The following is a 144,179-nucleotide window of genomic DNA, read 5'->3' on the forward strand; positions in this document are numbered from 1 at the left end:
TGGTTCCATGAGGAAAGCTTCTATGTGTGGTTGAATGAGACACAGTGATGTCAAGCTTGCTCATTGTAGTAGGGATGAGAGCTGTCACATTAGTACTGTTTGGTCACTTGGATGATTACTGCAATGATACAACCACAATTTTGCACCCTAGTTATACTGGTGCTACCATCCCTTCACATATATACTTTTTTTGGGTTTCGCATGACTAAGGTGCTAGTTTGCATTTTTTATGAAGCCACGTGTGTACATGATCCTTTCATGATGGTTGCTTACATAACCCAAGGCTGGAACAATGGCCATAATTGTTTATATGACATTGTGTGAAAGTACTGAGTTTCACTTTGTTTTGTTGATTACTTTCCTTGTGCAATGATAGGGATGTAGATCTGATTGAGCAGATTATGTTTGCATGCCTAGAACACTTGCCCTTACAATGTGGTCTCTTAGATCCCCTTAGATACTGGCTATGAGTTATTTTGGTCCACAATTTACTGGATGAGACTACTCCCTGCATGCTGAGAAACTATATGGTTTATGGTTGAGCAACCATAGAACAATCTATTGAGCCATTCCAACATGTCTTTTGTAAAGATCCAAAAGGAGTGTCTACATCCATGGATGTCTGTGAATGTTTGAGTCCCCTTGGCTAATACTTCAAACCTTAGAAGAGCACATGACCTCACTGATTGACATGTATGTGTCCCTTTAGCCCAAGCAAAGTGGATGCAACATGTCCAGCACCAAAGGATCAAATGTCACATGCCCTGTAGACATCTATTTGCTAAGTTGTAGTGTTGGTGCCATAGCATGCAACTATAGATTTATTATGTGTTACATATGTCTATTCTGTAAGAGTTTGACTAGAGAGAATGAATTTGAGACTAGCTCTAGTTTTGGATATACATGATTGTTTCCTTTTGGAAACATATGCTTTCCACTATAATGATGGTGACTAGATGAGTTAGAAACATGTCTTCTTTGCTCTTTCGTAATGTTTCACTTGGACCTTAAGTATGTCATGCTTTACACAGTCTACTAGTTTCGGATTGATGGTTTGAGACTTGTCTCAACTTCTTCCCCAAAAGGGATTTGTAGAGCATAAGCCTTTGTAGATCACAACAGTTGGCATGTAGGGGGGATTAGCTCAACTAAAAACACATGAGGATTAGCTCAGTGAGAAATCGTGAAGAAATAGAGTTGTTCTGACTGATATGTGAATGACTAAATAGTATATGCTTTTACAAAAGTAGCTCAAAAACACGAAGGAATTTCTACACCATTTTAAAGACAGAACAAAGGCTGCCATGGAATAGATATTATCTATGTAAAATGCAATTGAAGACATGACTAATGATGGGATTGAGCTGGCCGAATGCAGTAATGCCAAGTAAGCCCAAAGAGCATCACCTTGGAGGCATAAAGTCCGCATTTTGCGGCAAACAAGGTTTTGTGCTGATCCTATGGTGCAATGGGCTTCCTTGCCAGCAACTCTGTCCATAACATACTCCTTAAAGGGCAGCGGGTAATGGTCTTTATGAGTCATGGCATTTATCTTCTTGAGATCTATGCATACTCTAATCTTGCCATTCTTCTTAAGCACTATGAAGATGGGGGATACCCAATCTGTATGCTCAATCTCGTAGATGAACCCTACATCAATCAATTTTTATCTCTTCCTGTACAATCATCACATACTTTAAATTCATTATGGTCTCTTCCGCATCGGACTAATGTCATGGGGATGGTGTGTTGTACGACCTCAGGTAGCACGCCCTTCATGTCAGTGTACTTCTAGGCAAAGAAGTCCTAAAACTCCTGCAAGAGGGTAATAAGAGCTTCTTCTTGCTTGGGGGAGAGGTCATCATATATGTAAACCAGTTTGGGGTCTTCGCCATTGTCTAAGGCTAGGTCCACTTCCTTGACCTTAGCCAGACCATCATACCCTTGATGCTTCCCTTTTTCTACAATTTGTTTAGCTTGCTCGAGAAGTATCTTGTGGTCTTGGATTGTATAAGCATTGAAGTGGTTAGGGACCTGATGTAAATGAGTCTCCTCTTCCTCTTTGTTTGCCAAGCCCTTCGAAGTGGGCTACTTCTCCTTGGGATAAGTCTTGGGGGTTTTTGCTTTTGGGGCCTTACCCTACTGCAGTGGATCAGCTTTTGATGGGGGCTTAGCCATATCTAGAGGGGTCTCCTATGCTTCAAGGGATCCTAGGGGAGCCTCAATTCTATCTAGCCGAGCTCCCTAATTAGTTGAGAACTCACTCACGGTGTGCAATAACAACATTCACATACCTCAACCAATGAAGATCCATTTTCATCTTTCATACCCTTAATAACATGCATAACAAAGATGTCTTCAACATACTAAAAGGAAATCCACATGTAATAATAGTCACAAATAAAAGACATAAAAGCATGCAACAAGAAAGTGCACATACTAGACGGCCCCAAAACAATAGTGGGTTTACATGGACAACTACAACTTAAGGTAGGGATGATAATTGAAATATGCTCTCTCTCTCTCTCTCCCTCCTTCCCCCTCTCCCTCTCCCTCTCCCGCTCCCTCCCTCCCTCCCTCCCTCTCTCTCTCTCTCTCTCTCTCTCTCTCTCTCTCTCTCTCTCTCTCTCTCTCTCTCACACACACACACACACACACACACACACACCCCTTAGAAAATGTTAAGAAATGTCAAGAATGTCCAAAAACAATCAGGAGGAACTCTAGAGTGGCCTTCCACGAAATGCATCAGGTTAGCTATAACCCCACACACCCATTATTAGTATCTCCATGCACCCATCAGGTTAGTATCCCCATGCGCTTGTCAGGATAGCATCATGGCATCTACTGGGTTGCTAGGATACCATCATAGTGCATGCTAGAGTAATATCGCTATGCCCGCCAAGTTAATAACACAATCTGTGCTGGGATAGAATTCTATATAAATAGGACCCCCTAGGAAAAATCAGTTGCGTTAACACTTTCAATAAAGCTATTGCAAATTTTTCTCAAAAGTTTCCAGCTATCAGATCTACCTCCGAAGCCATCTTATCTACCCTCCTAGACCCCAGATTCTCTTCTTCTGTATCTACTCCCAGCTTGTCTAGTCCCTCCACCACTCCAGCCACCACACCACAATCCATCCATCTTCTCCCCTCTCTCCCCCATCTATTACTCTTCCTCTCTCTCTACCCCTTTCCGGTCATATAACATAGTAAGAGCTCATAGAGGAGACTCGTGGTCAACCTTGCCTAGAAGAGAGTGGTCAAGCCTCCACATTCCGCCCAACCAAATGTCGAAAGGTCATTCCTGTTGCCCCTCTGTATATTGAGCACTCCATGACCACTTCCAACACTTCACCCCTAGGCCATGACTAGTTCACTACCCTCAACGGCCTATCCATCCATTCCATTCCTTTTGCTACATACCTAACCTCGATTTTAGGGTCTCCTACCATACATGCACCTGCTATTGGCCTTCCCATGACCCTAAAGTGCAGCCCTACCTTGAAGCCATTGGCCTAATGCCCCTTGTCAAGAGGCACCCATGCTATTTAGATTTCAATCTTGTTACCAAGTTTATTGATAGCTATAGTCATTCCACAACTCTAACATTCTTCAGAGATGAACGAGGAATGACGCATCATTTTTAGCTCAGTACTGGTGCCATCAGAGTGGCCTTTGGATTTCCTATGATGACAGAGCCCTTTGCAAGGTCTAGCAACTAGACTAGAAGCTCGCCAAATGGGTGGATTATGACATTCGGTGCCACAAGGACGGTATCCCGTTCGACGACATTAAGGACCATGCCTACATCAAGCTGGCACGAGTGCTCAAAATGCTCACCAAGGTCAAGATGTGAAACCATCACAACGTGATAGTTACCAACCTATTTTTATGACTCGTGGAGCTCGTACAACTCAAACTTGATTGACTAATTTTACAAGGAGATGGACGTGCAATGCCACAAGCCAGCTGAAGATTGGCAACCCCATGTTCTTCATGCCGATCATCAAGCACATAATGAATCCTAAGCACTAGCCTACAAGACACTATGGGGCAGCACAATGTCAGTGGAATTCCACCAACTCCGGTCCTATAGGCATTAGTCGCATAAGAAGAAGCATGGCTGCGCATAATGGAAGAGGAGGCAAGGTTGACCACGAGTCTCCTCTATGAGCCATTGGCCTAATGCCCCTTGTCAAGAGGCACCCATGCTATTTAGATTTCAATCTTGTTACCAAGTTTATTGATAGCTATAGTCATTCCACAACTCTAACATTCTTCAGAGATGAACGAGGAATGAGGCATCATTTTTAGCTCAGTATCGCCAAATGGGTGGATTATGACATTCGGTGCCACAAGGACGGTATCCCGTTCGACGACATTAAGGACCATGCCTACATCAAGCTGGCACGAGTGCTCAAAATGCTCACCAAGGTCAAGATGTGAAACCATCACAACGTGATAGTTACCAACTTGTTTTTATGACTCGTGGAGCTCGTACAACTCAAACTTGATTGACTAATTTTACAAGGAGATGGACGTGCAATGCCACAAGCCAGCTGAAGATTGGCAACCCCATGTTCTTCATGCCGATCATCAAGCACATAATGAATCCTAAGCACTAGCCTACAAGACACTATGGGGCAGCACAATGTCAGTGGAATTCCACCAACTCCGGTCCTATAGGCATTAGTCGCATAAGAAGAAGCATGGCTACGCATAATGGAAGAGGAGGCAAGGGCATCCTCATCACGATGGGAGATAATTAGCATAAATGGGCTCAACAAAGGACCACATGCATTGGTTAACAAGGCATTACACCTACGTTACAATGCCTCTCACAGAACCTCAGTAGGCCACCCTCTCGATTATGACCACACAGACGCAGGGCCAACATCAGGATTAGCAAGAGCATCAACAAGGAGATGACCAAACCAAGGACCATCTTTAGCAAGAGCATCAACAAGGAGATGACCAGACCGAGGACCATCTTTATGATGATATTCTTAATTTCGCGGACTCGACTGGCCCAAAGACTCAATCTCAGCCTCCCATCCCTGATTTTTCAAGGCATATTGCCTCTTTACTTTCATCTCTCAAAGCCATGAAAATGACAATTTGCCATTCATTATTTATTATTAAATAAAAGTGTAGCCCTAGTTATACCCTCCGCCACTAACTGGATTGATGTATAGGTAGCCCTCATCCACAATGCAAACCCTACCTATGGGTCACCATCAAAATATCAGTAGATGCGGGAGTATGCACCCGTGCATGCAAAGCTAATGGAGGATCCATTCATGAACTTCCTGGTCCAAGGGTCCACATTGCACATAACATCTACAAAAGGTAGCATGAGGTAAATGCATAAGCTCAAACCACGTAGGCCCAGCATAGAGAATAGATCTGTCGTGTGGTTGACAAAAGAGCTCCAACTTACACAAGGAAGAATTATCAGCTTGCAAGACATGGGTGAAATCATGGAAGAAATGGCACACAAATCGAGAGAGTTGATCGTAGCCTTACAAGAGCAAAAGGAGGCACTCAAGCAAGAATTATCAGTGAAGGCAGCAAGGGCCAATATGCTATTCATATATATATGGGCGAAGCCCCTCGAGTAATATCAATAAGAGGCAGGGAAGATTCAAAAGGCCATGCACCACCAAATCAAAGACATGCACACCTCCAATTTGGAGCAGTTGGAGAAATATAACCAACTATACCATCAGCTTGAGGCAGCGCAGAGTCAGCCTGCTAAGGAGGTCAAAATGGAAAGCCAAAGGGAGGTAGAGTATGACTAGGTTTTGGAAGCATCTATCGACATCAGCACTCATGCACTAGAGCTATGCACAGTGGAAGACACCTTCCACTTTCACTTCAACATCCTTAGGATTTCTTCCATCCCAATACCACTTAGATCTCACTAATCCCCTTCAGCCGCTTACATCTTTGGTGTCATTTTTTGCCACTCCATTCATGCACAGCCCATCCTTGCAATGGCCTTTTTCAACGATGACCTTAAGTCTGAAGAGGATCATGATATCCACCATCTCCCTCTACACTTGATAATTCTTAATCTTTGTAGTTGGTGTAGATGCCAGTTGCTAACTTTGAAATTTTAGAATTATCTAAGCCTAGCGACTTTCCTACTTGGGCGTGCATCCCACATTCCATGGCTGAAGGCCTTGGGTGGCTACGCGAACATGGTGGAGAGGAAGCCCAAAAACATACCAACATCTTTTGGCTCACAGAGTGGTAGAATACCCTCCCATTAGTATTATTGAACTGTACAATAAGACCTTAGAAGCTATGCAACACATGCTCGATGAAGATTTCAGCCATTTTGAAACTGGGCACGTCGCTTATCCCTACTCATTGTCTAAAGAGGAAACTAATATTGCTATAGCTCTCTTTAATTCCACAACCCACCTAACACAGCCCAATTCCCCCACCCACAAAATAATCCCAACCGCCCCGCTGCTTCCCCCTTAACAAGAACCTTAACTTCCCTAACCCTAGCACTTCCACCCCTTCTACAAAACCCTCTTCCACACAGCCTACTTCTTCTCATCCCTACACCATCACACACCTGGGGTCTGCAGATGCATCCACTACGTCAATACACGAATGCCCGAATGACTTTACACCAAATTAGGTCCAGCACATGCTGCGCCCCACATTTGTGCCTACAAAACATTTTCCCCAGCAATAGCCTTCCACAAAGCTAGACCACTTCCCAACCAATGGCAAGGATCATCTCAAAGACATACCAATAGAAGATCCGAAGTGGTACCGAGTCCTGCATAAGTGCTGACCCTTTGAAGACCTAATAAATCTTAGCTTGTGGAAGAGCAAGTTATAGATCTTCGACCTCAAGGTAGTGGGCATTATGGAAGTCCGAGCACTTTTATAGGATTTATTGAACGGATGTTCCACAAGTGGGAGACAACAATAGACTAGAAGAAAGAGCAGTATCCCAACACGATGCCAAGTACTAATGTAGTTGTAGGAATTCAGCCCTCTTAGAGTGTGCCATTTTTGAAGTAGCAAGAATTTTGGTGAGTACTATTGTAATGCATACTACTCCCGTCGTATTCACTCGACATATATGTGGTGCCGCAAAGATGGAAATAGTATGTTTTTTGAAAAATGTAGGAGAATGCCCTAATATCATCTACAATTTTCCCCGCTTTAGCTTTCCCCCCTATCGGCATAGCTTATGGGCTTATCGCACAAATGAACGATTACCACGGCAAATATGAAGAAGTCCCCGTTTCGGCAGTGGTCGCCTCGATCCACTACTTCTACCTCCTAATCGTTTTGTTATGGGACATTTTGGAATAGCACCCAACCCTTGAAGAGAGGAATCTAAATATTCACCACCATGAGATCATGTTCAACATGGATGAAGGGTCTAGCTTCAAATAGGCCATATGCATGTACCTCCGAGTTCAAAATCTCCATGCTCATCATATCCAAACGTTTGAGGACATGCATGACACCCACTTTTGGGAGCCCTGATTCCCTTTTTGTCGAATCTCAAATAGGCTTTTCGATCGCCTTTTTCTTGTACAATCAATGCTAAGAACATGCCTTCTTTGCCCAACTTGGTCCAAGGATGGTGGATCAACTGCAGGAAGGGAGGCATGTGAAACCCCAAGGGAAAGAGTGGAAGAAAGCTTGGAATAGGAATGGAATCCTGCCTTGGCACATGGCCAAGTGCTTATAACATGAGCACTAGGGAGAGTGGTAAGGAGTAGGGTTGGCACTCCCTTCAAAAGGTGCTATGTATAAAAGCTAGAAAGTTGACTTTTGGTCTTCAGTTTGTAAATGTGCAAGTTTGAGGAATATAAGACTTCCTTCGTTTCAAGTGGTGTTGTCTATGTTTCTCATGTTCTTGCCTTTATGAATGCCCCTCAACCCCTCCCTCCTTCTTGCTCCATACATTTCCTTCCCTTCTCTCCCTCTTCTCCCCTTCCCCTCTCTTTCTCTCTATCCTCCTCTTGAGGATTCACATTGTTGCAACTCTGGAAGCCATGAATATAAGACTTCCTTCGTTTCAAGTGGTGTTGTCTATGTTTCTCATGTTCTTGCCTTTGTGAATGCCCCTCAACCCCTCCCTCCTTCTTGCTCCATACATTTCCTTCCCTTCTCTCCCTCTTCTCCCCTTCCCCTCTCTTTCTCTCTATTCCCCTCTTGAGGATTCACATTGTTGCAACTCTGGAAGCCATTGAAGTGACACCTTGGATGGCATGAGCTTGCATTGCTGCCACAAGGAGTAGTAAGAGGTGTGGAGTTCCCTTGACATCCCTCAAAGATCCCCTTTCTTGTGGAGTCACCACTAGAAAATACACATATGTCAATTCTTTGGTCTCCAACCTATACAAAATAATCGGCGATCCCGTGCAAGGTACCTGGAGTATGCACAATAGAAAAATAAAATTCTTGTAAGAGTAACATCCAACAAGTGAGCTTACTTGGCTTATTGATGTGGCATAGGAGCATGGAGTGGTCCATGTGGGAAGTGAATCGGTTGCCGAGAGTAGGTAGTGCCACAACTTGTTCATGGAGTAGATCATGCCTAGGGCCTATTTTTCTATCGTACAATAGTTCTTCTCAGTTGGGGACAAGTGTCAACAACTAGCATAGTAAACTGGGGGTACAAGCCCTTCTTTTGTTGCTACATAAGCAGGGTGCTAATGGTGACATCAAAGGCATCAACAAAAGCATGGAACAAGAGATTCCAGTCTAGTGGCCAGGCCAATGAAGCCTTCGCTAGCATAAGCTTGAGAAAATGGAAAACATGGTCATAGTTGGTAGTCCATTTCAATGGTTTGGTGTCAAAGATGGTGTTCAATGGTGCAACTAGGTCCATGATATCGGAGCATCCGGCTATGCCATTGGACCTAACCCAAAAAATGAGCCAACTATTTGCTAGCCGTGAGGCATAGAGCCTTGCATACTTGCTCTACCTTTGCAAGGTCAAGATCCATTCCATCTTTTGAAATGATGTGCTTGAGCAGCATACCATTGCTAATCGCAAAGGTACACTTGGCCCGGTGGAGCGAAAGTCACGATTCTCAGCAATTAGTCAGGCACATTTACAAGTGAGTTAGGTGCTCCGCTTGGCTATCAAAAACACTGAAGTCATCAAGGAAGGTCCACATAAGGTCGTTAGGTATTCATTGAAGATTTCTTGGACAAGGCAATGGAAAGTCACAGATGCATTCCTGAGGTAGAACCTCATAACACTAGGCATGAAGACATCCCATTCAATAATGAACATTGTTTTTTCTTGGTCTTCCTCCGCCGTGCAAACCTAGTTGTAGTTGTTGAATCCCTCAAGGAAAGAATACATTTTGTGTCCAACAATGGCATCTAGCATGGTGTCCATAAATGGTAACAAGAACAGATTCGAGACAGTTGCGGTATTGAGCAGATGATAATTGACATAGACCCGCAAATTAATTTATTTTCTTTGGGATGATAACAATGGTGGAAGATCCAAGTATATTGGTTGACTGGGTAAATGAAATGCACATGTGTCAACTTGTCAATATCCTCCTTGACCTTTTTGGCATTGTTGAGGTTCATCCAGTATCGTTGCCCCTGAATTGGCTTCACATCCTCGTTAAGCACTACGTGGTGCTAATAAAATTGTGGGTCAATCCCCTTCATGTCAATGTAACATCAACAAAAGATCTCAAAAGATTAATTAGGTTGGATTGAAATGCTTGGGTAAGTCAGGAGATGACATACAATCTTGGGATTGGACTCTGTACTGAGATTCAGGTTGGTAAGGTCGTCTCCCTTGACACATTTGAAATGTTGCAGTTGATGTTGAAAAGCCTCCTTCACCTGAACAAGTGTAATAATTTTGGGGTGATCATCCATGTTGACATCATAGCGCACATTAGAATCAACTTAGTCATTTGCATCGTTGCTTGGAGGTGGTGTTTCCTAGTGGAACTTGTACTTGTCCAAAATGGACACCATCGCTTGGAGGTGTGTTTCCTAGTGGAACTTGTACTTGTCCAAAATGAACACCACATCCACATCAAAAAAGGTGATGAGGGTTGGGTGGTTTCTTAGATACTCCTTGTCCTTGTCATCATCCATGCCATCTATCATGTTGATGGCTTTTGCCACGTGGCTAGATGTGCGTGTTAATGGTCACTTTGCTAGGCAACAGACAACTAGACCTTCTTCTTTCCCTTCCAAATGGTGATTCGATCTGAGTGTGAGTCCTGCTTTACGCACGCTTGTCTATGTGCATAGGGTAGGCTCCACTGATATCCTCCATTCGCTATCACAAATGTGAGGTCTATAGTGGTGATGCATACATTGCTGAGAATGCCCATCGGTTGTACATGCTATTGGTCTGCCATTCTAACCGCAAAAAGGGTTGGCTCCCAAGTGGAGATCCGAGCTGTTTACACATGGAGTTGGACATTATATTGATCCAGGAGCAATTATTGAGCATAATGCCAGGGATTGCTTGGTCTCGGAGGGTCCCTATGATTATTGCTATGATCTCATCATATACTGGTCCTTCACATTCATCTAAGTGTAGGTGGGGATGGGTGGCACAAACTTCTAGCACCCATAGGGCCTCCATACAACCACTCCTTGCCTTTGTCTGAAGCTTCGAATCGCCACCACTGATATGCTCCTGGACGTGCTTTTGCCATTTGCCTTATCCATGGTGCTGATCCATACTCCCAAATGGCTCCATGTACTTCTCTAGATGTGCTGCCCACATGACAGCCATGATGCTGTCCATGTGCCAGCTCCTTTCTCTCTTTTCCTGTGAGGTAGTGCCCATGTGGCAATAGCCCCCTCTCCATTTCTTTCCTTCGGGCATGCTGCCCACATGGCATCCAAATAGATGCCAATGTGGCAACTGTTGCCCTAGGTCTCCCTCCCCCATGCTCTCCTCATATAGGGGCTTATAGATGGTGAGGTGACCTTTCCAACAACCCCTCTCACCAACACATCTCGGCCCAATGCCAACACGTCGATGACAATGTCCCAATAACTCCTTGGTCGTAGTCCTTTGGATCACAAATTGTGGAACTTCCCTATCCAGGGTATCATCCTTTGGGATTGGTGTAGTCAGCTCTCGTGGAGCGAGAAGTTGTTTGCATAGTTGCTAGTGGAAGGAAGGCACAAGATTCAACATCTTCTTAAACTAACATGTTGATGTTAAGGTCCTTCAACGCATCCCAAATATCTACACCAAAATCAAAAGTCGACCCCTCAGTCGCATCGGGATTTACCAATACGAGCTGCAAATCACTCAACCCACCCAGGGGAGTACCTACTGACCATCAAGTAGTGACTTTTCATAATTCGTTGTGAGAGTTAGAAGTGGTCCGATGGGAGGCTAGAGCTCTTTGACCCACTGCGACACCATCGCACGAACTTCTTCCTCTCCAAATAATTGCCAATTAGCCAAGCATGTATCAGGACCACCAACAATGCTTGGCATAACACCCTGCCTAACATGGTAGTGCACCAATTGAATGCCATGTCCATGGAGGCTTGATGTTGAAGCCCAGAGCTGAGTGGCTATGGTTGAAGGCATACGGAGCATGAAAGTTTGATTGATGTAAGTCAAGGAGGACAAGAGGAACCCTACTCGATAAAGTCGATGAAGACCTATGTCAAGGGCCTTGGTCGATGGAAAACAGATCTCCACTGTTTGATTAAAGTGCTCTCTAAATCCAAATGAAGGTAAAAGGCCAATTGAAAAAGTTAAAAAGGATAGAGTACATGCATTTGAACTTGACATGTATGGGACTAAATTACCACTTGACAAATCACACATCTGACAAATATTAGTGCCACATCATTGGTCACTGCTTGTGCCTACATTTGCGCGTGCAGTTAGTTGCTCAGCTCACCATGTGGCATCGATGATAGACTGTCCAGACTCCAAAACAAGCAGTACCAATGACTAGCTCGGTCCCATTGCATAGTGGTACGTCACTTAGACTAAGCCAAATGCTAGCATGTGGTGCCGCACGGTACTCAGACCATCAGTCTTAGCAGCAGGTAGATGACGTGGTGCACGACCTACCACGTGTTGGCACGCGGTGCGATATGGCACAGGCTATCCATAGTCAAAATTATCCATCCTTGAACTTATCCGCTACCACCTCCAAACTACCCCCTCGATCAACCCTTGATAGTCGAAAAAGTGCACTAGTCGCCTTGGTCGAGAAGCCGTCGGTAAATGCGACATTCGGCCCTTGTGCATTGGTTTCACTTTCTTGGTAGAGAAGCTGTTGGTAAATGCGGCTTTTGCCACTTTCCCATGGCTTCCCTCCCTGGGAAAGTGCTCCTGGAGTGGTTTTCCTCCAACCTTATGGGCATGGCAGCCTACAAGTGTCCATTTTCAAAGAGAGGCAAGGGTTATAAGGTAAAGGGGCCGGTAAAGAGGCAGGTACCTTTACAATGTTAGCAGCACTCCCAATAGGGAGGCAAGTGCCACCCAATACTCCTCATAGAAAAAGGCGATGTCACTCTCTCCTTTAACCATGTTTTGGACGAACAGTGCCGTACTACGGGCCTTGTGAGCCACCGGTGGCTCTCATAGTTTTCTATGCTCTACAAATTTTATTGGAAGTCTAAAGATAAAACTGGCTGCTAATCAGCAGGCAAGGATGGCGATAGCTTCAAATTTGAATTTCGAATTCATGGATTCTAGAGTTAAAAGGCAAGCCCCTAGACCCCCCCTAGGCACATAGGCTAGAAGGCTCAAGGTGTTACCAATGGGTAGTCTTCGTTTTGCCCTTGCAAAGTCATTTTATGAGAGAAACCTGTGCTGTTTGACTACTAGGGCTATGGCGACTTGTATTTTCTTTCCCGTCAATAGCTGCAGCTCTTGCTTGTTTACGTCCTCATCATCCTCATCAACCCTCAACTTCTCATCTTGCATCTCCATGGCCTCCCCCAATTCCCACTCTCATCCCTCATCTCCTTCCCCTCCTCCCCACCGCCCCCCCTTGCTTCAGCTCGCTCCCTACTTCCCCCCCTCCTGGGCTGCTCATTTGCACCCCATCCCTGCTCACTTCTGCTCCCTTGGACAAGTAAGCTTTCCTGCTCTCTTCCTACCACCATCTTCAATGGGTTTTAGCTCATATAGGACTCCGTTTTGGGATAAGTTCAACTGCATCAACCTTGCTGCAGTTCTTTGCGAGGTTGAAAGAGGCGATAGATCCAATGCTATGAAATCAAGTCGTCCAACGACAAATAAATCCCCTTTTATCAACTCAGGCCAGTTCTGATAGTGCTAATGCTGTCTCCTTTTGACCGGAAGACCTGCCGGTTTACGTCAGTACAGGCTGCTGCAGGAGCCATTCATAGGAAGTCCAGTAGGAAGATCTCAAAATCCATTTTGTAACGGTATTAGTAGCACATTTGATTTGGCAAACGAATGTTTAGGAGAAACCCAAAGATGTGTTTATCAATCGGAATTCACCATGCGGTGTTATCTGCTACATTCAACAGGAAATGTGCTCCTGATTGAGAATCGGATTTCACAATTAAAAAAATATATGAGAAGCTGAATATGATTCAGGAGGAGTCAATAAAAACAAGGAAAACATTAGAGGGGAAAAGAATGAATGGAATGATTCTTGCAATCCTTGACATTATCCATCGATATATAAGGGAAGGACACGAAATATTCAAAAACCTGTCACTTAAAAGTGCAGAGTTATTGGGAAGGAGCAGATAAAACCTAGAAGCAACTCACGACTGCACTCAACTCACGACTGCCTGAGGGACTTGTAGTGCTCTCGTGTGTCTCTCAAGGCTGTTTTGACATTTTCATGCATAGGCCATCTCACGACCACTACAAGAATTAATTTGATCAGAGATACTGAAGAGAGATTGAGTACTCTTGTCTGCTTTAGAAGATAAGAGGGAGGACAGGAAGTAGACAGGAAAGGAGGCATGTATGAGGACAGGAATAGCACATATTAGATATGGGGAAAATAGCATATTGGTAGGACCTGTTGGATGCCTTTCCTAAGCTCTTTTGCATAGAACTGTTCAGCTTGAAGTAAGGTAAATGAAATATTGTCTTCATAGGCAGTTGCTTGGATGCAGAGAATGTGGATTAGCCTTCTCCTTGAATGCTAATGTCATCCTAGTTGAGCCTCCCCTTCCTATCGGCAAAAACTCTGTTTAAAGACTTGTGTGGGCATGGTTGCTTACATTGTGGATATGTGTGCATGTGTGAGAGCGTAGCATTATACAATGGCCTACATCCTTGCGGCATGCTCATGATTGGGGGTCTCTTTTGAGACTTGTCTGATTGTGCTTCATGGATGACTTATTTGTCTCATACATTCCAAACTTTAAAGATCTCGTGTACAAAGATTTAAATTCTTTTAGTGGAGGAATTTATCCTCGTAGTTTTGTAAACTTAATTGTATAGTTTTTTTCTCCAGAGAAAGAACTTCTATTAAAGCTTGAAAAACCAACTATACAAATAAGCAATCTGAAAGGTGCTGATTATGGGAAAATAAAGGGAAACAAAAACTTGGTTGTTAGAAACAAAAGCATCCTATTACTAAAGAACCTAGCTCATTGCCTAGGGAATCTCTATAACAGAGGCTAACAACCAAGGTGGTGGTCTATATATCCAGCCCAATTACCTCTCGCGGAAATGATGTAATAAATGCGTACAGGCCAAGCCTTGCAGAAATGCTCATGCCTTTCAGCTGGCACTCTAGAACCTGGAGTCCCATGTTGTCCTGCCAGATGGTGATGGGGTGGCTGCTGGGGAACCTGATGACCTCCCATCACCAGACTGCAGTGGGCAATCCATATGTTCCAAGCAGCGATGTTGAACAGTCACCCTTGTAAATTTCTGGCGAAGGCAGAGGGCGCGTGCAGGAAGGAGGCGACATATCATGTGCCTCAATGCTGAAAACATGCTAGCCCTGGATCCTGTAAGCTAGAGAGGCTGGATTGATGGAGAAAGCATGACACCCCTCTGTAAGCCGTGCTGCTATCCCCCAAGTGAAATCTCATTGTATCCCTTGCATACTGGCCACAAACAGAAGGAGAGGGTTAAAGGAAAGGAAGGGGAGCTCGAAGTAGAGGCTAAGGCTGCCAACCAGCTCTCTGAAAGAAGGCCTAGAAACAGGCTGAAAGGACCTGCTCGAGAACCCAAACGCCAACTGCAAAACAAGCAGCCCGCCACCAAAAAGAAGCCCCTAGTTCGAGGCGCAATGCTGCCTCGAAAAAGGGGGAAAACAGGCTTTTTGAGCTTAGCTGCAAGCAGCCAAGCTTGGAGCTGCTGCTCCAACTAAGGAGCAGCAGGACAATGCATGCAAATGTGCGAGAAAGCCCTGGAAGAGAGGCAAGAGGAGGCGTGAAGAGAGAGAATGGAGGGAAAGGAAGAGGAAAAGGAGGCGGGTGAAGTTCAAGCAGAGGGGCACAGGCGGGGTGTGAAGGAAACCAGGTGGGGGGGGCGAGCAAGCAGAAAAAGAGGGGGGGGGGGTTTCGGCGGCTCAGCAAGCAGGGAGCAGCCCAAGCTCCACTTAATTGTGTACCTAGCTGGAAACTGTTTTAGTTTCTTAGATATTAGAATAATTTAGGTTTAGAAGTTGATATCTATGATAAACAACAACTTGAGTATGCTGTGTTGAACATCACATGAAATGCCTCACATCAACGTAAACATCTCTAGTATGCCTAAATATGGAGTGTTTACTTCTCAATTCTATAGGTTCTCTCGTCTTTGCACAAGTGATGGGGCTTTTATATCTCAATCTAGTAATTTAATCATGTTACTTATCCGAAAGGGCTAAATACAAGAAAATCAATGAAGAAACTCTGCTGTAGTCATTATGTCTTTGGAATTTCAGCTTGGGGTATGTTTAGGATCCTTGAACAAAGAATTAAAATCGAAAGTGGGGAGCTTCAAAGCCAATTTTCTTCTTAGCTCTTAGGTTTGTACTTTCTTTGGAGGCTATCTAGTCACAGGTGTTATTTTACTTCGATATATCTCCCCCCCTTTCCTCTTCTTAATTAACTATTCTTAAAAAAAAAAAAGAGGCCATCTGATTGGGAATTTGCCTATAATAGTGCTAAGCATACGGCTACTCGCTACAGTCCGTTCATTCTTATGTATGGATATCAACTCAGGTCTCCTGTGATGGCTGAATTGAAGGTATTCAGCTGGATGCAGCTTAGGATTTCTTGCTAGATATGCAAGAATGTTAGTGACTGAATGGGAATAATCTATTAGGAACTGCTCAGGATAGAGCCTGAGACAGCATTCGCCCATGAGTTTTCTGAGGGGATGATGGTATATTTGCAGGATTCAGAGTCATTACTGACAGGGTTGGTAGAAAAGTCCTCCCCTAGGTATGTTCGACCTGTTGGAAAAGTCACCTCCCCATCTATAAGCCCCCAAATGAGGAGTGTGTGGGGGAGGGAGACCTAGGGCAGGATGTGCCCAAGAGAGAAGAAAGAGAGGGGGCTGCCACATGGGCAGCACCTCACAGGATTGAGATGGAGTCAGCATGGCAAGCCATATGGCGAGGGTAGTGGGCAGGTGAAGGGCCTGCAACAGACCCTGATGATGGCGCGGTACAGGCGGGTCAGGACAACAGGATGTACGGGGCAGTACGGCGCAGGACACGTGGCTGGGAAGAGCCTGGCAGAGGGCAGAACCAGCAGGCCTGGTGGAGCAGCAAATTGGGGCTGTCAGTGGGCAGTAGGCATGCCTTATATAGGCTGGGCCCCTGCCTTGATTGGAGGGCCAAAGCCCCTAGAAGTGTGGGGCAAAAGGCCCCGGTTTTGGAGCCCTTAAAGGGCTGGTTGGGCTGAGCCAACCAGGTCGGTTGGGCCAGCCAACCTGGTCTGTCCAGTCGGCCAGATTGGGACAGACTGGTCGGTATTTTTGCCATGCCTTGGGGCCTATAAATGCAGAGGCTCTTGCCTCATTTCAGCATCCAGCAAGTCAGCAGAATGAGGAGCAGCAGGAGCAGCAGAAGCCTGATCTTTGGGCCTACATCCAGGAGGCAAAGCAGGGCCAGAGTTGCTGCAGACTGAGCTCACTTGGGGCTGAGCCTAGGCTGTCTACTAGGGCAGCAAGGTGCTGAGATCTTTGGACGGAAAGTCTACTTACGCTAGAGGTGGAGCACGCGGGCTCGAGTCTAGAGATAGCCAGCTGATAGGAGAAGGACCTTGTGGTAAGATCAGAGGACCACACCATTGGTGGGACTCTAGATCTCTCTTGTATTGTGTCCATAGTTTTGGACGGAAATATATATTTTGGTGGTTTCTCTATCTGGCCAGTTCATTATTTTTGTTGCCTTTCGCAACCAAGCGGCACTTATTTTTCAAGTCCTCAACGAAGCATCCATCAGGGTTAAATCTAACCTGCAGACCTTGCTCAACCATCTGGCCAACTGAAACCAGGTTCTTAGTGATTTTTGGAACATGAAGTACATCTGCCAAGTACTTTGTTTTGCCATCCTGCATAGCCAATGGCACTTTACCAACCTGCGTAATTGGGTGCGAATCCTCCAGTCGTGGAAGTCGATTCCCTAGAGCTTCTGAATCAGGGTCGTCCTTCAGCAAGGTCCCTGCCTTCAGGCTCCCACACCTATGAGCCTCCTACTTGGGCTCTGATACCATGTTAGAAAATACCCAACAGAGGGTACACGTAGCGGAAGACTTATAGTAATACCCAGGAGCTCACACAGTGTGCGGTGTGGGTGTGGAATCACAGACTTCTTTACTTATGTGCATTCAATAGGTGTGCAGACTCATTAATAGACAATGAACCAATCAGATAGAGAAACCACCAAATAATATATTTCCGTCCACAACTATGGACACAATAAAAGAGACAGATCCAGAGTCCCACCAATGGTGTGGTCCTCTGATCTTACCACAAAAGTCCTTCTCCTATCTGTTGGCTATCTCTAGACTAGAGTCCGCGTGCTCCACCTCGAGCGTGAGTAGACTTTCCGTCTAGAATGATCTTCTCCACCTTGCTGTCTGGAAACCAGTCTAGGTGTCAGCTTCCTGCAAGCTAAGTCTGCAGCACAAGGTACTACTTTCTCCTCCTGACTGTAGGCCCAAAGATAGCCCTGCTGCTGCTCCTTCTGCTGGTGGAATTGCTGCTCCAGATGATGATGAAATGAGGCCTGAATGGCCTCCTTATATAGGCCCCAAGGCCTGCACCAAAAAACCGACCAGTCTGTAAAAACCGACTCAGTCTGTAAAAACCGACTCAGTCTGTAAAAAACCGTCCTTAAAGGGCTCACAAGTCAGGCCTTTTATGGCCCAAACTTCCAGGGCTTTTGGCCCTCCATTCAAGGCAAATATGCAGCCTATAAAAGGCCTGCCACCTGCCCACTGACAGTCACATTCCTTGCTGCAGATCTGAGCCTGCACTCCCTGCCATGTCTGTGCCTGTGCAAACAGTGTGCCTCCATGTCCTAGACCCTCCGCAATCTGTCCCAGACTGTCTTGCTTCTGCTCCGTACTTTCCTGGCCCTGTGTCCTGCCCTTAACAGTCCTAGATGTGCTGCCCACATGCCAGCCATGATGCTGTCTATGTGGCAGCCCCTTTCTCTCATTTCCTGTTGGGTACTGCCCTAGGTCTCCCTCCCCCATGCTCTCCTCATATGGGGGCTTACAGATGGGGAGGTGACCTTTCCAACAAGATCCTGGGCATTACTATAAGTCTTCCGCTGCGTGTACCCTCTGTTGGGTATTTTCTAACACGACCCTTCTAAAAAGATTAGTGAGGTTGCATATAAACTATATTTGCTGGCACATGTAAAGTTCACCCAGTCTTTCATGTCAACAGACTGATAGATGTGTTGGGGGCTGGAGACAATCTCGTTTCACCCCAAGAACTTGTGGAAGTTGAGGATTTGACCTATGTTCCACATGAGCCTGAAAGAGTTATCGATTTCAAGCAAAGGAAACTTAATAAGTTAATCCGAGAGTTCAAAGTTAAGTGCGAGGATAGGTCTGCGGAAGACTCAACTTGGGAAAAAACTCTCTCAACTTCCTATTAAGAGTAGACGCTTGAAGAGGGGAAGAATGTTATAAACTTGGATGCTAATCGATGGATTAGTGGACTTAATCTCGCAGGGTTAGGGGGCTAAGATTAAGAGAAGGAGGCTAACTTGGGTCCAGAGGACTTGGGAAGGGCTAGCTAGGACTCTTAATAAAGCAGGATGCTCTTTTATGTAAGAGTGGCCAAGGCTCTTGTGGATATATCCAGTGTGCACACACTACTGAATGGTTTGGTTTGGATCGAAAGCCAAGGCTCCTGCCATCTACATGGCGTATCATGAGATGCTGTGCAGAAGGTTCCTTGTGAATGGATTCCGGTGGTATGAGACACTAGGGCTGTACGCATGGGCATGTGCGAGTCTAATCTCTAGCTTGTGTGCTCAAGGGTCAACTGGGAGGTGAATATTTGTCTTGTGTTATTGCTCATTGCTGTATAGTATGGCTCTAGTTCGGACATGTACTAGCCTAACTCATTGACTAAGATCAAAACGTTGCATGATGGCCATTGAATGTTGAAAGCTCTCTGAATTGAAACTGGCAACCATGAGTGTGTAACAATGAAACCTCAACGGCAGATGTGTATAAAATATGTAGCTTCTAGATGATGACATAATACAAATGAAGGCAACACTCCAGAGGAATTGTGGGTCAACATTGCGAGCAGTCACAGCTGTTGAAAGCTGTGATGAAGGACAGTGGAGGAATTCAACATTGCAAGCAATTACAGCTGCAGAAGGCCATGATTGTAGTGAAGGGGGAAGGGACAGATTTGGAGATGGGGATAGAATAGCAGAAGGAAGGGAGGAGAAGAGAGGGGAAGGTGAAAGAGAGAGGAAGAGAGAGAAGGATGAGGGGATAGAGAGATAGAGAGAGGGAGGAGAGAGAGTGTGAGCGTAGGCAGCAGGAAGGAGGAGGGAGAGTAGATAGGATTAGATGTCACATAAAAAAGGTACATAGTAGTGGGTGGATGGAGACTTATATAGTCCCTCCACATTTTCCACCTAAAGGGCCTCTAACTTGGCCTCTTTTTCCCCTTCATTACAGCCATCCCTTCCCATAGAATTTTGCCCTCAAAATTTCATATGCGGGCTGTTAAATAGGTGCAGCAAACAACAAATAATAACTTTAGGAATGTTAGGACAGTGTCTTAGACGAATCTAACCTAGTGTTTAACCTTAGTTAGTACTAACCTAACCTAGAGCCAAACTAACTAAACCTAATTGACTAAACCTAATTTAACCCAATCTACTAACCTAACTCACTCCACTAACTAAACCTAACCAAACTAGCTAACGTGACCCAACTAACCTTGGCTACTGAACCTTAGGAAGGAGGAAAGGCTAAGGTTTTTTTTGCAGGGGTAAAGGCGACGGCGACAGGAGGGATGGACGCGGGCAGTGACGACGGGGGATGGCAGGTCGTCCGACGGGAAAGGAGGGACCCAAGAGCAGCGACGCCATGCAAGAGGCTTGGGTCGGGCGAGAAACGGTGTCACGCGCGCCACGCAAGAGCCTTCTGGCAGACTTGTAGGCGAGCAAGGTGTACCGATGGTAGTCGCCCTTCATCTTAAGGCAAAAGACCTTGGACTCGTTGGCAATGGCGGTTGGGGACGAGATGCTCCAAAATGTTATCACAGATCTTGAGTGTGATAATCACGGTGGTGGTGCACTTGTTGGCGATGGAGGCCCTACGCTTAGGCGTTGGAGCAACGCTCAGGGTTTTTGCCCGTCGTTCGGAAGTTGGCGTAGCTTGTTTGTAGCTTGCAAGTTCGGGATAGGCGTTGGCGTAGCAACTACTAGAATTCAGAGTGAAGGGTGTAAAAGATGGAAGCAAAGGTGCTAGAGAGCGGAGCTCTAATACCAATGTAGTGAAGGGGGAAGGGGCAGATTTGGAGATGGGGATAGAATAGGAGAAGGAAGGGAGGATAAGAGAGGGGAAGGGGAAAGAGAGAGGAAGAGAGAGAAGGATGAGGGGATAGAGAGAGAGAGGGAGGAGAGAGAGAGAGGGAGGAGAGAGAGTGTGAGCGTAGGCAGCAGGAAGGAGGGAGAGTAGATAGGATTAGATGTCACATCAAAAAGGTACATAGTAGTGGGTGGATGGAGACTTATGTAGTCCCTCCACATTTTCCACCTAAAGGGCCTCTAACTTGGCCTCTTTTTCCCCTTCATTACAATGATGGACAGTGCATGCAGCATTGAAGACGATTAAAAATTAGCAGCAGGTCATGATGCAAGAAGCCTGACATAAGCCAGATGCCTCCATTACATGCAGCCATAGGCACGTAAGCTGATACAGCCTCAGGAGCAGTTCTCTGCCAGAAAAAGTGTAGGATCGATGAATAGAAAGAGAGAGAGAGCAAGGTACAAAGAGTTGATAGAGTCTGCCGTAACGTCAACTAGGATAATGAAAAACAAAGGAGTACAAGGTACAAGTACCTAGACCTAGGACTAAGTGTCCTAGGTGTCACATAGGACTAAGTGTCCTATGTGGCCTAAAAGGCACTAACACTACAAGTACCTATATTTATGCCTACAAGGCACATACCATGGCCTATAGGGCATCACTAGAACCACCAGGGTTTTTTCCGTGTAGAAGCAAACTATGAACCATGAGCCACTGAGATCACAACTGGCGAGCATTGCATTAATGATTACAATTCAATCTATCCCCTACCGCTCCGGGCGGGCTAGGGTCGAATTTGAATAGTCCCCGCGAAGCTTTCGGTGAAGGGTAGTCTTGTGTGTAAGCAAAGCAAGAACCGGCATAACTGGCGTACTGGAAGCCGTTCCTCCTTCCGTAAGCCGGAAAGCAGGAAATGAATCCGCGTTGTCACTAAACCCCGAAATAATTAGTAAATGGTTTCTCATCCCTATTTTCACGTATTTTCTGGTCATGGTGGCACATGTTCATCCAAAAGGATATAGCCACCTATGAATGTACAAGGGATGTCAGATCATGTAACAAAGGGAACCAAGTGTAAAGCCTGTCGGAAGACTTCGAACTTGGGACGAGGAAGTGCCTTTGTAAACATATCTGCTATGTTGTCCTCTGTGGGAAGATAGGACAACTCTCTGTCTCTTGCTGACAACCGCTTCCGAACATAATGATAGTGAACTTCAATATGCTTGGTACGCGCATGAAACACTGGGTTCCGCGCAATGGCCAAAGCACTCTGGCTGTCAGTGTAGACAATAGTGGAGGATGTGTTGGTGAACTGAAAGGAAAACATGGAGTGAACACAAACTGAGAATTCTTGCTTATAGAATGAAGAAAGGTGAGGTCCTTAAGTAGGCACCTCTTACATGATCACTGACGTCACTGATGACCTCTGAGCTTCACAATCATCTCCTCAATCTGCTCCTAGATTCTCTCAATCATCCTATGTGGCTTCTACCACCACCTAATAGTGCTTATGGGCACCTAATTGTGCCTCTAGCACACACACATAGAAACCAAGGTGTGTTTGGGGCATACACCTTGAGATATCCCATCATACCCCCCCTCAAGGGAATGCCTCAGGCTATGTCAAGGATACATCTAGTCTCATAGTTTCTCATGCCATCTCATGGTGGTCAAGGATAAATCTATGGCTAGGTTCTCATGCTAGCAAGGGGTTCCCAAGGGTGTGAAGTAAACAAAAGGGTTACAAAAGACCTTCCAATGGTTATCTCCCCTGCATGTACATGCTCACAATGTCTGCAGGAGGTACCATGGAGCAAAACACATACACATGGCCTACATCATATGGTGACCAGAGGTGTTTACAAAACACAATAGTTTATTTCATTCATTTTGGAGGACTATCCAGGCTGAGTACCTTGACTCAACATAAAAAAGGGAGATCTAGAGCATATATGGAGATGATTCAAAAAGCATAATCTTCATAGGACGCCTCATCTTGTGGAGGCACATCAACTGAAAGTAGATTGGCAGTTTCTGACTTTGTAGTTGCTTCCTTTTTGGCTCTACAAAACTTTTCATGGTGATTGTTTTTGCCACAGTGTTTGCATGGATTGATCTTGAAGCAGTCTTTTGAGAGGTGATTAGTCTTCCCACAATGTTTGCAAGGTGAAAACTTGCCCTTCTGAATTTTTATGGCATAGGCTGTGTCATTGCCTCTCCGGAGTTCCATGTGCCTTTCTTCTTCTTGAAGAGCAGAAATAAGACCTTCAAGATTAGGATTAGGAAGATTTTTCAAAGTGGTAACAACATGATCATAATCTTCAGGCATACTCTTGAGCAACACTGCCATTGCATCATCTGTAGTGATTGGAGAGTTGATAGAAGCAAGTTGAGCCATGAGACTCCTCATGTAATTGACATGGGTAGCCAAAGGAGTGCCACTAACCATCTTCAATTCAAAGAAAGCAATCTTAAGTGACAATTTTGAGATGTGAGAGCTAGCACAAAAAATAATGTCAAGCTTCTGCCAAGCTTCTGAAGGAGACTCCAAATCAGAGATGTGATGAATATAGTCATCTCCTAAGGCAAGAGCAATGATGCCATAGGCTTTCTCCTCTCTAGTAGGATCTCTTGCCGGGCGTGTCGGAGTTGAGGATTCTCCAGCATTGGAGGCTGTTGAAGAAGAAGCTGAAGCCGGTGTCATGACAAGAGAAATGATTATTTAGTTAATTAATAGTCATTAGAACTTTATTATTGTTAGGCGCCAATTTGATGGTGCGGTTATATGTTTGTATTTATGATAGATCAAGCGGTGTAAATAGTACCGCCAAAACTATGTAACATTGGCCAATGATTATTAATAAAGATGTGCACACACGTGTCTAGGTCCTAGGGGCAATAGGAAAGGGAAAGGGAGCATTAGAGTGCATTGAATGGTAGGTGCATGGGTCATAGGCTAAGGGTAGGTGTAAATGGGAAGATGGAACTTGAGTGATCTCAAGGGACATTAATGAAAGGGTATCACCCTTTCATTGTGAATCTCACGTAGCATTCTTTCTACCACATTGCATTCATCTGTCATCTCTCTCCCACCTTGCATGTAGGTCGAAAAAGAAACAAGTACTCTCACGAGGGCGCTCTTCCCCATTGGAGGGCCAATCGGCATTCAAATTCTGCATGCATTGCACACATTTGCATTTTCGAAAAGCGTGGATCTTCACATTTGGTATCAGAGCGGCGACGATCCACGAGCGGGACGAGAAGAGGGCGACAGTTGTGAACGATGGAAGTCGCAAGAGAGGTTGGCGGAAAAGGATCACGATCGATCGATCTCGAGGTTCTGAGACAAGGGAGTTTTTCTGAAAAATTTTGGCCTTCAACGGCGAACGGCGAACGGGGTGTTCTCTTTTGCCCCCCCCCCCCCCCCCCCCCCCCCCCAATGTGAATGTACCCTTAAACCGTGAGAAAAAGGGATTCCCGTTCTACCCAACCGGAAGTCGGATCGGAATAAGATTTTAAGGGAGTGATCCACCCATCAAGTAACCCCTATAACGGTATCTAGAGCTCCAATCCGCTCAAAACAAGTAGCCCAAACGGAGCGTACCAGTTTACAGCAGAAATACAAGAAGAAAAGCTTCAAAGAGAAGGGAAAGGAGGTCATTTTAAGTGTTTTCTCAACACAAACGAAGCGGGAGTCGGATAAGTACCACCACCTCTACAACACTTGAAGTTTGCTGTAAAATAAACCTTCTTTTTTGAAATTACAGCAAGACATTTTCTCTCTTGTATTAATAAAAGGAAAGAATGGAAGGGGAAGGGACATATAACAATGAACTTATTCCTTTTCCTCCATTACCCCAAGGAGAGAGAGAAAGAACACCTTCACCCCCTCTTGAAGAGGATGGATTAGGTGAGAGTTATACACATCTTGAGTATGATAACCCACAAATAGATTTACAGCAGTCTCTCCTTCAAGAACCTACTGATAGGGAGTTCTCCTTTCGTAATGAAAGAAGAAATGAGACCAGCCAAGAACAAGGTGATGAGTTCACGCCTTTAACTCAAAACCCAATACACATGGATTCTAATCCAAGTGCAAGAGGAAGAGAGGAGACTCCTGTTGATAAGCTGGTTTTCCAGCTTAGCAATATGATTGAGCAGTCCATTATGACAAGATTAGGGACTAAGAGGACTTTAAACTTCGGGGATGAAGAGTTGAGTAACCCTTCTAAGAGGTCCAAATTCCAACCGCGAGAGAGAATTGAGTTTCCCAAATATGATGGGGCAAGGGAGGCTGACAAAATCCTCAATTGGATTCGTCATTTTGAGCTATACTTTGCCCATCAAGACAAGACCGAGCAAGAGAAGCTTGCTCTTGCCACATTGCATCTGCAGAAGGATGCTCTAATGTGGTGGTCCTTGTCACAAACAGGAAAAGAGCCTATTCATGAATGGGCTAAATTTGTGGAGCAACTAAAAACCACTTTCATGCCACCGAGGCATGAAGAGAACCTAACCTTTCGTTGGGAGAGGTTTAGGCAGTTCGATAATGAGAGTAATGTAGATTTTACAGCCAGATTTTGGAAACTCTCTCTAGAGTTACCCGAAAAGAGTGAGGAAGATAGGAGAAAGAAGTATTTAGCAGCTTTAAGCCCAAAAGTAAGGTACGAGGTTGAAATGTTTAACCCGACCACGCTTAAGGACCTCACTAAGCTGGCTGAAATAGCCGAGAGAAAATTGAATCCTCGTAAACCCTTCAATAAGGAGTATGGGTCATCATCTAAGACCAATAATATACCCACTTTTAGGAAACCAAACCGGTTTAAGAATAATAAAGGGAAGGGTAAAGCTCTTGTAAGGAATGTGAATAGCCAATCACGTCCTGGATGGGTGCCATTTCCTTCTATGACTGACGAAGAGAAGAGGAAGTTGATTAAGGAAGGAAAATGTTTCGGTTGTAAGAAACATAAACCAGGGCACGTATGGCATAAGTGTCCCGTTCTCTTGGCTAAGATTGCCAAGACGAATTCAGTAAAAGGGAAAGCCAAGGCATCCAAGCAGGAGGGTGAGGCTTCTAGCTTGTCACCCTCGAAATCTACTGTGACTATTGAGCCAATAGTGAATGCTGTCCATTCAGCCAATACCTTTGGGCCTCATGATCTTTTTAAGGTGTATGGATTCGTGAATGGACAGAGAATAGTGGTTCTCCTAGATGATGGATGTAATTATGACTTAGTAAGTGATAGATTGGCAAAATTACTCCATCTTAAACCAGAACCTATAAAAAACATGTCGCTTTCAGGAGCTTTTAGGGGACACAATGAAGAAGACACATCCATAGTACGAAATATTCCTTTTCGTATACAAAAATATAGAGATCGAAGGGATTTTCTAGTAGCCCCTTTACAAGACGTTGACATGATACTAGGTAAACCATGGCGGTATGATTTTAACCCTGCTATTCATCCTCATACTCATCATTGTTGCTTTGTACATAAGGATGAAAACATAAGGATCGTAGGGGATCGGGACGTGTATACAATTCCATTGATTACTCCTACCCAAGCCAAAAGATTGGTAAAAAGAGGGGTAGATTGTAATCTTGTGTATATACGGGATTCACGAGATCTTCATATCCCAAAAGAAGATCGGAAGAGAAATGAGTTCCTTAGAGCTTATGAGGATCGATTTTCAAGAGATGACTCATTCGAATTGCCCATGGAGAGAGAAGATGATCATGCCATAGACTTAGAGCCAGGAGCTTCCCCTCCATGTAGAGCCCCATATAGGACGAACAGGATAGAAATGGAGGAGGTAGAAAAACAAATTGAAGATCTGTTGCAAAAAGGCCTGATTCGACCAAGCAGTTCTCCATTTGGAGCACCTGTATTATTGGTTAAGAAGAAGGATGAATCATATCGTATGTGTATAGATTACCGTGCTTTGAATAAACTTACGATTAAGAACCGGTATCCGATTCCAAGAGTGGATGATTTATTGGATATGCTTAAAGGTGCTAAAGTTTTTAGCAAATTGGATTTGAAATCTGGTTATCATCAACTTCGTATGAAAGCTGGGCATGAACATAAGACAGCTTTTCGCACTCTCACTGGACATTATGAGTTTTTGGTCATGCCTTTTGGCCTAACTAATGCTCCAGCCACTTTTAGTAGGCTGATGAGAAGGGTTTTGCGACCCTACTCGGGAAAATTTGTCATAGTCTTTTTTGATGACATTTTAGTGTTCAGCGAGAATGAGGAAGAGCATAAGGATCACCTTGCTAAGGTGATGGAGCTCCTAAGGAAGGATCGATTGTTCCTAAATATCAAGAAGAGTGAGTTCTTCAAGACAGAAATAGAGTATTTGGGACACATTGTGTCTGCTGAGGGAATTCGGGTTGACCCTAAAAAGGTCAAGGCCATAATTGAATGGCCAATACCCAAAAACTTACATGAGCTGAGATCCTTCCTAGGGATGTGTAGTTATTATCGCAGATTCATTAAGAATTTTGCACGTCTTGCTTCCCCACTAACAGATTTGTTGAAGAAGCATTCCTTGTATGAGTGGGGAGAGGTTCACCAAGTAGCTTTTGAGGAGCTTAAGAGAACATTAGTGACTGCACCAGTGTTAACACTTCCGGACATGGACAAAGAGTTCTTTGTTGTATGTACGGATGCTAGTGGTACCTCGATTGGGGCAGTGTTGATGCAAGGAGGGCATCCCATTGCTTATGAGAGTAGAAAACTTCAAGGGGCTGAATTGAAATATATCACGTATGAGAAGGAGTTATTGGCAGTCATTCATGCTCTAAAGTTATGGAAGCATTATTTATATGGTTCTGCTTTCAAGATTAAGACTGACCATCAAAGTATCAAGCACTTGTTCTCTCAACCCATTGTCTCTTCAAGACAAATCAAATGGGCTGAATATATTCAATCCTTTGGGCAACCAAATATCGAATATCAGCCGGGAAAGGAGAATTTAGTAGCTGATGCTTTGAGTAGACGGCCCCAAGTTAATCACGTTTCTGTGATTAAGGAGAAATCATTAGGAGCAATGGTTGAAGCTTATCCTTTAGATGAGGACTTCGCTGACATTTATGGGAAGATTCAACGTAATGAGGTTGGGGATTTAGAGGCTTATTCCATCGTGGATGGATACTTATTTTTGGGACGTGCCATATGTGTACCCAAAACATTTCGGTATCTAGTCATGAGTGAGTTACATGCGAGTCCATATTCTGGACATAGAGGGGTATTAGAGGAACCATTGACAATATTGAGAGATACTTCCATTGGCCTAAACTTCGCAAAGAAGTTTCGACCTTTGTTCAACAATGTGACGTATGTCAGCGCATTAAATCTGACACAAGTAAGACTGCGGGTCTTTTGCAGCCTTTGCCTATTCCTTCGGAAAGGTGGGAACACATTACAATGGATTTTGTGTCTGGTTTCCCCAAGGTTGGTCAGTTTGAGCAGATTTTCACTGTTATAGATAGGCTGAGTAAACAAGCTCATTTTATTCCCTGTAAAAAAGAGTTGTCTGCTCCTGAAACAGCAAGGTTATTCATTAGGGAAATCTTCAGGTTACATTGTATCCGATAATGATGGCCGTTTCATTAGCAACTTTTGGACAGCTCTATTAGAGAATCTCGGAACCAAACTGAAATTTACTACAGCCTTCCATCCTCAAGGAGATGGACAAAGTGAGAATGCCAATCAAACCATAATTACTTTACTTCGAGCTTATGTCCATGACCAACCTAGAAGGTGGCCAGAGTTCTTACCCATGTTAGAGTTTGCTTATAATAACACTGTACATACTTCCACCAAGAAAGCCCCATTTGAAATCATCTATGGGCAATGTTTACTCACTCCAATAACACACTTGGGGGAGCGAATTTTTGCTGCTGACCAGTTTGCTGAGGATATGTCACAGGTTATTGAGCAGGTAAAAGAACATATTAAGAAGGCCCAGGTTTAACAATCCAAGGCAGCCAATAAAAAAAGAAAAGAAGTTTATTACAAGGAGGATGATTGGGTTTTATTGAAGATTGATAAAAGAAGAATCAAGTCAGTGAGAGGAAGTACCAAACATGTCAAGCTAGCACCGAAGTTTTATGGTCCATTTCAGATTTCAGCAGCTTTATATCCAGAAGAAGGATCCAGAGCGTATGAGCTGAAGTTACCAGCCCACTGGCGTATGAAGAACATCTTTCATGTGAGCAATTTGAAGAGATACCGTGGCGATACTTCTGCGTTTTTGGATACTTAGCAGCAAGAAGAACCTGAACTTGAAGATGGGACTGAAGTTCTTACTCCGGAACAGATCGTATACCATAAAGAGAAGAGTACTCGTGGAAAGAAGAGATATATGTATTTACTGAAGTTTAAAAACCAGCCAGCTAGTGATGCACAATGGATGGAAGAAGAGTTCTTTACAGATTTTCCACAGATACTCGCAGATTACAAAGAGGCGATGCAATGGCAGAAGTAACAAGAGAAAGTGCACATAAGAGGAAGAGACAAGCAATAATCCAGAAGAGGACTTCTGCTCATTCAAGCAGGAGGGAGTGTCATGACAAGAGAAATGATTATTTAGTTAATTAATAGTCATTAGAACTTTATTATTGTTAGGCGCCAATTTGATGGTGCGGTTATATGTTTGTATTTATGATAGATCAAGCGGTGTAAATAGTACCGCCAAAACTATGTAACATTGGCCAATGATTATTAATAAAGATGTGCACACACGTGTCTAGGTCCTAGGGACAATAGGAAAGGGAAAGGGAGCATTAGAGTGCATTGAATGGTAGGTGCATGGGTCATAGGCTAAGGGTAGGCGTAAATGGGAAGATGGAACTTGAGTGATCTCAAGGGACATTAATGAAAGGGTATCACCCTTTCATTGTGAATCTCACGTAGCATTCTTTCTACCACATTGCATTCATCCGTCATCTCTCTCCCACCTTGCATGTAGGTCGAAAAAGAAACAAGTACTCTCACGAGGGCGCTCTTCCCCATTGGAGGGCCAATCGGCATTCAAATTCTGCATGCATTGCACACATTTGCATTTTCGAAAAGCGTGGATCTTCACAGCCGGTTTGACAAGCCCCTAGAGGTTTTCCCTCATCAATGCAAACTTAACCTTCATCTGCCATGTGTGAAAGCCAATACCATTGAACTTATCCATATTCAAGATGGTAGCCATGAGAGGGTCTAACCCAGAATGGGCAGTGTCTACTCTCTTACAAGGCTAGAAAGAGTTAAAGAGCTTCAAAATACAAGCATTTATAGTAGCAAAGGCTTGCAACCAAAATCCATACTACAAATCAATGATGCTTTCACTTGCATGCTTCATAGAGGTGACTAAATGAAAGTATCCCAAGCAAATTCAGGTATAGCAATCCAAAAGAAAGTTGTAGCCACAGTTGTACTGATGCTTTTCAATACTTTAAAACCTCAGAAATTCTAAAGTAGCATCTAATGTAGCATCAAACTCATAACCTTGTCAAAACTGTTCAAAACAGAGGCCTAAACTTGGAGGGCTTGTATCTCACTCTTCAAAGCAAAGAAAACAGGGCTTTCTGAAGCAAAAGAAAGCTCATATACCAGAGAAGATCAGCACAGAGGTTGGGCGAAATGGCGCGCTGTTTTGCCCGGGGGAGTTGCTGCAGGCTGAACCTGTGTTTTGACGTTTTCTCCTTTGTTACTGAACCAAATGGGCTGCAAAGTGACTCAAAATGTTCGTCTTGAAGTTGCCCATCTACTCCTAAGAGGGCTCGAGCAATGGTGCAGCAGGTAGGGAGTATTCTGCAACAGAAAAATGACAAAAAAATGCGCTATTTGGGGAATGGCGACCAGCAAAGACGTCTTCTCTTTAATTACTTGCAGGTGGAAGTTTGCCCAAACGAGGGGTATCTCCAGCAGGAAGGGCTTGGAGAATGGCGGAGAACCGAGGGAGAACAAGCTTTAGCAAGATTTGGGAGAAAAGGGAAGAAATGGTGAAGATGAAGAAGAAGAAGATGGAGAAGAAGAAGATGATGTGGCACAAATGGGCTCAAGGAGGATCAAAGGGCTCTGATACCATGTTGGTGAACTGAAAGGAAAACATGGAGTGAACACAAACTGAGAATTCTTGCTTATAGAATGAAGAAAGGTGAGGTCCTTAAGTAGGCATCTCTTACATGATCACTGACATCACTGATGACCTCTGAGCTCCACAATCATCTCCTCAATCTGCTCCTAGATTCTCTCAATCATCCTATGTGGCTTCTACCACCACCTAACAGTGCTTATGGGCACCTAACTGTGCCTCTAGCACACACACATAGAAACCAAGGTGTGTTTGGGGCATACACCTTGAGATATCCCATCAGGATGTCTGGCGAATACTAAGATCTGTAAGTAACTGTCGAAGCCAAACACACTCTATTGTAGCGGTGAAAGCTGCCTTGTACTCATCCTCACAGCTAGATGTGGCAACTGTTGGTTACTTCTCGCTGAGCCAAGAGATACATGAATTGCCAAGCAAAAAACAATTGCCAATACGTGACACTCTGGTGTCGGAACATCCTGCCCAGTCACTATCCGTGTAAGCATGCATGGTAAGTGAACCCTGATCACCATAGAAGAGGGCTAAATCCTGAGTGCCTCTGAGATATCTGAAGACTCTCTTCACTGCCTGCCAATGCTGTGAACTGGGCATGTGCATGAATCAGCTGAGCTGAGATACTGCATATTGTAAGTTGGGTCTGGTGTGACATAAATAAATAAGGCATCCAACAGCCTGCTTATAAAGAGTGATATCACATGGTGGGCTCCCATCATGAGCTGAGAATTTGAAGCCAGGGTCCACTGGAGTAGAGATTGGCTTGCAATCCTCAAACTGAAAACGATCAAGGAGCTGTCCAATATACTTGGACTGAGACATCATGATACCCCCCTCAACATTAGCAAACTGAATGCCCAAATAATAGTGGAGCTATCCCATGTCGACATTTCAAAAACCTGCTGCAAATCAGCCTTGAAAGCTGCAATTTGCTGAGTATCTGGGCCCGTGATGAGCATATCACCCACATATAAAATCAGCACTAAAAAATCAGATCCACTCCCGCAGACATAAAGAGTGGGTTATGTGGGACTATTCTGAAAACCAAGGGATAGTAAGTGTGCATGAATTTTGGCATACCATGCCTTGGATGCCTGCTTCAAACCATAAAGGGCTTTTCTAAGCCGGCATACCTTATTTTCAGAAATAACAACCTCAAAGCCAGGAGGTTGTGTGACATATTCTTCTTCTTGCAGATCCCCATGAAGAAAAGCAATCTTGATGTCAAGTTGGTGCACTTGCCAATGATAATGGGCTGCAATGGCAATGACACATCTAATGGTAGTAATCCTGGATGTGGGAGCAAATGTCTCCTCAAAGTCAATGCCTTGTTGTTGGGCATACCCTTTTGCAACAAGACGAGCTTTGTATCGATCTATGCTGCCATCAGATTTCCTTTTTAATTTGTGGACCCATTGGGTACCAATGGCATGCTTGCCGGGAGGGAGATCTACTAATTCCCATGTGTCATTTTTAGCAATGGAATGTAACTCAGCCCTCATTGCATCCATCCACTCTTTGCTGTCAAAAGCATCTTTATGGCACAGAGGCTCTTCATTGCAAGCTGTAGCAAGGAGTGCAAACTCAAGAAAGTGACCATGCTGTCTATTCCCTGATCTTGTCCGGGCAGCAAAAGGCTGATCTTGTTTGCTGTCCCTCAATGTATCAAGAAGCCATCTGGGAACTTGCCTTTGCTGTCTATTGACAGCTCTTTCTTCAATGACTGCATCATGAATAGTGGGATCATTTTGTGCCGGAAGAGAAACCTGCAAATCAGCACGAGGTAGTGGCTGATTATTGCTTGGTGGAGGGCCTACAGGAGGCTCATGTTGCTGGTCAAAGTCCTCTTGTGAGGATGGCAGAAGTAACCAAGATTCAAAGGCATCAAACATGTCAACATCTAGCTTAGCTTTGCAGTCCACAAGAGGAGAAGCTGAATGTTCAGCAAAGATTACATCTCTACTGACAATAATCTTCCTAGTATTTGGTTGGTATAATCGATACCCTCTGCTCTCCTGGCTGTAACCAATAAATATGCATTTGATTGCCTCGTCATCAAGCTTATGTCTCAGCTGAGATGTTACTTGAACATATGCAAGAGACCCAAAAACTCTCATGTGTGAAAGTGAAGGCTTCCTACCTTTCCATGCTTCATAAGGTGTAACAGTCTGCAATGCCCGTGTAGGTGATCTATTCGGCACATATTCGGCACACATCACTGCATCAAGCCAAAATTTATTGGGCAAAGACTTGGCCTTAAGCATGCATCTGGCCATCTCTATTGTGGACCTGTTTTTCCTTTTAGAAACAAGATTTTGCAGAGGAGTGTAAGGAGTAGTACATGAGTGAATAATGCCCCGTGAAGACAGAAATGCATCAAACTCCTTTGACATATACTCTCCCCCCCTATCTGTGTAGAGGGTGATAAGCTTGCATCCTGATTCATTCTCAACCATATTCAGCCATCTCTGAAAGCACAAGAAAACTTCAGATTTGGCTTTTAAAGGATACATCCAGCAATATCTTGTGAAATCATCAATGAGAGTCATGAAATACTTTTACCCCCCAATGGCATTTGTCCTCATTGGGCCACAGACATCACAGTGCACTAGCTGCAATTTCCTTTGTGAGAGTTTTGGACAATTCTTTTGAAAAGGAAATCGATGCATCTTACCCAAAAGACAACCCTCACACACATGTTTGGAAACTGTGTGAGTTTGAGGTACATCATTTGTCCTCTGCTGTGAATGTAGCTTTGCAAGAGCTCTATAATTGAGATGGCCCATTCTCTCATGCCAAAGATGAGTTACAGCAAGTTGTGAATTTGAAATAGCCAATGCTTCAATAGAAAGTGCAGCTGAGTGATGATCAAGGTGATAAAGCCCTTTTTGCAAAGTGCCAGTGAGAACTATGGCATTGTCATCACGAAGATCATAAACTAGGCATCTGTAGCTATCAAAAATAACTTTGAAACCTGAAGTGGCAATTGTTGAAATTGAAATCAAGTTGACTTCAATTCCAGGCACAAAAAGAACATTTGTCAGAGTGACAGGATGGCTTGAAATGGATGTGAGCTGCACATCTCCAATTCCTTTTACAGCATATGAAGCATTATTAGCACATGTGACAGTCCCCCCTCGAGGTGCATCGGCTAAAGAATGAAACAACTGTCTGCAAGATGTGACATGCTTAGAAGCACCGCTATCAAAGTACCAGGACTGAGCATCATTAGCAGTAAAGAATGCATCAGCTTTGGAGGGATCAAATGAGCAATGGACAGCCCTTGCCCAATCATCCTGAAGAGCATGTGCATGTGAAGCATCTTCTGGCTCATGGGATTCAATAGCATGAGAGGCATTAACTGTCAATCGTGCTTTCTTTTTCTCCGAAGCAATGCGCTTCCTGCATTTTGAAATGTCATGTCCAGGCTTGTGACAATAGTTGCATCTTTTCTTCTTTGACTTATCTGCTGTATTTTTAGATGCATGGGAGGAATTGTAGCTGCTATGCACAGATTTTGGCTTGCCCATAGGCTTGGAAGCCTTGCCTCTTCCTGTCTGTTGTGAAGCAAATGCATGATTAGGAATAATGGCTTGTCTATTAGCTCTACTTTGCTCTTCCTGCAAAAGCAAAGTAACTAGCTGATCAAAAGAATAGTGGTTTGGATTACCCATGGCCACTAATCGAAGGGTTGTAGCAAACCCTTGATATGTATCTGGCAGTCCATTCAATGTGGTACTGACAAGCTTTGGCACCACCTCATCAATGTTGGCAAGTTGTTCCATGAGGTCCTTGACCTTTGTCAGGTATGCATCCATAGAGTCACCTTCATTCATGCTGACTTCCTGTAATTGCCTTCTCAAATATGCAACACGTGCCTCATTGCGAATCTGATAGAAAGAAGCCAATTTATCCCAAGCGTCCTTTGCTGTCTTGCAAAACCGGATGTGTGGAATATTGATTCTCTTGCATGATAAAGCCTGCATGATAAAGCAATACATGAATGTGCATTTGCATGTCTTGCATCCCATCTCGTCTGTTCCTGAGTTGGAAGAGTAGTAGCAGGAGTGCTAGAAGATGAGGCATCAGGAGGAGTACCCCTTGCAGAGGAACCAGCAGTAGAGGCAACCACTGTAGCATTGGCTGGCCTCAGATCAACCCCAGAAACAATATTCCACAAATGCTTTGCAACTAGAATATGTTTCATAAGATAAGACCACATCGGATAGTTGGTGCCATCCAACTTATCATCTTCACGAAGAACGCCAAATAGATCTTGATTGTTCCCAGCCATAGCAAATGTGATACCGTGATAGAGACCTGAAAACCCAAAAGCCTCAAGGCTATCATTGCAAAAGCTGGTTGTCCAAAAAATGACAGTAAATATCTGCAAATTTCCAACCCAGATCATCTGACCCAAATGTGATTTTGGCAAGCAATGTTCACTGCAAAAACAGCAAATTTGGCAAAAGCCCCAAATTTAATGAGGGCAAATAGGCCAAAAAGAGGGCAAATACAGAAAAGCCCCAAATTTTGCTGAGATCTTTGCAAAAGTGACCCAATGTATGATAATCTGACTCAATGTCCTTCAGAAAAGACTCAATGTTTGAAAATCTGACTCAATGTACTGCAATCTGACCCAAATGTACTATCCAAGAGTATGGACCTCAAAATGTAGGCTTTCCAAACAAATCTTGGAACAAGTACTATGCAGGTATAATGTACGGCGTAGGTATGGAATAGTACTATGCAGGTATAATGTACGGCGTAGGTATGGAATAGTACGAATGTCAGTATGGGATCCAATAGTACTAATCTTGGAACAAGTACTATGCAGGTATAATGTACGGCGTAGGTATGGAATAGTACGAATGTCAGTATGGGATCCAATGTACGGAGTACGAAAATGTACGACAGATGTGCCATTCGGCGCAATGTAACTTCCCATCCAGACGGTAGCAAAAATTCCATCATACTAATTAAAAGATCAGCACTTTTTGCTGGCCTTTCATAGTGATTTGTAGCGTGGTAGGTGCACACTTGATTGTACGGAGACACAAGTACGGAATACAGCTTATGGCTGTACGGAGAGTGTACGACACCAGTAACAAGACCTTTCGTACTTTTGTACGGGAAATGTACGATTGTACATCGACACATGTACGGATCTGTACAGCTACTCAGGTACGGAGTTGTATGGCGCAAATACGGAGCATGTACGCTCCCACATGCAGGTACAGAATGCAGTACGGAATAGGTACTAGATCTTTTGTACGCTTGTACGGGAGAGATGTACGGCGCAGTACGATCGTCCTGTGTGCAGGCTGAGTACGGTCGTACGGACTATATGGAAAGGAGTGCAGGGAGAAATGAAGGTCAGGGGTAGGAAGACGAGTCAAATCTAGCTCTAATACCACTGTAGGATCGATGAATAGAAAGAGAGAGAGAGCAAGGTACAAAGAGTCGATAGAGTCTACCGTCACGTGAACTAGGATAATGAAAAACAAAGGGGTACAAAGTACAAGTACCTAGACCTAGGACTAAGTGTCCTAGGTGTCACATAGGACTAAGTGTCCTATGTGGCCTAAAAAGCACTAACACTACAAGTGCCTATATTTATGTCTACAAGGCACATACCATGGCCTATAGGGCATCACTAGAAACACCAGGAGATGGCCTACAAAAAGGGCCTTCGTTGGCACCCTTGCATTGAGGATGGAACCAGAGAAAGCGTCTAGGGAGCAGCCATAGGGCATCGTCCTCAAAGATCTCTATGCATGCAGTATCAAGCCTGACACACTCTCGTAGTCCAGTAGGGATAAGAGAGACGGTTTCTTTGAAGGGGTGGTGAGATTACAATTCCTTCGTGTTTGATACTTTCTTTTAGAAAGCTAGCGTGTGTGCGACATATGCCTGAGATGTATAGGGCAAGCTAGCGGTACGTGTTACATCCTCTCCAGGTCTATTAGAGGACTCAACGGCTTCACCAAAAGCTTCACTATAAGGCTTTAAGCGATCGTCCCATGCAGTTGTGATGGTCTCCTACATCTCGATAAATCTAGCATCCTTTTTCTACATTGTCTGGTTACCCATAGGCTTGAAATTGTTTCATATACTCTCGTTCACATATTGTTGCCTTTTGATCCTTTTAAATGTGAGAGTAGGATTTCTATAGTTTGCATGACTTATATTCATATGATATTTCACAAGCCACCTTTTTAGAATATGACGGCTACATGTTTCAACTATTCTTCTGTTCTCGTCAGAGAGTGTCCTAATATCAATGCTTGCACACCAAACTGTCCCAATTTCGCTTTCTTTCGATTTTACTTCTTTTTTGGGCCAACCTTTTGTGGCTATTTTAGAAAAGACAAAATTCCAAGGCTTTCTGAGTTGAGTTATCGTGCACTTGAATTTATTTTGTGGCAGTTTCCCACACCAATACATCAATGGCATCTTCCAGATCTGCCAGCTGGGACTGAAGTCTGGATAAAGGCAAGTAATTCCTGCAGCAGTGGATTTGTACTGCAATAGCTCTAAGGTACCAGTGGACTTTGGAAAGGGAAGACTTACACCCTCTTGTTCAGGACAATGCAGAGGGATGACCTGACGGGAATGCAGCTTAGTGGGAACAAAGTTCGGAAATTGGAGTTTTTGCTGGCTGAAGCCAAGGCAGAGGGTGCAGACTGTGTAATCACATTGGGGGGAATTCAGAGCAATCATTGTCGTGCAACTGCTGTGGCAGCTCGATATCTGAATCTTGACTGCTATTTGGTTCTGCGTACTGGCAGGGTCTGTTTCAATTGCCATCTCATTGCTGCTTTTTGGGATTGTTTTATATCGATTCATTTCTTTTTAATGTTTCCATGTGCCTGGTAGTTGAATCTGAATACATTCCGTCTAGTATTCTTTACTGTGTGATTGCAGACCCAAGTAGATGAAGATCCCGGGCTTACTGGAAATTTACTTGTGGAGAGGATGGTGGGTGCTCACATTGAGCTAGTGTCAAAAGAAGAATACCGTCAGTTTGGGTCAGAGGTGAGTCTAGAGTTAGGCTACTGTGCTGTAGCTTCAGCTTGTTATTTCTGCCTTAGACTAACTTGTTTTTTACAAGCGCTTGTCTCTTGTGCATGAAAGCTGCCTGTATTGTGTATAGAAAGTTGCCAGCCACTACTTCTGCTTGTTATTTCTGCCTTAGACTAAACATGTTTTTTACAAGCGTTTTGTCTCTTGTGCATGAAAGCTGCCTGTATTGTGTATAGAAAGTTGCCAGCCACTACATATGTAGAGGCTCTATCTTAATCCATAAAGTGCCTGTGGAGTCTGCACATCGTGTGTGAAAGGGCAGCAGAAATATGAGCAGAAAACTGAGAGTAGAGCAGTGAATTGGAACATCAAGAAAACTCAATGGAAATCAACACAGAAGTCAGATAAAAAACTCTGCTGATAATGCTGAGAAGAACCTCCACATGGATGATACAACTGCAGGGCTGGAAACCGAGCAACCAACTGTCCAGGATCTACTAGACACTGCACACAAGACTCCCCAATGACTGGTGGAAAACTGCTCCACTGATTACCTACGAGAGGGGCCCAAATGACCATAGCTATTTATAGGGCAGGGGTTGCTAATGTGGCAGACCAGGTCTGCTGACCTGGCCGACCCAATCGACCTCGTCAGGTCGGTTGACCCGACCCTGTTTAGGGTCCCAAACCAGGCCTCTAACTGGCCTGAAATTGTACCTAACTGTGGCTCAAACCCGGCCTAATTCAGTCTCACGCAGACCTAACAAACTTAAATGCAGGGAAGCAGACCTTGCACTGGTGGCAGTATCAGTTGGATTATTGTTCCAGTACCTTCTGTTGTAGTCATGTACCTGTACCAGCAGTTGAATTGTTGTACCAGATGACCCAGTGTATCATTAGCAGACCAGAGGAGTGTACCTAGCACCTGTAGCCTGGGAGCAACAGCTCCAGGTTTCCAGTGATCGTGCTGAGGCGGTTCGTGCCACAAGGGGGGCCTCTTCGACAGTACTTGTGGCGGTCTTCAGCGGTGGAGCATCACACGATGGAATTCTCCAGTTGTTCCAACGGCACCCAGCTACCTAGCGTCTCTGTTCCATCCAGGAGCTGAGAGGGGGCGTTAGAGGTCAACATCTCCTAATGTCACCTAGAGAGAGGGCCTGTGTTGTGGGTGTGCTCGCCCAGTGAGTGAGGCTAGGGTAGTGTGTAGAAAGAAAGAAAGAAAGAAAGAAAGAAATTTTATTAGAGTCTTCGGAAGACCGATGGGTTTATGAGACTGAAAGAAAACCTGATACAAATCACAGTAAGGGTGGAGCTACTGAAACGAGCATCATCACCCGTGTTGAATCCTAAGTCTGATCATACATAATCAAATACATCTGGATGTAACAATGAAAAGAAAAGGACTGGTGGAGCGGAGCGGAATCCTCCGTATGTCATGTCCCCCTGGCTAGTGCATAGCTGGTGATGGGACGCTGGTGCCCGTCAAGGGGTGCCGTGCGTCTTGGTCTCCTGGGTAGGCAAGGAATCTCGAAAGGAGCCCGGAGCCGTCTCAAGAGGCAGTGGTAGCGACCTTGGATCTCGTAGTACACTGGGCACCTGAAAATAAAATGCTCCTCCGACTCAACCTCCTGACAGTCGCACAATATGCATAAGCGATGCTCCCTAGGAATCCCCTTTGCTCTGCCGCTCTCTATGCGGAGGCGGTGTGATGATACCCGAAACTGTCCGATGGAGATCCGTAGTGAGTGAGGCATATGAAGCTCAGTGTACCCCGGTGGTTGTGAGTGAGGGCCTGTGTTGTGGGTGTGCCCGCCCCTCGTGAGAGTAGGTTAGTGTGGCTGTCCAGTGCCATGGAGGTTCCTAAGTGGGGTACGGAGGGGTGTGGGCAGGTATGCCCTGTAGGGCTGTCCTTTAGGCGCCTCTTAGAGCCCCATTTATGGGCTGTGGAGCAGAGGGTGGACCCACTTGCAGGTTGGCTACCTTGCTGGCTTCAGCCTTCCATGGGATGGGGGGCTTGAGCCCTATATATAGGGCTGTGTGCAGCCCTGTAGGTGGGTCGGTCCACCTGGCCAAGTCGGCCTTTTTGGAGCAAGGGCTCAGCCCTGATATGGCCTTGTGGAGCCCTACTTGTAGGGCTGTAGGGGTCGGCCCACATCAGCAGGCTGGTCAACCTTGCCCTGTGCTAGCCGACTAGGAGGCTGGGGGGCTATATATAGGCCCCCCCACGTGTTTTGAGCAGTTCATTCCTGTGTCTGGTGGAGGAGCAGAGCCAGCCCATTGTAGCACCTGAGGAGCAGGGTTGTGGAGCAATCCTTCCACTCCTTGTGCCTCCTTTTCGTTGTGGTTTTTGAGCTGTCTGGTTGAGCTCTCGAGCAGCTTGTGCTTGTAGAGGTTTTCCCCCAGTTGTAGCGGGGTTTTCTCTAGAGATCACTTGCAGTTATCTTGTGTCTTTCTTTCCTTTCTCTCCTCCTTAGTGTGGTGTGTGTGTGAGGCATGCTCTCTCTCTCTCTCTCTCTCTCTCTCTTTCTTTCATTTCCGTTGCACTTCTCACAATCACGCGGGTGTTCGCAATCCATTTTTGTCCCAGCCTTGCTTTATAGTCAAACTCATGTAAAGATCAAGTTCATTTTTTGTTCACAAGTTATTTTCTATGCAAAGCCCCCAACTTCCATAGATGGGCCTAGAATGCCACATGTCCATTAAATAAGGCTCTACTTAGATGCCCCTTTTCCCCTTCTTGGGATTCTTTGAAACTGGATGATCCTAGGCACAATTTTTAAATAGGAATACCTAGGCCTTTGGCCTTTAGACACATCTAGTCATGCAAATCACCCTCACCGGTGACTTTAACATTAAACCCGTTTAACCATAATACATGAAGTGCAATACACATATTTACATTGTCGGTCCTCTAAGGGGGAAAATTACGACTAATCCTTTTGAGGTCATGTTACATGAGCTTGAGCATAACATTCCTTCCCTCTTCCTTCATGCATCAACGTCCTTGATGATGAAATCTGGAAATTCTCCCGCATTTGGTATACGCATTCCCAAGTTGCCTTAGGTAAACCATGCCATGCAACCAGCACCATGGTTTTGGAAAGGTCACCTCCCCATCTGTAAGCCCCCAAATGAGGAGAGCATGGGGAGGGAGACCTAGGGCAAGACATGCCTAGAGAAGAGAGAGAGAGGGGGCTGCCACATGGGCAGCACCTCACAGACACTTGTGAAGGAGCCATGGTGTCTGCAACAGCATGGATCTGCCCTGGAAGAGGCAGATCTGGAGCAGCACTAGAAGGTGAGATGATCCAGCAAGAATGCACAGGAGTGGAGCTGATTAGGGCGGACCACGGGCTGGCAGGAAAGCAGAGGTGCATGGTATCCAATGGGCCAGGTACTACAGCAAAGGGAGGGGCTGCAAAAGGGCAGCACCCTGCCCTTACATAGGGCCCAATAGGCTGGTTGGATGGCCAACTGAGTCGGCCAGCACACAGACCCAAAAGGGCAGCCCACAGCCCCATATATGAGGAGCTGTGGGGTCGGTTGGGACAGGACTGAGTCGGCCAAATTAAAGCAGACCAGTCAGCTATTTTGGGGCCCCTAGGCCTATAAAAGTAGCCCTTTGGTAGGGCATTTCATCATCCAGCAGGCCAGCAAGTTTGGGAGCAGCAGTATGCACACCCTCAGGCCTACATACAGGAGGCAGAGGAGTCCCAAGAGTTGCTGCAGACTGAGCTCACTTAGGGCTGGTGCCTTGGCTGTCTTCTAGGGCAGCAAGGAGCTGAGGTCTTTGGACAGAGAGTCTACGTACGCTTGAGGTGGAGCACGTGGGCTCAGTGATCTAGAGATCAGCAGGCCAGCAAGTTTGGGAGCAGCAGTACGCACACCTTCAGGCCTACATCCAGGAGGAAGAGGAGTCCAAGAGTTGCCACAGACTGAGCTCACACAGGGCTGGTGCTTTGGCTGTCTTCTAGGGCAGCAAGGAGCTGAGGTCTTTGGATGGAGAGTCTACATACGCTCGAGGTGGAGCACGTGGGCTTAGTGATCTAGAGATATCCGGCAGATAGTAGAAGTACCTTGTGGTAAGATCAGAGTACCACATCCTGGTGGGACTGTGGATCTCTCTTTTGTATTGTGTCCATAGTTTTGGACGGAGATATATTCTCGTGGTGGTTTCTATATCTGGCTGGATCATTGTCTATTCACTAGTCTGCACATCTATTTGAAGCACATAAAGTGAAGAAGTTTGTGATTCCACTTCCCACACACATTGTGTAAGATCTTGGGCTATTCTATCAGTCTTCTGTTGTGCATACCCTCGGTTGGTTGATTTCTAACAAATGGGTATCTTCCGATTGTGTACTTGCATGGTTCCTCGGTCTAGGATTCTAGGTGGTTTGCGCCTTGCATTATCCTCTATCTTCTAAAACAAAATAACACCTTCGATTAGTGAGTTACTTGGGTGCAAAGAGTGTTTTAAATGAGAAACATGAAACTTTGGGTGCATTTTTTGTTTCCCCAAGAAAGAGACTTCTATTAAGTAAGAGAAAAAAACCCGCGAGAGCAAGCTCAAAGCGGAATACATCATGAAATCAATCATGAGGTTAAATAAACCCCCTCAAAGTGAGGTGGAAAACAACCAAGGCCGAGGCTGAAAGTCTCACCTCAACCCTGTAGGAGTCTGAGAGAAGAAAGGAGAATCCTTCCATTCCCTGAAGAAAGAAGCCCACCTAGCTGAGGATGCACGGGAGTCTCCCTACATACTCGTCCATATGGCCATCAAGGTATGTATGGTGTCTGTCCAGATACTAGCCAATGTGTGCGAGGAATCTCCCAAGAAGTATCCACAGAGGCATGTACAGCTGCAAAAGGAAGGTGTGGTATTACATCCAAAGAACATGACTCAATCTGATGACGTCGAATCGAAATGGCCCGAGAGGAGTCAAGTCTCTCATAGAATACCTGAGGCCCTGTAAGAGAAAGCCAAGCCACTGAGCCCCATGTCATAAAGAATGGGGAGTGGGCAAAGTGACTGAAAATCCTGGCTATCCCTATCCAAATCATCCTCGCCTGTCTGCAATCCATAAGCAATGCTGAATAGTCTCCAAAGCAGAGAGGCAACGAGGGCAAGTAGGGTCGGCTCCGAACCTGCTGGATCTCCAAAGGTTCACTTCAATCCCACCATGGATAGAAAGCCAAAAGAAAAGAGTGATCTTTCTATTCATGTGGGATTTCCAGAGTCTCTTCCAGAAGCACCTCTGCAAATCTGCAGTGATATCAAATGTCTCCCAATGAGGAACTTTGGAAGGTCTCCAACCTCTACTATTGAGCTGGAATCTCCTGGCATTACTGACCGTGTAACGAAAGAAGGGGATGATCTTCTCTTGATGCCCTGCGTCAATTCACTCCCACTCTCCAGGGTCCCACTGCAAATACCTAATGGGAACTCCCTCGTAAGAGCAAAAGCCTCTAAGATCGGGCGGAGAGAAGCCGGGGGTTTGGGTCGAGGAACCACTCTGAATCTGATCCCTGCACCAAAAGACCTACAACCCTGATAGGCTGAAAAGCAGACTCAAGCAAGATGTCCTGTGTGGACCTGAGCAATCTGCCACCATCATGCATACTAAAAACCAAAGCATCCTCATGTGCATCTCGAAAGGCCAAAACCTGAAGAGGAACACCGCCTCTCGTAAAAGTACCTGCCTAAGTGGAGCAAGTGAGTGGCATATTATTTGTGTCTACCCAATTCGTTGGAAGGGCTGCCTCAATTTGCAAGATCCTCCCTGCACTCCCTCTGATATGTCTTGTCAATTGAGATTTGGTCTCCTCTGGAAGCCTTCGGAAAGCTTTCCATGACCCCAATGATGAGGCGGGTCCCTTCTTCCACCTGGACCACTGCATGTAGAGTGAGGGACCAAGTGGTCTGCCATGATCATCCAATATACTGCCATTCCACATGTTCGGTTGCCTATCAATCTCTTCACGAGAGGAAGGGGGAATCCTTCGAAGAGTGCTCTTGAAACTGGCCCATGCTTTCAGTATGGCAACCATGAGAGGGGACGAAGGTGATTTGAGGTGTGCTGTGGTGAAAATCCACCTAATACTGCCCATCCAGTCTCCTCGTGAAGAAGGTGTGCATGTTTGTATGTTGCTAATAAAAAAGGCCTTCCACGGCTCCTGCCTTGGCATAAGTCCCCGCACCACCATCTTGCAGAGTAAAGCTCTGCACTGTAAGTCTGGATCAATAATATTCAGACCCCCTTCCTGTGTAGGGAGGATGAGGGTCTCCCAAACCACCCTGGCTAACACATCTGTTGTGCCATCAAGCCCACTCCAAAGAAAATTTTTGATCGGTCTCTTGAGCTGAGTGATGCAGTCCCTAGAACGGCACCAGCAAGAACAAACAAACCAGGCCGTGGCCAAGAGGACCTGGTTGACCACCACAACTCTAGAGGCAAGATCCAGCTTGGCTGAGCTCCAAAAAAGGAGCTTCCTCTTGATGCTCTCCAACATGGGAGCAAACTACTGCGTGGAAGAAATATCCAAGCTGACCTGGCAGCCCAAATACCTGACTGGCACACCCCTCTGAACCCAAGTGAATCCTATGTCAAGCCCCCAAATTGGAGTGTCCTCATCATTGATCCAAAAGCCATTGGATTTATGCCAATTTATCTGCGCCCCTGCCTGTGAGTGAAAGGGAGAGAGCAGGAGAGTGAGAGCTGAAATCGATAGTTGCAATAGATGAGAGTTATCCAACTGAAGAGAGTGATAGGTTTTGTCTAAGTGACAAAACCTTATCCTTCACTAACCATAGTTAGTGAACTAACTGTGGTTAGGGGGAAAAACCTCTAAGTGAGGGAAAAGTGTCCCTAACCTACTTATTACATTACATTGGTCAAATGGAGCATCAATTTTACTCTCCCTGAGAGTTTGTAACATCCAATTTGGGATTGTTTTTGCTGCATGTATATCTGCAATTTCTTGCTGAACAACCTCTTCCACTGCTTGTGGAGGTGGTAAGATATCCTGTGGCTGAATCGGAGCATGTGGAGGTATCTGAAAATTTTGATTTGCATCAGATATATCAGTAGGGGAACCCAAGGCAATGGGTAGTAATCCCTTAAAGACATCATCATCAGAAGTAGGCAAATCAAATTCAGCTTGAGTGTGAGCTGAATTTTCTGAAAATATAACATCTCTACAGACAATAATCTTGCGTGTGACAGGATTGTAGAGACGGTAGCCCTTGCTCTTTGCACTGCACCCAACATCCAAAAACACGGAAATGATCCACAGAAGGCTTTCTCCCTTGCCAAACTTCATAGGGAGTCTTGGTCTTCAAAGCTTTTGTGGGTGCCTGATTCAAAACATAATTGGCACACATGAGACCTTCAAGCCAAAATTTGTGAGGCAATTTTTTGCTTTTTAGCATGCATCTATCCATCTCCATAAGAGTACGATTTTTCCTCTCAGCTTTGCCATTTTGCTGAGGAGTTAGCCTCACTATAAGCTGATGTAGGAGTTAGCCTCACTATAAGCTGATGTACAATGCCCTTGTCTTTCAAAAAAGCATCAAAATCTGCAGACAAATATATTTTTATATTTGTTATGTGTGCACATGTGTTCAGTGGGGATGCCCACCGTGACTAGAATTAGTCCACAGTGTGTTATTTGCATGCAAAGCGCTAACAATTAATGGGTGCCATGGTGGTGCGCTTTAATTTGTTGCAAGTACTAGGAAGAGTTATTTTCCTAAGCGCTACGGGAGCCTAACAAGCATCTAGGAGGTGGTTCGCGTGACCAAGTGCTTCGAAGACTCTAGAATTACCCTTAGTGGCATGCTATAGGATTTAGTCTAGATTTTAGACAAGTGGCATGTTGCCAATTTGAAATGAGCTTGAAGCTCTTGTAATATGGATTCAAGTGGGATTTTTGTAGAAAAGTAGCTCTACGCTAATTTTTTGTAACAGCTTTCTCTCTTCATGAATAAAAACCTTTGGGGGGGTCCAGCCCGACGTTTTGTTTGAGTGAAATGCGACTTGCTTTTTAAGGCTTTTAGGCTCTGTAGGAGATTTCGACTTGATTTTCTGGAGCTTTTTGGGTGTTGTGACTGGTTTTGGTAACTTTCCAAGCGTGGGTGTTCGCTTCTAAGCTGCTCTTGGAGTTGTGCGAGGGCAGAATCAGCTGATCTCCGTAGGATCTAGGGTTTTCCAGCCCAGGTGACCTTTCTTCTGTGGATTCCGGGTAGAAGAAGGCTTGCCTTTGCCTGCTTTTGCCGTTCCCAGGTTGGTTGCTGGCTAGTTATTGCGTTTGGGTTTCTTTCCTCGTGAAGAAGGGTTGATTTATGTTGTTGGGCAGTGGCCAGGGAGGCTATAGACTGTGGCAACCGCTGGGAAGTGTTTGGTTGTTTGATTGCACCAGAGTTCAGCTGTTGAGGGCTTTGTCTTGCAGTTGTTCAGCCGTGTTGGCTGGTTGGGCTCTTGGATGTGCGATTGCAAGAGTGGTTTAGAAAGTGGATGCTATTGGGGTCTCTGTTGCATGCTTTGGTTTGGTTGGCTGAGGATACAGGATTGCCTAGGGATTGGATGCCGTTCACCGTTTGAAGTTGAGCAGGGAATTACAGGATGGGCTGGACGGGAAGTCTGAGGGTGTTGGTTTGCCTGTGGAGCAGCTTCCTAGAGACCTTTGTAATCATCCTCTTGGTTTCAAACGAATGTTAAGTAAATACCGCAAGGGGCGCCAGCGTTTGGGGCCAATCGGTGTCTTTGTTTCTGAGTAGGAGCGCTCTAGCTCCCCTGTGATTTATGGTGTGTTGCAAATTTGTTTGTCTATTTACTGTATATGCTGTATTTACGTGGATCCTACCACCCTTTATGTTGTTGAGGCTGGTTTCAGTGGTTCCATTGCCGGGATCCACCTAACTTCTTCAAGAGGGGAGCCTGTGGTTGGCTTGGTGCAAGTCTAGTGAAGAAGACAACATACTATTCAGTAAATATGTCACACAAGAAGAGATCCGTGAGCCTTACTGAGGAGGAGGAGCAGATGTCTCAGTCTCTTGGAGGGGACCAGGGTGCATGAGAGGAGACCTAGCATATTGCAGCATCAGGATGATCGGACGGATGCAGAGGATATGGAGCTATTCAAGGCACAGATGCAGAGCTTTGTGAGTGCTTTCACGCAGTTCACACAGGATCCTCGCTTCCAGAAGATGATGAACTCAGATGTGCAGCCGAACAAAAGGAAGCTTGATGATGGAGATAGGGATGTTGGAGCTAACAAGCGACCCCATGTCACTTTTCAGGATCAACCCTCTTAGATCCCTTATGGTCAGTAGTAGTCCAACACGATTCCGGGACCGTCTCAAGGTAATAATTTTCAGTCCATGGTTTTCGGACAGCAAGGAGTTTTGGCAAAGCCGGTTCAGCCAGGCTATTTTGGTGGTGGGTCAGTGTTTCAGGCTATGGTCAGCCCACAGGCCCAATTTTCGGGTATGCCTGCTAGTCAAACAGTTGGGTTTCAGCCTAGTTTACAACCCATGGGACAGAACATGATGTATGCAAATGTTGGAGCAGCCCAAGGGATGCAAACAGGTATGCCTAGTGCAGCAACATGTAACCTTGCTTTGGGAAATATGCAAAATTTGGGTGCTGGTCTGAATAGTACAGCTTTTCCTATTGCTGGTAGTGTGGGGGATAGAGTGAGTGCTGCTGTCCCGTTTGCCCAGGCACCTGTTTATGACAATTTGGCACCTCAGGGGAAGTTGAAGGACTTTAAGGAGGCAGGTGCAGCCATGAAATTTGAGACATTTAGTGGGGTGCAATACAAACTCAAGGCCTTGACCTTTTTGCAGCAGTTCGATGCAGCTTAATAAAGAATACACATCCTAAGAATGATGGTAATGCAATCACATTCTAAGGATTTGGTCACACTTACACAACCATCTTCTTCCAATCCATTGAACTCCACTAGTAGTAGTAATGAACCCTAGATACTCAAGTTTAACCATGCATAGCAGGTTTCCTTTCTATTTACAAATAGACTAGCTTTCCTTAAAAGTATTGAACATTTTTCTAAAGTGTTTGGTCAGGAATCCTTTTGTTGTCAATAAGAACATCGTCAATAAAATATACTACGAACTTCTTGATATCCAGCGGTAGTAAATCTTTCATAAGCATGACGAATGTAGCCGGAGCATTGGTAAGCCCAAATGGCATTACCAAAAACTCTTAATGTCGAATCTTGCTTTTGAAAGTGGTTTTATGCACATCCTCGACTCTAATCTAGATTCGGTGGTAGCCACTCTTAACATCTATCTTGCTGAAAATTGTGGCCCCATGTAATGCATCTAGCAAATCATCAATCCGAGCCATCAAATACCTGTTCGTAGTAATGATATTGTTAAATCCTTTGTAATCTATCTAGAGATGAAAAGTATTATTATTTTTCTTTTTTAATATCATTGGCGTAACGAAATGTGAGAAACTAGGCCTACTCTGGCCCAGCTTGAGATATTCTTCCAGTTGCCTTCGCATCTCGGCTTCTTCAGCAAAGATTAACCTATAGGGAGGCCTATTTATAGGTTCTGCCCTTGGTATAAGTTAATCTTGTGTTGGACATTCCCCTCTAGGGATAACTCATAAGGCAACTCATCCCTAAAACAATTAGAGAATTTTTATGCAATCTAATTAGCCAAGTTGGCCATTTTTCCATCTTGGGTAGCGTTAGTGCTAATACCTCAACTTGTTGGCGAGTCTGCCGTGTCTCTCGTTCTAGTTCTCCGATCCGCCATGCTTTGCTGGTCAATGCTGTCTAGCTGGAAAAACTCAGTGATCATGCTCTGAGTGGATTTTGGATGTACACCCTGATCTCACCTAGGTGTCCTGAGCAGATGCTCTCTGTGTCGGATGGCCTCATGGATGAAAGTTGCCAGGCATCTCCGATCTGGGGGTCTGAACCTGTTCTTGAAAGTAGCGACCTTGGATCTCATAGTATAGAAGGCATCAGAAGGCGAAGTGCTCCTTTGACTCAATCTCTTGCTGATCACACAGTGTAGATGCGGCCCTCTTTGGGTATGGCTTTAGCCCGTCCACTCTCAATGCAAAGTTGGTGTTATGAAACACGGAACTGCCCAATTGATTGTTAGAAATCACCACACCAAAGGGTATATGCAGCGGAAGGTAGATAGTGTAGCCCAGGAACTTACAAATTGGTGTTATAGATGGAATTCAAAACTTCTTTCCTTACGTGGTCAACATACATGTGCAAGCCAGTCAATAGACAATGCTCATAAGAGAGACATAACCAACAATGTATATATTTCCGTCCAATGGACACAATACAAAATAATTCCAGAGTCCCACCAGAGCGTGGTCCTCTGTCCTAACCAAAATATGCTGTCCTCTTACATCCGTGGTACTCCTAGATCACTCAGCTCCTAGAGAGCTTGAGTTGGCTTTGTCACGGTGCCTGCAAACGCCCTCCAAGCTATCTTTCCTGGACAGCCATGTGTGAGGCAGTGAATGCACCTTTGATCCTTGAACCTTGCTTCCCTGGAAGACAGCCAAGGGTGCAGTCTCCCTCTGAGCTTTGTCTTCAGCAAACAGCTCCCTCTGGTCTTTCTGGAAGATGGCCCAAACACCTGCTGTCTTGCTGCTCCAAATCGCTGCTGAAGGGCTGCTCTGATGGATGACATATGAGCCCCAAGCGCTCCCTTTTTATAGGGCATGAAGCTCTTTCCATCTGAACTGACCAGAACTGGCCGATCCCCCAGTCTGTGGGGGCCGACACTGGTCTGTGCCAAACAGCCAAGATTGGCTGGCTATGACCAGCCCAATCTGGCCTGGCCACATGGCATGCTGCCAGTGGCCCAGGCCCATAACAGCCCCAAATTGGGGTCTATTCTCTGCCCCAAACAGGCGCATCTCCTCTCTTGGTGCCCTGCCATCTGACTGGACCTGTCACCTGTTCTTGCCCTTGGACACCTGCTGCAGCTTTGTCTACTCTGCTCCAGCCCTGCGTACGGGAGCACCTGCCATCCGTACTTCTGCTGCAAGGTACTGGGCTGCTGACATCACCTTCCAGGCTGTAACATCTTTGCAGATTTGCTCCGTACTGTCCCAGGCTGCCACTTGGCTAGTCCGTAGTAGTTCCAAGAGAGACTCCGACCTATCAGGTATGCTTTGAGGTGTGCTGCCCACATGGCAGCCTATGTGCTGCCCATATGGCAGCCACATCATCCTAAAGTCCACCTCCCCCCCCAATGCTCTCCTCATATTGGGTCTTACAATACCCCCTCTCACCCACACATCTTAGCCCAATCCCAACTGGTCGATGTAGCTGCTCCATTAGCTCCCATGTTGAAGCCTCTGGAACAGTGCGATGTCGATGTTGATTCTCGTCTTTCAACTAGTGGTTCCTACTCCTCTAGGTCTGGTCCTGCGTAAGCAAACCATCCCTCCTATTGAAAGTGGAAATGTGAGCAAGATTATGCAAGCGTGTATCTTTCAAGTCCTTGAATGTACATCCAATGTGCAGATGATGCTATTGCAAACTTGTCTATGAAGGAAGTAATAGAAGAAATTGTAACAAAGTTCCTTGAGGATATATCTCAATTAAGCGCAAACGCCAAAGAGAAGATATTTACAACGATTTGAATTTAAAAAAGACATTATTATAGATCATCTAGGTAGCTATCCAAGTATACTCTAGCGTCAATATCTATTACCTACATCCATCCACCAATGAGACAGTGTTAGAACAAGCATATCTCACAATGTGGGACTACAAGTGTTGTTGATCTTGACCGCATGTTATTGCAATCAAGACTATACCAAGAAAGCATACCAAAAATTATATAGAAACAACTATTTTTGGAAGGAGGAAAAAGGACAAGATTGTAGAGATATACGATGATATAATCATCACTCTTCAATTGTGCATGTGACTCATGAGTAACTATTCTAGTTAGCTCAATATATTAACATAAAACTGCATTCTACCCTGTCTAAAACATTATAGGATAGAAAGCAGGAAACAAGACCTGCCTTGTGTGATGATTCATAGTTTCCTTCTAGTATTGTCTTCGAATAAGAGACTATTAGCCATCACTGTGTGAAAGATTGGGACAACACATCATGATGACCTTAAAATGTTTCACACAGGTCCATCCTTGGTAGCACTAGTTGGCACCATCACCTTCAGTCACGTTCCCCAAGCGATCTCGAGCAATCGTGATGCAAACATTCTCCAATTTTCCCTCTCATAATAAATGAACAGCCTAGAATCCTCTAGTTCCCATGCTCTTAGGGCATGTTTCAACTTGTCCTACCTCTAGCAAGGTCCGCAACCAAGCAACCATCTCAAGAAATGAACTCCCAAGTGGATTAAGGATGACCTTGATTCAGAGGCTATTGGGGATCGACTTCCACGACTGGAGGACGGTGCCCTTGCTAGAAGAAGGGTGATTCAGGTTCAATCAAGTGCATACAGAGTTCTGGTCTACAGAAGGTTTGAGTTTGTTCGATTTTGATGTGTGGTTTAGTAGCAGAGATGTTGATGTCAGAAGCCTCTTCACCTCCTGATTAGTCGCACACTCCACGAGGCTGCCCTCCAAATCTTTCCCCACACCACACGGTCCACTAGACCACCACCTCTTGGTTCTGTACCTTGCAACAATTGGTACGATGCGGAGTGCAAGGCTTATCGCCAACAGCTTCGACTTGAAACCAGATGTCACCTCCCGAACACACCAGACACGGTACGCAAGTATCGATGTCTCGTACGTCGGAAGAAGCAGGCTTTTCTTCGTCAAAATGAGGAGGAGCTGCTGCACATCTTGTACAGCAACAACTCTAAGGATTTTTGGCGGAGATTCCTTGAGCGTAGGCCCCCATCACCCCTCACGGACACGAGAGTCTGGCACACGTATGCACACCATCTATATGATGTCCCACACCAGCCCACTCCAGACCTCATACACACACCTCGTCCCACCACTTGCACGTTGTTTACCAGAGGGGGAGTCAAGGGCGCGACATTGAAACTGCACAATGGCCAAGCTAAGGATCACGAGGGGCTATGCACTGAGTTTATCGCATATGGGATGGACACGTTAGCCCCGATCCTAGCAAAGCTATTCAATGATGCTGTTTGCCTTAACTTCCCCCGCACTTGGACACTCAACACCATCACCCCCATCCACAAGGTAGGGGATCCCATGGACCCGAGTAACTACAGGACTATCATGATTGGACATGTGATGTCCAAGATCTATGCAGCTGTATTGGATGCATTAGTCACCCTGTTCGCAAAGATGAGAGGGCTCAGAGCAGAGGGTCAGGCTGGTCTCAGGCGAGACCATGGGACTATGGATGACATATTCACACTCACGAGTGTCATTGAGGAGGCCAGATCACGGAAGGAGAGGGTATACTGTTGCTTTGTGGATTCCGCAAAGCTGTTGGAATCGGAGTCCTAGTGTGTGTGGTCCTAGAATCCTAGGAGTGTCCTACAGTTGTGTGAGTGTGAAGAGTCTTGAGGCCACTTGTGCCACCTCATGTGGTAGGTGTGATTCCTCCCCTAGATTATAGGATCTAGATTCTCTTGTGTGTGACCTCATCTATGAGGTGTATGTGTGGGAAGATAAGGCTTGCCCAGCCTATAAAAGAGGCTATGTACTTGCTGTGAACATATCAATCTAGTAACATCAGTTCGTGCCTCAGCTCTTGTCTCCAATCATGTGTCTCTCACCCTCTCCGCATTTTCAACAGTTGGTATCAGAGCAAGTCTTCCCTGACTGAGCTCTTGCTGACCCGAACCTGCCCACGCTGCAGCTCCTGCCCATGCAACTGCTGCTCTACGCTGCACCTCTCTGCCCACGCTGCTGCTCCTGCAACAGTCGCCATTCAGCCCGCAGCAAACAGCAAACAAACCCGCCATCTTGCAGATCTTCTGCCCACTCCTCTGTTCGCTCTTCTACCCGCCTTTGCTGCCCTACCTCATAATACTGCCCGCTATCTTCCCTGATGCTGCGCCATTCTGCACGTCCTCCCTCGCAGTCTGCGTCAATCTCCTTCCTAAGTGTCACTACTAATGCTTCGGTGGCATGGACATCAGCGCTGCACGAACCACCTCATGAGTAGTCGTCAACAACAGACGGGTGGGTGGCAAAGCACTTGCTAGGCACATAACTTTAACTACCTGTGACGTTGCAGCTGTGCAGCCCATTTTTCCAGCAGTTCGTGACTATTTTCAAGTAGTTTGCAACAGCTCGTGGCTGCTTCCAGCAGTTCGTGGCATTTTTTGGGGAATTCTAGCCCGTTTTCAACTTTGAACTGCTCCATCAGCAAATTTTCAAGGTTGCCTACCCTCATTTATGCTAGACGACCCTCTGCATAGCAACTTCAGGATCATTTGGTGCTAAAATCTGCAAAACTTGTCACTTTTGTCCTAAAAGTCGACTTTTGCACTTTTAGCGCAGATTTTCAGTATTTTTTGGGGATTTTGGCATATTTGGCCTCTTCTGCACTATGGTTTTCATATTTTGAGAAAAAATATCAGAAACCCCAATTTTCTGAAAACCCTAATTTTGCAGCAACCCTAACCCAAAAATTTAGGGCTTTTCTGTCCTGTGTCTTCCTTTGGCATAATTGAAGCTTCTACCATGTAAAATTTGGGCCTTTTTTGAAATTTGAGGGATTTAGACACTGGCTGTAATAACAGCTAAGACCTTCCCACCAATGGATAGGAAAAAAACTCCTCGTTCATCGAGAAATTCTCAGGGAGCAATTTCCCAACTTGGCAGACGAAACTCCGGCTTCTTCTTATGCGAGAAGGGATATGGAATATCACCAATGGCAAGGAGCCAAAACCCCAAAGTGATGATGCTAGAATCAGTTTGTGGGAGAACCAAAATGATAAAGCAATGGCTATCATTGGCCTAGCTTTAGCTGACAATTTTATCCACCATGTGGATTTTGATAAGATTGCAAATGACGTTTGGGAAAAATTAGAGAATTTGTTTGGAAATAAGATCAATAATTCCAAAGTATTTCTCAAACAAAAACTCTTCAAGCTCAAGATGAAGGAAACTGAAACCCTCAATGAACACTTGAGCAATCTTGGGTCAATTCTCCAACAATTATCTGCCATCCGAGCCATTGTTGAAGATGATGATCAAGTTGCTGTACTTCTCTCAAGTATTGAAGACATTTCCAAGTACAATGAGATCCTTGCTATCCTCAGAGTCAGCCGCAATATGAGCTTTAAGGATATGGTAGCTCATCTCATTGATGAGGACCGTAGGCTTACAGAGAAAGCAGAATCTTCCTTTGAATCTGACAAAGCATTCTTTCTAAAAAATAAGCCCAAGAAGAAAGGAAAACCTCTTAAATGTAATTACTGTCAGAAGGTTGGCCATCCAGAGGATCGTTGCTTCAAGAAGATGGCAAAGGTACAAGCCAAAGAACATGCCAATCTGGTTGCGGAGCAGAGCGAGGACGAAGACGATGAAGCTACACCTTCTGGACCTGAGGAACAAGCCTGCACTGTTGCTATTTCTGGTCTATCCCTCCATGAGGTGATAGATGAAGAGTGGGCTTTCTAGAGTCATGTGTGTTAGGTACTCTGCCTTGGGTAGTCCCCCTAGAATGATGTAATAATTTGTCATTTTGTGTGCCTTGTCCTATAAAAGGCTCCACTTATTTCCATGTACCCAGTTAGGAGACAGGTGTGAGTGTTTGGGGGGAGAGAGAGAGAGAGAGAGAGAGAGAGAGAGTGAGCTTGAGAGCTGAAAGTTTGATAGCTTGGTTGCAATAGAAGAGTGTGAGAGTGTACAACTGAAAGAGTTAGAGGTAAGGTTTTGTCCTAGTTACAAAATATTAGTAGTCACTAACCATAGTTAGTGAACTAACTGCGGTTAGGGAAAGAAACTTCTTAAAGAGGGAAAAGTGCCCCTAATTAGCTTATTAAATTACATTGGTCACTGCTGAATTATATCTATAATTCTAACACCCCCCTGCAGTGCCAATGTCATGTACAAGGCTGATCAATCACCAAACGGATATAAGTTCAGGGCACTGCGAAATGCCTCAAACTTTTCATGTGGTAGTGCTTTGGTGAAAATATCTGCAACGTTGTCATGTGTGGACACAAAGATCATACTGATCTCTCCTGCATGCAACTTCTCTCTGACGAGTGATAGTGAACCTCAATGTGCTTCGTGCGATCATGAAACACTGGATTCTTTGCCACTGCAACGACACTCTGACTATTAGTGAGAATTGGAGAAGGACCCTCCAAAGACAGATGAAGATCAGCAAATAGACATCGCAGCCAGACACATTCAACTGTTGTTGTGAAAGCTGCCCTGTACTCAGCTTCACATGATGAGGTAGCCACTGTAGATTGTTTCTTGCTCAGCCAGGAAATGCAAGATTTACCCAAAAAGAAACAATTGCCACTAGTGGACTGCCTAGTGTCATAATCACCAGCCCAATCTGAATCACTGTAGGCATGCATCTGCAAGTCACCCCCCCTGGGAAATAACAAGCCAAAAGACTTCGTGCCCTGCAAATAACGGAAGATGCGCTTAACTGCCTGCCAATGCATAGTTTTTGGGCTGTGCATGTACCTGCTCACCTGAGATACTGCAAATTGAATATCAGGTCTAGTGTTGCAGAGATATACGAGGCATCCAACAGCCTGACTGTAAGATGTGGCATCAACTGATTCTCCTGCATCATGCATTGTGAGTTTCAGCCCTGGCTCCTTGGGAGTGGCTATGGGCTTACAATCATGCATGTTAAATCTGTCCAAGAGTTTCTGCACATACTTAGACTGAGACATAACAGTGCCACGTCTCTCTTGAGAGAACTGGATCCCCAAATAAAGTGAAGCAGCCCCAAATCTGACGTGTCAAAGGTGGTCTGCAAATCAGCTTTGAAATCTGCATTTTTATCTTCATTGGACCCTGTGAGCAGTAAGTCATCGACATAAAGAAGGATGACTAAAATTTCCCCCCCATCCATCTTGATGTAGAGGGTGCTCTCAGTAGGACTATTGTGCAGCCCCTTGCTGGTCAAAAAGGCATGAATCTTGGCATACCATGCACGAGGAGCCTGTTTCAGCCCATACAAAGCTTTGTTTAGCTTGCATACCTGAAGTGCATTTGCTATAATTTCAAAGCTTGGAGGTTGTTTGACATACACCTCTTCCAGCAAGTCTCCATTTAAGAAGGCTGTTTTGATGTCCAACTGATGAACATTCCACTCAAAATGTGCAGCCATTGCAATAACAGATCGGATGGTGGTCATCCGGGATGTAGGAGCAAAAGTCTCCTCATAATCTATGCCCTTTTTCTGAGCATAGCCTTTAGTAACCAGCCTTGCCTTGTATCTGTCAATGGAGCCATCAGGCTTCCGTTTCACCTTGAAAACCCATCGTGTGCCAATGGCATGTTTACTTGGTGGCAAGTCTACAACATCCCAAGTCTGATTTTTTTCAATGGACTGCAACTCATCATGCATGGCATTCATCCAATGCACATTGTCCTTTGCTTCTTCGAATGTTGCAGGCTCCTCCTCATCAAGAAGAGTACGTGCATATGCTGATTTCACTGAATTAGCACCTTCCATGTGCCTTGCTGCACTGCGAGTCCTGCCAGGTAATGGAGCATCGATCTTACTCTCCCTGAGAGTCTGTAACAGCCAGTTTGGAACTGTTTTTGCTGCATGTATGTCTGCAATTTCTTGCTGCACCACCTGTTCCACTGCCTGTGGAGGTGGCAAGACATCCTGTGGCTGAACTGAAGCATCGGGAGGTGGCTGTGAATTCTGATTTGCATCAGAAATATCAGCAGGGGAACCCAAGGCAATGGGTAGTAACCCCTCAAAAACATCCTCTGAAGAAGAAGGCATATGAAATTCAGCCTGAGTGTGAGCTGAATTTTTTGCAAATATCACATCTCTACTGACAATGATCTTGCGTGTAGTAGGATTGTAGAGACGGTACCCCTTGCTTTCTGCACTGTACCCAACAAATATGCACTTAATTGCCTTACAACTTGTGCCTAAATTCAACTGGCACATGAGCATATGCAAGGCATCCAAAGACTCGGAAATGATCCACTGAAGACTTTCTCCCATTCCAGACCTCATAGGGAGTTTTTGTTTTCAAAGCCTTAGTGGGAGCCCGATTTAAAATGTAGTTGGCACACATCAGCAGACCTTCAAGCCAGAATTTGTGAGGCATGTGTTTGCTTTTCAGCATACGTCTGTCCATCTCCATAAGAGTTCTATTTTTCCTCTCAGCTTTGCCATTTTGCTGAGGGGTCAGCCTCACTGTGAGCTGATGCACAATGCCCTTGCCTTTCATAAAAGCATCAAAATTTGCAGACAAGTATTCCCCATCTCTATCTGTGCGCAATGTCTGTATCTTGAGTCCGGTTTCATTTTCAACCATGGCTGAAAAGTGTTTAAACACCATGAACACTTCTGATTTGCGCTTCAGCCCAAAGACCCAAGTGAAATTGGAGTAATCATCAATAAAGGTAACAAAGTAGAGATGACCACCTAATGATGGAGTCCTCATGGGACCACAGACATCATTGTGTATAAGCTGTAATTTGCGGACAGCTTTAACTGAACCATCCTTTTTGAAGGGGAATCTATGCATCTTGCCTAAAATGCACCGTTCACAGGCATGTGGAGGAAGTATCTCAAGAGGTGGCAATGCATCAACCGTAGAGTGCTTTTGAAGTGTCATCAAGCTGTTATAATGCATGTGGCCATATCGGGCATGCCATAATTCTGCATTCTGCATGGCAGCAGTAGGGGTAGAAACTGCAAGAGCATGGGCTGCTCTTTTCTTAAAAAGATCAAGCTGAAAAAGCCCACGCAGCAGAGTACCAGATAATCTTAAGGCATAATCATTTTCCCCATCTCGGACAGCACATTTGTCATCCTCAAAGATGACCTGAAATCCAGCTCTGTTAAGAGTGGACACTGAAAGAAGATTCTTGGTGATACCAGGCACATATAAGACATCTGAAAGTCTGAAAACTGAGCCATCAATGGCAGTAAGCTCAACTTCTCTTGTGCCACGTACTGAATATGACGAGTTATTGGCACAAGTGACTTTCTTACCAACGGGAGGTGGATGCAAGGAAGTCAAAAGACACTTCCTAGAAGTGATATGCTTGGATGCACCGCTGTCAAAATACCAAGTGTTCAGTGTGTTTCATTGACACTGAAAGCAGATGCATCCGTAGAAGAGTCATAACTGCAAGTCAAAAATGCATATGTATCATCATTACAAGTGGCTGTACTATCCCGAGCATCTGGAGCAGCCAGCCTAGAATCTGAAATGCAAGATAAAAAGGCATAATCCTGTCCAACAAAGTTGGCTGCAGCATCCCCACTGTCAGATGCATGAGGAGCTGAATCCGAAACAGCCATACCGGAGCTGTTTTTCTTCTCTTTTGCAAGCCTTTTCCTGCATTCTGCAATGTGATGACCTGGCTTTTTGCAGTAATGACCAAAACCCTTCTTCTTGGGCTTACTTGCATCATTTTTAGCCTTTTGTAAAGGCTGTCCTGACCCACTGGAAGGCTGATTTACTGATGTCTTTGCCTGTCCCTTTGTTTTTGACTTAAACTTTGAGAGCATAGCTTGTCACCTGCACGTGAAGCCAAGTTTTTCCTGGTCTGCTCTTCCTGAAGCTGAAGTCCTATCAACTCATGAAAAGTGAGAGGATTTGCATCCCCCCTCAATGATAAGTTCAGCGAGGTATGAAAGCTGAGATAAGACTCAGGAAGAGAATTCAGAGTGGTAGTAATCATCTCTGAATCAGAATTAATCTCATCTATGTTTCAATAATTGCTCTTTGAGATCCTGTAGCTTTGTGAGGTGGACTGACATGGAGTCACCCTCTTCCATATGTGTATTACTTAACTCTCTTTTCAAGAAAGATACCCTTGCATCATTCCGGGCTGCATACATGCTTTCTAAGATATCCCACGCTGCCTTCGAGGTCTTACACGACCGGATATGCGGAATGATAAATCTTTTCACTGAAAGAGAGATGCATGACAAAGCTAAGGCATCCCGTGAATCCCATCTCTTCTGCTCTGGAGTAGTGGCTATAGCTGCACCAACAACTTGTTCTGCAGCTGCACCTTGTGCACGACCTCTTCCACCTCCTTGCTGAGGAGGGGTATTAGGTGCCATACCTGCTGGTCGGATCTCACCCCCATTCACATAATCCCATAAATTGCGAGAAATCAGAATATTGCGTACCATAAAACTGCAGAGGGAGTAGTTGGTACCATCCAACTTGTCTTCCTGTGAAAGACCACCGAACTGGAAGTCATTCTGATTTTGCTGGGCCATATCTGAGAAAGAGATTTAAGCAAATACAAAACTGAATTCCCTTACTGGGAATGAAATGCACAGCTCCCAAAAAACACAGCCAAGCACTGGCTGTAAATGCAACTCAGATTTCTGCACTTGCACTGTCAGAAATCTGTCCAAGCATAAAAAACTCTCCAGAATCTGCCAAAAGTGCTGCAAAACACTTCAAAAAAGGCAGTATGAACTGAAAACTCCAAAATTGCTCTCCCAACACAAAAGCCCCAAAATAGGCCTGAAATTGCAATCGGAAAGGGGCAAATTGATCAAAAGCCCCAAATGTTGTAAGAATTGCGCTCTGTCTGCAAAAGCCCCGAATTTCAATGCGAAATTGCAGTGTAATTACAAAATCCCCAAATTTCTTCAAGAAATTGTACTGTAGAATTGAAAGCCCCAAATTTCGAGCTTGAAATTGCAACCAGAAAGGGGCAAAAGTACAGAAAGCCCAAATTTTGCAATTTCAGCAGAAAGACCCAAATTTCAGACCAAATCTGCAATGTTTGCTCCAAGTGCAGCCCCAAGTTTCTTCAACAGCTGCAAATTGATTGCAATGTCTGCAACAAACAAGATGCCCCAAATGTACTCCCAAAAAACTGAGCCAAACAATGGCTGTCTGCAAAATGTGCTTGCGTAAGATCACCTGCAAGGTACAGCTTGTGCGTAGGTACAACCTGTACGGCCAGGTACGATCAATGTACGGAGTGCAGGTACGATTGGTACGTACGGCGATGACGCAGGTGAGGCTGCAGGTATAGCACGTACGACAGGTACGCGTTAGCACAGTAGGTACAGTATGGCCAAACAGCTCTGCAGATCAGGTACGTACGGCGTTGTACGGCGACAAGCTGTACACCGTACAGTCGTGAAGTACGACGAGATTGCAGGTACGGCTCTGATGCAAAATGGTATGGCGACGTAGGAACGACGATGCAGAAGGTACGACTGGTACAGAATGCTCAGGTACGGTGGGTACGACAGAGTACAGGCAGGTACGGGCGAGTGGCGCAGGTGCAATACGAAACTGTACGTAAAACAGTCTGTACAGATTGTACGGATGATCTGTACGGACGACGCTTGTACGGATGGCGTGCTCCAATGGGAATGCAGTAGGAGGAGGAGCTTGGGCTGGGAGCAGGAGCTCAACGAGGCTCTGATACCAAATGTGAGTGTTTGGGGAGAGAGAGAGAGAGAGAGAGAGAGAGCAAGAGAGAGTGAGCTTGAGAGCTGAAAGCTTGATAGCTTGGTTGCAATAGAAGAGTGTGAGAGTGTACAACTGAAGGAGTTAGAGATAAGGTTTTGTCCTAGTGACAAAACCTTAGTAGTCACTAACCATAGTTAGTGAACTAACTGCGGTTAGGGAGAAAAACCTCTTAAAGAGGGAAAAGTGCCCCTAACTAGCTTAATAAATTACATTGGTCACTGCTGAATTATATCTATAATTCTAACAACAGGGGGGTTGTTATGTCTATCCTTTATCAGGCCTGGCCGAGTTCCAGGATGTTGGTGTACTCCCTAGACCTATAAGTTGGTCATGCATCCATGCTCAGATTTGAGTCTCTGATCACGTTCACACCTAAGCCATGAGAGTGCTTGGTTCAACCTCTGAATTATGCTCAGCTGTTAGCCTCTGAGATTGCCTGGGATGCACAGTCTGGATGATGTCATAGTATCTCACCCTAGCTCCGAAGGGGGGTTTGTTGGAATCGGAGTCCTAGTGTGTGTGGTCCTAGAGTCCTAGGAGTGTCCTACAGTTGTGTGAGTGTGAAGAGTCTTGAGGCCACTTGTGCCACCTCATGTGGTAGGTGTGATTCCTCCCCTAGATTATAGGATCTAGATTCTCTTGTGTGTGACCTCATCTATGAGGTGTCTGTGTGGGAAGATAAGGCTTGCCCAGCCTATAAAAGAGGCTATGTACTTGCTGTGAACATATCAATCTATTAACATCAGTTCGTGCCTTAGCTCTTGTCTCCAATCATGTGTCTCTCACCCTCTCCCAATTGGTATCAGAGCAGGTCTTCCCTGACCCGAAGCTGCCCACGCTGCTGCTCCAGCTCTTGCCCATGCTGCAGCTCCTGCCCACGCAACTGCTGCTCTACGCTGCACCTCTCTGCCCACGCTGCTGCTCCTGCAACAGTCGCCATTCAGCCCGCAGCAAACAGCAAACAAACCCGCCATCCTGCGGATCTTCTGCCCACTCCTCTGTTCGCTCTTCTACCCGCCTTTGCTGCCCTACCTCATAATACTGCCCGCTATCTTCCCTGATGCTGCGCCATTCTGCACGTCCTCCCTCGCAGTCTGCGTCAATCTCCTTCCTAAGTGTCACTGATGCGCATGACTATTGCTTCGGTGGCATGGACATCAGCGCTGCACGAACCACCTCATGAGTAGTCGTCAACAACAACTGACGGGTGGGTGGCAAAGCACTTGCTAGGCACATAACTTTAACTACCTGTGACGTTGCAGCTGTGCAGCCCATTTTTCCAGCAGTTCGTAGAAGTTCGTGACTATTTTCAAGTAGTTTGCAACAGCTCGTGGCTGCTTCCAGCAGTTCGTGGCAATTTTTGGGGAATTCTAGCCCGTTTTCAACTTTGAACTGCTCCATCAGCAAATTTTCAAGGTCGCCTACCCTCATTTATGCTAGACGACCCTCTGCATAGCAACTTCAGGATCATTTGGTGCTAAAATCTGCAAAAATTGTCAATTTTGTCCTAAAAGTCGACTTTTGCACTTTTAGCGCAGATTTTCAGTATTTTTTGGGGATTTTGGCATATTTGGCCTCTTCTGCACTATGGTTTTCATATTTTGAGAAAAAATATCAGAAACCCCAATTTTCTGAAAACCCTAATTTTGCAGCAACCGTAACCCAAAAATTTAGGGCTTTTCTGTCCTGTGTCTTCCTTTGGCATAATTGAAGCTTCTACCATGTAAAATTTGGGCCTTTTTTGAAATTTGAGGGATTTAGACACTGGCTGTAATAACAGCTAAGACCTTCCCACCAATGGATAGGAGGGAGCAATTTCCCAACTTGGCAGACGAAACTCCGGCTTCTTCTTATGCGAGAAGGGATGTGGAATATCACCAATGGCAAGGAGCCAAAACCCCAAAGTGATGATGCTAGAATTAGTTGGTGGGAGAACCAAAATGATAAAGCAATGGCTATCATTGGCCTAGCTTTAGCTGACAATCTTATCCACCATGTGGATTTTGATAAGACTGCAAATGACGTTTGGGAAAAATTAGAGAATTTGTTTGGAAATAAGATCAATAATTCCAAAGTATTTCTCAAACAAAAACTCTTCAAGCTCAAGATGAAGGAAACTGAAACCCTCAATGAACACTTGAGCAATCTTGGGTCAATTCTCCAACAATTATCTGCCATCAGAGCCATTGTTGAAGATGATGATCAAGTTGCTGTATTTCTCTCAAGTATTGAAGACATTTCCAAGTACAATGAGATCCTTGCTGTCCTCAGAGTCAGCCGCAATATGAGCTTTAAGGATATGGTAGCTCATCTCATTGATGAGGACCGTAGGCTTACAGAGAAAGCAGAATCTTCCTTTGAATCTGGCAAAGCATTCTTTCTAAAAAATAAGCCCAAGAAGAAAGGAAAACCTCTTAAATGTAATTATTGTCAGAAGCTTGGCCATCCAAAGGATCGTTGCTTCAAGAAGATGGCAAAGGTACAAGCCAAAGAACATGCCAATCTGGTTGCGGAGCAGAGCGAGGACGAAGACGATGAAGCTACACCTTCTAGACCTGAGGAACAAGCCTGCACTGCTGCTATTTCTGGTCTATCCCTCCATGAGGTGATAGATGAAGAGTGGGCTTTCTAGAGTCATGTGTGTTAGGTACTCTGCCTTGGGTAGTCCCCCTAAAATGATGTAATAATTTGTCATTTTGTGTGCCTTGTCCTATAAAAGGCTCCACTTATTTCCATGTACCTAGTTAGGAGACAGGGGGGTTGTTATGTCTATCCTTTATCAGGCCTGGCTGAGTTCCAGGATGTTGGTGTTCTCCCTAGACCTATAAGTTGGTCATGCATCCATGCTCAGATTTGAGTCTCTGATCACGTTGACACCTAAGCCATGAGAGTGCTCGGTTCAACCTCTGAATTATGCCCAGCTATTAGCCTCTGAGATTGCCTAGGATGCACAGTTCGGATGATGTCATAGTTTCTCACCCTAGCTTGCCACCTCATGTGGTAGGTGTGATTCCTCCCCTAGATTATAGGATCTAGATTCTCTTGTGTGTGACCTCATCTATGAGGTGTCTGTGTGGGAAGATAAGGCTTGCCCAGCCTATAAAAGAGGCTATGTACTTGCTGTGAACATATCAATCTATTAACATCAATTCGTGCCTCAGCTCTTGTCTCCAATCATGTGTCTCTCACCCTCTCCCCATTTTCAACAAAAGCCTTTGACATAGTACCTCGAGCTCGTCTTATCACACGCCTATAGACACTGGGATTTGATCAGGAGATCATCTGGGCAGTCATGGCACTGTATGAGAGAGTCTCAGGCCGAGTTCGTACAGGCGCAGGTTGGACAGATGAGATCCTAAGTACCATAGGGGTCAAACAGAGTTGTCCCTTATCACTGACCCTGTTTGGCCTCTACATCGATGAGCTTGAGACTTTCATGGGGACGTTTGGAGGGACCGGTTGCTCACTTGCCGGGATGATCATCAGGATTCTTCTTTATGCAGATGACGTGGTACTCTTGTCGTCCACACCCGAGGGGCTCCAGTGACACCTGGATGCACTGCAGGCTTTTTTGTTTATCCCATGATTTGGAGGTCAACCTTGGCAAGACCAAGGTCATGATCTTTAACACCTCTCGAGCAAACATGCAACGGAAACAGTTTACTTTTACTTTGGGTGGGTCATCAGTTGAGATCGTATCCTCATACACTTACTTGGGGGTCATCTTCTCCGGCCCGTTCTTCACGACGAGACTAGCGATGCAGGCCAGACTGAGCAGGGGATACGCCTCACTGGCTCGGCTCGAGAGACAGTGCTTTCACTCCCACTTCCAGGACCCTCGGACCAAGGCTCTTCTCTTCGACTTCTTGGTCCGACCAGCCGGTATGTATGGTAGCCCTTGTTGGGGGCCTGACATGTCAGAGATAGAGTGGACACGGGTGGAGCGCTTGCAGATCCTTATGCTCTCACGGATGATCCGGGGGAAACCGTCTATACCACATCACATCGTTCAGGCTGAGTTTGGTGCTTCTCCACTCTAGCTTGATGCAGCCTTTCAGACCATCACATATCTACACCGGGTTATATCATATGGGGATTGCACATAAGGGAGACAGAGGTTGCCGTGGTTGGCTCTCGTTTCCTCCATGAGGTTGGCAGCAGAGGGAGATGAGCGATGCTGGTATGCACGGACTCACAGATGGTTTGTGAGACTAGGGTTCCACATCGATAGGATACCTCCTTTTCAGTATAGTTTAGATGTCCCTCCGGTACTCCTACCCACCATCCCGATCGGGCCACATACCAACCAGGTCATTCGAGAGGATCTCCTGCAGCTACACATCTTTAGGACCTGGTTGGAGCCGAGGGAGCTTCCAGTGAAGTTGAGCTTCTACAGAGATTACTGTCTTCGCATTTCGGAGGAGGGATTCATCACACCACTGGGGTACACTGAGCTTCATATGCCTCACTCACTATGGATCTCCATCGGACAGTTTCGGGTATCATCACCGCCTCCGCATAGAGAGAGAGCGGCAGAGCAGAGCGGATTCCTAGGGAGCATCGCTTATGCATAGTGTGCGACTGTCAGGAGGTTGAGTCGGAGGAGCATTTTATTTTCAGGTGCCCAGTGTACTACGAGATCCGAGGTCGCTACCACTGCCTCTTTAGAGACGGCTCCGGGCTCCTTTCGAGATTCCTCGCCTACCTAGATCAGAGATGCCTCGCGGCCTTTTCACGAGGGAATCCGACATAGAGAGTACTTAGTCAGGCGACGGGGCTTGGTCACATCATCAGACACCTCTCAGAGCAGGATCACAGAGTTCTTCCCATTGAGTGACATTGATCGTCCAGTCTCTAGCCGCCGACGTGACAGAGATCTCGACCCGACGATCGCAGCACGATACACGAGACATCGAGGGGACACACATATCACTTTGGGGGACCTCCTGTCATTGTTTAGACCTGGGATACGTCCCACGGGAGTCACGATGGCTCTGGTCTTGCGTCAAGCCTCATCCAGGAGATCGAGACGCACGGCACCCCTTGACGGGCACCAGCGTCCCATCACCAGCTATGCACCAGTCAAAGGGACATGACATACGGAGGATTCCGCTCCGCTCCACCAGTGCTTTTCTTTTCATTGTTACATCTAGATGTATTTGATTATGTATGATCAGACTTAGGATTCAGCACGGGTGATGATGCTCGTTTCAATAGCTTCACCCTTACTGTGATTTGTATCAGGTTTTCTTTCAGTCTCATAGACCCATCAGTCTTCCGAAGACTCTAATAAAATTTCTTTTTTCTTTCTTTCTCCCTTCCTCCTTCCCTAGATTTCTTTCTTTCACCATCCCTAACTTTGGAGAGTCTGGGAAACTGGATGGGACAAATTACCCTCTCTGAAAGGTGAAGATCCGGAGTTATTTAGTGGCTCGAAAACTGTGGAAACTGACAACGGGAGACGAGGCGAAGCCGGAGGATGTGATGGATAACAATGGGAGGATACTCATACCAGTAGATGGAGCGGAACTCGAAGCTTGGGAAGATAGAGATGCCCACGCTCTGACATTGATCCTAGGCACTATGGCGGACTCTATGCTTCCTCACATCCAGATGACCGATACGTCAGTAGAGGCGTGGGCCATTCTGAAGGATCTGCACGAGATAGATAACACATTATGGATCTTGCTTCTTGAGCATCAGCTCTACAACTTGGATATGGATGAAGGAGATTCGGTGCATGACTACTTGACGAAGGTCAAGGTGGTGAGGGATCAACTAGCATCCGGTTGGTCAGAAGGTGGACTCCTGCCATTTGGCCTTGATGGTACTGAGGAGGCTACCTCGGAGTTTCAAAAGCTTCGTTTCGACTGTGACAGCGGGATAGAGGATCAAACCTCCAACTTTTGAGGAGTTGGGTCCTTTATTGCTCCAGGAAGAAGCTAGGGAGAAGCTCTACAACAACGACAAAGATGACAAGGCGTCGTTGGCAAAGGGTTACGCTGGCAAAGGGAAGCGCAAGCCTAACTGTGGCAAGTCCAAGAAGGATGACTTTGATGACGAGGATACTTCCAAGAAGAAGTGCTTCTATTCATAGTTTTTCCCTTACGTTACCATACGCATACGACATACGAGTACGGAAGTATGATTGGAGTATGGATCAGCCCCTAGGGCTGAATCATACGTGACACTAATTTTACAAACAAGAAAATATACATTGTACACATTTAATTGACAGAGAGCTACAAACCTTTCAACTTCAAACTTCAAACTTGTATTACCACGCGCAATACGGAATAATTATTTCATACGCATATGGTTCAGCCAACCACACGAGTACGGAACCAACTATGCTTCTATTGTGACACGCCAGGCCATTTTGCGAAGGATTGCAGAGAGAAGGTGGATAAAAAAAACAAGGAGTCTGACTCAGATTCAAAGGGTAACACAAAAGCCCAAGCTAATGTGGTAATCGAAGAACTGTTCTTGGTGACATCTCCGTGTGTTATTGAGGTCAGATATGCCGACCAAGAAGCCACGGTGAAGATGTGTGGCATTGAAATGTGGGCTGACGGGGAGTCAAAAACCTTTGTGAAGGTGAAGGACAGCATGGAGTGCTTGGAATCTTCCAGGTGTGTGGCTGTTGATACTAACACGAGGGTGGATTCCATGGAGTGCCCTAGGGTTTCATGTTCAGATGTATGCTGTAATTCAGAAGGGGGCAGTACAGGATTGCACAGGTTATTGGTACGTGCCTTGATGAAGTACATGGTTTGCTTTCAGAGCAAGCACACAAGCAGTTCGACGACGTGGTATGTACTTGATCTTCTTAATTTAAGCCTTTATAGCATGCTGTGGAGAGAATCTGCTCTTCATATGTCTCAGGTAATGCGAGATTGGCAGGAATGGCCCTTCTTCAAAGGCAAAAGGGGAAGTGTGGGTGCTTCTTCAAATCTCGGATACAGATTGCTGGAAAGTGGTGGACAAGGTGCATGAATGATGGAAATAAGTGATTGCATGAATGATGGAAAGGGATTGCATTCATGATGAAATAAGGGATTGCATGAATGATGGAAATAAGTCGTTGCATAAGGGCGGGCCCAAGAAAGAGGAAAATCGGATTGAAGCATGAGGGTGGGATAAAGAAAGAGGGCATAAATGATGGAGCATTCTTTTTTCCTCTTTTTTTCTCTCTTTTTCTCTCTTTTCTCCTCTCTTTCCTTCTCTTTTCTCCTCTCTTTTTCTCTCTTATCTCCTCTCTTTTCTACTCTCTTTCCTTCTCTCTTTTTCTCTCTTTTATCCTCACTTTTTCTCTCTTTTTCCTTCTCTCTTTTATCCTCTCTTTTTGTCTCTTTTCCTTTCATTTCTCCTCTCTTTTTCTCTCTTATCTCCTCTCTTTTTCTCTCTTTTTTCTCCTCTCTTTCCTCCTCTTTTTTTCTCTCTTTTATCCTCACTTTTTCACTCTTTTTCCTTCTCTCTTTTATCATCTCTTTTCCTCTCTTTTCTCCTCTCTTTTTCTCTCTTTTTTCTCCTCTCTTTTCCTCTATTTTCTCTCTTTTCTCCTCTATGAGAGGTCTCCTCCCCATCTGTAAGCCCCCATATGAGGAGAGCATGGGGGGGGTGGACGTGGGAACTGATGGAAGGCACATAGGCAGCACTATGGCTGCTATGGGGGCAGGAGTCAAAGAGAGAAGAGAGATGTACCTAGAGAGACCAACATGGCTGCATCAGATGGTGGCCTTGAGAAGGAATGATGGCGGGGTATCTCGGGGTACAGAAGCTTGTATGGCGAGCCACGTGGCAGTGGGTGTGGGCAGGAAAACGACCTGGAGCAGGGCCTGTATGTGGCACAACATGGCGGGAGTACAGCAGGAGGATTGGCCTGGGTAGACAGGCTGGTTGGGCTGGTTATAGCCAGCCAACCAGGCCTAATTGAAGGCTGGACCAAGGGCTGATCCCTGCACAAAGGAATGGGGCCAGGTAGCAGCCCAACAGGGTGCATAGGCCCTTATATAGGGCTGGGAAGGCAGCCAACCAGTCTGTTGGTTAAGGCTGCAACCAACCAGGCGAGTCGGCCCACTTAGGGTTGGCTGGTCGGTAAGTTTGAAGGGGCTCTTGGAGCCTTTAAAAGGAGAGGCTCCAGGCCTCATTTTGCATCCAGCACTTCAGCGATGTGCAGACTCATCAATAGACAATGAACCAGCCAGATATAGAAGCTACCAAATGAATATATATTTCCATTCAAAGCTATGGACACAATACAAAAGAGATAGATCCAAAGTCCCACCAGAGTGTGGTCCTTTGATCTTACCACAAGGTACTTCTACTATTTGTCGGATATCTCTAGGCTTGAGCCCGCGTGCTCCACCTCGAGCATGTGTAGACCCTCCGTCCAGATCTCAGCTTCTTGCTGCCCTGATAGACAGCCTAAGGTTCAGCCCTGTGAACTCAGTCTACAGCTCACCTCTAGCTCACCTTCACCTCCAGTGTTGAGGCCCAAGGCTTGCTGGCTGCTCCTGTCTACCCTGGGCTATTCTATCAGTATTCCAGTGTGCGTACCTCTATTGGTCGATTTCTAACACACACCTCCTCATTGTGACTTCTAGGTCTGCATATCTTACCTCAGCAACACTCAGAGATGTCACCAAGAATAGTTCTCTAGTGACTATCACATTGGTTGTGTCTAACTCCCTTGAATTGAGCTGGACCCCTTCGTGTTCTTTTGATCTGCCTTCTTCTTTTTGCATTCGTTCGCAAACTACTTGGCGTATCACATTTGCTTCCTCTTTTTTTTGTTTTCTGAAGTGTCCTCTTTATCCTCAGAGTTGTGCTTCTTGGGCTTACCACTGCTAGGCTTGTGCTTCCCCTTGTCGGAACCGACTTTATCTTTTGCCAGCAATGCATTGTCATCCTCTATGTTATCGAGTTTGTCCCAAGCCTCCTCCTGTAGCAATAAGGGACCCAGCTCCTCAAAAGTCAGAGGTGTGTTTCCCTTGCCTATTGTTATAGTTGTAATGAAGCCCTTCGTGACATGGTCATGGAGCGTATCTCCTTCATCCATTCTCATATTGAACAATTAATGATTCAGAGTCAAGATCCGGGACGTGTGTTCGCCTCGTACAAGTCCTTCAGAGTGGCCCATGCCGCGATCAACGTGTGGATGTGAGGAATCTCTGCATCTACTATCGTCCCTATGATGAATGCTAGGGCTAGGGCATCCTATTTGATCCACTCCCGTTATGATCTTCCACAGCTTTTTGGCCACAAGATGACTCCGGATCTTTACCTTTCAAATAGGATAATTTGACCCGTCTAGCTTCCTGGTCTCTCCGAAATTCGTGGTGCGGGAGCACTTCCACCGCCCTGTCCAGCCCGGCTGGCCTCCCCAGAATTCTTGAACCACCTACTCTGGAACCTCCACCACTAGAACCTTTCTTTGCTGACATAGCTTTGGGAAATCACTTGAGCAATCAACAAGAGACGTTCGTAGCAACCGAACAAACTATGTACGCACCTGCTTGAACAGGAGTCACCTTGCTTCTCACAAAGGCACAATGACGTGGAAGTCGATTCCCTAGAGCCTTGAATCAAGGTCATCCTTCAGCAAAGGTCCTTGCCTTCAAGCTCCACCACTTGTGAACCTCCTTCCGGGCTCTAATACCATGTTAGAAATATCCACACCAGAGGGTGTATGTAGTGGAAGATAGATATGTGTAGCCCAGCACAGTGGTGTTATAGATTGGAATGCAAGACTTCTTTCCTTTGTGTGCTCAACATACTTGTGCACGCCAGTAAATAGACAGTGCTCATAAGAGAGATATAGAACTAATAGTAGATATATTTCTGTGCAATGGACACAATACAAAATAAGGCCAAAGTCCCACCATAGTGTGGTCCTCTGCCCTTACCAAAATATGCTGTCCTTCTACCTCTGTGGCAGTCCTAGATCATTCAGCCTGCATGCTCCCGTAGAGGTTGAGTTGGCTTTGTCACCGTGCCTGCTCCAAGCTATCCCTCCTGGGCAGCCACGTGTGAGGTAGTGAATGCCGTGCTGACATCACCTTCCAGGCTGTAATATCTGTGCAGATCTGCTCCGTACTGTCCCAGACTGCCACTGACAATTCTGTACAGTCCCAGGCCTCCAGAGAGACTACGACCTGTCAAATATGCTCTTAGGTGTGCTGCCCACATGGCAGCCTATGTGCTGCCCATGTGGCAGCCATGCCATCCGTAAGTCCACCTCCCTCATACTCTCAGGAAGCTCATGAGGTGTCAATTGGGTCCTGAATGTGTGTAGCTCTTGGATAACCTCGTGATATGTGAGTCGGACAACTATGTTAAAAGCCTCCAGTCTTTAGACTTTTTGTGCCATTTTCATTTGTTCTTCTCTTTATTGCTTAAGATTTCAAAACGATTATCAGCATATACTTATGGCTTTATTTTATGCAGGCCCTTGGTTTGATGCTGAAAGAAAGGCTTATTCAGAAAGGCAGGAAGCCTTATGTCATTCCTGTAGGAGGTTCAAACTCTTTAGGAACATGGTTTGATTCTCTTTTACACTCTTCATTCAGAATGAGAATGTGCTGGCATAAAATAAAAGGGGAGACCCAAGTGTCCTTGGCAGCTCAATATTCCAGATACTTTTTCTTCAATTCTTTTTGAAATCCGAGAATAGAAACATTACTCTCTCATAATAGGACTTTTGAGCCAAACGAGATGGAGTTCTTATCATGCAGGGGTTATATCGAAGCAATCAGGGAGGTTGAGCATCAATTGATGGGAAAGGCCGGCAGTGCTACTCGGTTCAATGATATTGTTATGGCTTGTGGCAGGTTTGTCTGAATATTCGTTCCAACACACTGGAACGAAATAGGAATTGTGATTATTAGCGCTCTTTCTTTTGTTCCTTGCTTAAATTAAGGGCTGCGTTAAAATTTTTGCAGGGCCTTCTTTACATGTATTTTTTAGGCATTCTAGAAACTCTTCCTTTCTTCTAATTTGGGCACTATTTGATTAGCTCCTTTGTTTATTTTGCAGTGGGGGAACAACAGCGGGGTTGTCACTAGCTTCCCATCTCAGCACCTTGAAGGCTAGGGTGATGATTTTTACTGAATGATAGATCATGGTTCTTTTACTAGTTCAGAAGTTCGGTTTCTTCAACGGTCCTGATATGAGGTAGCATTTTTCTTTACAGGTGCATGCCTATGCAGTATGTGATGACCCAGATTATTTCTATGACTATACACAAGGCCTACTTGATGGTCTAAATGCAGGCTTCAGTTCTCGGGCTCTTGTCAATGTCTCTGATGTAAGTAAATAAAAGCACAAAGATTGGCCAGTCCTTTTTGTGAAAATTGCGTTTAGCACTTTTTAAATGCCCATTACTCCGCTATGGTTTTTTCTGCTATCAGTATCCATTCCGGATGAACACTAGAAGGTTTGCCTCCATGTAGTCTATACAAGTGGGTCAAGCTAATTGGGCTTCGAATTCCTCTCTCCCCTATCTAAGATTGACTAGCTATAGCTAGAGGACTGATTTTTTAAACCCGTAGTATTTTCTAATGCTATGATACAGGCGAAGGGCCTTGGGTATGCCATGAGTACCACAGAGGAGTTAAGGGTGGTGAAGGATATAGCTGAGACTACTGGGGTTATTCTTGATCCAGTCTATAGGTATGACAATTTACCATTACCATAGTCAAATATTGTAAGGAAAAGGAAGTAGGAAACATCATGGTGTGACCACGATTCTTGTTTGAGGTCCATTTTACTGTTAAGTTTCTCTTTGTGATGATGCATGGATTGCAAATTTCTGTGGAGAACTCAGCAGTAGGCCATAGATACTGCACTGAAGTTATCAAACTATTGGTATTTCCTGCGCCATGTTGACATGGAAGACTAGGCACCTTGAAGGAAGCAAAGTTACTTTCTTATATATGCAAAGATGCTCTCCTTTGCAAAAAGCTGAAAGGATATGAAAAGCCTTTATTTGCTGATTGATGAAACAAATGGAACAGATTAACGGGAAAAACAGTAATAAAATTATATTTAATCACCTGGTTTGCATGCTGCATATGCTTTCTTTGTGTGCTAAGGAAAGTGTGAGGGTGACTAAGGGGCAGCTGTTTTTTAATGCAAAGCAAACTGTGCTCACAAGTTTGTTTGCTCCCTTCGTAACAGTGGAAAAGCTTTGGTTGGGATGCTGAAGGATATGAAGGAGAAACCACAGGACTGGGAAGGCAAAAAAGTGCTTTTCCTCCATACGGGTGGGCTCTTAGGTATGTATGATAAGGTGCAACAACTGCAACCATTGATAGGGAAGTGGCAGCGCTTTCACATAGGAGAATCTCTTTCGGAAGCTGGTAACAAGCTTGGCAGAATGTTTTGAAGGTGGCAAAACATCTAATGTTTCTGTTGAAGGTGAGACTGTATCCTGTTCGTGCATGTTCTTCATAGGAGGAGGGCTAGGCCCTTTATTACAGGCAAACACCTTTGCATTTCATATGTTACTGTATGGAATGTGGACGTGGTTAAGAAGAGTTTTGAGTCCTGTCTATTCAAACGAGAGCTCTTAAACTAGTCACTTGAGCTGACGTATGGTGTGAATGTGAAGTAAAAGATACAAAATTGTGCATCTCCCAGCATAATATTGTGGTATTTTAATATTTTGCAAATGGAACAAAAGCATTCGGAGAGGTCATTGTTTTATCTAGTTAGCTCCAAAAAACTGAGAACATTGCATGTCGAGTGCACTTGATTGTGCAATCTCACTCAAATGGTCTCTCTGCCATTGAATTGACCTTATTTGCTGTGAGCTGCCTTGAGTGGTGGTAGTGAGTGTATGGCAGTATTGCATACCTGAGCCAGTCAAAGGAAGCCACATGAGCTCCCTGGGTTTTGGAGTGTTCTCAATTTAAATGAAAAAGACACACACTGTCCTTCAGGTTGGCAAGAAGAGTTATTTGGACTCTGCTTTTCTAGATGAATCTCCACTATTTTTCACTTGCCTGTGAGGTTATTTATGACTAGGGTGCATCCAGAATGTGCATAACTTCCATAAGAATTACTTCCTATTATTTGCGAGTGTTTTGCTCTCCATGTGTGTGGAGTTACATAGGTCCTTGGTTACCTCCTAGTTGAGTAAGGGTGTGGATGGTCTCTGTGCCATTGAATTGACCTTACTTGCTGTAAGCTGCCTTGAGTGGTGGTAGTGAGTGTATTGCCGTATTGCATACCGGAGCCAGTCAAAGGAAGCCACATGAGCTCCCTGGGTTTCGGAGGTTTCCCACCTTGGCAGATATAGATGTTGGTAGCAATGTATGAAAGTTTTGGAATCAGAATCAACTTTGCATGTTCACGAACTACTTATGGATAGATTTCGAGTGGAGGTCCCCTAACCATGACGTTTGCCATTTGCAACTTGAATTCCTGCATAAATTTCTAAGCACTGCAAAGTATAATTTTTGGTTGGTTGCATCTTGGAAACGTATAGCTAGACTTAATGGATAGAGCTTGATAAATGGGATGGAATGCTTTATTGAGGTTGTGTAGGTCGTGAAGCGCTATGTTAATGTACCTCCAGATTGTGGAGAGCCATAAAGGTACAATAAACATGCTAGAGAACCTCTCAAGTTGGGAGCTGCAATAGAGTTCTATGAAGTCTACAATGAAAGACATTGAAGATGTATATGTAGAAAGGGGAAGGTTGAGCTTGGTAGGTGGACTGCATGTGGAAAGCAATTGCTTTCAGAGGTGTAGTTAGTAGAGCTGAATATGCAAATTAAAAACATGGAAGATTACTTTGCAATTTGCCAAGGATATGAAATAATATTGCTCTGAAATTACTTCAGCCAAGAAAATCCTCCAGGAAAACAAATGGTCAATGTTAGCTATTGATGTGGGCATCGAGGTGTCTTTAGATACTAGCTTGTGATACTAAGAGTTTGTTCATGATATTGGTGACATGGGTTCCTCATTTTGTTGTCTAAAATGGTATCTCATATCAAAGAAGTTTTACTTCACAGTTGCTATTAAAGATTACTTTCTTAAAATGAATTAGTATCTTTTACATTAAGTTGGGTCATGGGTTGTCCCTTCCAACGGTTCTTGTGTCTCAAGACCTACAGCCTTGATTCTTGGTATTTATTATGATATGTGTTTGGCTCTCTCTCTCTCTCTCTCTCTCTCTCTCTCACCCAAGGGAGAACTGAGGAGAGATAGTGGAGTACGAGGCTATGGAGACGTAGCTGTCCTTTTCAAGACACACTTGAGATCACTCATATCTATGGTGCAAAGAGAGGAACATGCACGCCATATGTGGATACGAGCTACATGCTCGACCGATCTTCATTGTAGTATGCTACTTTCCTCTAGACACGTCATTACATGCTCATGAGGTCACTACAGAGGGACACAGTCCCTATGAGATGATACATGATGATATCATATAGTTCTCCGACAAAGAGACACCCTTATTTTGGGGGACTTTAATGCAAGGACAAGGGATAGGCAAGTGGGCTTACTTGACTTCACATATGAGAGAGACCCCCACATGATTCCGGAGTTAGATGCAATAAAGCTTGGGATCCGGAGACATTCTCCAGATACCTCACATGTGACTGCAGATGGGCGACACTTGCTTGAGTTGGGAGCTGTCCACAATCTCATAATCTACAATGGCTTTCAGAGATGGCCATCATCTAGGGGATTCACATGTTTCTCACGTGGAGGCAAGACTAGCATAGTGGACTACTTACTGGGTCCATTGGCTATTGTCTCACGGATACATGACCTCACAATACCTCTCCTCTCTACTCGGAGCTGACTACTCATATCTGGTCTTTTATGTTTTTGCTACTATGCTAGTCACAGGGAGAGCTCCTACCAGATGATGTACCCAGATCTACTTTGATCGTACCCTTGATCCAGTGTATGTGAGTCACTTAGTCAGAGTGCTTTCGGCCCTACTAGAGGATGATTTAGACCTCGCCCACGCCTTAGACATCCTTGTCATAGTGATATAGAACGTTGCCATCAGATCCTTTTCTACGACTCGATCTGCACAGGTACGAGATGGGAAGATGCCTCAAAACCCTTGGTTTGATGATGAGTGCAGAGAGATGCGAGCTCGCCTCACACGAGAGCGAGCCTTGGGTCAGTTGACGTCACATGAGACACATAGGATCTTTCAACGGTTGACACGTCGCAAGAGACGAGCCTTCCTCACACACGGGATGGATGAGATCATTAGATCATTTCGAGGAGACCCAACCAGTGGATGGAAACTTCTTTCGGAAGGGAAGCCACTTATTCACATTACTAATCCAGGAGTATGGCACACTTATGCATGCTTCTTATACAATGTCTTGAGGGAGACACCACCAGACATGTCCTCTATGCCTAGGCCCATTACCTCCCATTTGTTTACTACGCATAATGTACGGGTTGTACTTCGTCGGCTCCACAATCGGAAAGCACATGATCATAAGGGCCTACAGACATAGCATTTTGCACATGGGCAGGAGGTCCTAGCCTCGATTCTTGCACAGATGTTCAATTATGCAGGTTGTCATGGCTTCCCACCAGCATGAAGCATCGTCACTATCGTATTGATACACAAAGCAGGAGACCTCATGAACACTGGAAACTATTGCACTCATGATTGGCCACACATTGGTCAAGATCTATGGATTTGTACTAGAGAGGGAGATCAACAGTCATACAGAGGCACGGGGACAACGAGCACTAGGGCAGGTAGGATTTCGAAGGCAGCACTCTGCTGGATCACATTTTCACTATGAGGGCTATCATTGAGGAGGGGAGGCCAGACATTAGAAAGTCCACATGTTTCAAACTTTCGAAAGGCCTTTGACAGTCTCACGATTTCTTATGATTAGGAGACTACAGGAGATGCAAATTCCAAGGACGCTAATCTGGGGTGTGATGAGCCTATACGAGCCAGTTATCGGTAGAGTCCGTGCTCCAGGCGGTCTATCAAATTGGGTCAAGAGCACAATTGGGGTGAAGTAGGGCTGTCATCTCTCACCGACTCTCTTTGGACTCTACATCGATGAGATCACATCCTTCATAGATCGCCTAGGGGGCGAGGGTTCATTACTGGGTGATCTTCTCATATAGATATTGTTATATGCTGATGATATAGTTCTTATATCATCTTCAGCAAAGGAGCTGCAGAGAGATCTGGAGGCCTTATAGGTGTTCTGTAGAGAGAAAGAAAGAAAGTTTATTAAAGTCTTCGGGAGACCGTGAAGGTCTATGAGACTAAAGATAACTGATACAATGAGCATAACGGTGGTGGTCTCAAAACGGGCCAACCAACTGTTTCTACAAAAAAAGAGGTTATGAAGGACTATGTGTCTAGTCTTGATACAAAAAATATGTGTCTACCTCCAGGTGATACAAAGAAGAAGAAGGGGGGGGCACAAAAAAGTAGGGCAGAGGGAGGAGATACAGTATACATGTGCAGGTGGTGATCGTCAGAGACCAATCATAGAGGGGCCGACAAATGGTAAGTCGGAAAAAACCTTGCGATAGATGATTGGCCTCTGATGTCACGCGGCCTAGTTGAGCTCGGTCGTTGGGGGCGGCTGGTGGCCCTGTGGATGAGGGTAACTGTAACTGCAGTGGGGCAGGCCGAGAGCAGAGACGAGATGTCATGGACCTGGATGTGTGAATCTGTCCGCTGATGCAGCTGTCGTGACTCTGGCTCTCGCTCACGTCCGCGTCGTTGGCTAGACTGAGAAGAGGTATCCTGTGGCTGAAAGAAGTCAGTGATAGGCCGCTGGATATCCTCACGCTGTGTGTGCTGCTTGTGTCGCCGTGCTCGGAGAGAAGTATCTCGGTGGCGGGTCATCTCATGTAAGAAAGCGGCAAGGCACCGCTGATCCGGGAATTGTAGCATGTGTGAGAGGGAGCCGAATCCGTTGCGGAAGAGGCAGTGGTATCGGCCTCGAATGGCATAATAGATAGGACATCTGAAAGCAAAATGCTCCTCCGACTCGATCTCCTGTAAGTCGCAAAGTGGGCAAAGGCGGTCCTCTCGTGGGATACCCTCTGCGCGTCCACTCTCGATCCGTAATCGGTGTGACGAGACCCTAAACTAACCGAGGGAGATCCGGAGCGCATGTGGTAGATGAAGTTGTGTGTAACCCGGAGGTGTGATGAAGCCCTCCTGTGAGATCTGGAGGCAGTGTCGGCGGTAGAAGTCGAGCTTCACAGGAAGCTCGGAGTGAAGAAACCATGTCCGCCAGGTGTGGAGCTGGAGCAGATCCGCCCGAATGAGCCAGTTGACCTCCTGGTCAGTGGGGGAGAGAGGAGATGGTGGAGCGTCGAGGCTGTACTGAAAAGGAGGCAACCGGTCTAAGTCGAGGCCCAGTCGGGTGAACCAACTGGAAAGACGACTATACTAGCATCGCTGGTCCCCATCAACGGATAAGGCCATAGAGGAGGATAGGGCTAACCAAGGTAGGCGGAGGCGACCGTCAGCGGAGGAGCCAAAATCCTTGACTCTGTGGAGGTAGGTGATAGCCTGAAAAGCCACATCAAGCTGTAGGGGTGAGGCGCCGAACTCTGCTAGAATGATCTGGTGTTGTACCGATCGTTTGCTACGGATCATCCGAGCAAACATCAGTATGTGCAGGCGCTCAACTCGAGCCCACTCTGTGTCTGAAAGGTCGACTCCCCACCAAGGGCTACCATACATGCCTGCTGGGCGGACCAAAGAATAAAAAAGAAGAGACTTGGTCCGCGGGTCCTGGAAGTGGGAGTGGTAGCACTGTCGCTCCAGCCTGGCAAGAGCGGCGTATCCCTGGCTGATCCTGGCCTACACGGCCGGGCGCATCGTGAAGATCGGGCCTGAGAAGACAACGCCCAAGTATGTGTAGGAGTCAACTATCTCAACAGGGTCGCCGGCGAAGAGGAACTGCTCTCGGTGCATAGCGGGTCTGGAAGTGTTGAAGATCATCACCTTGGTTTTCCCAAGGTTGACCTTCAAGTCATGTGTATCACAGAAGGCCTGAAGTCCATCCAAGTGTCGTTGAAGACCAGTAGCAGAAGAGGATAGTACTACATCGTCTGCGTATAGGAGAATCTGGATGGTAGTCCCCGCAAGAGAGCAGCCTGCACCTCCGAGTGTCTTGATGGTGGTCTCGAGCTCGTCGATGTAGAGGCCAAATAGAGTCGGTGACAAGGGACATCCTTGTTTGACTCCGGTAGTGCGCGTGATCTCTGGGGTCCAGCTGGTGCCAATCCTGACCTGCCCCATCACCCGCTCATAGAGAGCTACTACTGCCCAGATAATCGCCGAGTCATAGCCTAACTCCTGCAGACATCTGATGAGTCGGGCACGGGGAACGGTGTCGAATGCCTTGCGAAAATCCACAAAGCAAAATATACTCTCTGTCTCCTGTGTCTGGCCTCCTCAATGATCCCTCTAAGTGTAAAAATGTGATCGTAAGTCGAGTGATCCATCCTGAAGCCGGCCTGTCCGGATGCCCTGAGCCCCTGTATCTTTGCGCGAGCACTGACCTCGCCATCTAACATTGATGCATAGATCTTGGACATAACATGTCCAACCATGATGGTCCTGTAATTCCCTGGATCCATGGGATCTCCTGCTTTGTGGATGGGTGTGATCGTGTTCAGGGTCCAGGCTCTGGGGAACCCGTGACAGACAGCTTCATTGAATAGCGTTGCTAGGATGGGGGCTAGAGTTTTGATGCCGTAGGCAACAAACTCTGTGCATAGTCCCTCATGATCCTTAGCTTGACTGTTATGAAGCTTATGTGCTGCGTGGGTGACTCCCTGGGTTGTGAAGAGGATACAAGAAACGGGGCGGGGGGTGGCTGAGAGGTCGGGGGGGGGGCTGATCAGGGATATCATAGAGTGTGCGTGCATAGGTGTGCCAGAGGGAAGTGTCCGTGAGGGGGGAGGGGGATCGGCGTTCTAGGAATTTCCTCGAGAAATCCTTGGAGTTGCTACTAAATAGAATGTTCAGTAGCGTATCCTCATTCTGGCGCAGGAAGGCTAGCTTCTTGCGACGGACTAGTCGACGATAATCCCTGGTGAGACGTGGATTGGCCCTAGCGTTTCGCTGGGTTGTGAGTCGGAATGTGCGGCGTAATGCTTTGCACTCGTCATCATACCATCTGTTGCAAGGGGTAGAGCCAGCGGGTGGAGGGCGAGTGGACCGGGCAGTGGAAGGAAAGATGTGGCGGGCTGCATTGTGAAGGGAGTGGGTGATAAGGGTGGCTCGGTGATCTAGAGAGAGAATGAAGGACAAATTGATGTATGTGTGTATGTGTGCCTATGGGCTAGGAGTCCTATGCAAGGAGTGTGTGAGTGTAGGTGTGCTAGAAGGTTCTAGTGACTTGGGAAGTTAGGTATGTCAGGTTGGTGTGATGTGTGGATTTGGAGTGATCATAGGAGGTGATTGATTGAGATAATCATGGAGATAATTGTGGATCTGGGACCTACCAACATGGAGGCAATTGCCTATATATGTAACCACTACTTAATAAAGAAGTGTTCATTGTGATTCATCTTTGTCTCATTATTCACTCTATGAACCAACATGTGGTATCAGAGGTTGTTGGGAATCCTAGTGCCTAGGAAGAGAATCCACGAGATTCTTTGAAGATTCTCTCTTCTTCCCCAAATGGAGTTTCTCTTCTACCTTCCTTCGCGAAATGCCTTAAGCCTATTCTCCACCTACAAGCCACCATTGCTCAAGCCCTCTCTGTCATAGCTTCCCCTCATTAGGGTGCACTTCCACTTGGGAGGAATTATGGAACTAGAGCTTCTACAGCCCGTGCCGCTTGTTTCTTCATCCTGCACCATTTCTTAGAATTGAGCTTGCTGGAGCCACCATTCCTAAATTGCTTTGAGGACAACTTAGGCGACCCTATGGGCTACCTGCTGGTGAAATATGAGGGCAAATGGTCAAGAGTATGAGGAGAAACTAAAGAAAAAACCAGTCGGGTTTAGAGAAGACATGGTTTTCACAGTTGAAGAAGATGCTCCTGCCTCGGGTAGTGTGACTTGTGATTTTGCATGAGATTTGTATTGAGCCTTCTACTCTTATGTACCTTTGATTGCGCAGCAAAATCCCCAAGCTTGATGCTATGTGGAGTAAGGTATCAATCCTCCAAGGTTCCTCTGTTTTCTGTAAGCATTTTTATACTTTTCTTGAAGTTTGATGCTATACTAAATGCTAAGGTGATGCTTGAGGAGTTAAAGCACAGTTTAGAGATTGCTTTTTCAGTTCAGAGAATGCTCTTTGAAGTTCAGTTGAATGCATTTTTCATCTTTTATGTGTGTGCATGTGCCTAGGGGCTAGAAGTGCTCCTATGCAAGGAGTGTGTGAGTGTAGGTGTGCTAGAAGGTTCTAGTGACTTGGCAAGCTAGGTATGTCAGGTTGGTGTGATGTGTGGATTTGGAGTGATCATAGGAGGTGACTGATTGAGGTAATCATGGAGATCATTGTGGATCTGGGATTTATCAACATGGAGGCAGTTGCCTATATATGTAACCACTCATGAATAAAGAAGTGTTCATTGTGATTCATCTTTGTCTCATCGTTCACTTTATGAACCAAGAGAGACCTGACGATCAACCTGGGAAAAGCAAGGTTATGGTCTTCAACACCTCACGAGCAGCACTTTGTCGACTTAGTTTCCCTAATCGTGTGGTGAGCCAATGGAGATAGCGCAGTCGTACACATTTGGGAGCAGTCTTCACAGGACCCATCTTCATAATGATCCATGCAACCCAGGCACGACTCACACGATGTAGTGCTCTGGCTAGACTAGAGTGACAATGCTTCTAGACGCACTTTCAGGATACACCGACGAAGGTCTGGCTTTTTGACACTCTAGTGTGATCGACTGCCATGTATGCAGCACCCTTCTGGGGATGCGGTCTCCCGAGGATAGACTGGAGAAGCTTCAAGTGGCTACAAGTGATGATGAGGTCTAGGATGATTCAGTGTAAGCCCTCAGTCCCACATGAGATAGTGCAAGTAGAGTTTGCCATGACACCTCTCCAAGTCGATGCCATCTTTTAAACAGTGACATTCATCCACAGAGTTTGGGACTTAGCTCACTGGAGACTTTCGAGGTTGGCCCTAGAGTCATCCAAAGGACTCGCAAAGAGCGAGGAAGGTACATGGTATGCACACATATCTGCATGGCTTGCCAGGCACGGTATCCAGATGGACAGGCTTCCCCCCTTTCAGTATAGCATGGATGCGTCTCCTAAGTCAATCCCACGGGATGAGATCAACCGTATCATACGGTTAGACCTCCTCCAGCTTCATACATCTTGGACTTGGGGGGGACTTGGAGCTCGCCACCAAGACCTAGTTCTACCGCGACCACTTCTTGAGAGTATCAGAGGAGGGATTCATCATCAGACCTCAGTGTCTCGAGGACAGAGGAGTCTCCCATGCAATGAGGATTGCCATTGGTCAGATACGGGTTTCATCCCATTAGTTGAGGATCGAGGCAGGGAGAGCAACAAGCATACCTAGAGAGCAGCGGGTGTGCATGCTATGTATGCTGGGGGCAATTTGAGATAGAGGAGCATTTTCTTTGTGTTTGCCCAGCCTACTATGAGATCCGGGGGTGTCACCACTATCTCTACTTGGAGAGGAGTGGTTTCGGTCCTCTTTCACTGTATTGGGCTCTATCTGATGGAGATGGTCGGCACAGGGAGACATTACTGTGATAGATTAGAGAGCTGCAGGGGATGGCCAGACCACCACAAGACAGAGAGGCTGCTGATCGGGCACAGCGACGCGTCATAGACTTCTATACATTTGAGTCAGCTCCAGGACATAGCGAAGTGGAGGAGGGGCTAGTTGACGTGAGAGTAGTCTAGATTAGCGGCCAACACGATACCATCAAGAGAGGGACACAGAGACCACATGCGTGACAGAGTGCTTAGAGCACATTCCATTGAGGTTCGACCTATCACAGCTTTCCTTAGGGGGGACCGATAGAGACGAGGGGTCACTGTAGACAGCCCAGAGAGTTTAGAGACTGAGGAGACTGCGTCCCCCACTGCAGCACGAGATAGCTTGATAGACGTAGATATGAGATATTTTCGCAGCCCATCAAAGAGCCATCACTATGCTAGGCTTTGGTTTCTGATTCTGATTCTGAGTCCCAGCCTTGATACTAACTTGTTTTTCAGTTTGTACCTGATACTAGATAGATTAATCTGGTCCACTATACAGTTGTAGTTGACTATTTCTATACATGATTATGATTTTGTTAGCATAGATTAGTACTCAGCAAGGGCCCTAGCGTGCCCTTTGCTTCAGCCCATTGAGGCTTGTATGAGTTCACTTTTCTGTGTACTTTGTCCCATAGGCCCACGAGGCCTCCCATGAGATGCGTCGACACAGGGAGACCTTGCTACGACAGATCAGAGAGTAGTAGGAGGCGATCACACCACAGGATGCAGAGGCTAACCATAGACAATGGCACGTCACATATTTTTATGCATTCGAGTCAGCTCCAGGACAGTGGGGTGGAGGAGGAGTTCGCTGCTATGCGGGCAACCTGGATTACTGAGAGGACTGCAGAGGCCACCCACGACACGGACACCGCCCAGAGCACACTCGATTGAGGTTCGCCCTATCACAGCTTTCCTCAGAGGGGACCGCCTGAGACGAGGGGTCACTCTGAACATAGCTCAGTGGGTTTAGAGATCGAGGAGACCACGCCCCTCTGATGCCACAGTATGAGACAGCCAGACAGACTCAAATTCGAGACATTGTCACCGCTCATAGACGAGCCACCACAGTGCCCGGTTTCGGTTTCTAAGTTTCCAGTCTAGTTCCATTTCTCAGCCTGCTCCCGATAGCAGATAGCACATGATATGATATGATATATTTATTTATTTTTGTACTTGTTTTTGTTTGAGCCAATGATCTCTTTTTATTTCAGCACAGTACTCAGCAAAGGGTCTTAGTGCGCCCTTTGCCTCAGCCCTTTGTGGCTTGTATGAGTTTTTCTCTTTGGTGTCACTTTGTCCCATAGGCTCACGAGGCCTTTTGTGGATGTTAATATATCTTTCTTTCTTTCTTTTCTCTCTCTCTCTCTCTCTCTCTCTCTCTCTCTCTCTCTCTCTCTCTCTCTCTCTCTCTCTCCATAGTTTGCTGATCTTCGTCTCTAGCTCGTCCGTCAACCCTCTCGTTCTTGCGTTTGCTCGTTTTGTTAATTCTCCCTCCGCTCGTGTTTGTTAGCCCTTCGTTAGCCCCCTTATAGTTCAACAACAACAATGCGTTAGCTTGTTACAACCCACATCCCGCCAACCCGATAACACCCCATCAACGTAAGACCGGTCAATAGCAGTAGCGCAAGTCTCGTCAACAAATCATCACTAGCTCGTTAGCTCGTTAGCCTGTCGTCTCGTCAACAGCGCTTGATAGCAACGGTCTTTTCTTCGTCACCTAACCCTAAGTTGGACTGAAACCCCTAGCCCAGTTGGGGGGTTAGCTTAGTAAGGGGTTGCAGGAGACGTGGTCAGTCAAGAATTGCCCAACCTCTCTTCCCCCTCTTCTGCAAAAAACCCATTAACTCCAATAGCTCCTTCTAGTAGGGCTAAATATGCCACAATTGTAGCTCGAACACCCTCTCCTTATGCACATACATATGAGAGAGGAATCTTTTCGATCACCCCATCATTGGATGTCATGAACATATTATTTTCTTACAAGATCAGGTGAGAGAGCTAAGGACACAACTGGCAGATGCTGTAGCTAGAATGCAAGTTCTTCTTGGACTTGGTAAGCAGGAGGTAATTAATGCGGCTATAAAGTCTTGCAAGGATTCCCTACCTACCACCCAGCTAGTCTCCACAGTCAAGGATCTTGTTCAAACTAAAATGCAGATAGCAAACCAAGAGGTCATTGTGGAGTTTGGAGCAAAGGTGAATAAAGTTGATATCCAAGAAGAGATTACGTAACATGAAATCAGACGGGACAATGCATTAAAAATCAAAATTGGATGACTCCCAGATGGATGGTACAATGCGGAGGATTCATTTAGTGACACTTTAGCACATGTTAAAGCAGCAATGCTTAACATCGACTGGACGCCAGATGAGGATGACAAGCCTGATAACTCTGAGGATGGTGGTGAAGCTTCTGCAGTTCGTATTAGTCATCACAAAGGCCATGTTGTTATTACATTTAGCTCGTGAGATTTAAGACTCAAGATCCTACGACAATCCTACAAGCTAAAAGGAATTAAGCTGTGGATAGCCGAGGAACTTACAAGAGCTCAATTGAAGGATAAAGCAACGGAGTTAGCCAAAGTTAAGGCTACTAGGAAGGATGGAAAGCGGGTAGTGTACCGCGGAGGAATAGCACTCATTAAGGAATTCAAATCAAAACCAAAAGACTCTCAATCTTAAAATGATGTATGGCCAATTATATATAGGTTAGGATAGAATTTAGGTACTCTAAATAATTGGAGTTGCTTTATTTACTCCTTGGGAGTTGCCATGTGCCCTCCCTAAGCTGTTGTATTGGATGGTTTTTTATTGTCCCATGGACCTTTGGTCTCGCTTGGACGTTAATAGACTCTCTTTCTTTTTTGCTCTCTCTCTTCCACCTTGAGTGTATGATGCCATTTTAACCATATGTATCTTCTTTTAGCATAGCCATAGTGTTGTCACTACTTGCTGTCGCTTTGGTATTTTCTAGGATTGCCTACTTCTACCTATCAATGCTGTGACTATTTCTTTTTAACATGCGTTTGTTACTTCTACAAAATTTTTTTCCTCCCTTTTGCGTTTCTCCCATCTTAATGTTGAGGGCATGGAGGAGTTGGGTGCTGACTTGTGCTTTGACTCTTTGTGGTTAGTAAATCGACACTTCTTGCTCCATCTCTTTCAATCATTTAATAATGTGCCTTTCTAGGTCCTTTTTTTTTGTGTGTGGAAATAATCTATCCTAGCATTTACTCCTACATATCTAGTGATTAGATGTTATGATACTGTTAGTACTTAGGATCCTCCACTTACCTAAGGTTGGAGGCATTTTTGTGTTAAACAAGAAGGTGCATGGGGTGTCACAAGTACTATCCTTTTTGAAAGAGGGAAAAAATGGAGGCTATCTTAAAAGTTGGATACAAAGTATATAAAAGCAAAGACATGCATTGCAACACAAAAGGGGTTATAAGAAATGGATTAGGAAAATATATAAGCATTAATCATGCTTAGTGGAGTTCCCATGAGTCTAAAAAGTGTATCCCTCGTCCACTAAACAGTTGGCAGTCCCCGCACTCTACCAACAAAAAGTGAACCCACTCTCTTTAAGGCAAGCCTCTCACCTCCAAACATTCTACATAGCACTCCTTCAAAAAACACATGATAATTTTTAAAATCTACCTAGATGAGTTACAATCCATTTTGAACAACTCCCCAAAACATAACCTATGTAGCTACATCCTTTTCCAAGCCCAAAATACTACATAGTGTATTCCCAAACTATTTTCCAACCCCAAATTTTGTTCCATATCCCCTACATCTGATCATGGCCTTGATTGACAATATCCAACATAAAAATGGAAGTGAATTCCTCACAATGAAACTTAGATCTTGGACAAAGAGAAAGGTTGCTTTATATGAGAGGAAGGAGCAGACCACCTCAATTCTAAAAGGAGCATGCATCAAGGTTATCGATGTAGGAAGGCCTTGTAGTAGGCTATCACATAGACTCCTTTTTGTGCATAATCTTATATTGCGGCATTTTGATTAATTTACCTTTTGGTGCATATTTTCCATGAATCATCAAGTTAAAGAAGTTATTGGCAAGTTTTCCTAGGAAGCGATAAGGGATAAATAGCTCCCTAGAGGCTCTTTGAAGAGAGAGATGTATGTGGTCCATTCATGTTGATTACAAGACATGGGTGATTGGAGCAAAGTCACCTCCCTAGTTATGTCGCATAAAATACATTTTGGTTTGATAAGGTACTTTTAAAATCTTGAAAAATTTGCACATATTCAAAGTATCATTCTTGCCCTGACTTGGCTTGTACCGAATCGCACCTGCAGGTTTGTTGGGTGCAATTTCTTTTCCCCTAGCCTCGAAAAGGTAAAAAATCATAATGGCTTATGATTTTTAACATTTGCATGGCAATTGTTGAAATGTGCTCAAACATCATGTTGTGCATCTACATTATTTTTCAACAAATCATTCTCAATAGGAATGCCTCATTATTTGCACTAGCAAATCAATTAATCAATATAATAAAGGAACAAAAGACATTTTTAAAACCTCGCTACTTTCATTGTGGTGGCTTTCACTGGAGTCAAGGATAGCATGTATCCTATGCTTTTTCCTTCTTCTTTAGGTTTTTATTAGTTTGATTGAAATAGATATCGATGGAAAACACTAACAATTGGGGTTTGTGCTGTGTGCAAGTGGTTAAGCATTCAATGGAAATACAAGCTGCAGAACCAGTATTCAAATAATCAATCTCGTTCGCCTTGGCTTGAGGCACAAGACTCTATGAGAAGCAACCCTCGACTCAATCCTTCTAGCTTATGCATAGCAAACAAGACCCGAACTAGCACGAGAAAAAGCCCACTACAAACTGCTAGCAATGTCAATATACTAGACCTTAGATTCGGACTCAAGCAGTTGGCTATGCCGCCTTCCTGACTCTTTCCTACAAATATGCTAAACCACGGATTGGTATTGGCGTGCTAATGCTCTTGACCTCTCGCCCTTCGTGGTAACCTAGAGATGTACCACCTAGTTGTTGGTGTCGGCCAAACTCCACTTTTGCTCTCCTACGTGGCCTTGATCCGAGCTGTCATAACCCTAGTCTTCATGACCCAACCCAAGTCATCATGTTAACCAAGGGTTAACACATGCCAATGGAGGGTGCAACCTATGGACCTTACTCAAGGATTGACAATCTCGGTGGCAAAGTTTACATTTGTAATCATAGTAGTCATGCTATGGATGGAAGATATAAAAGGTCAATGGAGAGTGCAACCTATGGGCCTTACTCAACGATTGACAATCTCTGTGGCAAAGTTTACATTTGTAATCATAGTAGTCATGCTATGGATGGAAGATATAAAAGGGCATACTCAATGTTGTTGGGTAGGCCATGGCTTCGACAATCTCGGGTGAAGCAAGATTGACTTTTCAACAAAATCACTATCTGCAAGGGTAAAAATAAATTCTACAAGTCCATTGCCAACAAATGGACTATCTTCGCCCATAGGTAGTGGAAGTGATGGGATTGAGGAAGATAAGGAGGATGAATATCTCAAGAACAATCCACAAGTGGTAGGGTTGTTTGAGGTGGATGTGGTTAAACAATGGACTAGTTTGTATTGTCACAACAAGAAAGCCTATTGCAAGAAGGCACCCTGGCCAAGCCAAACTTCAGAGCACCAAAGTCAGATGTCCAAGAGCTCATTGCCGCCAAAAAAGAATTTGAACGGGAACTTTAGCATTCTTGACATGTTAAGAAGATGATTTGTTTGACTGCAATCTGGGTTTTGAAGAAGATTTGCAAATTGTTTGGGTGAGTTCAAAGCTAACTCTCATATTCTGAACACAAATTGTTGGTATCATTTGTGGACATGTTTGCTTGGAGCTACACAAACGTCAAGGGCATTGACCCCCTATTCTACCAATATCATATCAATCTAAAAGAGAATGTAGTTTTTAATAAGACAACAGTGGTATCAAATGAATCCAAACTATGTGCTAAGGTTCAAAGAAGAAATTGGCAAACTTCTACAGGTCAAATGTATATATCCGATTGATTGGGCAACCTGGATCTCTCCAATTGTGATTGTTCCCAAGAAGAAAAAGAAGCTGAGAGTTTGGGTGGATTACACCAAGCTTAACACCGCTACTATGACAAATCCATTTCCATTACCCTTTATGGATTCTCTGCTCGATGCCAGTGCAATCCATAAAATTTACTCTTCCTTAGACAAATCCAATGGATGTAAACAAGTTTGCATGGTGAAGAAGGATCACGTCAGGATGACCTTCATAATAGAATGCATGGGATTTCAAAGGAAGGTCCAAGAAATTTTTGATGAGTGCCTAACTTGGTTCATGAGAATTTTCCTAGATGATTTCAGTCCGTTCAGTGATCATGAGCTACACTTGAACCATCTTAGCTTGTGCTTAACCACATATCAAGAAGCCTGAATTTCTATCAATCCAACCAAATGTGCCTTTGTTGTGCAAAGCAGAATGCTCTGAGGCCACATCATCTCCAAAAAGGAAGGCATTGCCATGGATCCAAGTAAAGTAGAGTTGATCCACAAAGAAAAACCACCGACTAATAGCAAAATTGGCACAATTTTTTGGGCCAAGTTTGGTGGCATAGACAGATACTCCTAATATCTTGTTGACATGGTAGGACCTCTAAACAAAAAACTGAACAAGGTTTCGATACTCTAGTTAGAAGCATGTGACCTGGCCTTCCAGTGCCTCAAATTAATACTGGCTAGCACCCATATAGTCCAAGCACCTTGATTGGACATTTCATTTTCATGTTTTCATTGATGCATCTGACATCGCACTTGGTATTTTGTTAATACAAAAACAAAATCCAAATGGTATCGACTTGTGTACTATGCCACTTAGAGATTGTCCTAGGCAAAGAAGAACTATTGCACCATAGAAAGAGAAGTCCTTGGCATGATATATTCGGTTAACAAATTCTGGCACTACCTCCTCAACAACAAATTTGTATTCCACGTGGACCATTCAGACTTGTTGTACTTGGTGAGCAAACTGAATCTCACTGGTGGCCTGTTGGATGTTGCTTTTGCAAGGATTTGATTTTATTGTTGTACATACACCAAGTTTCACACATGCCATTGTAGACTATCTATCCTGTTTCAAAAAGGAGAAAAGGCTGTTTATTCTCGGACAAGTTCCCCGGTGTGAAACTATTTGAAGACTAGGCCAAAGTTCTAGCCTTTGTTCCAACATTGTATGATGATATGTTTTAATTCATGGAAATGAACATCCTGGATGATCATCTATCTTCAGAACGATGCAAGTGGCTAGCCTTGCAAAGTCAAAATTTCCATATCATTGTAAGCTAGCTCTATCACCAGATTATTGATTCAATTATGCGATGCTATGAGCCCTCCACATGAAATGGAAGCAATATTGCATGAAGCCCATGAGGGACTCTCTAGTGGAAACTTCATTAGAGATGTGATAGGAAAAAAAGTTTTGCAAGCTGAAATTTGGGTGGCCATTGGTGTCAAAAGATGCCTACAACTATAGTTGGCAATGTGATGTTTGCCAACAGTTAGGGTAGCCAACAATCTGACACCAAATGCTACATAACCCCATTCTCGCCCTAGAGCCATTTGGAAAATGGGGCCTTGATTTCATTGGTGCATTCAAACCGGCAACCCAACATACCAAAAATAGGTACATATTGGTGGCTACCAACTACTTTACTAAATGGGTTGAGGCACAAGCTATGCACAATAATTGTATAGCATCCCCGTGGGGGAAAATTCTTTATGAAACAATCATGATCAGGTTCAAATGTCAATTTAATTGATTAGTGATTAGGGTAGACAATGTTTAAATTAGGTAACCAGGAGCTTATTACCTACCACATTAACAAGAGGTCGAGAGTGACCCACAGACCAACGAACATGCAGATTCTTTGAGCAAGACTCTGCAAAACATAATGAGAAAAGTGGTCAATAAGAATTGAATGGATTGGGATGAGAAGCTTTACTCCACCTTATGGGCTTTTTGAATATCATAGAAGGTAGCCACCAGAGTAACTTCATTTAAACTTGTCGAACCTGTGGAGGCCATCATCTTGATGGAGTTCCTGGTATGGAGCCTCCAAATTGCCATGTACGAATGGTTAAGTTCATACCAATCCCTTTCCCATCAGATGGAGCAATTCCAACTAGGCACGAGGATCGGTCTCTTAACTCCTACATAGGAGACCAAGATTGAAACTAAAAACTAGAAACCCAAAACCAACAAGCTAATCTAGTAAAAAGGAATATGTCCTATAATGGAAAAGAACCTAAGGTCTAACCTAGCATAAGAGAAACAACAAATAACAAATAATGGAAATAACTCTCCCAACTCTCTTGCTCCCACCCGCATCCCTACACCATGCCCTAAGTGTGAGGTTATGGGCATCTAGATGCCTCATGGTACACAAGCTTTCACGATGCAAGTGCTACTAACTTGTGGTAGCTTGATTGCGGGATCTTACACTCGAGGATGGCTAGATACCATGACCACACTCAAGTAACCCTAGACAAGAAGAAAGGTATGCCACTACAACCGCATCTGCCTCTAGACTACGAAAGGAAGAACCTCTTCCAAACACTACAAGCATGTGCGAATCCCAAAGCCTCTCTCACAAAAGAAAGAGCACAATGCTAGTGTGTTCCTAGAAAGCCAATCCACCGTTTCTCATTGATGAGAGAGAGAGAGAGAGGTGTGTCAAGTTCAAAAGCAAATTTAGAGACTCCATGTTGGGAGCCTCTTTAGTAATCCATTTGTCTCATATAACGATCACTTCGAATCGAATTAACATCATTTTTTAGCAATCCATGTCTTAGTGTACTTTGTTATCTCAACCACTCCGACCATACAGGTGTTGTGCCTATACGTTTGCAGAAGCACTGGGACAATTCAAGGGTTGAGCTGTTAGATTTGCACGGTGAACATTTCAGTTCACTCGAGTCGTCCTATGAAGTTGCTGGTGGAAATTTGGAGTACTTTGCTAATTGCTTGTTTCTGTAAAAAATCTATATTCGGTGGATGTCTACAAGGCACTCTCGAAGCTCCTGGCGAGTTTAAATTTAGGTTGGATTTCGCAAGCATGCTTGTGAGTGAGTCCTCGCGAGTTTAAATATAGCAGCTGCTGCTTTCTCTTCCGCTAAGTCCAGAAACCGACCAGAGGGCTTTTGGTTTTCGTTATGGACTTCAGCCGGTGCTCGACGATCTCGTACATCTGTCTTTACGAGAATACGCGCTCAGCTACTTCTCTTCTCATGTTTAGTAGAGCATCAAAAATCATCCGACATTTCACTCCTCCATTCCATTTCATGCTTCCGAGCCTCGAGCAAAAGAGGACTGCCTTCCTTCCTTCCTGGGGCAGCAAAAGAGGCAGCGCGTTAACGCGCTGCCTCTTTTGTTGCCCCAGGCAGTCCAACTGCCACCACATCGAGTCACCTTTGGATTGCTTGTGATTGATCGTCTTCCTCATCGTTCTCTTCTAAGAATCTATACGAACATGCTTACCCTGCCCCAGGCAGTCCAGGAAGGAAGTTGGATAACCTTGCTCGCTGTGGTGGAACTTCCTTCCTGGACTGCCTGGGGCAGCAAAAGAGGCAGCGCGTTAACGCGCTGCCTCTTTTGCTGCCCCCGGCAGTCCAACCGCCACCACAATGAGCCACCTTGCTTCATATCTCTTTCGGCTCACTTTGCTTCATATCTCTTTCTTGCTTGCACTCTTACCGTTACGCTTGCCTCCCTAGGCTATGGTCGTTGAATTTTTGAAGAGAAAAGAGGAGTACTTACCTCAAAAGCTCTTTGCTCGTTGATGTTTGTTGAAGGCCGCAAGGAGGTCGATGTCGTTGAAGTTTGTTGAAAGCACAAAGAGCTTGATGTCACAGCAGGCATCTCAGAAAGGAAGGAGTCGACATCGCTAAACTTTTGAACTGTGGGAAGATGAGAGGGCAGGAATGGAAGGGGGTGGGGAGTGTTGGAGAGCGTGAGGAGCATTTGGGGGAAGCTTCAAAGCTGGAGAGAAAGAGAGATAAAATCGCTTCGAGGCTGGAGAGAAAGAGAGATAGAATCTGACCCAGCCCACCACGCTCTTCCTCATAATATCTCCAGATTTTGCATGAGATTTTGTAGTAATGATTTTGCAGGCGATGGTCATTATTAGACAGATTTTGCAGGCGTAGCCTTTAGAGAAACGATTTTTGAGGGATTTTGCAGGCCTGGTCATTATTAGACGGTAGGAGAAGACCGCATAACTAACACCTTGTAATAGTGAGGAGAACACCATGTAATGACTCATGATGGAAATAGTAATATTGCGCGTTCATGCAAATGTGAAGTAAACTAACACATTTCGATAGTTTTCATTTTAGATATGGATTTGAATATACTACTCATTCTAACTATTGCTAGTAAAATATAGTAATTATAAATCTTTAATTTTTTTCTTGATATTTTAGTCTTTCAATACCAATATATAAATTTGAAAGTTACTTCTTCTTTTATTCATTTATATTAAATATACACCATTACTGAATGAAATGCATGGAGGCGTCATTCAAGTTACTATATGCGTGTTCAAGGCATCTTGTTCAAAGATTACCATTATTCTAAACAAATAAACACATATTGTTCAATAAAGACCTGCAGTTAAACGATCACCTTGGATGCTAATAGTGACATCCATTTGCATTTGACACTTACAGAGACGAACTTGCTTCTCTCCCATAATTCAATGCAGTGGCTCTTTCAACACTTCTCTTTGCTCCATTCTCTTTCGGTCTCCAACACATCCATGCCATTTCTTCTTTTGCCTCCCTGCTTTCGGACCCTTTGTGTAGCTAGCTTTTCACTTGTTCTTTGGTTGGTGTCGTCTGGTGCTACATCTTGGCTCTAGCATTTGAATCATGCCTTTCTCAGTTTTCATTCGCTTTGGAGAACACGAATCATTGACCATTCGTTTTGACACTCCTTTCCTGGAGGTTTCATTGGTGGAGCTTAAGGAACACTTTCACATTGAGAACGAGGACATTGAGCTGCATCAAGAAATCGGAATAGATGAGCTTGCCATTGTACTTCCAGTGGTGAACTTAGAGGATGGTCAGAAAGGGTTCAAGATTAGTGGTGGCCAACAATCAACCTTAAGAGTTCACATGTCCTATAAGAGAGGTACTCATGGTGACTTTATGAATCATGAACTGAATAGTGTGGTTTCACTTATAGAGAGGATGCCTTTGAATAGTTCTCTTCATGTTGCGCTCAAATCTGCAGTTCGGGTGGAGAAGGTTACTGAGCTTCCTCTAACTTACGATGGATATATTGTCTTCGAACTTCCACCTATGCCTAAGGGTTCACCAATGTCTGGAATGGAACAGAATGCTGATGGTCATGTTTGGACAAAATATTCCACATGTTCGCAAGACTGCTTCAATGGTGTTGTGAGAATGAGTAGATGTTCAGGTTATTTGAGATGTTGTAATTTGGATTGTCCTTTCCTTGAACGAATGGGAATTTTAAATGATACACAATGGAAAGGAAAGCTTAGGAGGCCTCCTCTACGTGGTCCCATTGATCCTGCCTTGGGGTCACTTTTGTGCAAGCATTGTGATGCAATACCAGAGTGTGTTTACCTATGCAGTGCTATTATATATTATTGCTTTCCCCATGAAAGAGTGAAGACAACGAGATGCGCAGTGCATGTGGGTTTCCATGACCATCCAGTTGAAAAAGGTAGAAGTCGAGCAAAGGAAATGCAAGTAGAGGATCTCATTTCAATGCGTGCTAGGTTGAATGGAAATTCTTCTTGCAAAAATATTGAGGTGTCTGTGGCACAAGACCTTGTGATGGAGATGATGCTAGCAAAGGATGGGGTTGTTGTGGAGCCACTAGATGATCAGAAGTTCGAAGAAGTGCTTGAAACCATTACACCAATGACCCAGAGAAGGAGGCTTCAGAGAGTGGTGCAGAGTGCAAGAAGTGAGGCTAGAGGAGGGGATGGTGGAATGGATTCAATACTTGATTTAAAGAGGAGATGCAAATATCCATACCTACAAAGTATCCTATTTCCTGAACAATTGCAAGATGAACAACAACCACATATCTTCAAAATGTCGACCATTGGTCCAGGATCAGGAGTTGATCTAGTGAATCGCATGCGGCCTGGTGGAAGCTTGGGATCACAATGGGTTCATTTTGACCATGTGCATCGAGTGAGGGGATGGTCAACAATGGGTGCTCATGTGTATGACCCATTCATAAGGGAACTATTAACTATAGCAATATGTGAATTCAAGGTGGAGGATAACCATGCTCAAGTTCGATTCTGGGAGCTACTGAACAATACAATGGAGAAGAATGGTTTTAAAAAACCTGAATTCCGTGGATTCATGGCAGATGGAGCAGGAGCAAATTGGCTGGCTGTCCGCACTGTTTACAATGGTGGACCTGAAAATGTGATGGATGGTAGAGAAAGAACTTGTGTTTTCCATTGGGAGATGAGCATGGTTGAGCACACCAGACGATGCATTAAGCCACAATTTCAGGAGGAGAATAAAGTTCTATGTCGGAAGTGGAGAGAGGCAACAACTTCAACTTCTGCAGACCAATGCAAACAAACATTGAATTTGTATTGGTCCCCGATTCATGTGAAGGAGGGTGAGCTACCAACATTGCATATGTGGCTTGCTTGGTGGGATGTTAGAGTCAACCAGTGGGGGGGAATGTTCTTGCGGCAAGAAGAGCAATCTGGATTTGTTCCTACAGTGAACCTTTAAGAGACAAAACATTCTAGCATGAGAGCAGCACATGGATATGCAAAACACATAACATTGTATGATGCTTGTGCAGCAGATCTTGCAATGAGTGTCCTTCAAAGTGCCCACTACGATGCCTTTATGAATGGAAGACACTTGGGTACAGGACCAAATTTGGATGCTCTCCGGCGAAGAATACTTGATGGTAGTGGGTCTGGTAAAGGGGACAGAAATAGGCTTGTGGATTTATCACACATAGTGATTGAAGAGGCTGGGATACAATCTCCTGAGATGAATAGGCCAATAACAGAACCGATGAGCATAAGAAGAAAGAGGGGTTCAAAATGTTCAACATCGATCCATGGAAATGATAGTCATCGACCAGAATACATGACAGTGACAACAAGGAGAGTGATAGGAAAAAGAAGACAATTTGATTTTAAAAGTCCATCACAAGACATGGTTTGTAGAGAGATAGATATTCATGAAGCCAATTGGGCGATCAGGAGAACCGAACCACATAGTGTTGTCACATGCTTTGGCTACTTGGCAGAGAGTCGGAGACGATGTGGGGCACTAATCAATTCACTTGGTAGAAGTGCAAGTTATGGTGTGCCAGCCCCTTGTTTTAAGGGAAGAAGGCAACATTCTCATGGAGTGATAGAGCAGTTTGTATGGTTTTGTAATACTTCTGTCACCCATACATGGAATGTGGATAAATCCATTCAAGGTGTTCCTGGGGTCTCTCCAGGTGTATGGAAGGTTGCAAGTGGGACATCAATCACTGTAGATGAGAGGGGTGCCCTTGTAAGGGCAGGGTTCGTATTTAATAGTGATGATTCTATTGGTGCGATGGGACCTCCTTATGCACAACAAATCCATACACCTAGCCATGTGCGCCCTTCTCATCGTGATGGAAAGCTTGTTTCATGGAGAAGTAAGTTGAATAAAGATTTCAAGGAAAGGATACACAAGGCAGTTACAGAAAATGGGGAGGTGGTGAGAGAGAACATCATTATTCCACATGAGGTGCATGTATTCCATGTTCGTACAACAGGATCAATGTCCAAGGGGCTAACATATAGTGTCTTGATTTCAGAGTTTCCACGTTGCACATGCCTTGATTTCACAGAAAGGGAAGCAAGAAAAAGTCCCTACATGCCTTGCAAGCACATATACTTTGTGTTTATTGTTGTCTTGGGCTTAAGTGAAATGGTGCATCAGTTTATGCATCAGGCTACATTGACAAAAGTTGAATTGTTTCAAGCTCTGGGTGGTAGAAGAAACCCATCAAGTATGTAGTGTATGGCTTGGATGCCCTTTTTTTGCATTTCCTTCAGAATCGAATAATATATGTAGGTGTGCTTCCTTGCATGAAGCTGCACTAAGTTGTATTTTTTGAAGGTGGAAGAAACCCATCAAGCATTTAGTAGGCAGCCTAGATGTCCCTTTTTTATATTTCCTTTGGAAGCGGATGATATACATAGGTGTGCTTCCATGTTTTGGCAATGCACAAAAAAACATTTTGTACAATCATTCCAAGGGTTGGAAGATATTTTGAAGCATCAAATTTTTATATTAATTTTTGTTTGTATAACATATGCTTTTTGTGCTATGGAGTTAATAACTTTTAGAAAAAAGGTGTCTTCTGACAACATGAAGAGCAGTTCATGTAATATGTTACTATTCTCACTATTGAAAGCATTCAATGTTTTATTTTATCATTACTTTTTCACAACAAAGGAAACATGATTTGAACATATACTTTTGGAAACATGCTAGCCAAGATGCAGGCGAGTGGGTAAGCTTTCTTGGAGCATAAATTGTGGTAATTGGCTGTCCTGATGAATATGATGTGGTTGTTATTAAACAGATAACACCTTGCATTGTTGTTTGTCCATGCTCGCTTATTTGGCCTCGCTCGCTTTTCTTCGCTCGCTTTTTGGTAATCCTCACCAAAAAGTAGAGCTAAGAGAGCTATAAATGATAATCAAAGAGCTCAAAAACTGAGCCAACTATATAGCAAGGAAAATGATTGACAATTAGTTTGCATGCCGATTCTTTCAATTCCCTCAGTGTTGTTAGCTAATTTCCAAATGTGTTACTTGGTCAACTTTGATATATATCATCTATGCAATCATATCCATATCCAAATGCCCAAGCTTGGGGACACATTACTTGCTGCGACACAGGCAAGTGTAAATGTCTCCCTTAGTTCGACCATTTTCAATATTAGTTGATTATAAGTGTGTTAGCCTCCAATGTTACATTCAATTTGTGAGTTTATCACAAATCTGCACGTCCACACAACATATGAATCTATTAAGAGGATGGACATTATCTTTGTACAATTTATCAATTTGAACTTGCAGCAGTGTATCTTAAATCTGACCCCCCATCATCTTATCATACAAGCAGTCCACTGTTTTATCCCTTTCATGAAAGAAAGTACACGAGCTGCACCAAGAATAGCTCTATCCTCAAGAACCACATTTTACACTCTCTACTATGATTTGTATGCCATGCTTAGGCCTCAAAATGAGCATTGAGATTGGGGCATGCTTGTAATTTGGAGCAAGACGGAACCTGAACTGAAGAAGTACCATAGCAAGAACAACCTTTGCCTCCATCATGGCAAAATTCTGTCCCACACAGTTCCGAAGACCAAAAGAAAATGGCATGAATCCCATAGGATGTTGGCAAGCTTTAGCCCCACCATCAGCAAAACGTTCTGGCCTAAACTCATCTGCATCTGGTCCCCATAGTTCTTTGTCATGGTGTATGTAAATTAAAGGAATCGAAATGCTCATTCCCTTTGGTACAAACAATTCTCCTAGCTGCAAATCAGTGCGAGCCTGCCTAGCCACCACAGCCACTGGGCTATAAAGGCGTAGTGTTTCGTACAATATGTTTCCAATCTGTAAGGAGACAAGTGGAGTTGAAAAGAAACCTTAATATATAACAATGTACAAAACCCAAAGAAGTATATAGCAAAATTAACTTGATAAATCTGTGTACAAGATGAAACACAGCATTTATCCAGTCCTATAGTTGATACGGTTATTGATAACTTTTACAATAGCGGGACTCATAGATGTATTAAGGTAGCGGGACTCATAGATGTATTAAGGTGAAGTGAAGCAACCAGCTCTGCAAGTCCCAAATCCGTAAAGGGCGTTGACAGAGAGGAGAATTTATAATTCATCTAATGGCCTGCAACATATATCTAGATGAATCCAAGAACATGCCCAAACTCATCCTCTAAAAACACAACACATAGTACTAGTTTCAATCTTATGGTAGTCACTCACAAGGTTGGAAACCATAAACTCCATCACGCATAGCAGCCTGCAGGGACTAGCTACTATCACATCCCCACCGACATCATCAGCGCCCAATGGTGGGTGTAGACCATAGTATAAACGGATGCTCTCACATACACAAATCCACAACCCCACACATACTTGAGCACCCATTTATCAAAGGTCTTCATACTGAGTTTCTGTCAGCAATCCGGAGGTGAAGGACAGTCTCAGCCATGACAAAAGCTAACACTAAATATGCTAGCGTAACATTGCCAAATATGCTAGTGTAATCTTTTTACACTATCAAGTCCCCATCTCTGACACAAAGATATTACAAGTCTTTGCAAGGAAGCCATCAACATTTTGAAATAGAATCCTAGAGTACAATCCTGTGTTTATCCAACCTATCCAAACGCCACTATTCACATCTCATGCAAGCATACTACAAGGAAATCACCAAGGTATCTAAATTACCCAGATATGTCTTTTACAAGGAATCTCAAAGCTGCCGGCTTGTGTGTTGTGTGTGCAATAAGAATTTCCAGTAACAGTGAAAACCACTGAAAGAAACTCTTAAAATTTTCAGAATAGCCTTTTAAATTCTTCTATTAAATCCATTTACATTAGGATTGAAATGTTCTGTTCAGGTCTACCAGCCTGGGGAGTTTTCTGTTGGATTCCATTAAACCTTGAACCACTGAATATGACAATTAGGTTTGATGATAACCAGCCATTGGTATTCCGTGGTACTGCTTTCACTGAAAGGAGATGCCACAAGAGATGGACCTTTTTTTTTCCCAAAGAAAAGAACCGTCTACAGAAAACTTTGAAAAACGACTCCACAGGACGCTAATCAATCAGAAATGGCAGCTGGCTGCTGTGTAGCCTGTTTCTTGGGATCCCAGCTCACTGCCTAGAGTAGGTGCCAACAACAAGGGTGGAGGGCTATACAACCTGCAGGCCATGCTTTGCAGACAGCGGTCTTCCTAGACGACTCCATGCTTTGCTCACAAATACCCCGTACGGTATAGATGATGATGTGCCAATTTGACGAGGGTGGCTGCAGGCCAAGTCTGCTGCCCTACCCATTAAGAGGGAGAGTGTGAAGCAAGAAAGGGACCCTCTAAGAGAGAGAGTGTGAAGCCTCCCCAATGTGCCTCCAATAAGAATATGGAGGGAACTACTTGCATAGAGGGTAGAGATCCCCCACACCCACTGGTCCAAGAAGCTAATTTGCCAATGGTGCCCTCCAACAAAGTCCACTCCACCCGATCATAAGCCTTTTCAAAATCCAACACAAGGATAGTGATAGGCTGAGCCTCCTCCCTTGCTCAATCTATGGCATCCCAAATGATTACATGCATCCTCTCTGTCTAAGTGTCAAGGATGAGGTCAGGGAGGTGGGGACGGAGCCGCAAGTTCAAGACCTTGGCTAAGATCTTGTAGGCTATGTCCAATAGTGTGATCATGCACCACTCGCAAAATTTTTGCATGGTCCCCCCTTTCGAGATCAAGCTAATCCATCCCTGGGCAAGTGATTGAGGGAGTAAACCCTAGTCAAAGATCTTATGAAAAGCCAAACACTGGGAAGTGCAAAGGTGTACCCACAAACTCCAAAAGAAAAGCCAAGCCAAGCCATCCTCAACGGGAATTTCTTCACCACAAGGGATTTGAGGGCTTCCAAAAGCTCCTCATCTTGAAAGGGGCCTCTAACAAGTGCCATGATGCCAAAGTTGACCATAGTGAGGATGCGGGTAAACCCTCCTCATAAGCTGCCATCATTTGTGGGGTCTGCTCTTCTGCCTGAAAGAGCTGCCGGTTAGTCATCTCCAGGATCTCTTGTAGATCTGAGTTCATTTGTCCCCCTTCATCTCTCAACTGTTGTAACTAGGTTCCTCCCGATTTGAAATCTGCATTCTAGAAGAGCTGCGGTGTCATCCTATCGCCCTGCTGCACCAACCTCACTCTGAAGTGGTAGCACTACATTGTACGCCTTTGTCACCTTCAAGTCTAGTCTTGTGCACTCGTATCTATCCGCTAGCCATTGAGGGCAGCTCCTGTTTCCTCACCCTCTTGATGGAGGCCAGGTCTCTCCTTGAGCCTCTCAATGGAGGCTATGTCTCGAGTCCACTCTGGAGACTCGGGAACACCTAGGTTCGCCCCTAGTATGCACACATCAGGGATGACTTCGGCACCCTCCTTGAGGGACACACACAAGTGCCGGACCTACTGTTCAAGGCTCCACCTTTGGCTTTAGCAACATCACTCGGCTTTTCAAACACACACACGATCTCACATAACATATCTTCCCCTCCCACTATGAGAGAAGTCTATCTACTTGTTTTCTGAGTTTTGTGCTTGTTATCTTTCAAGTCCCATGGGCCGTTTTTGGCCCCAAAGGATGATAATACCTCTGTGTGTGTGTGTGTGTGTGTGTGTGTGTGTGTGTGTGTGTGTGTGTGTGTGTGTGTGTGTGTGTGTGTGTGTGTATGTATGTATGTATGTATGTATCTGTAGAATCTGCAAAATCTCCCCCAACAGGGAAGATAGAAAATGAGCAGCACATGCTCCTACGATGTTGAGCCTATGAACACATCAAAGAAAAATATAGTGACCACAGGGGCAACCTAAAAAATGTGTTGGAAAAACCAGCGAAAAATATGGGGGGCTACCTAAAGAATGTCCAAGAACACCACAGCAAAGTATAATCAGACTTATGCACAAGCTAGCTAAGCAAGTACTCACAACAAGCTTTGTAAAGTTTTCTTTCACTGGATGTAAAAGACCACTCTTAGTTAATAGCGGCCACCAGTCCTTCCCAAAGATCCTAAAGGATCTCAAGTGAACTTTAATACAATCATATCATCTCTCTCTCTCTCTCTCTCTCTAGCATTGTCCTCCTCTATGGCACTTTCGGCAGGGGGGGACCAGAGATGCCGGTATGCACACACAGAGAGATGGTTTGAGCAACTAGGGCTCCACACATGGATAGACTCCCTCCCTTCCAGCACAGTATGGACGCTCCGTTTTCTCCCCTCCTATCACACGAGGTCAACCACGTAATCCATGAGGATCTCTTACAACTACACACATTCCGGACCTGGTTGGGACTGAGCAAACTCCCAGTGAAGCTCAGCTTCTACAGAGATCACTGCTTGCACATCACAAAGGAGGGTTTCATTGACCCACCAGGATACACGCAGACCCACTTACCCCACTCACTGAGGATCCCTATTGGGCAGTTCCGAGTCTCTTCACATAGACTTCGTATCGAGAGCGACAGAGCAAAGGGCCTACCCAAGGAGAGGTGCATATGCACATTATGTGACATGCATGAGGTTAAGACGGAGGAGCACTTCGTCGTCAGATGCCCTGTTTACTATGAGATCTGAGGGTGTTTCTACTGCCTCTTTAGAGATAGCTCTAGGGTTTAGTTCCGTTTCCTCTCCTACCCAAACCAGAGATGTTTGGCGGGCTTCATCCATGAGGTAGTCATGCACCGTGAGAGGATACTTCGATCACGGAGACAGGAGCAGATTTCTTCCTTGGCAGATCCCTCTCAAAGCTCTATTATGTAGTTCTTTCTGCCAGATCTCATGGACCCCCACGAGACAAGGCCTCGACATGATTGTGACCCAAAGCCACAATGATCCGACAACTCAGACAGAGGATTGATGTGCAGATTACACTTGGGGGTATCCCCCCTCTGTTCCGAGTCGGAGCCTGACTGACAGGGGTTACTGTGGCCCTTGTTAGGCGCAAAGCTATGACTAGGAGACGTCACAGGGCTGCACCCGTGAGCAACCGACAACACTATCGCCGATTTCATGCCTCCATTGCCTCCTTCACTCTGATGTCCTGATGATGATGATGATGATGAGATTGATGTGTAGTCGACCACTGACATGACTATGTTGTACTTAGTACTATCATTTTGCATTTTTGCACTTTTGCATTCTGCATGTCGGTCGTTGATCGCTGATTGTTGGTCGGTAATCATTGGTCGGCTGCTAATCCTCTCTCCCTTCAGCATTAGTGCCATCACTCCACCCTTTACCTCCCTCTCAGCGCCATTGCTTCACCCTTCAGTGCCAGCACCATCACTCCACCCTGCTGCCCAACCCCATCCCGGCCTTGGCCTCTGCCCATCACGACCTACACACAAGCCACGTTCTTGACACGTGGCAACTCCGCAACATCACCTTATCCTCACGTGACAACGCCGCGTCACCGCCTACCACGGGTAAAGCCACGTCATTTATTTGTTTACCAATGCCACGTCAACAATTTACCACATCATCCGCTTCGAGGATACTCAGGCTCGCCTTGCAACACTACATAGATGATCAGCATTGCGAGACCAGGCAGAGATCTACCTGGATGAGGACCTCACACCTTTGTAGGTAGAGGAGAGTGCACCCTACTACAGCAACGGGACATTGCTCGCAAGGACGGAAAGTGGGTAGTGGTTCCAAATGGACGGCTCTTGATAGGCCCCTGGCAAGCATCTGGTGGCTTTCCTACATAAGGGGGCAATTAACCGCCGGTAGTCTGCCAGTTTGACCTTAAGATCATCATCAGCAGTGATCTGGAATTGCTCGAGATCGTGGTCAAGATTGATGCGACGAGTACGATCTCGGGCTGCAAAGCGGTCAGTGAGATGTGCCCATCGCTCAGAGGCAAGGTCAAAATGCTGTAATTGAGAGTGAAATTCAGGCAAAACACCTTGCATGATTTCGACAATGGCAGTGGCATTACGATGTCGCCACGAGCGAACTACCTGATAAGAATAAACATGAGGATCAGGTTGCGGTTCAGTACCTTGAACGAGTTCCCATAGGTCTTGAGAATCAAGCACATGGCACATGAGATTTGACCAAGTGATATAATTAGACCCGTTAAAACGAGTCATATCAGTAAAAGCATGTTTGGCTGTTGCAAAGACAAGGTGAGAGGAAGAAAGGGAATGATAGGGAGAAGCAACTGGTGGATGCGTGAGAGGACTCAGAATAGGAGCGGAGTGAGAAGGAGGGAGAGGCGGCACCACCGGAGGAACAAAAGGATTTGGAGAAGGCCCTGAGGGGGAGGGATAAACATGAGAGGCGGGATACGACATGAGAGGGGAAAAAGGGGCAGTGGAAGAGATAGAGAAAAATAAACTATAGGAGCCCAGTGGCATGGGAGAAGACGGAGGATGAGAAGCCACTGGAGGAAAGATGGCAGCGGAAGATATGAGAGGGATGGGAGGGAAGGAAGAATGAGAACCGAAAGCAAACTCATTGTCTGACGCATTTCTCCTTTCTCGTCTACGAGTGTTCACATGCATGTATGGATTTGTGTCCTCCTAATTACTCGTTCCTATGCCTTGCATAACAGACGGAGTTGCACCAAGGGAATAGGGCAACATACCTTGCACTGATTCTTGTGGGATAGGCATTGTCGAATAATCCATTGTCCTCATGCCGGCCTGTCCTCTTTCGTCAGGGTATACTTGTTCTTCGTCGGCACCGAACTTGAAATGTTGCTCTACTTCTTCCGAGTTGAATAGAGGTCCTTGTTGACGTATCGGAGAAAAACATGGAGAAGAAGAAGCACGGGGTGTGTGGGTACCTGCTTCAAGTTCCTTCCATTTCTGAAATTCAGCAAATTCTTTAAAGAGTTTGGAGAGGTATTCATCACCTTCGATCCTTGCAGACTCTCTCTCGACATATGACGAGGGTGGTGGTTGAATAGAGGTCGATTCAGGCTGAGATCGCTTCAGGGAAGAAGGAGAAGACATCTTCAGTTGATGATCTATCTTCCAAGCTTTCCAAGTCAAGGCTTAGGTGTCGATAGGCACACCTTGCTCTGATACCATATGAAGAAAGTACTTGGAGACAAATAAAACAACAATGAAGACTAATGATAGCTGAAGAAGAAATATATATCACCAAAGGAACTCAATACAAGATAAGAGATATCTGAGAAAGAAACTATGGAGGGAGCAAACAGCAGTCCTCCAGAACAGCCAACTGAAGTGGGCTCTGCACTAGCTCCACTAGCTGGAACTGAACCAGATCTGGGTCAGCAACCTATTGCCAGAAGAGCAAAGGTTTGCTGCAGATCTGGAGGAAATAATACAGCAGTAGAAAAATAAGTCAATGCTGATCTGGAGCAGCAGCAGGAGAGGATGATGAAGTGGAGACAGAGGAGGCAGAGATGCTGGAGCTGAAGCAGAGGAGGCAGAGATGCTGGAGCTGAGGCAGAGGATGCTGGAGCGGAAGCTGGAGTGGAGGCAGAGGATGCTGGAGAGGATGCAGGAGTGGAGGCAGAGGCGGCAGAAATGCTGGAGCGCAGGTGTGCCAGCAGCCTGTTCCAACAAGAGTTGAGTAAGTAGCCAGGGGGCTACTGCCTTTTATAGGCCTGACCCATCTGGTCGGCCAGTTCTGGTCGGCCAATTCTGGTCGGCCAGATCTGGTCGGCCAGTTCTGGTCGGTCAGTTATGGCCTTTTTGGCCATTTGTTTGGCCCTGGTTCCTGTGTTTGGAGATTTGCCAGTTTTGGCCTTTCTGGCCATTTGTTTGGCCCTGGCCTCTGCATTTGGAGATTGCCTGTCCACTGGAGATTCTCTAGACTTCAATTCTCAAGCCTTGATCCATATCACCGAGCTTGACTCCTCCCCATCCATATCTGGATCAGCTTTTCATACTCTTCCATGAGCCCCTTGGATTGTGGATAGTGGAGCCACTCATCATATGACCCCTCATCGTGATCTCTTCATTTCTCTCCAACCGGCAACAGGGGGAGTCCGTTGTGGCAATAACTCTGTCGCTCCTATTCGTGGCGTTGGTTCAACCGACAAAGGCCCCAATCTTGCTCTATTGGATCAAGTGTTTTATGTCCCCTAATTAGGGGTCAATCTTCTTTCCGTCCATCAACTTTGCCTTCTTGGCCGCGCGGTACTTTTTACAAAGATGCATGTCGAAATCATAGATGAGACATCGGGACTCCTTTTAGCTCGGGGCGAAGCCCAACCTCATGGTCTGTACCTCATGACACAATTTCTTGCGACTCCTTCCAATACCGGCTCTGAGTTTCATCGGCTTCATGGTCTTGCTATCCTGAAAGATCCAACTGACACAGAACGATTGTGGCATTATCGTCTGGGACATTTGTCCTATGACTCTTTATATGAAGTGTCTCGGGATCATTTGGTTGATGGCCTACCTCAATTTGTGCGAGCCAAAGATATTTGCCGTCCATGCCAATTAGGCAAACAAAGCCGAACTCCTTTTCCTTCTCATTCCACTTCTCGAGCCAGTGAGATATTGCGTCTAATCCACCTCGATATTAGTGGCAAATCTCCTGTTCCTTCATTGAATGGCTCACAATATTTCTTCTTAATTGTGGATGATTACTCTCGATATCAATGGGTGTTCTTCATGAAAGAGAAATCTGACACTTTTTCCTTCTTTGCTACTTGGGCTCGATTGGTCATGAATCAAACAGGGAAGCCTATTGGGATTGCTCGTAGTGATAATGGTGGTGAATTCATTTCCCATGAATTCACTCACTTCCTTCACGAGCATGGTATCCAACGCCATCTTAAATCTCCCAATTCGCCCTCCCAAAATGCTCGTGTCGAAAGGAGACAGCGCACAGTCATGAACATGGCACGCTCCATGCTTTTTGCAGCCGAGTTGCCCGAACGTCTTTGGCTAGAAGCCGTAAACACTTCTGTCTATCTCCTTAATCGTTGCCCTACTGAGCCCATCCCGAACATGATGCCTTTTGAGGCTTTCTATGGCTACCGACTGCTTCCGCTCCAGCATCTCTACCTCCTCTGCCTCAGCTCCAGCATCTCTGCCTCCTCTGCTTCAGCTCCAGCATCTCTGCCTCCTCTGTCTCCGCTTCATCATCCTCTCCTGCTGCTGCTCCAGATCAGCATCGACTTATTTTTCTACTGCTGTATTATTTCCTCCAGATCTGCAGCAAACCTTTGCTCTTCTTGCAATAGGTTGCTGACCCAGATCTGGTTCAGTTCCAGCTAGTGGAGCTAGTGCAGAGCCCACTTCAGTTGGCTGTTCTGGAGGACTGCTGTTTGCTCCCTCCACAGTTTCTTTCTCAGATATCTCTTATCTTGTATTGAGTTCCTTAGGTGATATATATTTCTTCTTCAGCTATCATTAGTCTTCAGTGTTGTTTTATTTGTCTCCAAGTACTTTCTTTATAGGTAGGTCTATGAGATTTAGTGCATTGAGACCCTGACTTGCACTGTTTGGAATTGTAATGGTATCTTATGGTCAAATCCAAGGAATTTCTTGAAGTCTTACACAGGACAAGATATAGCTCTTTTATACAAAGACCCATCAGAGAAATAGAGCGCCCTCTACCCATTGTTAGTGGCTGTGCATGGGAGACATTGTTTTAGGATGAAACTCGTGAGACATGTGGAGTGTGTGGATCGGGAGGATGTGGTAATACTTTACAGATCATCTCTAATTGGGATGATCTTTGTCGAGAGACGAGATACACATGCCAGATTTTTATGGATTCGAATTCGACACCCTTCCTAAGAGGACCTCTTCATTGCAGTATGTTACTTCCCTCCCGAGACCGCTCACCTTGCTTGAGGCGTCGACTTACACCCAAGAGGCTAAGGCTTCACCATATGCATCCCTCTACCCGAACATCATGGATTTCTCTAGCCATAGGGAAGTTCTCCTTGTTGGGGACTTTAATGCGAGCACAAGCACACGTCAAGTACCAATTCTGGATTTTCGTGAATACTCTATCTTATTATTAGATGTTGATCTAGATGAGGTTGGGATGTCCGGAGTCTTTGCAAAAAGACCATACCCAGTCACATCCTATGGACATGCATTCTTGGATATGGTTAGGATAACATGATCTTGTCATTTATAATGGTTTGGACCAATGGCCCTCCTCAGGCGGTTTCACTTGTTTTTCTTATGGGGAGGGGGGCACTCCAGCAGAGTTGACTACCTCACGGGATCCCTTGCCTTCACCTCGCATATCACGGATTTCTTTGTCTCACCCCCCCGTCCAAGAGTGGACCACACCTATCTCTTCTTTAGTATATTCATCCCCCGCCTTTTGACGCACACCATGACACCGCTCACACACACTAAATATCGCAACAAACATTTTTTATAACAATCTTTCACCTAAGTACTATGCATGCCTTTCCACTTTACTCACATAGATCGATCGATCACATACCGCTCTCTTAGAGCGCCGATCGGGGTATTCAAATGGACTGGCTTCCTCCCTTTCAGTACAACATGGACGCACCGTCCGAGTTGATCCCACGAGATGAGATTAACCGAATCATATAGTTAGATCTCCTCTAGCCCTATACATCTCCGACTTGGGGAGGGGACCAAGAGTTCCTTACCAAGATCCAGTTCTATCGTGATGACCACTTCTTGAGAATATCGGATGACGGTCTCATCTTCTGTCCCCGGTACCTAGAGAATAGAGGAGTCTCACATGCACTCAGGATAGCCATTGGGTAGATGCGGGTCTTGTCCCATCAGCTACGGATTGAGGCAGGGATAGCGGAAAGCACCACCTAGAGCAGCGGATCTGCAAGCTATGTACGCTGGGGGAGATTGAGATAGCGTGACTTCCCAGCCTACTATGAGGTCTGGGGGCGATATCATTGCCTCTTTTATGAGAAGACACACTTTTGGCCAACTCTCACAGTTGATCCACTTCCAGACCAAGTTTGTGTGGGACTCTATTTGATTGAGATAGATCAAACAGCAGCATCAGGTGGCTGCGCTATAGGAGGCTGAGGTAGACCAAGCATAGCGACATGTAACAGATTTCTATGCATTTGAGTCATCTCTAGGACATAGTGGGGTGAAGGAGGAGGAGCTCACTAACATGAGGGCAGTATGGGTCAGCGGGGAGAGATGACACGACGCTGCTGAGCAAGAAACGCATAGACCGAGAGTGACCAGAGCACGCTCGGTCTATCTCAGCTCTCCTTAGAGGAGACTGCCAGAGACGAGGCATCAATCATGACATAGCCCATCTATTCTACAGCTTGAGAAGACCACCTCCTCCGCCACAGTGAGAGACAGGACGACATCCATTTGCTCTTATTCCCTACCTAGAACCCTCCCACACTTAACTCCCTCCCATACTTACCCATTCAGTTTTTCAGCTTTTGAGTTTTGAGTTTCAGATTTTGAGCTCTTTAGATTAGCATAGCACTCAGCAAGGGCCCTAGCGTGCCCTTTCCTTCAGCCCACAAAGGCTTGTATGAGTTTCTTCTCTTGATGTACTTTGTCCCACAGGCCCGTGAGGCCTTAATATATCTTCTTTGCTTGCCACTGGCCAACAAGATGTTGGCTCTACTGCCGTTGCTTGCCTACTGGCCAACAAGTGGCGGGATGCTCGCTGATGGGATGCTGCTAACTGTCTGCTTCTTGTCGCTCTGTTGTCGTTGCTTGCTTGCTGCTCTATTGCTCGCACCCGCTGCGCACTGCCTGCTCCTGCCTGCTATTCTTGTGCTGAAGCGCTCTCTCTTAGTCACCCCTAGCCCCTCTTCTCAGCCTCCAACCTCTCCGCTCAACCACTCCCAGCCTCTCCACTCAACCACCCCCGAGCCTCCCCCTCACCATCGCAAGCGAAATCCCTTTAGTTGCGTGTCTTGGATTCCATTCCAATAGTGGGAGATTGTGCGAGCAAAATCCCTTGTCTTCTGTTGTAACTACCTCCATTGGAGTTACCTCTTTTTTTACCCCCCTCGTATTTGTAGAGCTTTTATGGTGATGATAACTTGATGAAAATGTTGATGTGGAGTCGTGATGCTCAGCCAAGATCCGCCTGCGCAGTCCATTGGTAGCATAAAAAGGCTCAGTCAATGCCCAGCCTGTATCTCCTGCAAAAGGGCTGTGTTCTGTAACAGTTGTATGGCTGAAAGGTCAGGATGCCAACTCAGCGCATCTGCCGCTACATTATCCTCCTTCAAATAAAGCTTGTTCTCACAAAGCACCTTGAGTACCTTCCAAAGGTGCTTCATGTGGTCCTCAAGTGTATTGGAGTACACCAATGTCATTAAGGTACACCACCACGAAGCCATCCAAGAATCCACAGAATATGTTTTCCATGAAAGTTGGGAATTTCAACGAGGCATTCGTGAGACCAAAACATGAGAGCTAGCAAATTATATGACCTGTATCATGTATGCTTTGTGCTCTTCTTCACATCCTCACATCCACCATCCTTATCTGATAGTATTTGCACCAAAGTTCTATCTTTGTGACCCACCTGGCATGCACATGCTGGTCAAACAACTCCCGCATGTTCAGTAGTGAGTACCAATTCTATAATCTATCACGTAGGGCTTAGATTCACTTCCAGCATGATTTATCAACTTTCTTTCATTGCCTTATATGGACCATTCTAGTCATTACTACTAGATGCTTTTTAAAATTCCTTGTATCATATCCAGTATAGTCTTAAAGTCTGAATGGAGAATAGTAAATTTGAAAGTACGAGTTGTCTTAAAATTCCGATCACAACAAAACTACTCTTGGTAATTTTATTTGAATCTAAAATGTTCAACTGATCCATCAAGGCTGATTTAAAAGGGCCAACAGACAATCTCACCACTTTAAACTTGGCAAGTGAATCTGCATCTGGAGCACATCCTTGACAGACATCGCTTGCTTCTGCACGGGCACGATCTTGCCAATCCGGATATAGGGCCAGCAACATCATTGCCCAAGTCAACAAAAGAGCCGTTGTTTCATGTCCAGCCATGAAGAAAGTCTTGCACTCATCTATAAGTTGTCGCATTGTGAAATTAAGCTGCCTTTCAGGCATTCCCTCTATCTCAGACAGCATCAAGCCCAGTAAATCCTGCCCATAGGACCCAAGTTCTGCCCTATTTGATGCATCCTTGCGTGATTGAACAATTTCCTTCAAGGATACCTCCACATCTCTTTGGAGCTTCCAAATTTTTATTCTTGTAGGAGTGGGGAAGTACCTGCGAACACAGGACAGATTCAGATTTAGTGTAAGAGCAATAAGATAACTCTCTCTCTCTCTCTCTCTCTCTCTCTCTCTCTCTCTCTCTCTCTTTGGAGTTTTGTTGGAGCTCTTGAGCTCTTTAACTTAGTATAGCAACTTAGTATAGCAATAAGGAAGGGCCCCGCGCCCTTTGCTGAGCCTCACCATATCATCCTTCCACACCTGGCAACCCATCTCTTAGCCTCCCCAGTCTTCTTTCATCTCTAGTTCAGTAAATTGTGTGTATCCTCATGCCCTGCCTCAGGGTTACTTCCAGGTGGGGATCTACAATGCAGTATTGCTCTGCCACACTTCAACAAGGTCACCCTCATGCAGCTGAACTTTGTTACAAACTCTACTTGCACCATATATGAAGGATGTCAAAGGACTCTTTGTTTTGTTTAAAGTAAGTAGTTCGGTTCTTTTTTTAAAATCAGCTTATGATACTTTCTAACACATCCACTGGTATGTTCCTTTTGTCAGAGATTAGAGCAGCAAGACTATGCTAACCATAAGAGAAAAAACTGATGCATAAGGCTCCGATCTACTCTACCCACAAGTGCACAATGTATCATCCTCATTGTCCCAAACAATCCATCTTTGAGATTATCAATTGAACCTCCAAGCAGAATAATATTAGGTTTTTCTTAATTGATCTTGGCCCCACTAGCTACACACCAGGTATTACGATGTCCAAGCACCTATATATTCTATAGTGTGCCATTATCATGACAAGATTTGCACGTAATAATAGCTAGGGCTCACATGAAGCATAGGACAATTGTGAATTGTTTCCGTTAATAGTCATTCATTGAGATTATTTGTATTTTAAGACATAAAGATTTACATTGACAAGATGCCCTATTTGATGGTCATATCTTGACTATGGTTTTTGATGGAAAGATTATGGTCCTGATGAGATAACTAAACCACCAATGTGGTAACATTTATTGTATTGGTCAATTAATAATTAATTAATAATGTGCGCATATGCACTAGGCACGTGGAGGCCTTGGATCTTTTGCTAAGCCTTGGGCTACGCTAGGATGCAGGCGTGCATCAATGACATGATCCAGGATCCAGACCTTGCACGAGAGAGCTAGACTTGCTCCCCCTTGCTCTTCGAAAAATGAACCCCTGGGCCCCTTTTATAGACTCGGGCCCAATGTGCCAAAAATAGCAGAGACATCTATCTAGTTCGTACCCTTGTCACTCAACCCGAGAATCAAGCCTACCAAGCCCTAAACCCCCCTAGGCTAACTGAGCTAGTCTTGTGTACCTATGTACACGTCAAATACCCATCCGTGCACATGACATACTTCCCCTCTAAGAACTCACTCCTGAGTTTGTAAGAAAACTCGAAAATGTCCTCTAGAGGTTAGGTAATGTCTCCCATGTTGCGACGATCCTTCCACTTCATCTTGTATTCTGTGATAGTTCTATTCTTGATCTGTCTTTCACGTAATTCAAGAATACTCTCAAGTTTGTGTGGAATAAAAGTCAAATCAATAACTTCTATTATTTCTTGAGGAGAAACAAGCTGATAATCAGCACACAGTAACTCTTTCAATTTACTGACATGAAAAACTGGATGTACTTTAACATCAGAAGGCAATTCTAGTTTATATGCAACTGGTCCAATTCTTTTAATAATCTTGAATGGACCACACTATCTGGGGGATATTTTCGGAACCAAACCATTACTTAAACTCTTGAATGCCTTAGGAATACGTAAATATACCATCATTCCATCAGAGTACTCTCTGGGTGAACGATGTCTATTAGCATAAAATCTATCCCGATCTTGAGCACTTCTAGTAGACTCCTTGGCAAACTGCAACATTTCTTGCATGCCTTGCAAGAATGTCCTTGCAGCATCATTGTTTATTCCCTTGGATCCACCCATAACTGGTGACTTAGGTTAAAATCTGTACATAAGCATTAAAGGATTGTAACCTATACTTGAATGCTTTGCACTGTTATAAGCAAATTATATCATGGGGAGATAGTCTTCCCATGAAGACTATCTATTAGAAACATATGCACGAAGCATATCTTCAACCAGGTGGTTAACCTTTTTTATACTATCATTAGATTGTGCATGATCTGAGGAACTCATACTCATAGTAGTTTCCAACTTCTCAAAAACAAGTATCCAAAAGGTACTTGTAAACTTAGAGTCCCGGTCACTAACTATGTCTGAAGGAAAACCATATAACTTAAACAATTGGTCCACAGACGTGTGAGCCAACTGAATAGCTGATACAGTCGATCTAGTAGGTAAGAATCTAGCCATCTTTATCAGACGGTCAACTATGACCTAAATAGAGTCATGGCCCTTGCACGTTCTGGGCAAACCCGTAATCAAGTCCATGGAAATACTTTCCTATTTATTACCAGGGATTTGCAATGGCTGTAATAAACCCGCACTTCTAAGGCGTTCTACCTTAGTGACCTGACAAACATGGCAACCTACTACATAGCTTTCAACAAATGCACGCATATTAAGCCAATAAATCTCATCTAGCTTCATCCCGGAACTGATCAGCCCCTAGTGCACATCTCCTCCCACTGGAAATCCACTCAATCCACGAATCTCTAGCTGCAAATATGTCGCTCCCTGCTTCTTCAATGAATCTTCATAACTCTCCCTGCGTCTAGCGAATCCTCCTGGGCTCTCTTCACTACTTCTCTCTATCCCAATCCAGACGAACTATAACCCTAATTGACGAAATCACAAGCTCTTGCAATTTGAATTTGAATCTTACCTAGAGGAAATCGTGTCTCTTTCCATCGTCATCCCCAGAGAATCATATCTCAGAAGTTGCCTCTAATACCAACTGACACGACCCCAGAGCTCCTGAGAACCCAGACCAACAAGCAAACACAAGAACAACAAGAAACGTGAGGATCTGAGCAGGCTGCTCACCACCACACCACGACATCTACCAGAGATGATCTCAAATCAAGAGATGTCCCTTTCGAGCCACACACTAAGCTACTGGCACGAACTCCCCAACTAGATCCCCAACCAACCTGGTATCCCATACCAACCAACCTGGTATCCCATACCATCAAGTGACGCCCAGAGGCCTTGGATTTGTTGCTGGGCCTTGGGCTACGCTAGGATGCCGGTGTGGGTCCATGACACGATCCAAGATCCAAACCTTGCACGAGAGAGCTAGATTTGTTCCCCCCCTACTCTTCGAAAACTAAACCCCTGGGCCCCTTTTATAGACTCGGCCCTAATGCACCAAAAAATAGCGAAGACCTCTATTTGGTTCATACCCTTGCCACTCAACCCTACCTAGCCCTAAGCCCCCCTAGGCTAACTGAGCTAGTCTTGTGTACCTCTGTACACGTCAGATACCCATCCGTGCACATGACACGCCAGATGCTTCCAGATACTTTTGGCCATTAATCACTTGAGGAGTACAATTTAGGAAGCTGAAAGACCTTACACTCGCATTGACTTGGTCCCTAAGCTGAGACATGGTCTTGGCCTCGTCCTGCTATAGGATCCCTAGATTTTCAGCAAGGGGCCTGACAACCACCACCAATATGAAGTCTGCTAAATCATATGACTGCAAAACAGACTCCACCATAACACGCCAAACATGGTAATTGCTTCCATCCAATTGACGGTCTACTAGGAAGGCGGGTAATACGAGAATCTTCAGTTTATTCTCAGCCATCTCTAACAGGATAGCCATGTCGGAAGGAAGAAGTAGTATAAAGGAAAGAGAACGATGGGTGGGAGGATAAGAGAAAGGGGAATGAAAGAAGAGGAGAGAAAAGGGCTGGCAAAAGTGCAAGGAAGAAGCTTGCACCCAAAGAGTACCTTCAAGTCCTTGCAGTCCGGTCCTAGAAAACACCACCTCTTTGTTAGCAAGCCCTAAGACTAGTTTACAAGGCCATACCATAGCCAAGTAGTCAATGCTTAGGTTGACTTCATTGGTCAACCATATGGTTGACATCGGAGCCATATAGGCCACGACTTTGTACTTTCTCATTATCCATTTGCAAGTACTTCCTGCTCCTTCAGCTTGTTTCCTCCCTTCCCATTCCATTGCTGCCCGCACCCAACAATGGTATCAGAGCACTTAACATCCAAGACCTGTGGCCTGTCAACAATCCTCCAACTCCTCCTTCATCTATTTGCTGAAATCGTCAGTTTGAGAAATCAAGCGTCAAGTCTTTTCAACAATTTGCGCTACCATCGCTCTACAGACACCCTCAACACACGTTGATATCGGTTGTCTACATTTAGTCGTCCATGTATGGGCTATAACCGTACAATTGCCATCAGCATCGCCGTACAAGTTGCGATGTGGCGTGATTCACCATTGTAAAATAGGTCATACAGATTGTGGAAGCCAATGCCTATCCTCTGTACAGCTTTGCGCTCATGCCCGTACAACGTACAACCTAGCTTTTGCCCGCACAATAGCCGTACGTTTTGCAGAACCTTCCGTACAATCTCTGTACGATTTGCAAAACTGCCCATGCAGCTCCGTACAGCTCTCCAAATTCGTCCATACACATCCCCACCGTACAACAGCATCAACTTGCTATTTGACAATTTCTACATAAAGCATGATGTAGAAGTGTTGTACTTGCCTGCAAATCGTCATACTTTGCAATCAACACAGCAACAGTCGTTAGAATTTGTCCTTTTGAGTGCTTTGATGTCAAATTGCCAATTTGCAGCAATTTTGGGGGCTTTTCCTCAATTTTCCCTCTTTATTTGCCCTTTCGAAATTGGGGTTTTCCACATTGGGCTTCAATTTTGCAAAGGACAATGTTGAGATTTGCAGGAACTTTTCCACTCAGTGTGAGTGAGAATTGTAGACATTTGCTATTTTTAGCAGTCCGAATTGGCAGATTTTCGGGATTTTGAGGCCAGGTCCAGTTCATTGCAGACATTACATGCAGGAGCATTGGGATTGGCTTGAAATTGCAGCCCATTGAATCACATTTGCAAGTTGTAGCACAATTTGAGGTTTTTTGTTTTTCACACATTTGCCCTCTTTTTGACATATTTGCCTCTCAGAATTCGGGGCTTTTGCCAGATCTGTTGTCGATTGCAGTGACATTTGCTTGGCATAGCTCAATTTTGGATATTCTTGCATTTGCCCTTTGATTTGGCCTGGTCATTTGCAAAACAGCTATTTGCAAGGGGGGTCTTTTGATTAGACAGACATTTTCTTGCAGGCCATATTTGGGGACAGCTTGTACATTTGAGCAGCCATCTTGGCATTGAGACTTGCAGACATTTGCTGTTATTTTTGGTCTGACATTTGCAGCCAGCAGTCAAATATTGGGCAGCCAGCTCTTTGCGTTTCGCCTTGAGACTATGACATTTGCAAGGTACTTTTATTTTTCATTTTTTGGAGATTTTCATTTGCAATGGCAAACCATGAATTTTTTGGGATGCTAGCTGCTGAGGACAAGCTTGATGGCACCAATTATCCCATGGGGTCGTACTTGGTGCACCACCTGTTGGTGTCTAGAAACTTTTGGGGAACCAAGACTAGATCTATCTCTTCATCACAGGCACATGCTGCCACCGCAGCCACTTCTAGTTCATCTACCAATACTCCCTCAGTGCCTGCCGCCGACCATCCAACACAAGAACAGATTCGTTGGGATCAATGAGATGCACAGGCACATGCAATGATTGCCATGAATTGCAAGAGAGTTGTTATACCTCACATTTGGTCTTGCAAAACCGCCAAGGCTGCATGGGACACTCTAGCCAGTCTTTATGAGATACCCAATGAGGCCTATTACGCTCAAGTTGAGGCAACATGACCTCACAAGGGTCAGTAGACCTTTTCCTTTAAAGGATCAATGTTTGTATTATATTTGTTTGGGCTTCACGTAAATGATCAAAAAGGAATCAAGGTCAAGGTCCTTGGTGAGGGTGACATGGCACTAGACTACATGGATCTAAGGCTAAGGGGTCTAAATGCATTAAATGTGCCAAGGGGCAAATGATTTCAATGATATCCCAAGAGAGGGGTAAATGATGCATTTAAAAGGTACCCTAAAATGTAGACATGTGGCATGCTAGATCCATCTAGGGAATTGTGGGCTTTGGTATTCAGTATGCAGGTACTTCTTACGTGAGAGTGTGACAAGCTTGCTGAGATTGAGCAGTAGTTTTTAGTCGTTATATTTTGGTATCAAAGCCCTGGTCGCAGGATTGTATCGGATTGTGGAAGTTTGGAGCGACACTTCACTCAGAGTGCAAAGAAGAAATGCACACAAAGTCATACGGGATCAAAGTCAAAGACAAAAGCTGTGCGTGGGCTTTGTGACAGGAATCTAATGAGCTGTTGACGATTTGAAGGCAAGGAAGCAGGAGTTCACGACTGCAAGCAGAGGGCTATTGTGTCATCACAGGTCTTGCATGTGCTACTTGAAGGGCGCCTAGTGTTCGATACCAAGGTCCATTTGTTTGATGGAAAGGAGCTGCGTTGGATATCAGAGTGGCGCACGCGCAGGTTTACGGGTGGTTAGCTGTTATTATACTTTGGTATCAGATGGAACGTACGTCCTATTGAGTGGACGTAGTAACTGGCAGGCGGAACTTTGGTTAATACCAAAGATTGGAGCGTGAAACAGCTACGGCTCTGTGCTGAGGATCTTTAAGGAGCGGATGGTCATCTGAGTACGTAGAACTAGGCGTGATGTTTACTGTTACGACATGGTTACTTTGCAATGATGTAGCGTACAGAACAAAAACTCACAGAGATTGGGTGAAGGAGATCTCGAAAGCGAGGCAACCGTCTGAACGGTTGTATTGACAGAGGACACGTCATCTAAGGTCTTTGGACCTTGAAAAAAAAAATGCCACATCATCCATTCAGGTTAGATTATAAATGCAGATTGGGAGTGGCTTACAGGGACAAGTTAATCTCTTCATACGGCAGAAATATGACCAGGGAGCTTTCTATACCTGTTAAATTTTGTTGTGGTATATGTTAGTTTATTTGCCCTTGGTATTTAAGGTTTTTGAGATTGCAGGAGTTTCCCTAGTATAGGGAAAAGTGGTTTTGGTTGTAGTTGATATATGCCTGGTTAGCTGTAAATTTGGGAGTTGGGCTTTCGATTCTGAATACAATTTAGGTGTGTTTAAAAAAAAAAAAAAAAACACACACACACACACCCCCATCGACCTAAATGGAAGTAGAAGAAGAAGCTTCTAGGGTGGATACCATAGAGTCAGAAGTCCGACCAACCCCGCAGGTGTCGCGCCCAACAGGCCATATACTGTCTGGTAGAATTGCCTTATTGGAGGATGCCTTGCAACAGATTTTAGCGCAACAGTTACAATCAAATGTAGGGCAATCCAAGCTCAGGGAAATGGTTCATAGTATGTCTACTAGACCATCTCATGAAGAGAAAGGTAAATCTCCAGTGAAACCTGAAACCAATGTTCATACAGTCAAGCCTAGGAGGGCTAAGGTGCCTAATATTGCCAATTATAGGCCAGAAAAGTATTCTGGTCGGATGTCTAACCGTAGTTCCGATATCATAGAGACCTAGTTACACAAATGGGAAGAGGCTTTTGCTATTTGTGTATTCTGGTCGGATGTCTAACCGTAGTTCCGATATCATAGAGACCTAGTTACACAAATGGGAAGAGGCTTTTGCTCTCTCCCTCCCCCTCTCTCTCCCCCCCCTCGCGCTGTGCCTCCCCCCCTCTCGTCCGTGAGGCCACCCATATGTTTAATGAGGCAATGGATAGGTGGTGGATAAAACAGTAGAAAGATGGAGTGGCATCCACTACTTGGGAGGGGTTTAAAAAAGAATTTAGAAAACACTTCTTATCTCCTGACGAAGCATCCCAAGCTTGGGATCAGTATCGAAACCTTCGTCAGAGAAATTTATCAGTGGCGGAATACACTGATAAGTTCAGAGAAAGTGTAATGAAAGTTTATGAACCTCTACCTCAGTCAATCCAAGTAAAAGATTTTATCTTTGGACTGAATGATCGAAACAAGATGGAAGTTCGGCCTAAGTATGCGAACACGCTAGATGAAGCAATCGCCATAGCCCTGAACTATGAGGATGCCAAAGGGAACAGACCGAGTGGATTTGTGCAGGTTGGGACTCGGTATGAGTACCCAAAGAAAACTGGGTTTAAGAAGAAGTGGATTAGCAAAGGGAGTGCCTCACAACCTAGTGGTCAAGCCAAGCAGGCAAAGCCAGTTGAGACTCCTAAATCAAGTACCACCATTGGAATGAAAAGAAAAGTAACACCAATGGCAGCCCAGGCTTGGTCGAAGTCTTCTCTTTGAACCCAAAGCAAAGAGAAAAAGCGAGAAGAGAAGGCTTATGTTTTGGATGCCTTCAGCCTCATCAGTGGAAAGATTGTCCACGAAACAAGGATCGTCGAATGGCTGAGATGGTGATTTCAGAATGCGACGTGGAAATGGAGGAAAGTCCCAGAGCAGAACAAATGTAGATTCAGCTAGCAGGATCTTCTCAAAGGTCTATTTTGTTATGTGTGTTTGTTGCTAAGCTAGTAACTAGTGCACCTGATAATGTCCTATCAAAGCCCGCAGTAACGGGGTATACAGCCTTTAACAATACGGAGTTAATTAAGATGAAAGGGCAAGTAGCCAATCATGATGTCATTGTGTCATTTGACTCAGTGTCAATGCACAATGTAATTAACTCCAAGCTTGTAAAGAGGATGAAATTAAAGACTAGCCCATCTTACTATGCATATACAGTCAGAATGGTAGACAGAAGTTCGCCTGAAGTATGGGACCAAAGGGTTACCCAATTGGAACTTCGAATTCAGGACTATGCAGAGAAGCTTGATTTTGAAATACAAAGCTTGCTTACGCAGATATAGCCCTAGGTAAGGCTTGGCATTCTAAGAAGAATCCAGCCATAGATTGAAAAAAACACATTTATCAATTTAAGATGAATGATGTGCTGTATGTCTTACGAGGTGAAAAAGATATACCTTAAGGACCGTTGGTTTCTGTAATGGAAGTTAGAAAAGCTCAAGAAGAGTTTTTATTTCTTTGTACAGCATCGGTAGAGCCGATTGATGGTCCTTTGACTAGCACTAAAGTTACCCAAAATGGAGAGATGGTCAAGTTGGCTGATCAAATAGCAAAGGAGTTCTCTGATTGTTTTAGGCATGAGTTACCTTATGGGTTACCTCCAGAGTGGAATGTTCAGCATAAGATTAAACTAATCCCGGGGGCAGAACTTGTAAATAGACCTCCCTATAGGTTAAGTTTTACCGAAGAAGCGGAGGTACGGAGACAACTAATAGAATACCTCAAGTTGGGGCAAATTCAACCCAGTTTCTCACCTTTTGCTTCGCCAGTGATATTAAAAAAGAAGAAAGATGTTACTTTTCGCCTCTGTATAGATTACAGAGCATTGAATAATATCACTATTAAGCACAAGTATCCGATGGCTCGGATCGATGATTTGCTAGATGCATTACATGGGGCCGTAATTTTCAGTAAGATAGATCTTAAATGTGGCTACCATCAGATCCGTATTAGAGCCGAGGATGTGCATAAAACCGCTTTTAGAAGCAGGTTTGGACATTATGAGTTTTTGGTAATGCCGTTTGGACTTACCAATGCTCATGCCGTTTGGACTTACCAATGCTCCAGCTACATTCGTCATGCTTATGAACGATTTACTACGTCCGTATATCGAGAAGTTTGTAGTACATTTTATTGACGATATTCTTGTGTTCAGCAAAAGTATTGCTGAGCATCACGAATACTTAAGAATAGTGTTCAATACTTTGAGAAAAGCCAGTCTTTATGTAAATAAAAAGAAAACTGTACTGTGTATGGTAAGACTTGAATATTTAGGATTCATTATTACTCCTGAGGGGGTAGAAATGGATCCAAAGAAAGTGGTTGCAATACTGACTTGGCCTATCCCTCAGAGTTTGACCGCTTTGCGATCATTCTTGGGATTTGTCCAATTTTATCGAAGGATATCAAAGGATATTCCGAAATAGTATCGCCATTGACTGATTTGACCTCAGATAAAGTACCTTTTATATGGGGACAGAATCAACAGGAGAGTTTTAACACCATAAAACAAGCTGTGGTCTCAGGACCGATGTTAAAAATAGTTAATCCCCAGAAACCGTTTTTCCTTGAAACCGATGCAAGTGGCATTGCGGTAGGAGCAGTTCTCCTCCAAGAGGGAAGGCCAGTAGCCTTTAAAAGCAAGAAGCTTTCTCCCTCTCAACGAAATTGGCCAACTCATAAATTAGAGTTGTATGCTGTTGTCCATGCTCTGAAAACATGGAGACATTATTTATATGGGTCAGAGTTTTATGTTGATGTTGATCATGATACTCTGAAACATTTTTGTAAATAACCTGACTTGAGAGGCCGCCAAGCTAGGTGGGTAGAACTCATGCAGGAGTTTAACTTGACGATTCAGTACCGAAGAGGAAAGGATAATAAAGTTGCTGATGTGTTGTCACGCATTATGCATAAAATGAGTTTCACGGTATTAGAAAGTGCTCTAATGACTGAGATAAGAGAAACTCAAAAGGTGGACGAGTTCGTCCAGAGCCTTTGGCCTAAGGCTCATGTATTCAAACCCGGGAAAAAGGATGACCCGGCATCCAGAAAAGGCCAAACTTATGCAAGATATACCATAAGAATGGTATGCTGAAAAGAAATGGCAAGGTAGTAGTACCTAATCAGAACAATCTCAGGCAGAGAGTCATTCAACAATGCCATGATAGCCCATGTGCAGGACATCCGAGAGTCGAGAAAACATATGATCTCGTGAAGCGAGATTTCTTTTGGCCAAAGATGAAAAAACATATTCATGAATATGTGACACGTTGTTTTTCGTGTCAAGTAAGTAAGGCAAAGCGGGTCAAGCCACCCGGACTTTTACAACCTTTGAAAATACCACTAGGTTGGTGGGAGAGCATTTCCATGGACTTTATTGTAGGTCTACCTATGACACAAGGTGGATATGATTCTATCCTTGTGGTAGTTAATCGTCTTACCAAGATGGCTCACTTCATTCCAACTAGAGAGTCTGTTAGTGCCCCGCAAGTGGCGGATTTGTTTATTAAACAGATATTTCGTTTACATGGATTACCCAAATCCATAGTGTCAGACAAGGATGTCAAATTTACCAGTCATTTTTAGACTGCAATGTTTGAGACACTAAGGACTGAGTTGGGAATGAGTAGTGGGGATCATCCATAAACGGATGGTCAGACAGAAAGAATCAACCAAATTTTAGAGGATATGCTTAGAGCATATGTTTCATTGAGGCAACATACGTGGGACAAATGGTTGCCGATCTGTTAGAGAATTTAAGGAAGGAGAAAAGGTTTTTCTTAGAGTTCCTTCACTCTAAGTCCTTGACTACAGGAGAGAGTGCTAAGTTATCACCCCGATATTGTGGGCCGTGGTTAATTCTAAAAAGAATAGGCAAGGTAGCCTATAAATTAGAATTACCGCAAGGTTGTAAGGTGTACCCAGTGTTTTATGTTTCTCATTTAAAGAAATTTTTGCATACAGGTGACTCACTAATCGAGGGTGTTGATTTGTTTCAGGAGATAGAGGATAATGCAGGCCGCAAACCAACAAGAATCCTTGCCCGAGGAACAATGCAAGTACGCAATCGGAAGATACCCACGGTATTGGTTGCATGGCATGGTTTACCTCTATCAGAAGCTACCTGCGAATCCGTATACCAGTTACGGAGAGTGTTCCTAGACTTCATCATCAAGGACGCTGATGCCTGAAGAGGGAAGGAATGTTACGCTCAAGTTGAGGCAACATGACCTATATTTGTTTAGGCTTCACGTAAATGATCAAAAAGGAATCAAGGTCAAGGTCCTTGGTGAGGGTGACATGGCACTAGACTAGGTGGATCTAAGGCTAAGGGGTCTAAATGCATTAAATGTGCCAAGGGGCAAATGATTTCAATGATATCCCAAGAGAGGCGTAAATGATGCATTTAGGAGGTATACCTTTGTAAGACTAGAATAAGTCCAATCATACAAATTTAGAAAATTTGTTGTTCTAAAGATCAAAAATCTACAAAGAAAATAAAAGAGAAAATGAAAGAGAAGAAAAAAGAGGTAAACAAAAACTTTTATGAAAAACAAAAGGAAGACATACTTAGCAAGCAAAGCAACACTTATGTCGTTATCAAAGCCCAAGCATAAGCAGCTACACTGGGTTTCTAAAGACCCGCGGAGTCTCTTGGGCAAACCCAGTGCTTACTAAAATACGTCAAATAAACAAAAGAGAATGAAAACAAGAAATAAAGAAGAAACGAAGAAGGTGACTAAGCAAAAATAAACAAGCAAGTCAAGAAACAAAAACTTCCAAAAAAACTAGAAACTCTCTCTCTCTCTCTTATTTAAAACATAAAGAGCTAAATGGCCCTTTACACTTGTGTATCGTTTCTACAAAGAGGCAAAAATACATTTCTAACTTAGAAAGCACAAGTATACTCAAACAAACTCTCTTTTAAAACTAAAAGAAAAACGGGCTATTCAGCTCCTCGCTTTTTGTTTTCAGCTTATGTTCAATCATTCTAAACAAACCTAAGGCCGAAACACCATAGATAAAAGACTTCATATCTAAGAATGTGCGAACTTTTTTCATTATTTTCCTTGGATTATACCTCTTGTGTAATAGTAAAGTGATCAAATTACTACACTGAGTGATAAAAGACTCCTTAGTTGTACAAAGGCGGGAAAATCTATGGAATTGGGAAGAAATGACTCCATATTTTTCCAAATCAAAATGTTTGAGTCAATGTGAGGCATTTTTATAATGTATAAACCACTATATTCAGGTTGTTCACGTTTATCGTATATATCAACCTCTAATCCTATGGTAGATTGAGAAAGTCTAAGATCTAAGAAAACACAAGAATCCCCTCTTAAAGTGCAGTTCAGTTCACAAGAGTCACGAGGATAGATTCCTTCTCCAAAAGCTCTAGCGTCTTTGTACATAAAGTCTTGAAAGTTAGGAACATCTCGAACAAATAAATCATCTATAAAACACCTAACTTGACTAAGCTTATGTAAAATGATAGGGCAGGTATTGATAGAAATAAGACGTTGCATAAACTCAAATTCATAAGTGAAAAGATAAAAGTTTGCTAAAAAGACGGTACAATTAGTGCCCATGGGGATTCCTATAACTTGTTGAAACAAAGAATCACCTATTGTGATGTAAAGATTATCTAAAAGAAAATCTATCCAAGAGCAAACATCTTCTACACTTACTACCTTTGTGTATCTTTTCTTTTTAGAACCTATGTCATGATCTTTATTTTTTAGCCACAAAAAGTCAAAGCATAAGGCTGTTTTCTCAACTTTTAGCACTTTGCATCTATCTTTGTCAAATCTCACCTTGAAAACTTCAGCCACTAGCTTTTTATTTCTAAACTTCAAGTCTTCCAGCTCAATCTTTGTGTAAAGCGTGGTAAAATCATAGGTTTGAAGGAGAATAGGAGACTCTTTTTCCTGAATGCTTCGAGAGGAATTAAAAAATTTTACAACAAGAATCGCTCCTACAGAGTCATTTAAAATCCAGCTTGAGTTCGAGGGGACATCTGCCTCTTTTAATAAGTCCCTCCAAAGTTCATGGACACTAGGCAACATGGCTTTGAAGCAGTAGCTTAGCCATTTAGAGACATTCGTCAAAGTAGTCTCACAAGCAGCGGCAATAAATCTTGGCTTTTTTGGAGTTTTGTGAAACTTCCAAGCAACACAAAGAAAAGGTGTGCTTGGATTGCAAACAAACCCAAAAGACTTGCAAAAACTCTGATGTTTTGAGATCAAATCCTTTTGAGAAACTAAAGCAGGGGCGTAAGTTTTGGTAGACGAGTTCACTTCTCTCAAAAGACATTCTAAGTAAAACTTTTTGCAAATAAAAACAAAGTTATTGGAACATTTGTCCACATAAGAAATGACTAAATTCCTATGGAATTTTCGAAGAAGAGTTTCATCGTCTTTAGAAAGATGTTACTTTTCTTTGAGCAATTAACCGAAGGGACTTCTTCTAGTTTCAAAGAAACTTTCTTCAAAATCTTCCCTTTCCATTCTGATAAGATATTTTTGACTCCTAAACATTCTTCTAATTGCAAAACAAACTTTGAGATTCCCTTATCGATAGCTTTTAAAAGGCAAGACTCTTTAAAAGAGTACAATCGAAATTTCGTGCCTTTCATGAAAAGGTCTCTTAGGTTACTAGAAAGCAAAACTGAGGTATCAGTTGTGACTACATTTAGGAGGTACCCTAAAATGTAGACATGTGGCATACTAGATCCATCTAGGGAATTGTGGGCTTTGGTATTTAGCATGCAGGTACTTCTTACGTGAGAGTGTGACGAGCTTGCTGAACCAGAGAATGGTTGGGTGGTTATTCATTGTGCCATCACCTATTAATTTGTATCCATCCAATTAGTGGTCTTGATTGAGCTGTAGTTTTTAGTCGTTATAAGGCTAGAGATGCTTATTTGCACAGGCTGCTTGACAATGTTAAGATGAATGAAGGGGGCAGCATGGATGCCTATTTGACACACGTCAAGGAATTTAGAGAGCAGCTCATCAATGTTGATGAAATTGTACTAGACTCACAGGTTGTGTCCACCACACTCGATGGACTCCCTCAGGGATTTCCTGCAACACTTGGACTAGTGGCCATGAGTAACCCCAACCACTATTCTTTTGAGCTTGTTTTCCTACTCCTACAGGAGAAGCAGAGTAGTCAAAACAGGGCTGCTTCTACTCATGTAGATCAAGCCTTTGCTACTGATCATAGGGGGGGGGGGGGGGATTACAGCAAGTCCAAACCTACATCTGGTACCTCATCCTCTTCTTCTCCTGCTCATGGGAAGAAGAAGAAACACTGCAACTATTGCAACTTGCAAGAAACGAGGTCGTCGTGACATCTCTGAGTGCCGGAAGCGTATTGCTTCCGAGAAGAAGCAGCATGGACAGCCATGACAGCAAGGTCTTGCCGTCACAAATACTCCAACTGCTCATATCACAAATACAGAGGCAACCAATCTTGCTCATGATGAGTAGGCATTTCTTGTGGAGTGCCATTATAATCCTACTCTGCATGATTCAGCTTTTACAGTCTCAGCAGATTCTGCCTTAGACTAGTACTTTGATAGTGGTGCTTCAAAGCACATCACTTCCTGCAAAAATCTGTTTTACACATTGAGTGGCGTTCCAGTGTCACTTGTGCAAATAATGCAGCATATCCCGTGATAGGGATTGGTCAAGTGATTGTCACAAGTGACTCTCACCACAGTGTCTGGTGATACCGTTACACTTCTGAAAGTTTTATATGTTCCAAGTATCAAAAAGAATCTAATTTCTATCTCAGCCATCTCCAAACATGGCTTCAAAGTTCTTTTTGACGGTTATCACTGTGTCGTTTATGATAATCGGTACGATAACTATATTGTACTTACTGGAACACTTGATAGAGGGCTATATCATCTTGACATATATGCACAACAGGCTGCTATAGAAGCTCATGGCATGGCTGAATCTGTAATTTCTGATACACATCTATGGCATGAGAGATTGGGACATCTCAACTTCAATAGTTTGGTGAAGATGCATTAACATGATATCTTCCACCCATGCATGCACTTAACAAACATGTATGTGAGGGCTGCTTCGAGGGCCATAGGTTTCCATTTCAAAAGGACGGGACCCTTGGTGCATCCAGGAAGTTGCATCTTGTACATAGTGATGAATGCGGACCAATGTGGACAGCATCACTTGGGGGGTACTATTACTTTGTTACTTTTAAAGCGTGCTTTAGGCACAAAATGGGTTTACAAGGCATAGTTACCAGGGAACGACGTTCCGTCTTCTTGGAACGTGGGAACGCTAGGGAACGTGACCGGAACGGCCGGAACGTCTAGGGTTTGGCGTTCCCAGTTTAGGGTTGCGCAAGAGCATATATAGCCGCCGACGGGGGAGTTTCCCACTCTCTACCCAACCTCCCACTCCCTTCTACTCCCTCTCCTTCCGCTTAGCCCCCTCCACTCCCACTCCCACTCCCACTCCCTTCTACTCTCTCTCCCCTCTGCCCCATTTTTGGTGCCCCCCCCTTCTTTTTTGTATCATCTGGAGGTAGACACATATTTTTTGTATCAGGACTAGACACCCTGTCCTTCATAACCTCTTTTTTGTAGAAACGGTTGGCTAGCCCGTTTTGAGACCGCCACCGTTATGGTCATTGTATCAATTATCTTTAGTCTCATAGACCTTCACGGTCTCCCAAAGACTTTAATAAACTTTCTTTCTTTCTTTCTCCTTCCACTCCCTTCCACTCAGCCCCCTCTTCTTCCACTCCGTTCAACTCAGCCCCTCTCCTTCTACTCCCTTGAACCTTCTCCACTCAGCCCCCTCCCCTTCCACTCCCTTCTCCACCCCTTTCCACTCAGCCACTCAGCCCCCTCTCCTTCCTCCCCTTCTACTCCTTTCCATGTGATTTGATGATGTGTCATATGATGTAGCGTTCCCGTTCCCGTTCCCACATTCCCCCTTCCCGAAATGTTCCCGTTCCGACCCCCCCGTTCCCTGGTAGCTATGTTACAAGGTCAAACGAAAAGCTGATGGCAGTTTTGACCACTTCAAAGCTCGTCTTGTTGCAATGAGTTATGCACAACAACATGACATTGATTTTGAAGAGACCTTTGCTCCCACCTCACATATCACGACTATATGGTGCATCATTGTTCTTGCATCCCACAAAAATTGGGAGGTGCATCAGTTGGAAATTAAGATCACCTTCCTTCATGGTGATTTACAAGAAGAGGTCTATGTCACTCAGCCTCCTGGCTTTGAGAAAAAAGGTTCTCAAAATCACGTTTGCCGGCTCAAAAATATTTGAAGCAGGAACCCCGAGCATGGTATGCCAAGATACATGCATATTTGACAGCCCGTGGCTTTCAAAACAGCCATACAAAAGCAACTCTTTATGTCAGACAGAGTGCTTGAGAATTTTTAATTCTCATTCTTTACGTGGATGACATGCTTGTCACTAGGCCAACTATGGACAAAATTGCAGATTTCAAAGCTGACTTGCAGAAATCATTTGCAATGATAGACATGGGCCCGTTGCACTATTACTTGGACATCCACATTGCATATGTTGAGGGGGGCATAATGATGAGTCGGTCCAAGTACATTGGACAACTCTTAGACCGCTTCCAGTTTGAAGATTGTAAGCCAGTTTCTACACCGTTGGAGCCTGACTTTCGTTTCTCCTCCGAGGATGGGAGTGCACCATTTGATGCCACCCTTTATCAGCAGGCTGTGGGCTGCCTCATTTATGTATGTCATACCCGGCCTCATATTTAGTATGCCGTCTCCCAGTTGAGCAAGTACATGCACATGCCTAGTACACAGTGCCGTGAAGCGGGTCTTCCGTTACTTGAAGTCCACAAGAGCGGGTGGTGTGGGGGAAAGCGTGAAGGGCAACCTCGTGTAGTGAGCAGGTGACCAGGGCAGCACGATCCTCTAACCGGGGTATGAAGTCGATATAAGCGAGAAGTATGTACAGACGGCCAGAGGAAGTGGGTGAGTGATCGCGGTCAAAGCGCATGTCATGGTAGGTGGAGTAAGAACTCAATGGGGTGGAAGGTGATGTGCGACGGGGAGTGGAAATGCCAAAGAAAAGATAGGTATGATCAACCCCTGGAGGGAGAGGTACTACCGTAAAGCCAGTGATGCGAGATCTAAAGACAGGGGATCCCATGATGTAATCAACAACGCTGGAGCCTCCCCCATGTGGAAAGCACGTGAAACCACCTGAGGCGGGCCATCTGTCAAGACCATTATAAATAATGAGATCATGCATCCTGCCGAGGTCTAATAGGGCTTGTCCATAAGATGTGAACGGACCTCGTCTGTTAGCCGAAACCCATAGCATACATGCCTCCTCAAGGTTAATGTCTAGCAATAGAGTGCAATCATACCTGAAGTCGAGGAGTGGTACCTGACAGGCGCATATCCTCGCGTTAAAGTCCCCAACTAGGAGGACTTCTCCGCGGCTAAAGAAGTCAACAATGGACTGATAAGGAGCAGCAAATGGAGATGTCTCATCCTCACCTCAAATATCTCTGGCAAAGTGGGATGTCTCAAGGGGGAAGTGGCAAACTGCAACAAACAGATCCCGGCTGTCCATGTGCCGAATCCGGATCCAAAAACCTGGAATGTGCATCTCTTTGCTCTACTGAAATGGTCCCCAAAAGTGTGGATCTATAAAGGATTGTGACTCCACCTGACCCTCGAACTCCCCCTGTATCCCTCGTCTCATCTCTGTAGGCAGACTCCCATGTATGCCCGCTGACTACTGGTAGTGGGCGCTCTGGACTCTGATGTGTCTCTATATAAAAGACTATGTCGTGACTTGTATAGGATTCCGAAAGTTCCCTGAATCTGACCATAAGGTACCATTACAGCTCCAAATGGTGCAGGATAGAGTCTCGGATATCCAAGTCTCATAGACCTCGCTTCCCTATGTAGCGGAGGGGACTGGTGCCCTACGGGGGCCTGTAAGAAGTCGTCCCTCTCGTACCACTGCCCACTTCCCCTCCTTCCGGGCCTGATCTCGCTGTTGCAACAAAGAGCGTCTCTCCTCAACCTGTAGAGGGATGAGGTCCTCATCCATGAAGATCACTGGTTGATCTCGAAGGACTGACCTGCGTCGTAAAGCTGAAAGTCGTGCCTAAGTGTCATGGAACTGTTTGATAAGTGGTTGCTCTCGGTTGGGGTCTCTCCCCACCCGCCATCCCTCCTTAATCCTGTGCTCAGCCACACCCGAAGTAGTGGCCACGAAAGCAATCACATCTGCCATCGGTGTAGCCTCAGTGCGTGGGATCCCACGTACTCTGATGTTGAGAGCCTTCCTGACTCTCTGCTACTGCTCCATGAGGGTAGCCGAAACTATTACCCTTGGGGGTTCCCGTTTGGCCACGTCAACCCATCTGGATGTCTCCTCAATAACAAATGCATGCTCGCAATCTGTGCCTCGACAACCTAGGTACTCCCTAGAACTGTGTGTATGGTTGTGACCTCCTGTCGGAGCTACGAGATATCATGTCCGAGTCCCTGAATGAGACCAGCCTGTTCCTGAATGGTGCGAGCCTGTTCCTGTATGATGCGGCTCTGCTCCTGTGCAAAGCGTGTCAGCTCCATCTCGTGCTCACAGGCACTGTGTACCTCCATGAGCAAGGTTTCCCAGGCCTCCGGTGTGTCAGCCCGCCCATGTCCTAGCTGACACTGGAATGGCTATGACATGAAAGTATGGGGATGAGTCCGGAAGCTAGGCGGTGACTGGGTGAGCTGGGTGAGGTATGGGGATGACAGTGGGATGGATGAGGCAGTCCCAATGGGATGTGGGAGCATGGGCTGATTGAGAGGGAGAGGGGAGAGGAAGGTTGAGGTGTAATGCGGAGCAGTGTATAACACCTCTGCAGTAGGTGTCATAAGTGGTGAAAGAGCTGTGACAGGAGAGGAAGGTAAGCGAGCAACCGACGTCATGGGTATGAGTATGTCACTGATAGTGTCTGCAGCTGTCGCTGAGGATGTAGAGGCTGTAGCTGAAACTAGTGCTTAAGTGGAAGCTGAAGTCGAAAGTGAGGATGTAGGGGGAGCTGAGACTGGAACAGAGACTGAAGCAGGGGCTAAAGTCGAAGTAGAGATAGAGGGAGCTGAGGCTGGAACTGAGACTGAAGCGGGGGCTGAAGTCGAAGTAGAGTTAGAGGCTGAGGCTGAGGCTGAGGTGCGCTTTGCTGTCTACCCCGAGTCCACTTCGGTTGTAGCGCATGTTCACATTTCAGTGATAGATTATGTGCAGATGGACATGTTTTAGTGATAGCCGGTGTTTAAACTTCAAAATATGAGTGAGGGGTACTTACTCCGCATTGAGAGTTAACAGCTGTGCACATGACTTTTGTCTTACGAATGTGCATCGCCAAAGATTCAATATATACTTATGCAGTTCAAAAAAATCACTCAAGCATGAGAGATACCAAGAATTTGTACATTAGCCTTTGCGCACCCAAAAACCTGAAGAACATTAGCAGCTCAAAAGATTCAGTGTACACTTGTGCAGTTCAAAAAACTTAAACATGAGAGATACTAAGGATTTGTACATAGCCTTTGGATACCTCAAAAACTGAAGTAGATTATTCTATAAACTACACTTATGTTGGATGCATCAAAAACAAAATATGCGCAATATTGCACCTGCTGCCTGGAAGCCATCCATAATGTACTGAACTTCGGAGGTGCTCCCCTATTTCTCCAAGCTGCTCAAACACCTTTCTTCCTTTTTCATAGCTACTCCCAAACTCTGTGCGTGAAATGATGTCTGCAGTAAGCTTGCTGAGATGTTCGCAAACTTCAATTTCCAGGGGTGCGCCTTGAGCTGTCAGTTCCCACTTATCCAAGAGTTCAGCTGTACACCTTCCCATGACAGCAATTAATCCCTGTCATTTTTTGGAGAGAAAAACAAGTGCCGTTATTTAAGAAATGAATTGCCCATTTTGTGCAGCTTAATAGCTCTAGTTTTGCATATCTTCTTTCATTCTTTATGGGTTGAAATTTATTGAAATTACCTTCAGCTTTTCATTGTGAAATGCAGGTGCTACAACACGTCGTTGGTGAACCCATGCATCCCCATCTGCCAGAACCAATCCTCTTCCAATAATATCTTCTAAGCCTTTTCGCATTAGGGGTGATCTTCCCCAAGCTTGTCCAATCTTCGTGGCAAACACATCCTTTAACAAGTTCGGATCGGTTACAACTAACCTTGGTTCATTTCCCCACATAAATATGAAGCATTTGCCTGCAAAACGTTTTTCCATCCAAAAAAACCTTCATTTAAATTAGCTGTCCAAGTAAATACACTCCTGAAAAGACAACAATGACATTTATATTCAAATTCACAAGCTTGTTATGTCAACGGAAAATAGTATTATTACATACAATAAAGATAGGGACTAGAAGCAATCAATGTTTGACAAAAATGTAGATGTAGACAAAAAATGCTTATGCAAGAAGGACCCCAAAACAGTGGAAAAGCTCAACTTAATCCTTCACAAGAATGCCACCCGCACCCACGCTTGAAACATATCACGCAGACAATTCCTCATATCTTAAGAACCAATATTGGTCTCATCCAATTATGCTCTCAAACAAGAGTGCAATACGCATATAGGTCAAGATTACTAGCCTGACATGATGTTAAAAGATCATAATAACTCAATCAATAAAGCTAGGGCAGCTTGTAAAATTTAGCATGCCCATCATAGCAACTTTGAGAGCATTACAGCTAAACAGAACCAAAGCAAATCTATGAGATTATGAGTGACAAGTATTCGCTCCCGTCCTCATCTGGACTAGTACTATGCCAATTTTTAAATTCATGGCTTATTTTACCAAAAAATCCACATTGTGCTTCAATCATCCAAAATCAAAACAGTAAACAATAGACATATCACAGCCTGCATTTTAAAGGTACAAGGAAATTCCAGAGCGCATTGTCCTCACATATATGAAGTTCACAAATATAAAAAACAACCTGGCAAGAATATAATGACATGAATGTAAACACAAATTATGTTTTCCATCAGCCTCAAGTAAAAGAGCACCCACTAAGCATGTATTTGTCACTATCGCACACTCCTAGTACTGTTAGAGAATGAAATCCCACCAGAGGCTATCCTGCAGCAGAAGACTGATAGATGAGCCCACGAATTACACACGGAAGTGTTTCATTATGGCATCAAGCTTCATAAACATGTGTGTGCTTCACAACCATTCATGTGTGTGAAAGCCAGCAAATAGACTATGCATCAAGACAAATATAGAAATAACACTTACATACTTCCGTCCGTCACAAACTGGACACAATACAATACCAAAATGTTCTCCTACTATATGCCTGGCACCTCTAGATTTCTGACCCTGTGTGCTCCACTGAGCTTATGTAGACTCTATGTCCAAAGTATCCCATCCACCTTGCTCTCCGGAAAGCCAGCCTAGGTGAGACCTAGGCTGCCACTCTAACTTAGTCTGCAGCTTCTTCTGGGTCACCTTCACCCCATACATATAGGCCCAAGGTTGCCTGACTGTTGCTCCTATCTGCTGTCTTGAGGGCTGCTCCAAGTAATTAATGAATGAGGCCCCTAGGGCCCCCTTTTATAGGGCTGAAGCCCCTTCCTGAAAACCAACCGGAACAGCCAACTATTCCTGCCCCTACTAGCCGACTGCATTGGGAAGGCTATAAGTAGCCCCTCAAGGCTCATTTCCAGGCTTTGCCTGACCCCAGGCAGTTCCAGCATTGTAGATCTGCACCAAACCTGCCCATAGAGTCTTCCAAAGCTTGCTGACCTGGTTTCCCTGTGCATTTCTGTCCTATTCCCGATGCACTCCTCAGCTCACAGGTGGAGAGGTAACCAATCCTATTCCAAGTTCTAACCCAACCTAGTTAACCAGATCCAGCTGACCTAACCCGACCAAACTAACCCTAGCTAACTTAACCTTAGGAAAACAAGCTAAGGTTTTTTTCAGGTGGAATGGGCGACAGCGGCGCAGCGAAAGCGACAGAGGGAACGGCGGGGTGGGGCTGGCGGCGGAAGGACGGCGGAAGCAGCCACTGTATATATTTCATTAGCTGTGTCAACTTGGTTTCTCATCAAATTGTAGCCTACACATGCAATCCGCTTCATAGCATTTTCAAATCACTACAACGCGATATGGCACTTGTGACCTCACGTGGCCACCCACATCGCATTGTAATGATTTGCTCTTCAGAAGTCCGATTTCTATCGTTGTATCTATTTCATTCACTGTATCCTCTTGGTTTCTCATAAAATTTTAGCTTATGCGTGCAATCTACTTCATAGGAATTTTAGATCACTACAACACGATATAGCACTTGTGACCTCACGTGGCCACCCACATTGTGTTGTGATGATTTCTAATGATTTCAAAAGTCCAAATTATGTCACTCTATCTATTTCATTCACTGTATCCTCTTGGTTTCTCCTCAAACTTTTAATTAGATGGCACATGCCCAAAATACTACCCTAGCAAAGGGTGATCCGAAAGTAAGTTCCAAGGCATCCTCTCAAAAGAGAAGAAGAAAGCCCCCCAAAGAGCAAGTGAAAAGTTCTCGATAGAGGAGGTACTCTCAGCATGCATCCTAGGAAAGTTTAGAAGAAAATGCAACTAGATATTCCAAATCTCCCATTCCAAAGGCTTGCGTTTCTCGTTGGGCAAAGCTTCAAGGCATCGTTGAGGCCAAGCTGCTGCTCCTGTAATCTTGTCTACCTCAAATTTCTCTTACTCCTGTTGTACCCATTGCTTCAAGGCTTCATAACGAGCGTTTTCAATTTCAACGTTGGGGTAGGCTTCCTTTGCTTCTTGGGTGGCATTGTCCATAGATGTGCTGGGCATGTCCTCAATGAGTTGTGAGATTGGCGAGGCTTGTAAATTTCTCTTACTCCTGTTGTACCCATTGCTTCAAGGCTTCATAACGAGCGTTTTCAATTTCAACGTTGGGGTAGGCTTCCTTTGCTTCTTGGGTGGCATTGTCCATAGATGTGCTGGGCATGTCCTCAATGAGTTGTGAGATTGGCGAGGCTTGTTCCCCCCCCCCAAAAGATCACTTCATTAAGTATGATTGAAAACCGCAAGAGCAAGCTCTAATGCGGGAGTACAACATGCCATGCATGAGAAGAAAATAAACAGCTCAAAAAGAGCTAACAAAAATTGAAGGTGGAGGCTGAAAATGCCACTCAACCCTGAAGAAGACTCGGAGAAGAAGGGAGATCCTCTTCAAACTCTGAAGAAGATAGCCCTCCTAGCAGTAGCTGCTCTGGAGGATCCCTGCATGCTCGACCAGATGGCTATTAGAGTATGTATAGTATTAGTCGCAGTTAGGGGAAACAGGGAACGGAAACATTTTGGGATTTCTGGGAGGGCTGAAACGGGGAAACGCCATGTCAGCAAGGGGGGTTTAGAAAAGGGGGTTTTGAGATGAGAACACACATTTAGAATACTACAGCCTACAACCTACCTGTAACTTAAAATATAGTGCATAATACTTACCACATGGCACAATGTCACCTATAAATTAGAACTTAGAACTTAGACCTTAGAAGTTAACTTGGCAATGAGCAATACATATTACAAATATAAATGACAAATCTGAAATCAATGAGAAAAGCTGAAGATTGACAAGTTACAAAATGCCAAAGGAAATATAATATATGATTCATATATTTCTCTTTGTCAAGAGTCGAGACTCAAGACTCGAGTCAAAAGTACAAAATTTAGATTCCCAAAAGCCTAGGCTCTAAGCCTTAAGGCCAGCTGCTACGTCACTGATGATATGATCAAAATCTAGAATGTAGATTCTAGAATCTAGATAGCTCAGCTGCTCAAGAGTCCTCCTCCTCCTCCTCCTCCTCCTCCACTACCATCTCCTCATCGTCGTCGTCCTCCTCCCCCTCCTCCTCATCATCAATGAGGGCATCATCAGGCTTATGAAAACCAATGATTGTGTACTCATGTCTCATCTTGTTAAGCAAACGCAAGTTTGTGTGCTTTGAGACGGTTCCTCTTCTTTGTATGGATGTGGGCAAAGCTGCTCCACATGCGGTCACAAGAGGAGGAGCTACAACCCTGGCTGAGAATACGAAAGGCAAGCGATTGCAGCTGTGGGGAATCAGCTCCATAATCCTCCCACCATGTAACAGACCCAACTCAAAATCTGAAATTTTAAAGCTCATAAAATTGAGATATATGGCAAAGCTCATGAAATCGAAAAATTATGAATCATTAAATAGTAAAATTTAAGAATTTAAATGAGTTAAGATTGCCTGTCATGCTGGGCATCTGGCCATCCAAATATGCCCTCCTTATTGCGGTAATTGGCGAGCTGGTCCTTCACTGTCCGGCAAGCCTCTGGCATTTGCACCATCTTCTAGAGAGTGAGGTTCCAACCACGGACCACCTCTGCATCACTTTGTTGTGCAGTTTCCTTGTGTTGAAACTCTAGGTCCAACACAAATGCGGCCGCATGAATGGGAGAGTAGTACTGATTTCACCTAGTCACAGCCAAGTCCTTCAGCTCTTTCAACCTACGGGGATCTTTCTCTAACACACTGATATTTTCTATCATACGATCCATCCCCTCATATACCTTGCCAATAAAAGGCATGTCTCCATCAACCTTTTTCAGCAACAAGACAATCGGCTTACACAAGTCATACAAGTGTGATGCATCAGCCCAAAAGTCATCCCTGCCTATGCACAAATCGTAGACCAATATCCGAAGAGCCTGCTTTGAAGTGGGCCATGCATTCCACTGTGGGCTTGCCACAACCTGCTTAAGTGCAGGTCTCATTTCAATGAGTCTGCAAAGCATCATATAATTGTATGCAAGCCTTGTCTCTGCATACTTCAAAGGCTCCTTCCTTGCATAGGTGCGATACAAAGAGAGAGAAAAACGATGGCGTGTAATGAATCCAACTATCTCTCTTCCATTATCAATCACAGTTTTTACCCAAGGTAATTTGCCAATGTCTTTCAACAGATTATTCAAACAATGGGCAACACAAGAACCCCATTGAATATGGGGCTACCTTTGTTCCAATAATGCACCTGCAGCCTTATTGGTATTTTCACCATCTGAAACCAACTGCACAACATTAGACGGGTCCACATACTCCCCTGCATCTGCCCACATCTGCATCAAAACATTTGCTGGTTTTTGTTGTACTCCGCACTCTATGGAGTGTATGTATAAAGAAGATCCTCTGCAATATGCCAAAATACCCTCTAGTGATCAACTACGTACATCACTCCAGCCATCTGCTACCAAAGTGACCCAATACTTATGCCATTTCTCCTTAACAGGCTGAATGGCCTCATTAACTGCCTTCACCTCATCCTCTAGAAGCTTTCCCCTCAATGCATCAAAAGTGGGAGGGGTGTATGTGGGCCCAAAGGCTGTAATTTCAGTGACCATCTCCTTGAAATAAGGAGACCGTGCCACATTGAAACTAATCCCATTCGAGTAAAAGAAACGGGCCACAGCTGCATCTACCTGTGCCTTCCTTTGTGGATGCCATGCAGTATAAAGGGTGCTTTGCCTTCATGCAAGTGGGAGAGGTGAAGGAGATGCAGTAGCAGTAGAACCTGTAGCTCCAAGAACATGTGCACTCCCAGAAGATGAAATTGTAGTAGCAGCAACAGAGGGAAGAGGACTCCTTTTTACAGTAGCCATATGAGCACCTGAAGTAGCTCCTCCACCAGTGGAAGCAATAGTCCTACCTTTCTTCGTGGAAGGAAATGCCTCGACCTCTCGTGCCAACCTTGCTTTCTCTTCCTCGGAGATTTCATTGCACATTGTAATCCCCTCTCCCTTGATGCCAACAAGATGGGCCTTCACCCTATCAGGAATCCCACCTCTTTTCAATCCACAAAGCCTGCACATGAACTTGCGAGCGCCTCCTTTCTTGGAGTCGTAAGCACCCCGGAGATCGACTTGACTCCACCAAAAATCTGATTGGGTGAATTCTACCTCAGAATGAGACTCGGGGGTAGGGTGTCTTGAAGCCATAGGAGCTTGTTGCTTGAAAGGGGGGCTGAAACTGAAAAGAGAGCCAAGGGTTGAAATAGAGGGCTGAAACTTGAAAGTGGGGGCTGAAAGAGGAGGGAACAGAAGGCTGAAAGAGAGGCCTGAAAGAGGGGGCTGAAGGACGTCTGAAGAAGGGCTGGAGGGGAGTAGATGATGATGGAGGGCTGAAGCAGCCTGCAGGAGAGAAAGGAGAGGAAAGGAGTGAATGGGGCTCAAGAAGGGCTGGAAAACCTTGAGGATGGAGAGAGTATGAGGCTGAAGGAGTGGAAGGAGTGGAAGGAGGCCAAAATCGAAAGCAAAAAGACCAAAATCGGGGCTGGCAGCGAATTTCGCGTCATTTTGGAGGCCTAGCAGCCTGTGTTGTCTGAAACGGCCCGTTTCAGGGCTCTGAAACGCATTTCAAAAGAGCTGAAACATTTCAGCCAGCCGTTTCAGGGTCCTGAAACGTTTCAGACCCTAAACGCGTTTCAGGATCTGGGGCTTCTCTGAAACGGTGTTTCAGGCCTGGCTAGGCTCTGAAACGCGTTTCAACGTAACTGTGGTATCAGTCCATATACTGGCCATAGACTGGAAATGATGAACCTATGAACCCTCTATCGCCTCCATACATCTGGCCCTCCATATATGTCATGCTATAATGCTAGCCAGAATCTCCCATGATGTGTCTACCGAGGCATGAGCAGCTCTGAAAGAAGTAAACGAAACATCCTAAAGAGAACAAGAGTCCACAAAGTGTCGTCATATAATTAAGAATGAATCTCAGTCATGTCCCTCGAAAAACACCTAATTAAGAATGAATCTGAGTCATGTCCCTCGAAAAACACCTAAGGGCCAGTGAGAGAGAACCATGCCACTAATCTCCAGGTCATGAAGAAGGGTGCTCTATGAAAAATACAAAGAATCCTAACACCACCCTTCAAAATCGTTGATAAGACAAAAAAAGCAATGGAAAGATGCACTCTATAGATTAGGGAAGGTAGACACTTGTACATACACATAGGGTTGTGATGGGGGGTTAACCACAAAGAAGCTCATCCTTCCTTACAGCTCTAACCTTGGCTAATTCAGTCGCTTTGTTCTTCAATTGAGCTCGTGTGTGCTCCTCAACTATCATACCTTTGTCCCTTTCAGCTTATGTGATTGGCGGAGAATCTTGGTTCGTAGTTTACGTGACTTGAGAGTGATGAGAGCATGTCCTTTGGAATGTTTGATGTTAGTTACTACCTCTTCATCATCATCATCTTCATCATCATCCTTCCATTCAATGTTGGACATGGCTGCTTTGACCTGTGCTAAAGTTTCACTAAAAGAGTCATGATCCTTGTACCAATTTTCAAGAAGTTCTCCTATCCAAATCTTCAATGCGTTTTCACATCTGGCTTCATGCTCCTTAACCACTTCTTGAATGTCAGTTTTACTTGCTTTTGCCTCAACTTGTACACTAACTCCTTCTTAATGGTTTGTACTTCAGTGTGAATGAAGTCTTTAACTGTGGAGACTAGTTGAGAAGTGTAAGAAAACAATACAACGTCTATGCTCAGATAATCCACGGTTCATCCGCAGGTACATGAACTGCCTCCGTGCAAATCTCCTCAATTGCTACGAACAGCTCTACTGGTACTGCCTGCGCGCTGTTGCTAGACTCTTTCTTTACTCCGTTCTTCTCATCTACAATCTTCTTCCGACACTCATTCTACTTGTGCCATGCCTTGTTGCAATAGAATAGAAGCACTTAATCTTCTTCTTTCTCTTTTTATCATCAGAAGAAGATGGGTTACCAGAGTCCTTACCCTTACCTTTCTTTGATCCAGCCGAGAAAGCCAAATCTTCTCCAGTCCTCGTCTTTTGATGCATCTCCTCCTCCAGAAGCATTGCACTGAAATCCTCAAAGTTGAGGGACGGATTTCTGTTCTGCGTATTCAGCGCCGTAACAAGACCGTTGTACTTTGGTGAGAGAATCCGTATGCACCTTCGTGCTAGATTCTCGCTGGTGATGGTGATGCCAATCGTAGTCATCTGATCGCGCAAATTCGTCACCCTAGTGATAAACTTCTCTGCCGTTTCAGACTCAGACAATTTCTCATTCACGAGTTGAGTCTCCAGATTTTGAATCCGCGTCTGATTCGTGGTCTCGTACTGGTTTTTCAAGACCGTCCATGCCTCCTCCACTGTGGTGACATGTTGAATTAACGCCATGACAGAATTACTTATACTGCAGACAATAGAACACAGCGCATCTGCATTTCTTCTTGTCCATGGGAGAATCTCATCCGCAGTTGGTACTATCTGTTGTCTTGCATTGGCTGGATTCGGTCTCGCAACCGGCTTCACGTCCACCCCAATAGCAGCATCCCAAAGCTCGTATGCGCTTAGGATGGTCTTCATCTTGAACTTCCAGAGTGGATAGTTAGTGCCGTCCAACTTTTCGCTTTCGCCGAACAGTGGGATTCGCAGTCTTGCGGGCTGGGCTATCTCTCACAATATGCTCGCAAACAGAAACACACTACCAAATCTTCTTGCTAGAGCCCAAGCTCTGATACCATGTAGGAAAACAATACAACGTCTGTGCTCAACAGATAACAGGATCTCGTATGCAAGAGAGAAAAGCTGATAGTGCGGAGAATCAAAAATTTGATTACTGTAAAACTGATACAATAGATGGTGCTGCCTCCCAGCCATGCGCTCCTATGTGAGAAGCTTCGATGGCCTGCTGAAAACAGTAGAGGACGGAGACTGAATGCTAAGAAATCAGGGTTGCTGTAGTCAGTGATGATGATGGGCTTCACGAACTTGCTCTTATATAGCCACCAGTCGTAGTCCGTTAGACCCAATTGGGTGACCGACCCAGTCAGTCCAAAACGACCGACTGGAGGTCGGTCCCGAAATAGGCCACCGACCACACGTTAGAACCGTGGCACAGAATAGCCATCCGGGATCATCTGGGGCTCCAAACAGGCCCCGCAACCCAAGAGTGGGCTGCCCCAAAAAATGCTCTGTCTACCCTCAGTGCGGTCAATCATGGGATGCCTTCCCGCACTTGCATGTAGCCTAGTTGGCAATGTGCCAACTCTATCTGAAGTTATCCAGCCATTAGGCCACACATGGCCCCCATCTGGTGTCCAAACCAGGACCTACCGGATAACCGAGCTACTCAAATGCCTTCTCCTCATATGGGGGGCTTACAAGTAGAGTCAGCCGGGTCCCGCATAGTTACACAAGAGTGGAGCATTGATATCTAACAAGGAGTGGGTAGAGAAGCCTTACATTCCTTCACAACTTCATCTATGATTGCTTGCTTGCTAAGCCCTTCAAAAAACTGAAGTTTAGCTGTCATAGCTGCCAATTGCATCTTTAAGCCATGAACCTCCTGCTGTAAATAAAAAATCTACTCATGGTGACCAATGATAGGCCGATTTAAACCTCCTTTATAATGAGAGAGAGAGAGAGAGTGAGAGAACAAGGCACCACACTAAAGGCCAGAAATAAGGGCTGGTCCCCCCAAAGGTCTTTATTCAATAGAAAATTGTTACAAAGCTTGCTCACAAGGGAGCATGAATCTGATGCAGCTTGGATTCTCCATCGCTACCAAAAGCAGGATTGCTCTCTAATTTATAAACTTGGCACGCAGCCAAAAAGCTAGGCTTTCCTAAATAGTTGGAGCTTGCTTTTAGCCAAAATAGACCAACTTTTCCTAGGAAGCATTAGCTTTCTTCTCCAAAAAGGCAATTTCCTTGCTTTGGCCCTGTGGGCCCTCTTTTAGGTTGCTTAGCCCCTTGCCATGTGCTTTCTCCCAAAAATTGGGTACTCCATATCTACTTTTCTCTTCTGAAACTTGCTTTTTTGTGCTTTTTCCCTTAAAACTTAGGTCTTTTTGAACTCTCCAAGGTCCTGCACAATCAATAAACAATATCTAATACTTTAACCCACTAAACGTTGGTTGATGCATGCATTCTAGTTCATGGAATAATCCTAGTCCTGCACATTAACCCATGCAAAACAAAGGAAAATGAAACTTGTTCCAGTTGACCAAAGTCAAATCTCTTTGACCGGAGTCAAAAATAAAACATTTCTCTTTGTTTCTTCGAAGAAGTACAATTTCTCGACAGAAATATTGCTGTCAATAGTTTAAAAGGAAGATGCTTACCAATGTAACCAATGAAAGTGATGCTCTGGAAGATGAAGAGTACACAAATTTGACGAAGTATTGAAAGACATTTGTTGTTACTTATTAGTGATCACTTATCAATGGTTTGTTTGATTTTAAAAATATAGTCTATGATCTTTACTTCCAATAATAGCACAATTTCCTTTCCGTTTGAGATTTGTAAATTTAGCTTCTTTCAAAAATAATGTCATTTCTTAGAACTTTTTTGTAATTTGTGTTTGTAGAAGTATTGCTTTTTGGCTGATTTTAGAAAAGTCTTTACGCCTTATTTATAATGACTTCTCTAATTTGAATAAATGACTTATACCTAGATGAATCCAAGAACATTCCCAACTCATCCTCTAAAAACACATCATAGTGCAGTTTCAATCTCATGATAGTCACTCATAGGGTTGAAAACAATGAACTCCATCATGCACAGCCGGGACTAGCTACTATGACATCCCCACTCACATCATCAACATCCAGCAATGGTTGTAGATCATAGTATATAAAAAAATGCTCTCACACATACAAATCCGCACACCCACACATACTTGACCATCCATTTATACAAAGTCTTCGTACTGAGTTTCTGTCAGCACTCCAGAGGTGAAGGGCAGACTCAGCCATGACGAAGGCTAGCACAATCTTCGTACTGAGTTTCTGTCGGCACTCCAGAGGTGAAGGGCAGACTCAGCCATGACGAAGGCTAGCACAAAATCTCTTCATTCAAGCAACAACTGCTTGTGAAGTCTTAACGATTTCATTTTAGTCTCTCCCAAACAAGCATCTAAATCTAGCTAATAGGGGCAACGCACCATTTAAGATAGAAAGAATTATCACAATACCAACACGCCGCAACATGGACGAAAACTTCACAAGGTGAAATTTGTATGTCCGCTAATGCCGCAAAAGCATATACCTAGATGAATCCAAGAACATTCCCAAACTCATCCTCTAAAAACACAACATATTGCAGTTTCAATCTCATGATAGTCACTCATAGGGTTGAAAACCATGAACTCCATCACACATAGCAGGGACTAGCTACTATGACATCCCCACTGATGTCATCAGCACCCAACAATGGATGTAGACCATAGTATTAAACAAAATGCTCTCACACATACAAATCCACACACCCACACATACTTGAACATCCATTTATACAAAGCCTTCGTACTGAGTTTCTGTCGACACTCCAGAGGTGAAGGGTAGACTCAGCCATGACGAAGGGTAGCACTAAAGGAGAAGGCTAATCAAAAACTAGTCCAAAATCTCTTCATTCAAGCTACAACTGCTTGTGAAGTCTAAACGATTTCATTTTAGTCTCTCCCAAATAAGCATCTAAATCTAGCTAATAGGGCAACCCACCATTTAAGATAGAAAGAATTATCGCAATACCAGCAGGCCACAACATGGACGAAAACTTCACAAGGTGAAATTTGCATTCCGCTAATACTGCAGAAGCATATAGCTAGATGAATCCAAGAACATTCCCAAACTCATCCTCTAAAAACACAACATAGTGCAGTTTCAATCTCATGATAGTCACTCATAGGGTTGAAAACCATGAACTTTATCACGCATAGCAAGGACTAGCTACTATGGCATCCCTACTGACATCATCAACGTCCAGCAGTGGTTGTTGATCATAGTATATATAAAAATGCTCTCACACATACAAATCCGCACACCCACACATACTTGACCATCCATTTATACAAAGTCTTCGTACTGAGTTTCTGTTGGCACTCCAGAGGTGAAGGGCAGACTCAGCCATGACGAAGGCTAGCACTAAAGGAGAAGGCTAATCAAAAACTAGTCCAAAATCTCTTCATTCAAGCAACAACTGCTTGTGAAGTCTTAATCATTTCATTTGAGTCTCTCCCAAACGAGCATCTAAATCTACTTAATAGGGCAATGCACCATTTAAGATAGAAAGAATTATCGCAATACTAGCAAGCCGCAACATGGATAAAAACTTCACAAGGTGAAATTTGCATGTTCGCTAATACGACAGAATTATATACCTAGGTGAATCCAAGAATTATTCCCAAACTCATCCTTTGAAAACACAACATAGTGCAGTTTCAATCTCATGAAAGTCACTCATAGGGTTGAAAACCATGAACTCCATCACGCATAGCAGGGACTAGGTACTATGACATTCATAGTTTGTTCCATACGTTACCATACGCATACGGCATACGGGTAGGAAAGTATGATTGGAGTATGGGGGCTGAATCATACATCACCCTAATTTTACAAATCTCTATATATATATATATATATATATATATATATATTGTGCACATTTTATTTTTTATTGGCAGAGAGCTACAAAAGTTTTAACTTCAAACTTAAGACTTCAAATTTGTATTAATTTTAAAGTCAAGAAATTGATTTCAAAGCATTTTCATAAAGGTTTGGAAACCCTGTTTTCTCCTCAAAAAAAGCCAAGTATGATTGGCCATACCATACGTGTACGGAATAATTATTTCATATGCGTATGTTTCAGCCAACCATACAAGTGCGGAACCAACTATGATGACATCCCCACCACTGACATCATCATCGCCCAACAATGGGTGTAGACCATAGTATTTTAAAAAATACTTTCGCACATACAAATCCACACACCCACACATACTTGAGCATCCATTTACACAAAGTCTTCGTACTGAGTTTTTGTAGGCACTCTGGAGGTGAAGGGCAGAGTTAGACATGACGAAGGCTAGCACTAAAGG

At 44.6% G+C, this 144,179-nt stretch overlaps 2 protein-coding genes across 3 annotated transcripts in view; one reads left to right on the forward strand and one right to left on the reverse strand.

Moving 5' to 3' along the window:
- The first annotated feature begins 12,796 nt into the window (after positions 1 to 12,796).
- D-CDES (D-cysteine desulfhydrase) lies at positions 12,797 to 73,345 on the forward strand. Of its 2 annotated transcripts, none has more exons than XM_087381483.1 (10): positions 12,797 to 13,099; positions 37,512 to 37,577; positions 37,670 to 37,874; positions 38,010 to 38,120; positions 71,163 to 71,254; positions 71,450 to 71,545; positions 71,751 to 71,808; positions 71,908 to 72,021; positions 72,289 to 72,386; positions 72,894 to 73,345. In XM_087381483.1, the coding sequence occupies exons 3-10, from the start codon at positions 37,674 to 37,676 to the stop codon at positions 73,099 to 73,101; spliced, it is 978 nt and encodes a 325-aa protein (XP_087237609.1). In that variant the 5' UTR covers positions 12,797 to 13,099; positions 37,512 to 37,577; positions 37,670 to 37,673; the 3' UTR covers positions 73,102 to 73,345. The 2 variants fall into 2 exon arrangements, with proteins under 2 accessions (XP_087237609.1, XP_087237608.1); XM_087381482.1 differs by having other exon boundaries at positions 37,680 to 37,874.
- A 23,987-nt stretch (positions 73,346 to 97,332) lies between these two features.
- Positions 97,333 to 144,179, reverse strand: part of LOC147896887 (cytokinin hydroxylase-like) — a 49,125-nt gene continuing 2,278 nt past the window's right edge. The window contains exons 2-5 of the mRNA XM_087381894.1: positions 131,248 to 131,477; positions 130,877 to 131,118; positions 110,194 to 110,572; positions 97,333 to 98,182 (exon numbers count right to left, since the gene is read on the reverse strand). Of these exons, the coding sequence (XP_087238020.1) occupies positions 97,745 to 98,182; positions 110,194 to 110,572; positions 130,877 to 131,118; positions 131,248 to 131,477 (1,289 nt within the window). The 3' untranslated portion in view covers positions 97,333 to 97,744. The remainder of the gene's footprint in view (positions 98,183 to 110,193; positions 110,573 to 130,876; positions 131,119 to 131,247; positions 131,478 to 144,179) is intronic.

Source organism: Dipteris shenzhenensis, chromosome 11, assembly GCF_047967505.1.
Source record: "Dipteris shenzhenensis isolate YYH24624 ecotype China chromosome 11, Dip_SZ_1.0, whole genome shotgun sequence".
Classification (NCBI taxonomy): domain Eukaryota; kingdom Viridiplantae; phylum Streptophyta; class Polypodiopsida; order Gleicheniales; family Dipteridaceae; genus Dipteris; species Dipteris shenzhenensis.

What these genes read in the sequence shown, in the direction of transcription:
- D-CDES (XM_087381482.1), top strand. Translation starts at nt 12,854, where the DNA reads ATGGCGACTTGTATTTTCTTTCCCGTCAATAGCTGCAGCTCTTGCTTG. An exon ending in TGGTTCTGCGTACTGGCAGG is followed by an intron (nt 37,875 to 38,009) that starts GTCTGTTTCAAT and finishes GTGTGATTGCAG; the next exon opens with ACCCAAGTAGATGAAGATCC. An exon ending in TCAAACTCTTTAGGAACATG is followed by an intron (nt 71,255 to 71,449) that starts GTTTGATTCTCT and finishes CTTATCATGCAG; the next exon opens with GGGTTATATCGAAGCAATCA.